Here is a 140,908-nt window from a genome sequence, read left to right on the forward strand (position 1 = left end):
AGAGGTCAAAGAAGTATAAAAGAGATAAGGTCTTGTAGGTCATTAACCTTCAATATGATGCAGACAACATACTTACATGTTTATTACACACATTCAGATATTGTCTTTTTAAAAGTGCTTGTTCAAGTCTTTTGCCCATTTTTTTCTATTGAATGTCTATCTTTTCTTTTTGATTTGAAGCATTTCCTTATATATTCTGCATATCAGTCATTTGTCAGATATATATGTCAACTGTACTAATTTGAGATAGTGGTACTCAGAGGCCAAGTTGCCGTATGTGTAGAAAAGAAAGATGACCGTCATTTGAGTTGTTAAGAACAACATGGTACAATACCAAAACATCAAGCTGTATATCTCAAATATGTATTATTTTCATATGTGAATCGTATCTCAATAAAGGTGTTAGAAAAATAAAATTACCATTAAGTTAAAAAAAAAACAAACAAACAGAAAAAAACAGCCACAGTTGGGGCAAGGGCCATATTACTAGGGCCAGGGATTTGGCCAATGAAGCAGGAACATGGAGATCCTAGGTCCATAAGGAAAAGAAGATTCAAGGAAAGGCCAGGACATGGGAGGCAATGAACAAACTCCAGTCCTAGAGGTTTAGCAGAGACTAGTTGGCTTCTTGGAGTGAATTGATAAATGAGAAAAAAATCTGAGAATACATTAAAAGATCTTTACTGGTGCAAGGGTCACTTCTCACCGCTATTTGCCTGCTTTGGGTCATTCTTTAGTACTTTAAGTTTTTTATATTTTGTGAAGATTTTACAATTTTAATCTGCAAGACAGTAAGTTCGATCAAGTTATTACACCATTACTAAAAGTGAGGCTTCTTTGACTGTTATTTTTAGAGTTAGGGCTCGCTCACTCACCCAGGCTGGAGTGCGGTAGTGTGATTATAGCTCATTGCAGCCTCGAACTCTTGGGCTTCAGGGATCCTCCTGCCTTAGCCTCCTGAGTAGCTAGAACCACAGGCATGCTCCACCATGTCTGGCTAATTTTTAAAAATTTTTGAAGAGACTGGGTCTTTCTATATTGTCCACGCTGGTCTTGAACTCCTGGCCTCTAGTGATCCTCCCCCCTCAGCCCCCAAGTAGCTGATTACAGGCATGAGCCTAGCTCACTTTTACTATTTTTTAAAATTCAAGATGTTGTATGTCTTTTTCAGCTACTCTATCCTGCTTGATAAATGTTCTGTTAGTTTTGACTTATATTCTTTTTGGCTGGTAGTTCTCCTAAATAAGATGTATTTTTCTTTGTTGGCTCCCTGAAGGCTCTGGTCTTATATTGAATTACCCAAGTTGGTAGTACTTTTCATGTAATGAAAACTAAAGCTGTCTCTACTCCTGTGGTTGGCAGTGTAGAAGCAGGCAAGTTAACAATTCTGGTAAGAATCATGGACAAAGTCTTTCTGTTCTGTTTCTTCTTACTTTCCTTGCCACAGGATCAGTAAACACTCGAGGCATTGTTAAGCTTTATATTAGTTTTCTTTTGCTGTGTAACAATATTATCACAAACTTGCAGGCTTAAAACAACATAAACTTACTATTTCACAGTTTCTGAGGTTCAGGATTCCAGACACAACAAGACTGAGTCCTCTGTTTTAGGGCCTCACAAAATTGTGATCAAGATGTCATCTGGGCTGCAGGCTCTTCTGAGACTCAACTCGGGAAGGATCTGCTTCCAAGCTCATGTGGTTGTTAGGAGCATTTGTTTCTTTGTAGACTGTTGGACTAAAGGCCTCTGTTTCTTGCTGGGTATTAGCTGAAGGAGTTCCTTAATTCCTTGCCATATTGATCTTTTCAAGAATCATTTGTTTTCTCAAAGCCAGCAAAGTAGAGTCTCCTGGAAAGACTGAAGTTACAATCATATGTAATGTAATCATGTACATGTGATCACACATTTTCTGTCACCCTGGCTGTATTCTGTGGATTAGAATCAAGTCACAGGTCCTACCTACACTCAAGGGAAGGGATTACATCCAGGAGGCAGGGATTATGGAGGTCATTTTTAGAATCAATCTGCCACAGTCTGCCCTCTGATTCCCAGTGATTCATGCCTCTCTCACATGAAAATATATTCACCCCTGTTAAGCTTCATAAGAGTCTCATCCCATTGCAATGTGTGCTTGAATTCAGAATTTCATAATCTAAATAAGATCCAGGCACAGGTGAGGCTCTTTGGGTCTAGTTCCTCTCCATCTGTGAGTCTATACAACTAGAAGTTGGGGGAAAAAGAAATCAAGATCCACAAAAGCATGCCAGTTCATAAATACAGAATTAGCTAAATTTATTATCAAGCAAAAACACATGCACCCAGAAAAAAACATCCGAAATGCACGCATGCAGGCAGTCATGAATGGCTATAAATTTCTAGTGAATTTTCAGCTCTACTTATCTAGAATTAAAGCTACAATTGTTATACCTCATCTCTACTTTTGTAAATACTCATCAGTTATTCAACAAGCATCAGTAGTTACATGAAGCTTACTTTAATGTCCTATTTTCTTTTTTGGAGACAGGGTCTCACTCTGTCATCCAGGCTGGAGTGCAGTGGCATGATCATGGCTCATTGCAGCCTCAACCTCCGGGGTTCAAGCAATCCTCCCACCTCAGTCTCTGTAGTAGCTGGGACTACAGAAACACATCACCAAACCCAGATAATTTTTGTTTTTTAGTTTTTATTTTGGTAGAGATGGGGTTTTGCTGTTGGTAGAGATGGGGTTTTGCTGTGTTGCCCAGGCTGGTCTCAACTCCTGGGCTCAAGCGATCTGCCCACCTCAACCTCTCAAAGTGCTGGGATTATAGGCGTGAGTCACCATGCTTGGCCTGATGTCCTGTTTTCATAACTCTCTATCAGTACTGCTTAGGGTTATCTTGAGCACTGTGTCTACTTGACAGTACATATGGTTAGTCATATCCATCAACATTCCTCAGAAGATTAGATTAAGTTCAGTTTCCCGGGAGAGGCAAGTTATCTGGTCCCCACTCCCTACACCCAACATAGAATGGTGGTATAGACCTATTATAACAGCTATAAACATTTCCATTCAAAAACAGCAAAAATAGAAGATATAAATAAGTGACTTGTCCATAGAAATTCTGAAATTCAATCAAGCAGATATTGGGAGTTTCCTTTTTAGATTTCAAGACTTAAGAATAATTCTTTGTAGCTCTTGGCTTCACCCTTCGAATTATTGGTTCTGCCCTCTGAGTCATCCTTTTTTCATGAAAAGTAGCATGTGTTTGCAACTGAAGAGTTTTATTGGTCTGCCTCCTGCCAGTAGGATTTGGAGGGACTGATGTCCTCCTCTCATTTTGTACCTTTTGTCCCTTCAAAGCTGGCAGTGTCTAGCTGAAATACTCTTTTCTCAAATACTTAGTGGGTTTCCTGTGAATTTTCCTGGTTTTCACTCTATCAGGCAAAGGTCACATCCACAGACCTTGTTGAGACCTCAACCTTAGGTCCCTGATGAGAGGGCTGAAGGACAACACTCTTAAGCTGCCTAGAGGCTCTCAGTTTTGATGGAAAGTTTCTGTGAGGCACATGCTTAATCTCTTGAAAGTCCTTTGTGTGACTGAATGCTTCTCTGATCCTCTGATCTTTCTGAGGTCTTAACAAAAGATGATACATTAACATCCTCAGCTTTATCTTCATACCTTACAGTCCTAACTGTCCTCAGAAGACATTTATTTATCTTAACATCTTTGCCATCTGGAAATACTGAGAGTCTCCAAAATCATGAAGTCCTGATTCCATTTTGTTTAATCATTCTTCCCTCAGTTTGTCTCTCTCCTCTCACATTTTGCTATAAGCAGCAAGAATAAGCCAGGAGACACCTTCAACATTTTGCTTGGAAATCTCATCAGCTAAATAACCAAGTTCATCACTTGCAAGCTCTGCTTTTCACATAATTACTGGCAAAAATTTTCTGCCACTTTGTAACGTACATCTCCCCTTCCTCCAGTTTCCAGTACTATACTTACTTATCACCTCCTTACTTCCTTTTGAGCCCTTACTAGCAGCATACTTTGTGTCTAGACGTCTACTTACAAGGCAGACTTTCCTTAGCGTTCTCCTCAAAATACTTCCAGCCTCCATCCACTGCTTGTTTGCAAAGCAAACAAGTGCAAGCATCAGTTTCCATTGTTAGTTTTTTGTTGTGGAAGCACCCCACTTCTGGTACTGAAATCTGTTCTAGTTGTTCACTGCTGTGTAACAATATTACCACAAGTTTCATGGCTTAACACAACATGTATTTATTGTTTAACAGTTTCTGTTGGTCAGGAATCCAGGCACGGCTTAGCTGGGTCGTCAGCTTCAGGGTCTCATAAAGCTGCAGTACGCATCAGCTAGAACTACAGGTTCAACTGAGAAAAGATCTGCTTCCAAGCTCTTGAGGTTGTTAGCAGCATTCAGTTCTTTGTGGGCTGTTGGATTGAGGGTCACAGTATCTTGCTAGCTGGAGGCTGAAGAATGCTTCCAAACAGTAGCTTGTTTTCTTGAAGCCAGCAAAGGAGAAAGACTCTGTGCAAGATGGACATTAAATGCTTATGTAATATAATCCCATATATACAATCCCATACATCCTGTCACCTTTGCCATAATCTATTGGTTAGAAGCAAGTCACAGGTCCCACATACACTCAAGAGGAGTGGAAATCAGCACAGAGGTTATGGGGTCCACCTTACAGTCCATCTGTCACAGTTTCTTCTTAGCATCTTGAGGTCGGGGAAACCAGACCCACTCATGCATTCAAAGTCAACTTACATAGGAGGATGCGTAAATTTTAGCAATGCATGTTCCACCCTGGTTCCTCTGCCTTATGGTCTCAAAAAAGAGTACCATGATGTTATTGGCCTCCATGCTCCTCCTTGGCACACAGAGACAACCAAAACTTACAGAGATCAAAGGCTTAACCTGTGGCTGCCTAGAGCAGGTGAAGCACAGAAAATGAAGTTAAAAATGAGTCTTACTTGGATGCCACAATCCCACAATCCTCGTGTGTGTGTGTGTGTGTGTGTGTGTGTGTATTTGGTCATTTTCCACAGCCTAAATGTTTGGAAATAAACATATTTGATAAATTATGATACCCATAAATTATAGTACCAATTTGGTAGATAGTCGCAGAAATTTTAGCATAGAAAAATGTTCCTGGGGCAAAAAAAGCAGTTTACAAAATAGTGGATATTTCAAATATCATTCCTTTTAAATATATGCATATATAATGCTAAAAATATTTAAAATGGTTATTTCTAGGTGATAAAGATAATGGAAGATTTTATACTTCCTTCTTTAACTTAGCGTTATCAAAAAATATAATGAAATGTATCATTTTAGTATTAAAAAAACAAGTTTTTGCTTATTTTTATTTTATAGGGGGAACTATTTGAGATTGCAGACTATGTTATTTATCTTTGTGTTTCTAGCCCCTAGCATAACTCCTGTGGACATATTAAGCTCTTAATAAATGTTTTTGAGCAAACACATACATTTCAGAAGTTTTAAAACTAATATAGATATTCTCTGGGAATATGCAGATGGTACTACTTCATTTGCATTGTTATAAACAGCAACAAAAAAATCCCCCAAACCTAGCCTCTACTTCTTTGAAGAGATCAAATCTACTCCCCTACCCTCATACTGCAGTTAACTATTATACCACAAGGGACCAGGAGGTAAGGATGGCCAATGGTAGAGTTGTTGGTTAAGTATGGTGAAATTCACAGGTAATTTAATATTTCTTTTTTTTAGTCTATAGTTTCTACTGTCTTTCCCAATATGGTTTTTGAAACGGGTAGTAGTAAGGATGAAAACTAACGGAGTTATCATCACACTTCTTGCTTTATTCCACCACTATAGGAGTTGGTAATGAGCATTTAATTCATTTTGAGTTTTATAGATTGGAGGAGGAGGAAAAATAAGGGGCCAATTAAGCGACCCTTGTAGTACCGGGGATTTACTATATGTAAATCTTTGCTGCTTTTTACTTCACCCAAAATAAATTGTTACTCACCACAGGTGAGTGAGTAAGAGATTTTTTCCCAAGAATACTAAGCAGGAATATGTCATGGTATGTTTATGTTATTATTTCAACATTGCACCTTAATGCTCACATTATTTTTAAGGATAATGGGGGCAAGTATAATTTGAATTTTCTTTTACAGAGGTGAATATTGAAGCACAGAAAGAGGCTAAAGAAATTTTACAAGATCATTTGGAAAGTCAGTGACCCATTAGATAATATGTATCAATGTTTCTGATTGATCTCCCTCTGTAAATTTAGCCAAGACTCTTCTACTTCCTACTCCTCAGTTTCTTGATCCCTAAGAAAATAAAATCACAAATAACTAAATTAGAGCATTGTGGGGTTTTCTTTTTTCTATAATTCTAATTTTTTTTTTTTTTTTTTTTTTGAGACAGGGTCTCACTCTGTTGCCCAGGCTGGAGCGCAGTGGCACAGTTACAGCTCACTGCAGCCTCGACCTCCTAGGCTCAAGTGATTCTCCCATGTCAGCCTCCTGAGTAGACGGGACTACAGGTGTCTGCCCCCACACCCAGTGAATTTTGTTATTTTTTATAGAAACAGGGTTTTGCCATGTTGTCCAGGCTGGTCTTGAACTCCTGGGCTCAAGCAATCCACCCGCTTCAGCCTCCCAAAGTGCTGGGATTATGGGCGTGAACCACTGTGCCTGGTCCTGTTTCATTACTTCCTGTAGATTTTTTAACTCATATGATTCTAATATTTTATGACGATTAGATTGGTATCCCCTTTTTACCCTACTGTTTGCACAAGAAATGTGTCAAGACCCAAGACAGTGCTTTCAATTACAGAATCTTCTGGACTCGGCTGAGTAACAAAGCTCTCCACCAAGGTCATGACGCCAGCAAGACTTCACTGGTATATGTCAGCTTGTTCAGTTTCCCCTGTAACTGTGGCCTCAGTCTCAGTCTCTCAGATGCCACACCTTCCTGCATTTACCTTCCTGAAAAATGGAGAGGCTGACATGTGCTGAAAACTGTGCCAAGCCCTGGCTGAACGTTAGGGGTGAGTAGAGGCAGTCCAGCTACGCTGTTCCTTTCCTGTGCCCAGAGGACTGTTTTAATTTCCCTTCCATTTGATAACACACGTCCCTTTCTCCACTTTCGACCAAGTCCTCTCTTGGAAGCCACCCTGGCTTGGTACATTCCATATCTGAAATCTGAGCTCCTTCCAAGCAAATCAGTAGTCAGTCTCCGCACCTCCTTCCTCTCTCTACTTGCCCTCCGTCTCCTTCATTTCGCTCCTGATTACTGCAGTCCAGCTTTTCTTTCACAAAGTCAAACTTCAGCTCCCTTCTCCACCAGCAACTGTATACACAAATCAAGATCAGGTTGTTCCATTCTCTTTTAGGAGTATCTATAGCTGACTGTCATTCCCAGAAAAACACCTTTGGGAAGTATTATTTTAGATTATATTAGTTTGTACACCATCTTTTAACATTTTTTTTTTCTGATTTCAAAAGTAAACATTTTTTGACAACATTTGAGAAAACAAGGAAGTAGAGAGAAGAAAATAGAAGTCAGTCTCCTCACCCAGAGTTCTCATTAATATCCACATCTATTTCTTTCAAGACCTTAATCTATGATGTGTGATTATATAAAAATATATATACGTTTGCTGAAGAAGGATAATTTTGGATACACATTTTTCTGCGTCTCTCTTTATTTAGCATGGTGTTGTGACATATCCCCACATAATTAAATAGTCTTTTAAACACATTATTTTTTAAGGCTGCCTTTGACTTGCTTTCAGATGTTTCCCCTCATTTATTAATTAGGAAAAAATAAACCCCATAATTATGGTCATTCTTAAGTTTTGAAAAATCTAACTCTACATTTGAATTTTGGGATCCACAAAATTAAACTTAAAAAGACAAACATATGGGAAAAGCTAATATTGCTGTAGATTTTAAGGTAAACCAAAAGTTCATATATTTAATTTAATTTAATGGAGAGCAGTGGTGCTATCCCTCATGAATACCAAAATGCAGCTAAAAATAACGACTGCAGTTGAGTAAGCCTGCAGAAGATAGTCTAAGAACAGATGAGGAAACATGATAGCAAATTCCTCTGTAGTTTGCAAATAGACATCCGTGCTCTGTTGGGAAAGTCTGGGTCTTCTGTTCAGCTACAGAATATTATCCAATGTGTGATTTCTTTCTTTTTTCTTTTGTTTTTGTTTTTGAGATGGAGTCTTGCTCTGTCTCCCGGGCTAGAGTGCAATGATCTTGGCTCACTGGAACCTCCACCTCCTGGGTTCAAATGATTCTCCTGCCTCAGCCTCTTGAGTAGCTGGGATTACAGGTGCCCACCACCACACCTGGCTAAGTTTTGTATTTTTTAGTAGAGACGGGGTTTGGCCATGTTGGCTAGTCTGGTCTTGAACTCCTGACCTCAGGTTATTTGCCCGCCTCGGCCTCCCAAAGCCCTGTGATCACAGGTATGAGCCACCACGCCTGGCCCCAGCCTGTGATTCTAATCCTGTGTTTGTGGGTTAATGGTTAGGGAAGTGGTCAGAATTGGTCATTCTAGTAACCATAAGTGAATATTTCTTTGGGAATAATCAAAAAGAGGAAAAATCTAAAGAGGAATACACTGTTGGTTTAGAGGTTCAGAAATTTGTCTTGATAAAAGCAGTAACTTATCTATTTTATTTACTTTATTAAGAAATACAAAATCTGACTAGATCGACAGAAAGCCAGAGGTTCAGGTAAAGGTCTCTTCAGATCTTGGTTTGGTAGAAAAAGCACTAGACTGGGATTCGAAACCTGGGGGCTAGTCCAATCTTTGTCATAAGCATCTGAGTGATTTGAACAAGTTATTTCATTTATCTGAGGCTCACATTTTTCTTCCTTAAAAAAAGGACAAAAGTAATACATGCTTATTACAAAAATTTTAAGCAATATTTAAGTATATAAAGTAAAAATGCACTTTGCCTCAGTCTCTGAGTCTACCTCATGACGTAATCTCTGTTAAAAATGTGGTATATATCACTCTGTATATTTCTCTATAAGCATTTAAATATTTTTTATAAAAATGGAATCAGACTCTATTTATTGTCCTCTAACTTGCTTTTTCCACTTAACAGTATATCATGGACATTCTTTCCTGCTGCAGTCTTATATTTCATGCCTCAGCATACCTTCATTTATTTAACAATTCCCATCACTGATGGACATTTAGACTGACCCTAAATTTTTACCATCTAAAAATTTTTCAGTAAGCACATCTATACATATATCCTCATGCATATGTATTAGGATTCTTTAAGATAGCTTTCTGAAAATGGAATTGCTGGCTCATGCCTGTAATCCCAGCACTTTGGCAGGTTGAGATGGGCAGATCACTTGATCTCAGGAGTTCAAGACCAGCCTGGGCAACATGGCAAAACCCCATCTCCACAAAATATTAAAAAATTAGCCGGGTGTTGTGGCACACACCTGTACTCCCAGCTCCTTGGGAGGCTAAGGTGGGAGGATCACTTGATGAAAGGATCACCTGAGCCTGGGAGATTGAGGATGCAGTGAGCCATGATCATGCCACTGCACTTCGGCCTGGGTGACAGAGCAAAACCCTGTCTCAACATCAAATAAAGTAAATAAATAATTTTTTTTTTGAGGTGAAGTCTTGTACTGTTGCCCAGGCTGGAGTGCAGTGGCACAATCTTGGGTCACTGCAAGCTCCCCCTCCTGGGTTCATGCCATTCTCCTGCCTCAGCCTCCCTAGTAGCTGGGACTACAGGCGCCCACCACCACGCCCAGCTAATTTTTTGTACTTAAATAAATTTTTAAAAATGGAACTGCTAAGTCAAAGTCTGTATGTATTTTAAATTTTTGGCTGTGCACAGTGGCTCACACCTGTAATCTCAGCACTTTGGGAGGCTGAGGCAGGGGAATTGCTTGAGTCCAGGAGTTTTAGACCAGTCTGGGCAACAGAGCAAGATCCCATCTCTAAAAAAATTCAAAAAATTATCTGGGCATAGTGGTGCACACCTGTAGTCCCAACTACTCAGGAGGCTGAGGTGGGAGGATTGCTTGAGCCTGGGAGGTCAAAGCTGCAATGAGCTGTGATTGAACCACTGCACGCAGCCTGGATGACACAGTGAGACCCTGCCTCAAAAAAAAAAATTGTACAGGTGCCCTCCAAAAATGTACAGTTTAATGTTTTCCTCAACAGGTATGAAGGTGCTCCCCTTTACACCTTCACCACCACTGAATATTGTAAGTCTTTTTTATACTCTGCCAATCTAATCGGTGAAAATGGAATTTTACTGAAACGTTCTTCATCTATATAATGAAGAGCTGAATAGCACGGTCTCTAAGGATGTTTTCACTTCAAAAATGCTGCAGAACTGTGGAAAACATAATTGCTTTACCTAAAGACATAAATCTCTGGTGTCACAGTGGACTCTTCTGGGTCCTTCCTGATCCATCTGTGAAGCTACAATGCCCAGAGCAGAGAGTTTCTACTGACAGTTCCAGGGGAGGCAAGGTAGAAGGCATCCAGGTAGAAGAGATGTAGACAGAGCCACCTGTCAATCTGATCTGAAGTGAAGGAAGACAAATGTTGCTATCTTCAGCAAGTTTAGCTAAAAGAGAGAAAACATCACACACACACACACACACAACACCCAAAGTCTAAAAATATTTAATTCTTTAAGACTGCTTATTATAAAGCAAGGACAGAAGCTTAGTATTTCATCTAAAAAGTTCTGGCTTTGCAAGATCCAGCATTTGGCAGGGACTCAATAAGGAATGATAATAATTGTGCTGATGAAACCATCTCAGCTAATGTCTTCTTTCTGTCTACATTTTGGACATGTAGATATTGCACTAATGCTAATCTAACTTTCAGTTAGCCCTAAGGGGGAAAAAAAGATTATGACAGAGCAATGGAAAATCCACCAGGGGAAAGTTAGTTTGATTGATGTGCCCTTCTGGCTTGAGCATGCAGTTCTTTCATTTAGTGTTACAGTGTCTTTTGAGTGGCAGTTTGGCTTAGATTTAATACACTAGTGAGCTACCCCTAAGCTCTGCAAAGGCTTTCTTAGTTACTATTAGTTTTTGTGCAATGTCTTCCTTTCTGATAGCTCTTTTTATTTCATAAAATTCTTGTGCAGTTTTAAAACCCTTAACACTTTTAATTTCAATCAATTATACTATAAAATGGAAGAAATCATTTTAAAATGATATCTGTAGGGAAACTTACTAAAATATTAACATAACACCAGTACTGAACTATTGCAATCACCACGTTACCGGTCTGTCTGTCATCAGACTTCACTGCTCCAGTGTAACCACTCCTTGGCCAGAATCAACCACCTCCAGTTTAGAACGTCTTCCATTTCTGACCTCCATCTCTCGCTCCAACTGATTCCTTGGTTTTTCCTTCTAGCACACCCCATGGGCTAGTGCAATCAGTCTGGTAGTTCCTCGAATGCTCTGCTTCATGTTTCTGTGCCTTTTACATGCCAACCCACTGCCCAGAATGATTTGTCCCCTGGAGTATCATCCCCTGGCTTGTTTCTAGTCAACCTTTCAAGATGCAGTTCAAATGTCATCTTCCCTGGTAAGATGAACTCCCCAGGGAAGGCTGACCCCTCCATGCCCTCGATCTCTATAACCCTGATGGTTGGCCTGGTTTATCTGACCTGCTTCCTTTCTGTACCAGACTCTCCTAAGGCTTCTTTCTGGCTAACCACGGGCCCTTTATGTTGGCCATCTTTCTATCATTTATCAAAGTGCCAGACATATTGTAGAGCTGTAGTTAAGGTTCATTGAATTGACTTGCCTGAAATGACAGTGATGAATCTGAAATTATTTGAAGACTCATTTCATTGGTGATCTTGGCACAAATTACTACCAAGTACTGTTTTATCAAATAAGCTACACTTAGAAATTATGCAAACTACTAACAAGTCACGTCTCTGGGAAAAATGTCAATGGACACAGTGATCCCAAACTCCTTATTATTGGAAGAATGAGGCATGAGCGGTATCTTACCGTTATTTTTATAGTCTCCTTTGATATGCTGCTTGTACAATAACCACGGTTCCCTAAAGATTCTGAGACCTTTTAAAACAGTTGAGAACACATTCAATGGAAACAGAAAGCTAATGATATGTGTGAAGTGTGATAGGACTCACTTTGCTAGTACGCATCAAAGGAGTTTCTTAAAGGTATACCATCATCCTTCCAACCTTCAAAATGTTCAAATAATTTTGACCTGTCCAATGTTGGAGTTTCTGGATGGGATGTATCCCCCCATTTAACTTTTTGACAGTACAAAATAATAATGGCATTAGATATAAATACATTACCCTTTAATAAAGACCTTAAATTCTTTAAAGTTTGAGATTCACTTGTAACTCAAAATTTTTACATGTACAAGGACTTTTACAGACAGGTCCTCTGAGATACGTAATAAAAAACTTCCAAATGTCTTTATAAGTATATTCAAAGGAGTAAATTCATTCCATTATGCCTTCTGTTATAGAAACCTGACTCTTAGAACTGAATGTCTTCTTCAAAGTAAGCTCTTTGATCTCAGTCTTAAAAAAGTCTTTAAAATAGCATAACCCAAAATGTGCATTGGTATTTAAATAATTGTTAATATATAGTCTCTAGCAAGTTATTTATTTATTTATTTATTTATTTATTTTATTTATTTTTTTTTTTGAGACGGAGTCTTGCTCTGCCACACAGGCTGGAGTGCAGTGGCCGGATCTCAGCTCACTGCAAGCTCCGCCTCCCGGGTTTACGCCATTCTCCTGCCTCAGCCTCCCGAGTAGCTGGGACTACAGGCGCCCGCCTCGTCGCCCGGCTAGTTTTTTTTGTATTTTTAAGTAGAGACAGGGTTTCACCGTATTAGCCAGGATGGTCTCGATCTCCTGACCTCGTGATCCGCCCGTCTCGGCCTCCCAAAAAGTGCTGGGATTACAGGCTTGAGCCACCGCGCCCGGCTGGGAAAAAAATTTAAACTATATATATCAAGGCTTAAATATTAGAGGCTGATTTAAAAGGGAAAATGACATCATGTAAAAAATCATTCGTACCAATAGATAAATTAGAAAAAGAATCCTTGATTATTTTTGTTTAAAACTGTCAAACTATTGTTTTTATAAGTTTATGTTTAAATATATATACTTACATTAATTGTATTTATACTTAGCTATATATAACCATATATTTTTTAAATTCACCATCCCATACAGTCTGTTTATTGCTATGGAATGCTGGATTGTTAAAGACTTCCAGAAATGAGGCCAGGCACGGTGGCTCACGCCTGTAAACCCAGCGCTTTGGGAGGCTGAGGCAGGTGGATCACTTGAGGTCAGGAGGTCGAGCCCAGCCTGGCCAACATGACGAAACACTGTCTCTACTAAAAATACAAAAATTAGCCGAATGTGGTGGGGGGCACTTGTAATCCCAGCTACTTGGGAGGCTGAGGCAAGGAGAATTGCCAGAACCCAGGAGGCAGAAGTTGCAGTGAGCCTAGATTGTGCCACTGCACTCCAGCCTGGGTGACAGAGTGAGACTCTGTCTCAGAAAACAAATAAAGATTTCCAGAAATGGAATCAGTACATTAATGGGTATGAAAATATGTTGAGTTCCTGATGCATAGTTCCAAATTGCTTCTGAAAGGGTGATACCACTTTATACTATCATTGGTAAGGCATGAAAATATGAATTAAAATATGCCATTTCCAGGAATAAATATTACATTAAATAATATTACTAAATCTTAAATTATCATTATGAAATAATAAATAACATTACTTTATAAAATTATTGCTTTAAAAATGTTCTAATTTCTTTGGTATAAAGTGCATTATTCTAATCTACAAATTATTCTTTACATTATTCTTTCTAATGGAGTTGAACATCCTGTAAATTGAATAGTTAGATTTGTTGTGTATGAATCTTTTGGTTATTGTTTCGGCAGTTTATTAAAATCTTAGTGTCTTTCTAATTATTATTATGGGATATGTATTCTATACACAAAAATATGCATATGTAATATAATCCTTTTATCTTCTACATTTGTTGTTTTCTATTTTATTGCTTGTCTCTTCAATTTGTTTGGATTTATGCATTATTTTAAAAAGTAGAACATACTTGAATTTTTAGTGTATATGTAGTTACATCTGCTGATCTTTTCCTCAATACTTTTTTTCCTGAAACTTCTAGGAAGTCATCTCTCATAGTCTCCTTAAAATTGATAAATATGCAATTCTATTATTTCTTCTTTTTCTACTATTTAAGTTTTTATCTAACTTCTTTAGCATTTTGAGTATAATGAGCTTTGAGGTAGTTTTTTTTTCCTGTTTCTTGTGTGGGTGTTTACTGAGTTTCTTGGATATATGAATTGGTCATTTTTTTTCAAGTCTGGAAAATGACCAATCATTTTCTCCTTAAATTATGTTTTGTCCCCCCACCTTCTTTGGGCACTCCAATTACACATAGATTAGTCCATTGAAGTTGTCCCATAATTTATTGTTGCTTAGTTTATTTCAAAAAAATTCTCTTTTCTCTGTGTGTTTGCATGTTTCATTTTGGATAGTTTCTATTGCTATGCTTTCAACTTCACTAATATTTTCCTCTGTAATATCTACTTTGCCATTCTTCTCATCCAGTGTATTTTTCATCTCATATATTATAGTTTTCTTCTATAGTAGTTCAATGTAGGTCTTTAAAAAAAATCTTCCATATCTCTATTTAACTTTCTGAACATATGGAATATGGTTATACTAATTGTTTATTGCCTTTGTTGGCTAATTCTAACACCTGTGTCAGTTCTGGCTCAGTTTCAGTGGGTGTTTCTCCTCATCATGGTAGTATTTTCCTAGGTTTGTGCATGCTTTATAATTTTTTATTGGATCCCAGACACTGTGGAATTTACCTTGTTGGGTGTTGGATATTTCTGTATATCCTATAGATAGTCTTGATCATTGTTCTGGAATGTGGCTAGGTCTCTTGGAAATGGTTATATCTTTCAGTCTTGCTTTTGAGATGTGTTAGGTGAGTCCAGAGCAGTGCTCAGTCTAGGGCCAATTATTCCTCACTTGTGAGGCCAGACCCTTCAATATACTTCGCACAACACTGTGAATCATGAGATTTTCAATCTCACTGGTAGGAACAGGCTCTATTACCAGCTCTGCGAATGTAGTTATTGCTTCCTCTAATCCTTTCAGATGGTTCTTTCCTCAGGTTTTGGTAGTGTTCCCACGAGGAAGACCTGACTACTACTCAGCTGAATATTCTTCAGCTCAGAGGGTTTATTGTGCTCTGCCTGGGTTACCTCCTTGGGCTGTCTGGAAACTCTCCCAAGGCAGTAAACGGAGGCACTCCTAGACTCACCTCATTTATTTCATATCTCTCTGGGCTCACTAGTAACTTTGTTACCTGATGATAGTCTTAAAAACTGTTGTTTCATATATTGCATCCATTTTTTGGTTACTTTCAGTGGGAGAATAAATACGGTCTCTGTTATTCCATCCTGTTCACAACCATCATTTATTTTGGTACTCTGGCTTCCATTCTTGTGTATAGATTGAGATGGATATCTATTGTTGTATTTTTATTCCACCAAAATTACTTAACCCAACATTAATTAGTGAACATTTTTTTTTCTGATGGTTTTTTATTTTGTATTTATTTATTTTGGGGATGGAGTCTTACTCTGTCACCCAGGCTGGACTGCAGTAGCACTATCTCAGCTCATTGCAACCTCCACCTCCCAGGTTCAAGCGATTCTCCTGCCTCAGCCTCCGCAGTAGCTGGAATTACAGGTGCTGGTCACCATAACTGGCTAATTTTTGTATTTTTAGTAGAGACACGGTTTTGCCATATTGGCCAGGCTGGTCTCGAACTCCTGACCTCAGGTGATCTACCCACCTTGGCCTCCCAAAGTGTTGAGGTTACAGGCATGAGTCACTGCACCTGGCCCTGACGATTTTTTTATACTTTCTTTGTGGTATATTAAATACTCACATATATTGGAGTCCATTTCTGGATTAGCTGTTTGGCCCGAGGGATCTATTTCTCAGTTTTTACCGCAGAACTATACTATTTTACCTTCGGCTGCTTTGCCACATATTTTTAATAGCTGATAATGCTAGTATACCCTATTATATTCTTCCATTAAATGTTTCTCTGAGAATTTTTTAAAGGTATTCTAGTATACTTATCCTTTTATATATACTTTGGAATCATTTTGTCAAATTTAAAAAACCATTCTGGGATTTTTCTTGAGACTGAATTAAATATGTAAATTAACTTGGGGTTGGCAAATAAGCATTTTACATGTTAATTTTCCTATCCAGGAACATAATATAACAATCAATCTAATATAACAATCCATCTTCTCCACTCACTCCAAAATCTTTTGTTTTAATTTTCCGTTAGGTTTCAAAGTTTTATCCATGAAGATCTTCTTGTAAGTTTGATTTACTCTCGGGTACTCTGTGTGTGTGTGTTGCTATCGGAAATTGGCTCTTTTTCTGGCCAGCTTATTTTCCTACAGTTGTAGATTAATGTTGGCAGCACATGTATATATGTATCTGTGTGTGTATACTTGCGCTGCCTAGTTTCCTATATTCCGTACTAATTCCAGCTGCTTATAGAACGGAATCCTTGGCTTTTCTAGGTATATAATCATGTAACTAGGAAATACTGATATTTTTGTCTCTTTCTTCCAATAACCCACATAAAACTAGACTGGCTTACTGGGTCTCAAAACCAGCCACAGCATAGAATTTCACTATAAAAAATACTAGTGACCAGGCGCGGAGGCTCACACCTGTAATCCTAGCACTTTGGGAGGCCGAGGCGGGCAGAGCACTTGAGGTCAGGAGTTTGAGACCAGCCTGGCCAACATGGTGAAACTCCATCTTTACTAAAAATACAAAAATTAGTCTGGCAAGGTGGTGGATGCCTGTAATCCCAGCTTCTTGGGAGACTGAGGCAGGAGAATCTCTTGAACACAGGAGGTGGAGGTTACAGTGAGCCGAGATCATGCCACTGCACTCCAGCCTGGGGGACAAGAGTGAAACTCCATCTCAAAAAAAAAAAAGAAAAGAAAAGAAAAAAGAAGTACTAGTCACTCTCAAATAGAACTAAAAATAAATTGAAATTTTCACGTAAGTTTTTAAAGAATACCTAAGGAAGAATACAAACATAAAACAAAAATCTCTTTTTCTCTCTATTTCCTATCAATCTAGTATGTAATATTATTTCATACAGGGAGCTGCCCTTCTCTCCAACTTCCTCCCAAAACTCTTTCTGTCCCAAATTTCCCTTCAAAACCATCTCACATAGAACCAAGTCCTTCTGTCCCTTACCTCTCCCCACAAAAAAATGTCCTGGATAATTCTTTGCAACCATATTTATATGATAAATATGCTGACTTCACCTGCTGGCTTTCCCAGTTCTCAACTTCACCATTGCCCTAATTAATAAGAAGTGTCCCCGGTGGCAAATAGTCAATAGAAGCTAACTTAGACTGTGGTGAGGATGAGAGAAGAAAAGGATTCAGGCCACCCGCATCTAAATTTAATGTATTTATTAAACAATGATTTTGAGTGATTCTCATTAGCCAAGAATATCTAAATATTGTTAACTCATGTAGTTCTCTAACCTTTGAAGGCATTATTTTTACGGCATTTTTGTGACACATGGAAGCTTTCATGAACCAATTTTTATATAACTGTATATAATTTTCCATTTTAAAAAATGTGAAAATTGATACTTCCATAAGGCAACTGGGGATAACCCTGAATGCCCTCTGGGGTCAGGAAAATGCTTTGGTGCCACCTGCCGGTTTCCAAAGATGTTTCAGGAACTTGCTCCTGTTGACTTCCAAATCTTTTTTTTTTCTTTTTCTTTTCTTTTTTTTTTTTAAACTCCTAGCTCCCTCCCAGAACATTTCAAAATAACCAGAAAAAATAATTATAATTTTTTTGGTAGCAAAAGCACAAGTGGTCAAGCTCATAAAAATGCAAATAAATTTGTTTAGGATGCAATATGAAGAAACACATACTTCTCAATCATTTAGTCAAATTTTGTTTAGCACTTGCCAAAACATAGATTTAAAATGCTGACTTCACATTGCTAGTTACAAACATCCTGTTTGTTTTCTCGTTATTTTTCTTTCTTTTTTTACTTTTACTTTTTGAGACTCCCTCTGTTGCCCAGGCTAGAGTTCAGTGGTGTCATCTCAGCTCACTTCAACCTCCGCCTCCCAGGCTCAATTGATCCTCCCATTTTCAGCCTCCCAGGTAGGTGCGTGTTACCATACTCGGCTAATTTCTGTGCTCTTTGTAGAGGTGGAGTTTCCTCATGTTGCTCAGACTGGTCTTGAATTCCTGGGCTCAAGCCATCTGCCAACCTTGGCCTCTCAACGTGCTGGGTTTACAAGCGTGAGCCACTGAGCCCAGCAACAGATATATTTTCACGTGGATGGTATCCCATCAGTTGTGATATATGATGTAAATACTCCACTAATAATAAAACTTTGAAGTTTCTGAAAATTTTACTTTTATTATAGTTAGAATAATTCTTAAATTATCCTATAATAATGCTGCACTTATTCACTTGCATTCTGATACACATTTCTTGAACAGGAAGGAGATACAGATACAGCTTATGCACTTTACATTCATACACTTATTCAGTCAGTAAATATGTATTGTTAACCACGTCCCAGGTACTTCATTTGGTAGTTAGGATTTAGTAGTAAACGTGAGAAAGTCTTCAACATCATTCTTAGATGAAGGTAGGATCCTGATCTCTGCATATCACAAATCATACAAAATAAATTTGCTCAAAAATGTGGGAACCTGCCTTTCAAAACCTGCCATTTAGCACTACTGTGGTATAACCTATAAACCTATGTTTAATAGACCCTCATGATTTATGCATTTAAGCTTGTGGGAAATAGGTCTCTTGTCCCGTGTCCTGAAAGCAAAAGACAGCCCTGTCTGAATACCCTGAATATCCGTGGATTGTACTGTTTCCGGACGCTGCTTAAGAGCATAGGGAAAATTTGGTTTTTGTTTGTTTGTTTTTTGTTTCGTTTTATTTTTGAGACGGACTTTCGCTCTCGTTGCCCAGGCTGGAGTGCAAATGGCACGATCTCGGCTCACGGCAACTTCCACCTCCTGGTTCAAGAGATTCTCCTGCCTCAGCCTCCCTAGTAGCTGGGATTACAGGCATGTGCCACCACTCCCGGCCATTTTTTTTTTTTTTAAACTCCTAGCTCCCTCCCAGAACATTTCAAAATAACCAGAAAAAATAATTATAATTTTTTTGGTAGCAAAAGCACAAGTGGTCAAGCTCATAAAAATGCAAATAAATTTGTTTAGGATGCAATATGAAGAAACACATACTTCTCAATCATTTAGTCAAATTTTGTTTAGCACTTGCCAAAACATAGATTTAAAATGCTGACTTCACATTGCTAGTTACAAACATCCTGTTTGTTTTCTCGTTATTTTTCTTTCTTTTTTTACTTTTACTTTTTGAGACTCCCTCTGTTGCCCAGGCTAGAGTTCAGTGGTGTCATCTCAGCTCACTTCAACCTCCGCCTCCCAGGCTCAATTGATCCTCCCATTTTCAGCCTCCCAGGTAGGTGCGTGTTACCATACTCGGCTAATTTCTGTGCTCTTTGTAGAGGTGGAGTTTCCTCATGTTGCTCAGACTGGTCTTGAATTCCTGGGCTCAAGCCATCTGCCAACCTTGGCCTCTCAACGTGCTGGGTTTACAAGCGTGAGCCACTGAGCCCAGCAACAGATATATTTTCACGTGGATGGTATCCCATCAGTTGTGATATATGATGTAAATACTCCACTAATAATAAAACTTTGAAGTTTCTGAAAATTTTACTTTTATTATAGTTAGAATAATTCTTAAATTATTCCTATAATAATGCTGCACTTATTCACTTGCATTCTGATACACATTTCTTGAACAGGAAGGAGATACAGATACAGCTTATGCACTTTACATTCATACACTTATTCAGTCAGTAAATATGTATTGTTAACCACGTCCCAGGTACTTCATTTGGTAGTTAGGATTTAGTAGTAAACGTGAGAAAGTCTTCAACATCATTCTTAGATGAAGGTAGGATCCTGATCTCTGCATATCACAAATCATACAAAATAAATTTGCTCAAAAATGTGGGAACCTGCCTTTCAAAACCTGCCATTTAGCACTACTGTGGTATAACCTATAAACCTATGTTTAATAGACCCTCATGATTTATGCATTTAAGCTTGTGGGAAATAGGTCTCTTGTCCCGTGTCCTGAAAGCAAAAGACAGCCCTGTCTGAATACCCTGAATATCCGTGGATTGTACTGTTTCCGGACGCTGCTTAAGAGCATAGGGAAAATTTGGTTTTTGTTTGTTTGTTTTTTGTTTCGTTTTATTTTTGAGACGGACTTTCGCTCTCGTTGCCCAGGCTGGAGTGCAAATGGCACGATCTCGGCTCACGGCAACTTCCACCTCCTGGTTCAAGAGATTCTCCTGCCTCAGCCTCCCTAGTAGCTGGGATTACAGGCATGTGCCACCACTCCCGGCCATTTTTTTTTTTTTTAGGAGAGACGGGATTAGTATTATTAGTAGAGACAGGGTTTCACCATGTTGGTTTCACCAGGCTGGTCTCAAACTCCTGACTTCAGGTGATCTGCCCACCTCGGCCTCCAAAGTGCTGGGATTACAGGCATGAGCCACTGCACCTGGCCAGGACCCGACCAGGATGATGAATACAGAAATGCTTAGGTAAGAGAAAAGTTAATTTGTCACACTCTTCCTTTCAAACTACATGAACATATTTTTGCATTATAAAGTATTCTATCTAAGTAGTTCCAAACATGTAATTTCTTATTTCCTTCCCCTGCCCCCCACCGCCAATCTATGGTTCTGATATACTCAGGGATTAGTGTAGAATTCTCAACAATCAGATATGGTTGCTGAGGAACATCTAACAATATTAAACAATTCACATGACTCTGAAATTTGAAAATAGGTAGATACAGACATAACATGAATGAAGGGTGATACCAATTCTTTACACTGGCAACTAGGTGGACATTGAATGATACGCTTGTGAGTAATTTACTTTTATGAAAACTTTCATTAAGTAATATTTACCAAAAAACAAATAAAACTTTAGATTTATTTAAATGATTTTACTTAAAATTTTGTCACTAATTAAACTCTGTCTCTACTAAAAATACAAAAATTAGCGGGTGTGGTGGCAGGCACCTGTAATCCTAGCTACTCGGGAGATTGAGACAGAAAATTGCTTGAACCAGTGAGGCGGAGGTTGTAGTGAGCTGAGATCGCGCCATTGCACTCCAGCCTGGGTGACAGAGCAAGACTGTCTGAAAAGAAAAAAAGGCCGGGTGCTGTGGCTCACACCTGTAATCCCAACACTTCGGGAGGCCGAGGCGGGCGGATCACAATGTCAGGATATCAAGACCATCCTGGCCAAAATGGTGAAACCCTGTCTCTACTCAAAATATAAAAATTAGCTGGGCATGGCGGTGCGCACCTGTAGTCCCAGGTACTTGGGAGGTTGAGGCAGGAGAATTGCTTGAACCTGGGAGGCAGAGGTTGTAGTGAGCTGAGCTCGCACCACTACACTCCAGGCTAGGCGACAGAGTGAGAATCCGTCTCAATCAATCAATCAATCAATCAATCAATAAAAACGTTGTCACTAATTATATTCTACATCTTACAAGAAAGGTAAATCTTTTGAAAAAAGTGCAAAAGATTTAATGTATTGCTTCTTAATTTAATTTATATTTTTATTAAAACATTCAAACTTTCTACATTTTGAATATAATTAAATTTTGCTTTTAATCCTTTTGGATCATTATTTCTGATAGAACACAATTACATAAAAATCTTGATTAAACAGCATACATGGTCATTTTGCTGAAATGAAAGCAAATTTTCATGGGCTAAATACATAGGAAATGTATTAACTATAGAAGTCTTTATTACTCATCCAAAACCATCAGCCAATCAATAGGACACCTGGACAGGTATGATAATAAGTAAATGCAATCAGATTTTGCCGATTTTCAGCTATATAAAAACGTTTTTATTTTGCCATTATAAATGTTTACTCGCCAATATTGAGAGTTATAGCATATCCTAGTTGATAATGTGTTAAGTTGATTTATAACTTTTAAATATTTATACCTACAGCAGTGGGTCCATCTGTACTCTTTCTCAGGCTGCATAAATCTTAGGGACGGGCTTCCTGTCAACCTGCTGAAGCCAGTATTATAGTGAGGGAATACAAGAAATAAACAGGTAACCAAACAGACAAATCAGGTCATTTCAAGTGGGGATAATGGCTATGAAGAAAATACCAGCTTGGTATATCTGACAGACAGAAAGGATCCCTTGTGATTGGAGTGGAGTCAATGCCAAGATCAATCCTACCTGGGATGACCGCAATTTTTTCAAGACTTCTCCTTCAGATATCAGTTTAAATTCAAGTTTCAGCTTAAATTTAGGTCTCAGTTTAAAGGTCGCTAACAACTCAAACTAATGACACCTTCTAGTCACTCCTATTATATGGCTTTGTATTATTGTCATCAAGCACTTATCACATTTCCTGGTTGTTTTCGGTGTATCTGTTTGTGTATTGCCTCTCTGCTGGAATGCAAGTTACACAAGAGCAAAGACCTCAGTCATTTTTTTTTTTTTTTTTTGAGACTGAGTCTCACTCTGTCGCCCAGGCTGGAATGCAGTGGCATGATCTCGGCTCACTGCAAGTTCCGCCTCACGGGTTCACGCCATTCTCCTGCCTCAGCCTCCCGAGTAGCTTGGACTACAGGCCCCGCAACCATACCTGGCTAATTTTTTGTTGTTTTTAGTAGAGACGGGGTTTCACCGAAAGACCTCAGTCTCTTGTTCACCCTATACCCTCAGCCTGTCATAAGTACACATGGAATGAATCAAGGTATCTCTACTCTGGGTTAAAAGGGGTGGTAGGGTAGGAGAGGGAGAATATCCTTTTAAAAAACTCATTCAAATCATTCTTACAAATTTGCTTTTTTTAAGGTAGAGTCCGTGCCATGAACAGTGATTGAAATGAGGAACAGAATTGACCACTCTACTGTGAGAACTCCGCCGCCAGTCAGAACAAGAGAATGTATGGTTAAAGTGTAGTCTCTGAAAACAATGCTTTTCCTTCTATCAAGAAATACATGTCAATCATGGCTAAAATTATGGATTTAATAATTGTAAATAGCAAAAGCCATGAAAAGGATTATTAGGTAGGAGAATTGCAGAGCTACCTATGATCTATAACTGGTATTTTAAATTCAAAAACAAGAGAAATGAAGTTTGTTCTCATCCTCAGTTGAATAATCTGTGAGACAGGCACATAATTAGAAAGTTCGAGGATGTAATAATCACAACAAATCCAAATAATTCTTTTAAAATGGATAAAAATATATAATTCAAGATTATTACATTTTTTAAAACCAAAGCTTTTTTTAAAAAATTACATTTATGAACATCTAATTTGTTTTCCTTTTTACTTTTCAAAGTAAAATTCGGCATGGCACTATATGCCATCACAGCTGACATAGAAAGGACTGAGTCAACTCTTTGTAGCACTTTTTAAAGTTTCACTTTGATAAAGCTTTGAAAAAATATATAGGGTTTTTTTTAAGCAAGAAAAGCAAATTATCTTATCGATAAAACAGACCTGGTGTTCATTTCTTATAAAGTACCGAAAGCTGATTGCTTCTGTAAAGGTAAAATTCCTGTGACACGTTAGAAGGAAAAAAAAAATCCTTTGAGAGATCTGTTTGTAAGAATGAAATAGGTACTACTAGAATTTTCATGTTATTCTCTGCAAGGCACTTAACACCACATGGAAAGAAGATTATTAACGATCAGTAGAAATACTAATTATTGAAGAAAATATTTAGTTGTTTTAAATGCTTTTAAAGCAAACCAACAACAAAAGACTGTAAATGGAAGAGAATCTGCATGAAGTATAGAAAACCAGGGCCTCCAGATTTGTAGCTGTGTTTCCGACATTCTCCAGGGAAGGCAGTTACAGAAAGGCTTGACCCCCTGGCCCCAGAGAGCTCTTCAGAGAAGTTAACGCATCCAAAAAAGATAGAGCAACCGATCTCACTCCGTCTGGAAGACGTCAGTTCATCCTAGTTCTAGTGCGTACCACAGTGTTTTGGAAACAGATTAGGTATATTCATACGTAAGGATACTGTCTCTTCCGCAACACTAATTTGTAGTAACGCCAAGAAGACCAGTGGTTGCAGGAATCTTCGCGAACAGTCAAGAGACAACTTTTAGAGGCGATGGAAACTTTGTGATTTTGACTGGGGAGGTACATTACACCTATACATGCATTTGCTAAAAGTCATCAAACTCTTCCACTGAAGTGGGTGCAACTATTGTTTGTAAATCGTACCTCAACAGGATTCGATTTATTTATTTATTTATTTATTGAGACAGTCTCGCTCTGTGGAGTGCAGTGGTGCAATCTTGGCTCACTGCAACCTCGGACTCCCGGGTTCCAGCGATTCTTCTGCCTCAGCCTTCCTAATAGCTGGGATTACAGGCGCCCGCCACCACGTCCGGTTAATTCTTTTATTTTTAGTAGAGCCGGGAGTTCTCGATGTTGGCCAGGATGGTCTCGAACTCCTGACCTGAGGTGATCAGTCCGCCTCAGCTTCCCAAAGTGCTGGGATTACAGGCGTGAGCCACCGCGCCCGGCTAGGATTCGTTTTGAAAGAAAAAAATATATGCCAAGTACCCCCTCGAGAATGGAAACCAAGAGGAGTAACAAGATCTCCCCCAAGCTCTGGGGCGGTGGAGCCCAGCATTCATAGATTGGTTTGTACTAGCAGCAGAAGCTCATCTCACGACAAACTCGGCCTCTTCCCACTTTGTAGAATAAGGAACAAGCTCAGAGAGACGAAATAATTTGGTGGCGTTCACCCGGTCGACAGGCGCCAGCGCCAGGATTTGAACCCAAACCACGTGACTTCACAACCCGTGGCTTTCAGCACTATGCGGTGCCGCTGGCATCTAGTAAAGGCTGGATCACTATATACTGAATGAATGATTCCGGCTACGGATCCTTAAAGCCCACAGAAGGCCCATCCAGAGACCGAAAGCCTCAGACATGAGCCGCAGCGCAGACGGCTAGACTGGAGCTACGGAGGCGACGCTAAGACTTGAGCCTGAGTTCGGCCGGAAGAGAGGCTGGCTGAGGGGCCGGCTGAGGGCGGCCGGCTGAGGGCGGCGGGCTGAGGGGGCGGGCTTTCGTCTCGGGAGGCGGAGCTGTCTTGAACCTCTTCACTTGCCGTAGTGCCTGCAGCCGGAAGCTGCTCTACAGCGTGTTTTAGGTTTCCGGGTGAGGGTACGGTTCCTGGGTACCATGTGGGAGCTGCTGTGAAGAGTTGTTGCATTCCAAGATATACCGAAATTCCCAGTTCCGGGTAAGGAGGAGCACAGAGCCGCTTGATGTGGCTGCGGATGGGGGCGGCATACTGAAGGAGGGTAAGAGTTTTCCGGATATCTGCGGAACCAGGTTTGAAGGAAAACCTTGGCGCAGTCGCCGGTGCTGTAATTAGTTGTTAGCGCTGTTGCCATCGTCTTTGCCTCTCCAGGGGTCCACAAATCTCAGGACAGCCGTGTTGTGTGTCCATGACGATTCTGAGTGCAGAGGAAAATTGTTTGTTTACGAGGCGCCTCATAGTTTCGTAGAAACTTCTCAAAGTGGTTATTTTTTTTAGCCTGTGTCATTAAAACTCCGCTGGCGTGAAAGATGACGTCCTTAGCCCAGCAGCTCCAACGACTCGCCCTCCCTCAAAGTGATGCCAGCCTCTTATCTAGAGATGAAGTTGCCTCTCTCTTGTTTGACCCTAAGGAAGCGGCCACCATCGACAGAGACACCGCCTTTGCCATAGGTGAGCCATCTTTTAACTTTGAAAAGCTCTTTGAAGCGTTTTCTGGATGTTACTTTTTTGTTTGTTTTCTTGTTTTCTCTTCTGCGTTATCCTCTTCCTTAGCATTTTCTAACATGTTGACGTATATTTTAAGGGAAAGAGAACATAAGAGCCAGGTGCTTGGTTCTTGAAATGTTTCTGAGTAGTGGTGTCTGGATTTCACAGGTGAAACGAGGTTAAGAGAGGTCAACTAATATGTCAGAAAGAAGAACAGCTAAAAGGGGATGGAGGCAGTGACTGAGAGGAGAAGTCCTCTCAGAGACTGGCCTAGTTATTGTAGGGGATAGCCAAAAAAAAAAAAAAAGGCAATGTTCCTTGCCACGAAGTGCTTTCTGTTCTAGTAGATGAGATGGGATTTACTCTATATGTTAAAAACTAGAAATCAGTGTTTGGGATTGTATTATAAATTATATGTACCTAAAGAATTCAGAGACTTCTTAGGGGTAAATAAAAAGAGATGTGAGATGAGTTTGTTTGCAAAGAATTGTTAAATAAACTGGCTTTTTTTTTGAAATTTAGGATGCACTGGCCTGGAAGAGTTGCTTGGAATCGATCCTTCCTTTGAGCAGTTTGAAGCACCGTTGTTCAGTCAGCTAGCAAAAACCTTGGAGCGAAGCGTTCAGACCAAAGCAGTAAACAAACAGCTGGATGAAAACATTTCATTATTCCTTATTCACTTGTCGCCTTACTTCCTCCTTAAGCCGGCACAGAAGTGTCTGGAATGGTTGATTCACAGGTAGCTAATAGAATTACAGAAATAACTATGGGCTAATCACTTTGGTCTTTTAAAAAATGAAGTAGTTGAGAACACTTATCAAGTGAAAGCTGTAAAATTAGGTATATTAAGAGATTGATACAGTGTCCATTGTGTGAGTTGAGCATGCTCTTCTGCCTTTAAATTCTTTTTTGTTAATAGTGAAAAGTAGAACTACTGATGATTTTGAGTAAATAGTGTAACCTCATTAGTTCTTTTTTTTTTTTTTTTTTTTGAGATAGAGTCTTGCTCTGTCACTCGGGCTGGTGTACAATAGCGAAATCTTGGCTCACTGAAACCTCTGCCTTCTGGGTTCAAGCAGTTCTCCCACTTCAGCCTCCCAAGTAGCTGGGATTGCATTCACCTGCCATAATGCCTGTCTATGTTTTGTGTTTTTGTAGAGATGGGGTTCCACCATGTCAGCCAGGCTGGTCTTGAACCCCTGACCTCAGGTGATCCACCAGCCTCAACCTCCCAAAGTACTGGGATTACAGGCGTGAGCCACCTCTCCCATCCTAACCTCATTAGTTCTGAGGAGCCCATGTCACTTTGCCATTACAGCTTGTTCCTGTACACTTGGGGCAATGAGTATTAAGCTTCTTTCTTGGCAAAATAACAAAATGGTTGGGGAAGCAGACAGTGTTATCCTCTGAAATACCATTACTTGAGAAAAACAGTGGTAGCTAATGTGTTTTGAGCATTTATACACCAGGCCCTGCCAAGCACTTTACCTGCATTATCTCATTTAATTCTCACAGCATTCCTCTGGTGAGATTACTTGTATTATCCTTGTTTTACAGTTGAGAAAACTGAGGCTTAGAGGGGTTAAGTTGCTCGAGTCACACAGCTAGTAAGTGGCAGAGCTAGGATACAACTGAAGTTCATTTCCAAGGTCTGATCTTTTATCTGCTTTGGGAATTGTCTCAGTAAGTTTCCTCGGTTTATGTTCTCACGTATTGGTATCACATCACAGCATACACATTTTTGTTTTGTTTATTCTCCCATTATGTATGTCTTTTTTTTTTTTTTTTGGAGATAGTCTTGCACTGTCGCCCAGGCTGGACTGCAGTGGCACGATCTCAGCTCACTACAACCTCCGTCTCCCAGGTTCAAGCGATTCTCCTGCCTCAGCCTCCCAAGCAGCTGGGATTACAGGCGCCCACCACCAAGCCCAGCTAATTTTTTGTGTTTTTTGTCTTAAAGGTGGGGTTTCACCATGTTGGCCAGGTGGGTCTCAAACTCCTGACCTCATGATCCACCCACCTCAGCCTCCCAAAGTGCTGGTGTGAGCCACTGCAGCCACTGCGCATGGCTGTCTTTTTTATTTTTACTTTTTTTGAGTGTCGGGATTTCACTCTGTCACCCAGGCTGGAGTGCAGTGGTGTGATGATGGCCTACTTGACCTCCAGGGCTCAAATTATCCTCCAATCTCAGCCACCCAAGTAGCTGGGATTACAAACATGCACCACCATGCCCAGCTAGTTTTTTTTTTTTTTTTCATTTTTTGTAGAGACAGTATCTCAGTTTGTTGCCCAGGCTGGTCTGGAACTCTGGCCTCAAGCGATCCTCCTGCCTCATCGGCCTCCCAAAGTGCTGAGGTTACAGGCATGAGCCACCACACCCAGTCCACCTTACATATTTTAAAAGTAGATTTCTATTCCATTAATTGGAGACATGGGCTGGCCAGCATGGTAAAACCTGTCTCTGTGAAAAAGACAAAAATTAGCTGGGTGCAGTGGTGAGCACTTGTAATTCCAGCTACTTGAGAGGCTGAGGCAGGAGAATTAACTTGAATTCAGGAGACGAATTTTGCAGTGAGCTGAGATTACGCCACTGCACTCCAGCCTGGGTAACAGAGGGAGAGTCCGTATCAAAAAAAAAAACAAAAAATGGAGACATGGGGATAAACTAATTTTTTTTCAAGAAGCAAGTGAGTCATCAAGAAAATATAATTTTAACTTGGGTCTTCTGATTGTCAGAACATTAGGGCAGTCAGACAAAAAAGAATATTTAAAAGTCTGTAATATTTCTCTCTGTTTTCTAGCACTTAATTTTACCCCCAAATAGATCATTAATGTAAGGAATACTTATCCTTTTTGCATTTGATTTTTCATTTTATTTCTTAAGATAACTTATTTATTTATTCAGCAAATACTAAGTTCAGTACATAGGTAAGTACATTGCCCTTGATTACTGTTTTGAAATAAATGCCGTAATAAAGGATTAAGCACAGTTTTTGGATGTAGTTCTGCCTGGAATAGTTGAAGAAAGCTTCATGGAAAAAGTAACGGCTTGGATAGTGCTAAAATTGTATGTCAAACTAATATGCTGGTTTCAGTGGCTCACACCTGTAATCCCAGCACTTTGGGAGGCTGAGGTGGGTGGATTGCCCAAGCTTAGGAGTTGGAGACCAGCCCGGGCAACATGATGAAACCCCATCTCTACTAAAGTAAAAAAAAAAAAAAATTAGCTGGGCATGGTGGTGTACGCTTGTAGTCCCAGCTACTTGGGAGGCTGAGGCAGGAGAATTGCTTGAACTCGGGAGGTGGAGGTTGCAGTGAGCTGGGATTGTGGCGCTGCACTCTAGCCTGAGCACCAGCAAGATTCCCTCTCGAAAAAAAAAAATGGTTGAGAGATTAGTCTGGGCAACACAGGGAGACTTGGTCTCTATATGGCGATAAAAAATTAGCCAGCTGCGCTGGTGCTCACCTGTGGTCTCAGCTCCTCAGGAGACCTAGGTGGGAGGACCACTTGAGCCTGGGAGGTCAAGGCTGCAGTAAGCCATGATCGCGCCACTGCACTCCAACCTGGGTGGCAGAGCAAGACTCTATTTCAAAAAAATAAATAAAAACTTTAAAGCTGAGAGAAAGTTAATGGGATGTAGATTTTGATGTTGAATATTCAAAGATATTGCATAGGAATTGGCTGGACCATGTTGAAGGATATGTGAATGCAAAATTGAGGACTTTTTAAATGCTCTGTGTCTTGCTTATAATTGTGTGATTTTTACTGCTACTCATTCTAGGTTGTTTTAGCTCATTAATATACAGTTTGAGCATGTGAGGAAATAGGTGCTTATTATTAAGTTTTGTATCCAGCTGGACTGTTTGCTTTTTTTCCCCAGGTTCCATATACATCTCTATAATCAAGATAGCCTCATTGCTTGTGTTCTGCCATACCACGAGACAAGAATATTTGTGCGAGTCATACAGCTTCTAAAAATTAATAATTCAAAGCACAAATGGTTCTGGTTGTTGCCAGTTAAGGTATGATTGCTGAATGACACATGTCTGTAATCACAGATCTTGATTAAGGGATTTAATTAGGAAAAAATAAGTCAGTGCTCCTGGGGATAGTCCAGATAATTACCTCCATCATTTTTATTTCCTAACTTCCAATTGAAACTATTATTAATGTTAATAATATTTAGTGGCCGGGCGCGGTGGCTCAAGCCTGTAATCCCAGCACTTTGGGAGGCTGAGACGGGCGGATTACGAAGTCAGGAGATCGAGACCATCCTGGCTAATACGGTGAAACCCCGTCTCTACTAAAAAATACAAAAAAAACTAGCCGGGCGAGATGGCGGGCGCCTGTAGTCCCAGGTACTCGGGAAGCTGAGGCAGGAGAATGGCGTAAACCCAGGAGGTGGAGCTTGCAGTGAGCTGAGATCTGGCCACTGCACTCCAGCCTGGGCGACAGAGCGAGACTCCGTCTCAAAAATAATAATAATAATAATAATAATAATATTTAGTATCTGACGTCAGGCTAGGCAATGTACATTATATTATCTTGGATTATCACAAAACTTCATTTTTACAGATGAGGACAGGCTGCTTGCCAAAGTTCACATAACTAAAAAGTGGCAGAGTTGAGATTTGAACACCCAGTCTGATTCCAGAGCCTGTGCCTTTCTGTTGTACCATGCTGTTTGGCATTTTAAATTTTGGAACTGAGAACTTGAAGACGAACAAAGGCAGAAAATACTTACAAAAATGAAAAGGATAAAGATAACTTCAGGGGCTTCAATAATTTCTTAAAGTTGTGAGGAAGATGCTAGTAATTAATTTACAGACGAATAAAAGGATGCTTGTGTAACAGGAAGGGTCTGGGTAAGAAAAGACAGCATGATACTGTAGGCAAACCAACTGACTGGCCGTTAGCACTCTGCAGCATATGGTGGAGGAAAGTAGACGTATGTTAGCAGGAACTTTGCTGCGTGCTGAGCATGGTGATCCGGGGTAGGAGAGGAGGCACATTGGGATGAGAGTAAGCTAACAGATCATGGGGCTGTGCACATTTGGCTGATGATGGTAGTGGGGTCAGTGTTCAGAATTAGTAAGACAGGAGGAATGAGGACTCTTTAATTACAAGGATAATTTAAGAATCTGAATGTAAAGCACTTTAAAGAACGTTGGAGAAGGCCAGCCTTTGATAAAGCTCTTAAACTGCTCTTCCCAACATTCACTCTGCCCATAGCATCAAAATTATTCTTTCTCTGATCTACCCTTGGACCTTGCTGCTCCCTAGGCATTCTTATTCCAGGTATCCAAACTCTACTCACCTACTAAAGTTCACTTAAAATTCTCCTTTCACTTAATATTTATTGAGCATCTATTACATACCATGTACAATGCTAGACGGTGGGAATAGTGGTATAAGTTGTCCAGGTTCCTCATCTATTTCTGTTCTTAGCGTTATTGTAAAGCAATGACAGTAGCATATCATATTGGCTCAGAAACCATATCGAACCAGTAAAATTACTGAGAATCTAGAGCATCCAGATTTTGGTAAATACCTTTCAAAATATGACATATGATAAGCAAACATTTTTCACTAAATACCTCTGCCCTCTTTGCTGACCTTCTCTTTTGAATTTCTAAGTTTACATGATTTTATGTGTTAATTTCATCACCAACACCAGTTATAAGGAGTGATTATATTTTTAATTTATGAATTGGAGCAGTATGAAGACATCACTAGGGTAAATACTTTTAAATAAGGATCAGCTGATGAATGTCGCTAATAGTTTGTTCTTTCTGTCAATAACAGCAATCTGGAGTGCCCTTAGCTAAAGGAACTTTGATTACTCACTGCTACAAAGATCTTGGATTCATGGATTTCATTTGTAGTTTGGTGACAAAATCTGTGAAGGTGAGCAGTCTTGTTTCATGAGTATATAATTGTATGAAAAGATTGCCTGCTTTGAATGAAGAAAACATGCTAAAGCATACCCTAATAACAGTGGTACTTTGGATAAATTTATTTTGTTAAATGGTCTGGTGTTTTGAAGCAGAAGTAGTTTGAGAGTCTGTGGTTTGTTTTTTTGTTTGTTTGTTTTTTTTAAGAATCAATCTTTTATCACCAAAGGTGTTTTTCTACAAAAATAAATGCCTATTCCTTGCCAGATTCTAGTTACAGTGACTATTCAAAGAAACTTCTAGAAATGTCAGGAATATTCAACCTGGGAAAGCTGTTTAAAAAATTATAAGGCCAGCCGGGCGCGGTGGCTCAAGCCTGTAATCCCAGCACTTTGGGAGGCCGAGACGGGCGGATCACGAGGTCAGGAGATCGAGACCATCCTGGCTAACACGGTGAAACCCCGTCTCTACTAAAAAAAATACAAAAAATTAGCCGGGTGAGGTGGCGGCGCCTGTAGTCCCAGCTACTCAGGAGGCTGAGGCAGGAGAATGGCGTAAACCCAGGAGGCGGAGCTTGCAGTGAGCTGAGATCCGGCCACTGCACCCCAGCCTGGGCGGCAGAGCGAGACTCTGTCTCAAAAAAAAAAAAAAAAATTATAAGGCCAGGCGCGGTGGCTCACGCCTGTAATCCCAGCACTTTGGGAGGCTGAGGCAGGCAGATCCCTTGACGTCAGGAGTTTGAGACCAGCCTGGCCAACCAACATGGTGAAACACCGTCTCTACTAAAAATACGAAAATAAACTGGGCATGGTGACGCACGCCTGTAATTCCGGCTATTCAGGAGGCTGAGGCAGGAGAATTGCTTGAACCTGGGAGGTGGAGGTTGCAGTGAGCCAAGATTGTGCCACTGTACTGCAACCTGGGTGACATAGCAAGACTCCTCAAAAAAAAAATTTTAAAAATTAAAATGTTAGGAATATCATTAGGCAGTTAATTCTTGTCACATTGTGTATTTATTCATTGTTGCATATGGTAGTTCAGGAGAACTGTAAATATTTATTTGGCCTTTCACTTTTTTTTGGAGACATGGTCTTGCTCTGTCGCCCAGGCTAGAGTACAGTGGTGCCATCGTAGTTCAGCCTCGAACTCCTGGCCTCAAGCAATCCTTCTACTTCCCTTTCACTGTTAAATGTGTTTTGTTTGTGTTCGTTGTTTCAGGTTTTTGCTGAGTCCCCGGGCAGCTCAGCTCAGTTGAGGGTGCTCTTGGCTTTCTATGCTTCCACCATAGTGTCGGCACTGGTCGCTGCAGAGGATGTATCAGACAATATCATTGCCAAACTATTCCCCTATATCCAAAAGGTTGGCACTGCTGATGTGTTAAGTAGATTATTTTGTACTTAAAGGAATTTTCTTGCTTTCGAAAGTTTTTTTAGATTTAAGTGTTTTTAAATGGACAGTTTATTTCAGATGGTTGATGAGATTTAGCCTTTAGGTTGAAAATATGACACTTTTTTATTGGAAACTCACCAGACTGGGACCTTAATCAGGACTCTTAAGAATAAACATTGGCTGTCTGGCCCTGCCGCTATCTCCTAGATTGATTTCCATAGCAGTCTTTGTACCTCACTGGAAGACGGATGGAGTAGACAGTCTCTTCGGGGCGTAAGCAGCCGCTCAGCATTCTTTGTGCACTGGCTCCTGCCTCTCAGCGTTTCTCCTTCCCAAATGCCTTGTTACCTGCTACCTTCCCAGGTGCCTCATGGAGGTACTGCTTTCACTTCCCACAGTGTCCCAACTTGTTATCTTTCATCAGACTTGTTTCTTCCGTTAGTGATCTGATTGAGGTCTCCCTCTCATAAGTAGTATTTTATGTATAAAAGAAGAGCTTACTGGCTCCTGTTAGGACATGCGGTAGATGTTTGAGTTGGGAAATTTTCTGAGATCCTTTTTCTTGTCCAGCAGACTTGTCTCATCTCTGTATCCACTCTGAAAAAGGGGTCAGCTCCTTTATTGTTTACGTCTGAAGAGTGATTGACTATGCATTAGGTTGTATTAATCTCTATGACATTTCTAATTTGTCAGATTAACATTTAAAGTAGCAGAAAATAATATGGTTTATCATTTTTCCTTATATTTAAAAAATATTTAGGGATTGAAATCATCTTTACCAGATTACAGAGCTGCAACATACATGATAATATGTCAAATTTCTGTGAAAGTGACCATGGAAGATACCTTTGTGAATTCATTGGCGTCACAGATCATCAAAACATTGACCAAGATTCCCTCTTTGATCAAGGATGGATTAAGTTGCCTGATAGTGCTCCTGCAGAGACAGAAGCCAGAGAGCCTTGGGAAAAAGTATGTACCATTGAATTGAGAAATGGTGCTAGTCAGAGGTGAATAAAATTATTTTGAATAATTTTTTTGTAAGATAAGTGATTATGTATATTTGTTTATATTGTCACTCGCTGTCTAACTTGTAAAGTCAACACGATATGTACTTTTGCTTCTTTAAAGGCCATTCCCTCACTTATGTAGTGTTCCCGATCTTACTACAATACTTCATGGGATTTCTGAAACTTATGATGTCAGTCCTCTTCTACGTTACATGCTTCCCCATCTGGTTGTCTCCATCATTCATCATGTTACAGGTATGTGGTTTTGTATTTTTTGTCCAGAAAATTTCTAAGATTTGATCTTAAAATAGTAACCATATCCTGGTTAACAGCTTTAAAATATTTAAAATTTCTGTTTTCCAGTTGTTCTTGTGTAACTTGTCTATTTCTTAAGTGAGAAACATTTGGGATGGGGAGCAGGTTGGTTGAAGAGAGATCCTTATTAAATGAGTAATTTCTTAGAATTCTACTTTTTTTTTCAGATCTGTGTTCTTAAATACTTAAAAAGTCTCTACATGAAAAAGACTAGAATAATTTTAAAATTCATTACTGAGTAAACCTTTGCCTTCTCATTTAGATATTTAATGAATAGTGATTCATTTACAATGAATATCTCATCCAGTTGCCAAAAAAGTCTTTTCCCTATAGTAATTAAAAATATAAGACCAAGAAAATTTTTATACATAAAAATCCAAATTATGAAACAAAGCAAAAAATAATAATTAGAGGGCCAGGTGGCTCAAACCTATAATCCTAGCACTTTGAGAAACTGAGATGGGCAGATCATGGCAAAACCCTGTCTCTACAAAAATTAGCCGGGCATGGTGACATGCAACTGTGATCCCAGCTGCTCGGGAGACTGAGGTGGGAGATCACCTGAGCCCAGGGAGTTCAAGGCTACAGGGAGCTGTGTTTGCGCCACTGCAGTTCAGCCTGGGCGACAGAGCGAGACTCTATCTCAAAAATAATAATAATAATAATAATTAGAAATTGATTGTTTGCGTTACGTCTTTTAATAAATACAAAAAGACTAGGAAGAAACACTAGGTTCTGTTGCTACTTGGAGAATCCTAAGAAAGACTTCTCTAAACTTATGTTGGTCTACTGGAAAATGAGGTTTTCATAACCAAATCTTGGTTTAAACATGCATTTTAGAAAAGTGACTAGCAAAATGAAAATGTATTCTTCCTATTCTGAAGGTAATGAGTAATGGCCCATTCTTGAAAGCAAGGGCTAAGATCAGATTCATACGTTTATTATAAATCTGAAATAGATGACCGCTCTTGGTTCAGTAAGGGGGTAGGTACTGAGATGAAAGTCTAGCCTGTTTTCAGAGATAGTTGTTTGGGATCATCACAACTAATTTGTAATGTTACCTGGGGAAAGACTAATTTTGGACTTTTGTTTTAGTATCGTTATAAGCATGATAGTACTTGTTAAAAATAGAGAATTTCAGATAAAAGAAAAATGAAGGTGATCTATACAAAAAAGCTTTGAAAAGTATAAATGACTAAATAAGTGGAATGCACTTCTGGAAATAGATAAAAAGCTGGATATCAGTGTATTTTATTCTGAGAAAGATTTTCTGCTATAAGTGAATTTAATAATGTTAGCTTGCAAAATAAATTTTTCCCGACAAAATAATTTTTACATATTAAGGAGAAGAAACTGAAGGAATGGATGGTCAAATCTATAAGAGACACTTAGAAGCTATACTTACAAAAATATCACTGAAGAACAACTTAGACCATTTGTTGGCTAGGTAAGCTATTATTTTTGACATGCTTTTGATTTCCATTTTTGTGACTCAGTGTTATTTTCAAGATTGGTTAGAAATTTCCCAGTATTCCTTTTTAATGTATATCTTGTTTTTTCTGTATCATTTCGTTAACTATTAAGTACTTAATCCAGTAACTGGCAGCATTAAAAGCAAAAGTAATTTTTCTTGCATGTCTTTAGTGCTTCTAGATGAAAATGGAAAGTTAGTGGTTAAGCTAAATTTGGGTAATAACTAAACACAGTTTTTGGCCATTTGAAGTTTTTATATTAGTAAATGGACCATACTATCTGCAATAACACATCGCAATTAGAACGCCGTAAATGTCGTTTAGAAACAATATTGAAGGTAGGCGTAGAGTAAGGATTATTTCATTGCTCTAAAGATACTTCAGTCTTTTTTTTTTTTTTTTTTTTCTTAATGGGCAACTTGATGCAGTGAAAAGATGTAGGCGTTGCAGTCAGACATAGGTGTAATTCTGCCCTTACCACTTCCAGGACTATAGTAAGTTTTGGAGGTGAGAGTGGATGTGACTTTGCCATTTTGTAGCATCAAGAGGGTACCTATGTGTTGGTGTGCATCATTCATGCCCCTTTGCTCAGAGGGTTGGTTTGTGAATTAAAGGAGAGTATATACATGTAGTAATGTTGAGAGCATAGGCTCTAGAATCAGACTGGGGCTTAAAGTGTGAAACCCCACTCTGGCACAGAAGGGCTCACTGAGTGTTGCCTTTTGTTGCTGTACTCATGAGCAAATTGGAAGACTTATACCCTAGTTTCTTTTCCTTTTTTTTTTTTTCTTTTGAGATGGAGTTTTGCTCTTATTGCCCAGGCTGGAGTGCAGTGGCACGATCTCAGCTCACTACAACCTCTGCCTCCCAGGTTCAAGCAATTTGCCTGCCTCAGCCTCCCTAGTAGCTGGGATTACAGGCATGTGCCACCACGCCCGACTAATTTTGTGTTTTTAGTAGAGACGAGGTTTCTCCTTGTTGGTCAGGCTGATCTCAAACTCCTGACCTCAGGTGATCCGCCTGCCTCGGCCTCCCAAAGTACTGGGATTACAGGCGTGAGCCACCACAGTTTTAAATAGCAATGTAGTCTTGCTGTGTTGTCCAGACAGGTCTCGAACTCCTGACCTTAAACAGTCCTCCTGCCCTGGCCTCTGAAAGTGCGGGGATTGTAATGCCAGTGGTGTGAACCACTACACCAAGCCCCTAGTTTCTTTATCTGTAAAATAAGTGTTAAATTATACCTTTTATAAGTATGACAATTAGAGATAATATTTCTAAAGCACTTAGAATATAGTAGGTACTCAATAAATAGTAACTCTTACGTATGCTGATATTTCTGTGGTTTTTTTTTTTACAGCCTTCTATTTGAAGAGTATATTTCATATAGTTCACAGGAAGAAATGGATTCTAATAAAGTGTCTTTGCTTAATGAACAATTTCTCCCACTCATTAGGCTTTTAGAAAGCAAGTAAGTTATGCATGTATGTTTATGCTCTTCTAAAGTACTTCCTGTTCTATAAAGATATGATTCACAAGACTGTCTTTTTTTAAATTTTTTCTTCAAGGAGCGTCGAGTATCGGAATTAAAAATATTTGAAATATAAGAGGAAATAGTGACTGTGTGGGGGCTATGGAGAGTATAATTTTTTATAGAGAGACTGTTTTGTTATTGGAGTAGTTATAGTAACAAACTTGACCAATATCATTTGGTTTTGCATACGACATTTGTTAAAATTCAAGTCATAGTCTCAGTAATTTTTAAAATTGTATGTCTTTCCTTTATATGCATATGGTGTATGAGATTAATAAATTTATTAAGAATAATGAATTCACTCTTTAATTGCTTCCCAGATACCCCAGAACGTTAGATGTTGTATTAGAGGAACACTTAAAGGAAATTGCAGATCTGAAGAAACAAGAGCTTTTTCATCAGTTTGTTTCTCTTTCTACAAGTGGAGGAAAGTATCAGGTATGTTGTTCTCCAAAGGAATTATGACAATTTGGGGTACATTTGCATGGTTATGTGAAGAGATCCAGAAGGAAATTTGCCAGTTTTTTCCATTGTGTGGAAAATTTTACAGAGATGACCTTATAGTTTGCCTAGTTGCCTGAAGTGCGGCTCTGAGGCAGGAATAGAATAATTGGAGAAAGGTACAATAATTTGTACATAACCATCAACATGATACTTATTTCAGGAAAAGTATTGTTGGAGAATTTTGTACGGGATATTTACTAAGAATCATCAAAGGATGGCCTCACGTAGGTTTCTGGCGTTCTGTCTTTCAGCTAGGTCTATGCTTTCCGGTGTACCAGCCACAAATGGCTATTTATAGTGCTGATTAGCAAGGGGGAGATGGGTTCTATTTCATGATCACATTAAAACGAGAAATTTTCTGGTGATTCAAGACTAAAGCGTTTTACTAGAGGTTAGACATTGAAGCAGAAGTTCTTTAATGAGCCTTAAAAACAGATAATTATGAAGAGAAATATGATTGTTTTAGTATTTCTCTTCCATAATTAGACTTTCATCTTTGATGGTGTTGCATTTCCGAATCTTAGGTTGATGGGTAGACTTCCTTTTTTGTCTAGTTGCGTAAGTGAACTAAGGTGTCACTAATTTGAGTGTCACTATTTGTTATATCATGTAGATGAGTTGCATTCTGTTTTCTGGGAGGTGCTGAAACAGTGATTTATCTTAGGTGCTCTTTACTTTGGAATCAGATATGCATACAAAATACAAAATTACTTTGTAGAATTACTTCACCAAATTAAACCTACACATAGACACAAATATATGTGAAATCATACCACCAACAATACAAATTTTTTTCATCGGTTGCAACTCATATAATAATGTTCTAGAAACAAAGATTTTGCTTTTTTTTGTTTGTTTTCTGTAGTTAGATGGTTGTTACTGAAAATGTTGGACAATTTGGGTTGGTTTTCTTTGGGTTTTATTCTTGATCGTAGACTGTTCAGATTAAGTGAAATAATTTGATAATTACGTTGAACCCTGTAGTTTTTAGCAGATTCTGATACTTCTTTGATGCTCAGCCTGAATCATCCACTTGCTCCTGTGAGACTTCTGGCCATTAATCATTTGAAAAAGATCATGCAAACATCAAAGGTTTGTTTCGGATTGCTTTTGTGTATGATTTTTTTTTTTAATGATGAACAGTGTAATTCTGAATAAGAAATTGGAGTTACCACCTAGAATTGATAGTGGATAATTGTACAGATGAACTGAATAAACCTCATGAGAGTACTTACTTTAGGACTGTGTGTGCCAATGGTCCCCATTTTAACAATAACCTAATAACTGCTTTTATGTTTCCACATTGATGGTTATTTGTTTATCTTTAGTGTTTTTCAAACTGGAATTTGTAGATTAATTCACATAGGTTCATTAATTAAGAATGTTTTTAGTTTTGAAATTTGATTTTGGGCTGGTCACAGCAGCTCATGCCTATAATCCCAACACTCTGTGAGAAGGATCACTTGAGCCCAAACGTTTGAGACCAACCTGGGCAACATAGGGATACCCCCTTCTCTATAGGAAAATAAAAAAAAAATAAAAAATTAGCCAAGTTTGGTGGCACACACTTGTGGTCGCAGCTACTTGAGAGGCTGAGGTAGGAGGGTCTCTGGGGCGTGAGGTTGAGGCTGCAGTAAGCCACGATCATGTCACTGCTCTCCAACCTGGGTGACAGGGCAAGACCCTGTTTAAAGAAAAGCCAAGAAATTTGATTTTGGTAGTCTTAATTTTAGATAAAGGCATATTTTGGGACATTTGGGTGATAACTTTTGAACAGTGTTCTGTGATTTGGGTACCTGCAGTTTCATTTGTCTTTAAAATGTAAGTGGCTTCAAATATGTATTGAGGCTGACTTTATTTGTAAATAATTTGGTCTAATTTGCATTTATACCAAAAGGCATTGGTATGAAGACTTGGTAGTGATACAAATAGAATAGTAGTTTCCAAACTTTAGTCATTCAAGCAGTCCTTTTACAATTTTTGCTAAATTACAAATTGCCACTGATAGTAGTATTGTTTTCTCAAAATTTTTCTTTATTTCAGATGGACTCATTATTTTTTTACATAGCCTTCAGATTGTGGGTGTGAGGTGCTAATTGTATATACATTTTACTACAGTTACTATAATTAAAATAGGAATGCTCCATCTGTGTCATATCTAAAATTATGCACTATGATTTGCATATTTGAGAAATTTCTGGAATAGGGTAAAGCGGTAACAGAGTTGAGTTTCCGTGTAGCACATGGCAGTGTAAACATGCCGACCTCTCGAACTTGTGTCACAGCAATTATAGCCAGATTCGTATTACAAGTAAAATCATATGATCAGTAAAATTTAATTTCAGCTAATTACAGTTAATCACACTAAATTCATCTTCATTTGAATTGCATTGGTTTTATAGTTTTTAGTATTTCCCTTGCAGATTAAAAAAAATTTTTTGTTTTATGTCATCTATATTTTAAGAAGTTATACTTAATTTTAGGTTGATATATAAACAATAAACAATTTAAACAACATTTAGATCTTTGAGAAAGTTTCTTTAAAAGTGGCTGATGTAATATTCAGGTTTGAGAAATGTTGCTTTATTTGATCCAGCGTGAATTCTGCTTTTATAAACTGCCAATAGGTTTATTTTGTTGATGTGTTAAATAATTTCATTGAATAATAGTCTTTGTTGTGATAGGAGGATTTTAGTGATAAGAAATTCTTCTGGAATAAAGGGGGAGTCCTGGAATCTTCTGTTTCTGAAGTTGTTCTCATCCTTCCTTTTACTCTTACTGCCTTTCTCTCCCGTTCTCTGGGTTTGGTTAGCTGCATACATTCAGCTTACAGGCTTGAGTATTATAATTGCGGTTGATGTCTTCCTTTGCATACCATGTTTCATTTGCTTTTCTCCATCCATGACAGGACATAGGTTTTATTCTAAACTCCAGGTTCAGATATATGGCTGCTTATTAGCTCTTGAGGATTTTTTTAAGTGATGGGGTCTTGCTTTGTTATCCAGGCTGGCCTCAAACTCCTGGGCTTAAGCAATCCTCCCACCTTAGCCTCCAGAGTAGCTGGGATTATAGACATGCACCACTGTGCCTAACTAACTTAATCTTTGTGAATTCTATGAATTTTCATTTTTCTCCCAACAGAGTGACCTATGTTTTTTATATTATTTAGTTGCCTGCCACATACTGATAGGATGTATTCAGGTTGGTTAGCAGACCTAGTTTTTTTTCTCTGTGAATGAATAGACATTGTTTTCTTTTATTTGTTATGTTTAAAAAATGATCTCTATTTTTGGCAGACTGGCCTTGTAGTACATGTCCTTATCCTTGTAAAAATTTAGATAATACTAGCTAACTTTTAACAGTACTTACATGTAAACCACTGTGCTACAGACTGACATATACTTTTTAATCTTCTAACAACCCTTGGAGGTAGGTATTATTATTAACAAACCTGTTTTATAGGTGAGAATAGTGAGATCCAGAAAGGTTAAGTGACTTGACTAAAGTCACACAGCTAGTAAGTGGTAGAGCTCGGATTTAAATTAGACATTCATACTCTTTAGTCTATACCCTGTCAGTATCTGGGCTCTCACTTTAATAAGATGAACTCCTTAATTACAAAAACTGTATTTGGAGTATACCATATTTACTATATTTACTGTATTTTCACTGAAAACTCAAAAAAGATTTTACCAAACAATTATTAATCTCGAAAGGCCCTTAGCGATTACCTAGTTCTGGTGTGTTTCAGTCCTCAGCCCGAGCAGAGCCTGTGTTAGGCTGTTGTTCTGGGGTGTGTTTCACAAAACCCTACTTCCTTTCTAGCGCAAAGCCTTAAGAGATTTTTAGCAACAGCTAAATTAATTTTTTTCTTTTATTGCTCAGGAGGGTGTTGATGAGTCTTTCATAAAAGAAGCTGTTTTAGCCCGATTAGATGATGATAATATGGATGTTGTTTTGTCGGCTATAAGTGCTTTTGAGGTGAGTGAATTTGTCATTTGTTGAGATATACAATTTTGTAAATTTTCTTGCCCTTCTCACATGATTCTCTGCTTGAGACTAGAATATTTTTGGAAATTATTTTTCCATGGGAAATTTGTTCTCTGGAGAGCACAGACTTAAGTCTGGTTAGGAGAAACTCATGGGAATTCACAATGTAATATATTAAATACATATGGAAGTTGTTCAAACAGGAAATGGTTTGTGAATTTTTATATTGCTTTTAACATATTCTCATCAATAGCAAATACCTTGGGACTATTGTCTTATGAATGCCACTTTTGAGAAATACATCTTAAAACTTTTAAGTTGTACTAGGATTCCTGGGAGAAATTCCTTATAATTCATTCTTTTTAAAATTTACATTTAAAAAGCACCATATATGTTTGAAGCAAGTACAAATCTACTCATGGATATTTTTTCCCTTTAGATTTTCAAAGAACATTTCACTGCAGAAGTGACGATTTCAAATCTTCTGAATCTCTTTCAAAGAGCGGAACTTTCAAAGAATAGAGAATGGTATGTATTCATTTCTCCTTACACTATTTTGAATTGATGAAGTTTTTATATCAAGTTCTTTCTATTTCTTCTTTTTTTTTTTAAGGCTTTGATTACATGACCCCTTTGTTGTGGTAGTAGAACAGATCTTAATGTAATACTTTCTTTCATTATACAGTTAATTAATTTGTGTTTGTGTGTGTTCATTATACTATTCTTGTGTTTGGAATTTCTCTTAATAAAATGCAAAAGGAAATACATAATGGATGATACTGAATTCTGGGAAGTAAGAGGGGAAGGACTTTCTAATTTTCTACTTTATATAATTTTTACTTTATAATTAAAGACAAATACCAATGTATTAAACAAATTAAAAAATAAGTTCAGAGACACGATACCATCTGTGGTAAGTTTTTAATGAGCTCTGTTTATTTCATTTTTGGCACCAAAGCTTTTTGCAAGAAAAAGTAAGTAAGCTCCGTAGAGGATGACAGTGTGTCTTATGTGTTTTTGTGTCTATCATATGGGTAGATATCTATCATGTAGGACGTGCTTGGTTCATTTTCTTTGAATGCCTGAGTGATTCTGATTTCCAGTAGAGTTGAGACATCTAGTGTGATATGTCTTATGTTATAGTTAACCTCTAGTGATTTCTCTAAGAAAAATTATTATTATTTTTTTTAAGATTAGACAGGATGAGCAGATTAAAAGTGTTGTTGGCCAGGCACAGTGGCTCATGCCTATAATCCCAGTGCTTGTACAAGGAATAAACAAATAAAAATATTGTCACAGATAACTCTGTTATTGACATGGATTTTAAGTGGTGTCTTAGTGTGCCTGAATAATAGTTTTGGTCAGGAGACCAGGATATTGTCAGTTAAGCTGGAGTAATGTAATGATGAATTTTTGCCCAGTTGAAGCCTTCCAATGTGTCTTTCAACCAAATATGCTTGCATGTCTTTTAGGTACAAGGTACTTAAGATAGCAGCTGACATATTGATTAAAGAAGAGATACTAAGTGAAAATGATCGGTTGTCAAATCAGGTGGTTGTATGTTTGCTGCCATTTATGGTTATCAATAATGATGACATGGAATCTGCTGAGATGAAAATTGCTATATATTTATCAAAATCAGGAATCTGCTCTCTGCACCCTCTATTAAGAGGCTGGGAAGAAGGTAAAAAATTTAGTTGTTTTTTAGAAAAAGTAAACAGTACAAAAGAAAACAAGGAAAATTTAAAATTTCTTGTTTGTCATGTTATATGCCAGTAAGGTCTTTTAAAAGTTTTGCCAAAATAAAAAGTATACAGTGAGAAGGAAGCCAATTCATAGATAGACAAATTCAGAATTGGATATAAGGAAAAATAAAAAGCAAACCTTCATAAAAAATAGTAAACTGTTTGCCTGAATTCTTCGTATGATTCTTTGGTGTTGGTGACATAAGAGCTCTCTGCATTCAATTTTACTTTACAGCTCTTGAAAATGTGATTAAAAGCCCAAAGCCAGGAAAACTAACTGGTGTGGCAAATCAGAAGATGATTGAGTTGTTAGCTGATAATATAAATTTAGGAGATCCTTCGTTAATGTTAAAGATGGTAAGTATGCTGTGAAAGTCCAACCCCTGGATTTCTTTCTCATATGCTTATTAAATTCTTAGCTTTTGCTTTATTAGATTTTTCTTCAAATTTTTTTTTTTATTCATGAGTACTTGGTTTTACTTGAAACATTACAGTGTTGTTTAATAAATTCTGTGCAATGTTTGAAATCTTTAAAAACATTTTATATATTTGTTCAATGTGGATCCATATCACACCCATAAGAATATATCCTTTTTACCATCATTTTCTCTCATTCCCATTTAAAATATTAGTATTTTTGTTGTTGTTGTTAAAGTAGCAAAATAAAATCCCAAAGAGGAGAAAATTATCTTTGCCTCAGTAAATAAACCTTTGTAAAGGTATTAGATGTGTGATTTAAATACATTAACCAGTTGGCAAGTGCAATTATGTTCATTACAATTTCTGACATATAATTACTTAGAAATCAGTACTTAGTACTTTATAAAGGCTTTCTATTTGTCATCTCACTTCTCACTTTAAATGTAAAACACAATACCTAGATAGACCTGAGTTGGAAAAATTGTTTTATGAAAATCAGGAGCAACTAGTGATAGAGTGTGTTTATTTTTCAAGGTGGAGGATTTAATAAGCCTGGGTGAGGAGGAGTCCGTTAACCAGAAGCAGAAAGTAACGTTTCACGTGGTCATGTCTGTGCTCGTCTCTTGTTGTTCATCTTTAAAAGAAACCCACTTTCCATTTGCGATAAGAGTCTTCAGTTTGTTGCAGAAAAAAATAAAGAAGCTTGAAAGTGTCATTACTGCAGTGGTAAGAAAAGCAGAATCTCCAGAAAGTGGGATGTTGAGTAAAGCAACAGCCTGGCCTATTAGTCACAGCAAAACTGGAAATCAGAGGCGAGATGTTGAGTCTGTGGATACTGGCTGGATGAAATGTGAAGCAGTCTTGGGTAGCAGTGAGATAGTCAACGAGGCACTCCCTTGCTTTTGCAGAAAGTTTCGTTGATTTATAAAATTTCAGGGTTGCAATATTTTGTATCTGATGCCTGACTCTCCTCTTTTTTATTGTCTTTATTGGATAATTACCCAAGCTACACCTAAGTACCTCTAGTGATGAAGAATTCACTTGGCGTGTTAGTGCTTGAACAAAATACTATTTCATTCCATTGTTTACTAAAAATAGATCTTTTAGGCTTTAAACAATTTTAATATTACATAGATGTGTATCCCTCCAGCCTACTACTGTCTTTGATAGTGTTACTGAGGGACATGTTTTAGCTGTTTATATTTTTACTTCATGACACATTTTGAGGTAGCAAGACTGTTTTTTTTTAATATCTGCTATATGTAAGTATTTTGTTTTTATTTGTCCTCCAAATTTTAGAGGGCTTCTCATTATAGGATTTACTAAATGAATTACATCTTTTTCACATTCACCCAGGATTTTGTAAGTTCTGATCATGGCCATTGTTAGCTAAAATTTGTAAACTTTAAAAAGAGTAAAATCTTCATATTTTGAAAAATAGCCCGGATAGTCCCTTCTTAACTTCTAATTTCTTGGTGTCTTTTGTGAAGTGTGATGACCTGAACTGTACTGGTTCTCAGTGTTAAAAGTATGGATAAATTGATTGTTTTATTATACATATGTAGATAACAGGTTATTTTATATTGCTTTAGTTTTAATACCCTTTCTCAGTATCATGAGCATATTTTTGCCTGTAGCAGCACATTGAGTTAATCAAATCCCTTACTGGAGAGGTTACATTGTAAATCTGGCTTTGAATTATTTTCCTTCTAAGTTATTACTCTGCTCTGGTTGTACAGAGTCACATTTGTCATTTTCTTACACCTGTTCTTCTGCATTCTTTTGGCATTTATAGTATAATTTCTAAACACCTGACATTTTGCTACTTGTTTAAAATCATCTGCGGGTTTGGAAATTTTACTGTGTTTACCTTATTCAGATGAGTGGTAAAACAGTGAAATGAAGGAAGTCCCTTTAACTATGTCTTGGCAATCCAACTCTTTATCTTCCTGTTTTTAAATAGGCCTATTTTGGCCAGGCACGGTAGCTCACGCCTGTAATCCCAGCACTTTGGGAGGCTGAGGTGGGTGGATCACTTGAGGACAAGAGTTCGAGACCAACCTGGCCAACATGGTGAAACCTCATCTCTACTAAAGATACAAAAATTAGCCAGGCCTGATGGCGGATGCCTGTAATCCTACCTACTCGGGAGGCTGAAGCAGGAGAATCGCTTGAACCTGGGAAGCGGAGGTTGCAGTGAGCTGAGATTGTGCCACTGCACTCCAGCCTGGGCAACAAACAGAGCCAGACTCCGTCTCAAAAAAAAAAAAAAAAGAAATATGCCTATTTATTCCTACCCTTTATTGGATAAACAGTTTATATGAGTAAAGTTTGTTTAATGTTTTAAGGTAACACATAGATAAAATTTAACTTAACTTTGTCTTTCCTTGTGAATGGTGATAGTTAGACCTCTTTAAAAATCTGACGAAAGCAGGTCTATTAATCCTTTCCCCACCAAAATACACACATAAACAAAACTTGCATATTTTGCAGAGGAATTCATTGACCCATGTTCAGAACCCTTAGTTTGTACTAGTTTTTGTTTCCTTTAACATTTCAGGAAATCCCCTCGGAATGGCACATTGAACTGATGTTAGACAGAGGGATACCAGCGGAGCTGTGGGCACATTATGTAGAAGAGCTCAACAGCACTCAGAGGATGGCCGTGGAGGACTCGGTTTTTCTTGTATTTTCCCTGAAAAATTTTATTTATGCACTGAAAGCTCCTAAATCTTTTCGTAAAGGTAAGATACAAGCTGTGAATCTTTTAAATGTGCTATTCTGCAAAACTGAATGATTGACTGACTCCACAATGACTGCTTGTCTTGAATAAAAAGCTCCCAGCATGTTCATGCAGGGCTGTGCATCATTTCTCTTTCCATGTCCATGTAGGTGACATATGGTGGAATCCTGAACAACTGAAAGAAGACAGCAGGGACTATCTGCACTTGCTCATTGGACTCTTTGAGATGATGCTCAATGGTGCTGATGCTGTTCATTTCAGAGTTCTGATGAAACTTTTCATAAAGGTACAAGGCTCATCCTTTTCAGGCGTACTCTACCCTTAAAGAAGATATGGCTGGCTGAGTGCAGTGGCTCATTCCTGTAATCCCAGCACTTTGGGAGGCCGAGGCGAGTGGATCACTTGAGGTCAGGAGTTCGAGACTAGCCTGGCCAACATTATGAAACCTCGTTTCTACTGAAAATACAAAAATTAGCCGGGCGTGGTGGCGGGGCCTATAATCCCAGCTACTTGGAAGGCGGAAGCAGGAGAATTCGCTTGAACCCGGAGAGGCGGAGCTTGCAGTGAACCGAGATCACACCACCGCACTCTAGCCTGGGCGACAGACAGTGAGACTCTGTCTCAAAAAAAAAAAAGATATTGTGGGTTATTTTGGTTATGTCAGTTTATAATGTAAATGAAAGTAGACTTGTAAACAGTGAGGAGTATATAATAGTAAGCACAGGCCCTGTAAAAGAGTACGATCATGCTGCTTATCGGTAGGTTGAATAGAAACTAACATTGCTACACTCCTACTAATATGTTAGGCCTGTTACTATATTTAAAAATAACAACAGCCCAGTCTTTTTGATTGGTTAATACCATGTAGAAATGTGAATACTGATGTTCGAGAGGTTATTTAGCAGATGTGAAGTTACTCAGGAAATTTCATCCGCAGCACCAGTGACCTCCGTGTTGCCAGGCCCAGTGGTCAGTTCCTGTTCTTGCCTGACTTGTTCTCTATACAGCATTTGACCTTGAGTTGGCATTGCTCACCCCATTGTTGAAGTATTTTCTTGATTAGGCATCCCAGATACTGTTCTTGTCTTGGTTCTCAGTGTTTTTAAGTGCAGAGTTATAGTGAAGCTTCTGAATATCACTCTTCACTGACATCTTCCCAGTTCATTAAAACAGAGAGTGTAGAATAATTTGAAATCATTAGACAAAGCAAAATATTGCCTTAAATGACTTGTTTCTTTATAATTGTACACTAGTGAAAAGAGGATTTGGAACCAACTTGAGTAAGAATTAAAAGTTTGCTCTTTTTTTTGTGATTAGGTACATCTAGAAGATGTTTTTCAGTTATTCAAGTTCTGTTCTGTTTTATGGACCTATGGTTCTAGCCTTTCAAATCCACTTAACTGCAATGTGAAAACAGTGCTGCAGACTCAGGCTCTTTATGTGGGCTCTGCAGTGCTCTCTTCTCAGAAGACACAGTGTAAACACCAACTGGCATCCATATCTTCTCCAGGTATTAAAAGTAGCATTGTTACGTTTTGTCATGACCAACTGTTCATGCTTTCTTTATATGGTTTATGTAGTTTGGAAAATTGTAACTTAAAAAATAGCAGAGAGTGGGCGTAGTGGCTTATGTCTGTAATCCCAGCACTTTGGGAGGCCGAGGCAGGTGCATCATGAGATCAGGAGATCGAGATCATCCTGGCCAACATGGTGAAGCCCTGTCTGTACTAAAAATACAAAAATTATCTGGGCGTGGTGGCACATACCTGTAATCCCAGCTACTCGGGAGGCTGAGGCAGGAGAATCGCTTGAACCAGGGAGTCGGAGGTTGCAGTGAGCTGAGATCATGCCACTGCACTCCAGCTTGGCGACAGAGCGAGACTCCATCTCGAAAAAAAAAATCTATAAAGCCCAGGCGAGGTGGCTCACGCCTATAGTCTCAGCACTTTGGGAGGCTACGGCAGGAGGATCACTTGAGGCCAGGAGTTCAAGACCAGCTTGGACAACGTGATGAGATCCTGCCTCTACAAAAAGTACAAAAATTAGGTGGGCGTGATGGTGCACACCTGTAGTCTCAAGCTACTCAGGTGCCTGAGGTAGGAGGATAGCTTGTGCCTGGGAGGTCAAGGCTGCAGTGAGCTGTGAGTGCACCACCACACTCCAGACTAGGCAACAGAGCGAGACCCTGTCTCTAAAAAACAAAATAAATTGTACATCTATACATATTTCTGGTTACTTCTAAGTGTTGCTTTTAAGTTATTAGTGTCACTTGCAAAATCTCACCAAGCAGAAAAGTTTAACAATAGAAATGGCAGGTGATTATATGAGTTCTTAATAATCAGCTATTCATTTTCTGAGCTGTAGCAGCGGTAGGGTTAGATATGGAAGTCAGATCATCATAATACAATTTAATAATGAACTAATAAAAACAAAACCCTCCTGCATTTATCTCTTTTATCAAGCAAAAGTCATATTCAGGTTCGGCATTCTCTAATGAAATATCTGAAAGTTAAGTTTTTTTATAATGTGGAATTGCAAATTTTGCAAAAGATGCAGAATTTCATGAAACAATGACTGTGACATTGAAAAGTGGGTTGACTCAGAGCTATTGACATGAGGGGATGTGGCAAAATTAGATCAAAGAAGAATGTTTGAAGATGAAAAAGTTGATTAGAATAATGACATGATTGATGCTTCAGACTGAATGTTATTAATATCAGAGGCCTAAGAGTGGCCCTGAGGAAATTTGAAGATGTCCTTGGTTGTTTTTTTTTTTTAATTCCAAAATTACTCTTTGTAAATATTCTGTGAAAGCAAGGTAGATGATCGTATACTTTTCCCTGAACAATTTCTCAGTGTTTATTTTTTATTAGTTTTTTGAAAGAGCACATAATTACATTTATAACCAAATTTTGTTGCATATAAAGTAAAGTAGATATGTAATTTCAAGTTTTATTTCTAAAATAAAATTCCATAAAAATAATTTTTTTATTGACTTACAAAATTTCGGTCTTTATTTTAGGTGAGTTTACTGTTAAGGTTTTCCTGGTTATATTTGGATAAGGACAACTCCCTATACATTTTTTAACTTTAATTTTTCAATTAATACATTAGGGACATCTTTCCATATTAATAAATGGAAAAACTTATCTTTTTATAACTGCCTGCAGAGTATTCCATTGTACGGAGATAGCAATTTATTAAAATAGTTATTTTCTCCTAAACTTGTGGGTTTTCAAAAAGGTACGTATATTTTATTTAGAGATAACTATTTCAGTTTTCCAATTTGGTATTAAATGTTTACTGTCCTTTGACAGTGGCCTCTGAGTAATATATGTCGTTTTGACTATAAGTAGCAAGATGGAAGAACTTCACTTTTCCACTGGTATTGCTGCTAGACAGGCTCCCTGCCTCCCACTGCTGCCCTATCATCCATCTCCTCCTGCCTGCCTGACGTACTTTGCATTTATGCTGTGTACACCTGTTGCAGTACTCCTGAACACAGGAGAGATGCACCTTGTTCTACTTGGAAGTTCAAAGAGCAGACACTCGAGTCGCAGAGCGCCTCAAGTAGAAGGCCGCTTATTGTACATGCACTGAGGGCTCTCCACTTTAGGGCTGCAGTGAGTTTCTAGCCCCACCTTATCTGTGAAGAGTCTAGGAATTCTTGGTTGGCATCTGTTTTAATATGTTTCCAAAAATGTAGTGTTCGTAAGTAAAACATATCATGTAATATGACATTAATGATACATAAATATGTTTATATTATTAAATTTTTGTGTTCAGAAGTAAAAGGCAATACAATGTTATATGATATTACAATTATACAATATGACATAGTAATATAACACAATATTATATGAATTTTTGTCAGTGGCTTGGTAATCTAACCACCATTTATTATTTTCTATGCAGGTATGTATTATAAAAAGTCTTGCATATAGCAAGTCTTTGTTAAATGAATAAATAACAATCTATTCTTTTTTTTTTTTTTTTAGATTTCAAATCACAAGTTTATTTACTAATGACACAATTGCTTACCTAAAAATCTGATTTGGATATTATATAGACTATGTTATTTTACGAAATCAATTACTGTTCTTTGATGTTACACTTTTATATTGATAGTGGTTCTATATATTAATTCATTATGTTCAGGGTACATTGGAGCAAGAATGCAAATAACTGAACTTTTTTTTTTTAATTTTTTTTTTTTTTTTTTAGTATACTTTAAGTTCTAGGGTACATGTGCATAACGTGCAGGTTTGTTACATACGTATACTTGTGCCATGTTGGTGTGCTGCACCCATCAACTCGTCAGCACCCATCAATTCATCATTTATATCAGGTATAACTCCCAATGCAATCCTTCCCCCCTCCCCCCCCCTTTTTTTTAAAGAGACATAGTCTCACTTTGTTGCCTAGGCTGGAGTGCAGTGGTGTGATCTCAGCTCACTGCAACCTCCCCCTCCCAGGTTCAAGCAATTCTCTTGCCCCATCCTCCCGAGTAGCTGGGATTACAGGCACGCACCACCACACCTGGCTAATTTTTATATTTTTAGTAGAGACGGGGTTTCACCATGGTGGTCAGGCTTGTCTTGAACTCCTGACCTCAGGTGATCCACCCGCCTTGGCCTCCCAAAGTTCTGGAATGACAGGCATGAGCCTCTCTGCCCAGCCAATACAAATCTATTCCTCCTGTCATTTGTGAGATTGTTGCAGTAAACTGAGGAACAGAGAGACAGATATGGGAGAACAGGAAGAATTTATTTTAGGGTACACACCAGCTTAGCGGATTCACATCCAAAAAGCTGAGCCTTGAACAAAGACGGAGTGGGGCTTTTTATAAGCAGGCTCACAGAAGCAAAACAAAGGCCGTTCATCATACAGTGCATAACTTGGGGCCTTGCATGCCTGGTGGCCTTGTAGCTGCAGCAAAAGAAAAACAAGAACTGGCGAAACACAGACATTTGTAAAACAGTCGTGCTTCAGAGGCCAGGGAAAGGAGTAACAGTAAAGGAATTTGTCGGTCTTTTTTTTTTTTTTCCTTCAACCTTGCTGTAGAGGGGTGCGGGGCGTGTCTGGAGCCCATTCCTTTGGCCTTGGCTTTTCAGACAACATTGTCTTATAACTGTCCTTGAAGTGAGCTGCTAAGCAGAAGAAAATTTGTTTCTTTTATTTTTAACCCTTGCCTAGCCTGGTACTTTTGTTGGAATGAATGAATGCATATTTATTTTTAAATCTCTGCCTCAAGATGGGGGCTGCCTTTCATTTATTTTTTATGTCAAATCAATGTATTAAATCTATTTTTATGTTTAAAAGCAAACTCAAGTATTTTTTATTTTTACATAAAAACATGCTAGTGTAGATCTAGATAAAATTAGTTGAAAGAATGAAATCACATAGACTTTTAAATGAAAGAACAAAAATTCTATAAGCTGATCATTTAAGTAAGTGGCTGTAATTTTTGTTGGGTTCTAGTATCTTACTTGAACACGATAACTTTGGTAGTTGGTACTTTGAATTTGTCCTTGAATTTGGCTGTTGTAGAAGCTGCCCTTCACTCTTCAGGGAATATTACCAAATAGATATTTTGGCCCAAGCCTGCCCCTTGTGTGAATTAAACGTTCCAGCTATTTGTCCCTGACTTGTTTTGTAAATTAACCATGTGAAAACCAGAAAGGATTTCCAGCTTTCATAGATGATACAGGTTGAGTGTCTCTTATCCAGCGTGCTTGGGACCAAAAGTGTTTGGGACTTCAGATTTTTTCAGATTTTAGAATATTTGCATCTACACAACGTAATATCTTGGCATTGGGACCCGGGTCTGAACACAATACATTTATGTTTTATATACACCTTTTGCACATAGCCTGAAGATAATTTTATGCAATTTTAAAAATTTTATTTTAGGAGACGGCGTCTCTCACTTTGTTGCCCAGGGTGTAGTGCAGTGGCGCAATCTCAGCTCATTGCAACCTCTCCCCACCCCCTCCATCCAGGCCCAAGCAGTCCTCCTACCTTAGCCTCGCAAGTACACGTGCCACCATGCCCAGCTAAGTTTTTTATTTTCGGTAGAGACAGGGTTTCGCTATATTGTCTAGGCTGAGCTCCTGAGCTCAAGTGATCCACCTGCCTTGGCCTCCCAAGTGCTGGGATTATAGGTGTGAGGCACCATACCCAGCCCTGTTTCAGTTTTTAATTGCAGCCTTGAACTCCTCGGCTCAAGTCATCCTGCCATCTCAGCCTCCCTCATAGCTAGGACTATAGGCCTGCGCCACCATGCCTTACTAATTTTCTTGTTAAATTTTTTGTAGAGATGGAGTCTTGGTGATGTTGCCCAGAATAGTCTTGAACTCCTGGCCTCAAGCGATCCTCCTGCCTCAGCGTCCCAAAGGGCTGGGATTATAGGCATGAGCCTGTGCCCATCCAGTTTTATACAATATTTTTAATTTGTGCTTGAAACAAAGTTTGGGTACATTGACCCATTTTACTATCCTTTGTGGGCATGCTTGTGTGGAAGAATTTCGGTTTTGTGAAAAAGATATATTGCAGCTGCAGGGGGCTGGCTCTGTCTTTTTTTCTGTGGGGACACTGAATAAACAGTTGTATGCCTGCATTTTCACTGCAGCCTGTCACGAGATCAGGTGTGGAATTTTCATATTGTCATATGTCATATTGGTGCTCTGAAAATTTGAGATTTTGGATTTTTGGATCAACGTTGCTCAGCCTGTGTGGACTTCTTAGGCAGGTTTGAAAGCTTGTCAAGCTTTATCTTAGTATTTCAGAAATGGAAAGTATAATTGATAATTTCTAGCAAAATATAAATGACTGTAGTTTGCTGCAGTAGATATGAAATAAAGCTTAAATAACTAATTACTGTAAAAGGAACTTAGATACCTCTTTGTTCCAAAGACATCTTTTTAAAAACCCTAGCGCAGTTGGTCTCACAGATGCATTCTTACTAAATCTTTGAAGCAGATTTTTTCAATGTTGTTGAACTGGGCAGGGCATAGAGAAGGGAGGCTTCCAGATTCTTCATTTAAAACTGGCATAACATTGAAAATTGAGAAAGCCTACAGACAAAAGACTATAGGCCATGTTGCTTTGAATAATGTTATGTAAAAATCCTAAATAAAATATTTGCAAATAGGCTTTAGCAGCATATTTATAAAAATCATTTACGTAGTTAGAGTTCATGCCCAGAATATAAAATTGGTTCGGTAAAAGGAACTATGTTAATATATAATTGACTATGTCAGTGAAGGACAAAACCCATAAAATGTCCAAAGATTTGAAAAGGCATTAGCCAAAAATAGTAATTATTCCTAATTGACAGCAGAATAGGAGTAACATGATCAAAAAATTCCTCAAATTAAAAGCTAGCATTTTCACTTCATAATTGGGAAAACAAAGGCTTTCCTGTTAAAATCATCACTCTTATTGAACGTGATTCTAGAAATACTAGCTGGCAGAAATGGACAAGTTTCAAATACTTATGGAATGTATGAATATAATAAAGTCGAAATCAAAGATCTGTGAGATGGTTATGTGGATTGTTAAATGGGACATCCGACTATCCATTTGGAAACATTAGGAAGTTTGACTGCAACCTCATTCTTTAGATAAAAATTTCGTGTGAACTAAAGATTTAATATAAACTTAGCTCTGGCATTCGACGAAAGCATGAGGTACATATGATCTCTCCCTCTAAATATAGAGATAGATACTTTCTAAATTCACACAGAGTGGGGAGGGCCTTTTTAAGCAACAGAAAAAAGTAGAAGAAAAATTTGACTCCAACATTTCTCTATCAAAAAGTAAAATCAAAACAGCAGTCTGGGACCAAGTGTTTACAGAGAACAATGCACAGGTGGGTAATTTTCTGTGCACGCTTGTACAAGGCTGTATGCACAGGGGTGTTTGTGGCAGCATTGTTTTGATGACAGAAGAATAGAAACAACTTAAACTTCACCAGTAAGGTACCAGTTTTTAAAATATGGAAAATACATTGGAGTATACTTTACAATTAAAAAGAATGATTTGGCCAGGCACAGTGACTCACGCCTATAATCCCATCACTTTGGGAAGCCGAGGTGGGCGGATCACCTGAGGTTGGGAGTTCTAGACCAGCCTGACCAACATGGAGAAACCACATCTCTACCAAAAATACAAAATTAGCTGGATGTGGTGGCGCGTGCCTGTAGTCCCAGCTACTCAGGAGGCTGAGACAGGAGAATCGCTTGAACCTGGGAGGCGGAGCTTTCATTATGTTCTCAAAGAAGCTTGTGTTACAAGCTCCAGCCTGGGCAACAAAAGCAAAACTCCATCTCAAAACAAAAAAAAGAATGATTGAATTTGGATATGTATGTACTTATGGAAAACAGTCCGAAGAGTTGAGATGTGTCTGTAATCCCAGCACTTTGGGAGGCCGAGGTGGGTGGATCACTTGAGGTCAGTAGTTGGAGACCAGCCTGGCCAACATGGTGAAACCCAGTCTCTGCTAACAATACCAAAATTAGCCAGGCGTGTGGCGTGCACCTGTAATCCCAGCTGCTGGAGAGGCTGAGGCAGGAGAATTGCTTGAATCCAGGAGGTGGAGGTTGCAGTGAGCCGAGATTGCACCATTGTACAACGTCCAACTCAGATATGAGAGTAGTTGGTGTAGAACAGGGTTTATAGTTTGATCTTATTTGTGTATTTTCAAAAGAATGCACCTGGTAACATGCCTAACCTTTCTCTGGAATATTAAATATTCAAACAGTGAGCAGTCTTCAGAGAGGGGGTTTGAATTCGAAGGGACTCTTTTTATCTTTTTATCAAGTACCTTTGGTACTATGTAAATTTTGTGCTGTTTCAGTTTTTAAAATTGTTTCTTAAATTTTTTTCCCCTTTGGTTTTAGTGGTGACATCTTTACTCATTAACCTGGGAAGCTCCATAAAAGAAGTTCGCAGGGCTGCCATTCAGTGTCTCCAGGCCTTCAGTGGAGTGGCGTCCCCCTTTCATCTGATAATAGATCATTTGATTCCTAAAGCAGAGGAGATCACTTCAGATGCTGCCTATGTTATTCAGGTAAGCTCGTTAGCAAAGAAGATTGAGTGCGTTCATGCCTGTGTGTACTCGTGAGCAATTTTCTCCATTCTCGACATTTCACTGTGTAGGGGTTTTGATGGACTAAGTCACTGAATTTAGAAACTGATAGGTCATTATCTGTACATGTGTCTCCCCCTACTTTTTAAAAGATAGCAATGTCGTATTTCAGTTTTGCTCTTTTCATTGGATAAAGGACTAGGGTATAGCTTTTCATAGTAAGCCAACTCTGTGTTTTCAATAACCTTTCTTATTAAGGTTTTAAGGAGAAATGGAAAGAAAAGTAAGAATCTTCCATAATTAATATATTTAGCGTTTGTAGTTTCTTAACCCTTTTTTATCCAATTTCCTTTTTGGTATCTTAGGATTTGGCTACTTTATTTGAGGAACTACAGAGAGAAAAGAAACTGAAGTCTCATCAGAAGTTGTCTGAAACTTTGAAAAACTTACTTAGTTGTGTATATAGTTGCCCATCTTACATAGCAAAAGATTTGATGAAAGTACTTCAGGGAGTCAACGGTGAGGTATGTGCCGTTTAAGTGGATCGTACATTCCTGTGATGTTACTAAAGAATAGCTGTAACTGCTTGTGGGTGAGAAAGTCCATTGTAAGAGTTGCATGTGTGCGCTCAGAAGAGATACATGTAATATTAATTTGAGAGGGAGATGAATTGAGGTAGAGAAAAAAAGATACAAGATACAAAAACAAGTACTGGTGAGTTCTTTTAATTTTAAAATTAGATGTGTTGTCCCCGTCTAATCATTTAGTTTATTTGAAATGAACTTCACAGTCTTGTGTCTCCTGGGGCTGCACTGCTAAAAGAAGCTGTTGGTTTATCTCTGTTTTTCAAGTGAAAATTCTATACAAAGGAATCTATTTGGACACGAGTCTGTGAAAATTCCAAAATCATTTGCTCGTTTGTTATATATAATTAGAGCTTTCGTTATGTTCTCAAAGAAGCTTGTGTTACAAAAGAAAGCAGTTGTGAAATACTTGTTGATGTGATGGCATGTGCTGACCAACAAAAAAAAGGTTCTGTCATCCCAGTGTTCCAGAAACGCCTGTGTGCTTCAGTCCTGGACTGACTGTGGGCTTAGAGAACTAAAATGAGTCAAATGGATTGAAGACCATTTGATTACATTTTTTGGTAGGAACAAACAGGTTCATTCAGCCCCTAGTTGTCCCTGGTATAGTTTAAATTAGGAATTGACAAATTTCTTGTGTAAAGGACCAGATAGGAAATATTTTATGCTTTCGGAGCCACCCAGTCTCTGTTGCAGCTACTCATCTCTGCAGTTGTATCAGGAAAGCAGCCACAGACAGGGTGTAAACAAATGAGCATGGCTGTGTTTCAATAAATAAAATTTACGAAAACAGGTGGTCTGTTGAATTTGACCTGCAAGCCATAATTTGTTGGCCCCTAGTTTAGCAGTTAAAGATTCACATACATAATTTGAAGTAATACTAATTATACCAAGTTGGAAGCATTGAAGGCTACATACAGTGTTTTTAGGGGATGTTAAACTTTATTTTTATTCTCTAAAGTTTTAGTTTGTGTTTTCTTTTCTCAAATCTTGAGGGATGCTCACAGGTTATCTTTCTGCTCATCTCTGAAGGGTTTAGAACTTGAGCATTACACATGAACTCTATCAGAAAGGATCTGAGTGCCTCAGTGTGAGTTAATAGCTGTCCCCATGTCTAAGAAGTTGTCGTCATTGGGTTTTTTCCTCCAGGCTAAACTCCCATCTTCCGACAGGCTTTGAGTGTCTCTATAGGGTGAGCAAAAACTTATCAGTATACATAACTATTTACTTATAAGTCTTTCGATCTTTAGATGGTGCTTTCTCAGCTATTGCCTATAGCTGAACAACTGCTAGAAAAGATCCAGAAGGAGCCCACAGCTGTGCTGAAAGATGAGGCCATTGTTCTGCATCTCGCTCTGGGAAAGTATAATGCATTTTCAGCTTCCCTTTTAAATAAGGATCCAAAGAGTCTAGATATATTTATAAAAGCTGTGCACACAACAAAGGAACTTTACGCAGGAATGCCGACCATTCAGATCACAGCCCTTGAAAAGGTCAGTGATTTCTTTCAGAAACTAAGGCATAGCATGTTCAAGGATTTAAAGGTAGACGGCAACAGGAACAGCGTTAAAAAAAAAAACAAAAACTTTAATTTATTTGGAGAAGATAGTTACAGGTGGACTAGAGATGTTTTAAAGGAATATGATGTATTTGACCCATTTTTGAAAACTGAATGTTGTACATGGGTCATTAAAACGAATTGCATTTTAACCGACACAATTAAATGGGAAACAATTTTATATTTTGAGAGAGGTTGATATAAAAATTATTTCTGGAGTTTAAACTTGTTCACTGAACTCAGTTGCCTTTTTTCTACCCCCTCTAGATTACAAAACCATTTTTTGCAGCCATATCAGATGAAAAAGTTCAGCAGAAGCTTTTAAGAATGTTGTTTGATTTATTGGTGAACTGTAAAAACTCACATTGTGCTCAGACTGTCAGCAGTGTTTTTAAAGGGGTAAGCTGCAAACTTCCTGTAATTTTTTTATTAATGTTTAGTGTCTTCCGAAGGACACCATGTTTAAGAGTCCTGCATTTTATAGTGCTTGTAAGAGGTCAGATGTTACCGTTAACAAAAATCATGGAAAAGTGAGTCATAGAGAGGCATAAAATAAAAATTTTAAGTCTTTACCATTATTTTATTTTATGAAATATTCGTTGATAGAGTGTGTAGGAATATGTGGTCTTACTCGTATTACATGGAACCTACCTATTCCTTTAACCAGGTAGAGTGTGTAGGAATATGTGTGTGTGTGGTCTTACTCGTATTACATGGAAACTACCTATTCCTTTAACCAGGTAGAGTGTGTAGGAATATGTGTGTGTGTGGTCTTACTCGTATTACATGGAAACTACCTATTCCTTTAACCAGGTAGAGTGTGTAGGAATATGTGTGTGTGTGGTCTTACTCGTATTACATGGAAACTACCTATTCCTTTAACCAGGTAGAGTGTGTAGGAATATGTGTGTGTGTGGTCTTACTCGTATTACATGGAACCTACCTATTCCTTTATGCAAGGAATAGGAATGAGTGAGTGGCTCAATATTGAACGGGGTAGCATTATTCTACTTAATTTAATTGTTTTAGTTTAAATGTTATGTTTTAATTTAATTCTACTTAATGTAGTTGTTTAATGACTCACAATGGAATTGAAATTCTGCTTGTTGGTGTTACATGTATATTGAAACCTGGGTATTATCAGAATAGCCAGCTGGTTATTCTGTTTTTTGAATATAGGGTAATATAAAGTTCTAGTATCTAGATTCAGCAGTTCTCAGAATCTTATCGTATTTACTTAATCTTTTTTCCTTCTTTTTCTTTGCTGAAGTATTTTAAAGAAAATCTCAAAATTTCATGCACTTTCATCCCTCTGTGCTTCAGTGTGCATCTTTTGAAAAGTGGATACGACTACAATGGCATTAGAATTTTTAAAAAATTAATAATTCCTTGATATTATCTAATACCTAGTTCATAATCATATTTCCATGGTTATCTCAAAAGTATTTTTTGTAGTTGTTCTCTTCATCAGACTCCAAAGTTTTAGTTGTGATGTTAGAACCTTATAAAAGGAGATATCTGGATCCCACCCCATATCTAAAGAATCTCTGGGGCTATGAATCTGTTTTTGTGTGTGTGTGTGTATATGTCTTATTCCTGCCCAGCTGATTAGAATATACGTATCTGATCCCGCACTTGGAAACAATTGGTATGGATGATTCTATGTTGCGTTACTAGTTTTCCACCCTAAGGGATGAACGTGAAATTGAGTGACTCTGGAGTGGAGAAGTGATACCATATCATAATCATGGCAAGTGCAGGGCTGTAACTTGAGACTCCCAAGACAAATTATATAGAAAGCAAGTGCATGGTAGTAGGAGAGCTTAGTTAAAATGAAAATCTGAAGATGAATTTATGTTGGCTATTGCTTTTGGTTTATACCCTTCCCTACTTTGCTTTCTTCTCATTCTGGTTTTTCAAGAGGTCTGTAACAAGGTAGTAGCATCCAATGCTGGGTGGGTGCAGATGTATGTCCAGTAAGTCATTCTTCTCTCTTAATTGAATACATCCTTCCTAGGGGTTAATGTCTGATTTTAGTCTTAATATTTTTAAGGAAATGTTGGAAAAATTGGAATCACAAAAAACACATTTTTAGGAGGCTTCAAATATAGTACTAATTAAGTGCTAATTGAATTGAGCTAAAATCTAGTCCAAATGAGAACATCTTAAAGAATTTAAAGGATTATTAGAAGGAAAGTGTTAGCCCAAATTCCTCCCTCTTCTATTTGACAGTGGGCTAGAGAGCATATGAGATACTTAACTAGACATGCCATATCAGCCAGAAATAAGATTGGCCTTAAATGTCAGGCCAGTTGTACTTTGACTACCAAAAGTATTTTGGTTACCAAAATACACTCGATTATATGAAACACTCTTGTGGTCTGTGACAATAAATATATACCATATGGTAAGTATATACGGGTGAGAGTATAGGTATGCAAGGTACACTAAGTGAAACATACCAAGGTACAGAGCAATGTGTATAGTATGTTTCTATTTATGTTTTTTAATAGAATTTTTATTTAGCCATTGGTATATGGAAAGTTTTTAAAAGGATGCTTAAGAAATTGTCAGTGATGTTTGCCTTTGGTGATTGGGCTGGGGTATGGAGTGGCATAAATTCATAAAAATGGACGTAAATGCTTTCATTGTATGTCTTAATCTAACATTTATTGCTCTAATTTTATCCCAATGGATTATATCATCAACTGTTCTTCCTTCAATATTTCAGATTTCCGTTAATGCTGAACAAGTCAGAATAGAACTGGAGCCACCAGATAAAGCTAAATCCTTGGGCACAGTTCAGCAAAAAAGAAGGCAAAAAATGCAGCAGAAGTAAGAGCTACAAATGCATTGAGCACTTGCTGTTGTTCCCCTGACTCGGAATGTTATGAAACCTTGGAACTTTTTGATACCCATCAATTTGCTATAATCAGGCACAGTGGTTTTTACTTAGCACATCATAGGGTTTGCTTTTCCAACTTTTTGTCTTCTCCATTTTCCAGAAAATCGCAAGATCTAGAATCTGTCCAGGAAGTTGGAGGTTCCTACTGGCAAAGAGTAACTCTCATCCTGGAATTACTGCAGCACAAAAAGAAGCTCAAAAGTCCTCAGATATTGGTGCCAACTCTTTTTAACTTGCTATCAAGGTAGTGACACTTGGCTTTGATCTGTGAGAGAGCAGGACTCTAATTCTTGCCCATCTTATCTAACAAACATTCTCTTTTCAACATACTCTTCTCTTGTTTAGATAGTCTGTAAAATAAAGCAAGTACTATACTTGAAATTAAAAGATTGGTTTTAAGTATCCATTGCCAGTACCCCAAACTGACCTTAGTGTCCTGTGTCACGTAGTAAGTGACCACTCACTTTACAGCCTACTTTCCTCTGAACTTTTCAGTAACATGCCTGGGGCATCATTACTTGTATTTCAAGATATAATGTTGAATTTATATAGATATATATGTGTGTGTATATATAGTATTTGCTATCTATGTTTTCATATATATAGATGTGTGTATATATATATAGATTTGTGTGTGTGTGTATGTGTGTGTGTAAATTGAGTATGAATTGTAGAGTGTGCTTTCATATGAAAGGAAAAGTAGTTCTGAAGGTTGTCCTGTAAGATTCCAAATAGGTTAATAGAAAGTGCAATAGAGAGGAAGTGGAATTTGACATAGCACCTGTCTATATGAGAGAAAATTAAAGTTAGAAATCTTATATCTTATTTCTAGACTTCATGTTTAATGGTAGTATTTTAGTTATTCCTTATTGAATATGAGTTCTGGACAACGGTCATTAATGCAGCCATGAATTGTGCAACTTTTACATTTCCCATCATTTCTCTTTTGGGTGTCCTGAAGGTGTTTAGAGCCCTTGCCACAAGAGCAGGGAAATATGGAATACACCAAACAGTTAATTCTTAGTTGTCTGCTCAATATCTGCCAGAAACTCTCTCCGGATGGTGGCAAAATACCCAAAGGTAGGTACTTTTGGGAAGGAAAGGTTAGAAAAATTACCTGCTTTGAGTGTGAGTGCACCTGCCACTTAGAGTTTTTGCCTTTCTCACCACTGTAGATGTTTTAGATGAGGAGAAGTTCAATGTGGAGTTGATAGTTCAGTGCGTCCGCCTTTCGGAGATGCCGCAGACCCATCACCATGCCCTTTTACTTTTGGGCACTGTGGCTGGAATATTTCCGGTAAGTGTTAATGATACAAGATTTTAGCAGATATTTCAGAGATTTTTCTTCCACAGAAATGCACTGGCACCTATTGATTTTAAATTTAATCAATTAGGCTTTGGAATCTTCCAGCACTGATGAGACTCAGCCCTGCCTCTTCATAGCTGGGACTGTCTGAGCCAGTTGATCTTGCTAAGCTTTGGTTTCCATTTTTATCAAGTGGGAATAATAACCTTCTTCACTGGATTGTTGGGGGAATTAATTCAGTTGGATAATTTATGGTTAGTAGTTAGCACAACACCTGGCACACTATCTATCTAATAAAACAGTGGGCATTAGTGTTATTTGGGAAAAGTTAATATCTCATTTATCCTCAAGTAGTCCTCAAAATAACCTTTAACCAGTGACTTAAGAAAATTAATTTGATCACAAACTATATGATTTAAAGAAATCATGTCCCTTTTATGAAAAACATCATTTAAACATTTGTAAAGAGATTGAAACTATTTTCGTATTGCGGATTTAGGTCAGAAGTTTTTAACCTGGGGTTCTCTGTGAGCTTTAGGGGGTCTTAATGTACTGAAATCATATGCAAGGTTTTATGTCTATGGGTTTTTTTTTTCTTGTAAGAGAGTCTGTGCTTCTCGAAGGGGTTGATAATCCAGAAATAGTTGAAAATCATTAATATTTTTTCTGTTTTTATTGAAATATAGTTCAGATGCCATAAAATTCACCCATTTAATAAGTATACAGTTGATTTTAGTCTATTCACAAAGTTTGTGTAATCACCAGCACCATCTACTTTAAGAGCATTTTCATCACCCCAGAAAAGAAACTCTACACCCGTTAACAGTCACTCTTCCTCCCCCTCCTCCCTGCCACAACCACCACCACCACCCTGCTCCTGGCCACTAGGAATTGATTTTCTGTCTCTATCGATGCCTATGCTGGACGTGTCATGTAAACTGAGTCATACAACATGTGGCCCTCTGCGTCTGGTTTATTTTGCTTAGCATAACGTTTTTGAGGTTCATTCATGTTGAAGCTTGAATCTGTATTCCTTTTATGACTGAAGAATATTGTTGTATGTGTATGCCATATTTTGTTCATCTGCTCATCGGTTGATGGGCGTTTGGGTTGTTTCTACTTTGGGGCTATTATAAATTATGTTGCTATGAATATTCTAGACCAGGTTTTATGTGGACATGTTTTCATATCTCCTGGGTATATATAACTAGGAGTGGAATTATTGGGTCAAAAGGAATTTTATGTTTAACTTTTGAGTAACTTGCGAGACTATTTTCTATAGTGGCCACACCATTTTGCTTCCAGCCTGTAAAGATCCCAATTTCTTCACATCCTTGCCAGTACTTGGTGTTGTCTTTTTTATCACCATTCTAGTGGGTGTGAAGTAGTATTTGTGCTTATATTCTTTTCATATGAATTTTTTCTTTGGAGAAATGTCTTTTCAAATCCTTTGCCTGTTTTTTAATCAGGTTATTTCTCTTTTTATTGATGAGTTGTAATGAATCAGCAAAATGGAAAATGTTAGCCTGGGCAGGAATATCACTTGTGGCCAGGAGTTCAAGACCAGCCTGGGTAACATGGCAAGACCCCATCCTTACAAAAAGAAAAAAGAAAACAAAATTAGCTGGGCATGGTATCGTGCACCTGTAGTCCTAGCCACTCAGGAGGCTGAGGTGGAAGGATTGCTTGAGCTCCGGAGTCCAAGGTTACAGTGAACCATGATCACACAACTGCACCCCAGCCTGAATGACAGAGCGAGACCCTATCTCTTAAAAAAAAAATTAGTAGAAATGGAAAATGTTGATAGTTATGTTTTCTTTCAGGATAAAGTTCTACACAATATCATGTCTATTTTTACATTTATGGGAGCCAATGTCATGCGCCTGGATGATACTTACAGTTTTCAGGTTATTAACAAGACAGTGAAAATGGTTATTCCCGCACTTATTCAGGTAAGCTCTCTTTTTACCATACTGGGGTTTCTTTTTTTAATTTAAGAATTTTGCATATAAATGACATTAAAAGCCTTTTCTTTTTTTTTTTTTTTTGGGGTTTTTTTTTTTTTTATCCTCAACAATTGTATAAAAGCCTTTCTGAAATGCTCAGATCCATTGCCCTTAAGTTTTAGAATGCTGAAGCTAAGAAGCAGTCTGGGCAATGTCTTTCCCAATAATCTAAACAAACATGTTATAGCTGGTTCTGCTGTGCTGTGTGTGTGTAACTGTAAGTGTCTTAACATCATTTGGATGAGGTAAATTTACATCCACCGTCTGTTTCAGGACACTGCATCAGTTTGATAGTACCTTCTTACATGTTGATGAGGATAGGAACTTTTAGAGCTACAGTGACAAATTTGTTAACATGCAGTTTAGCAGATGTTGACCAAGCATTAAACTCAGAGAGAGAGGTGAGATGTTCTCTCTCCCAGTAAGGAATGAACAATTCAAAAGTAAAAAGTAGCCTCAAGAATAAAAGAGCTTGGTCATCTGCTTGAGTTTTCTATGTACCCTCACTTGTTAATTAATGTCTTTTCTCATGCTATTGACCATCCCAGGGATCACCATATTCAGCACCTTCTTTTAACCTTAGTATTAGATTGGTGTTCTCAGTGTCCACTAAATTGGCAAGTATAGGATATATACCTAAAAAGAAAAATAATAGACCGGGCGCGGTGGCTCAAGCCTGTAATCCCAGCACTTTGGGAGGCCGAGACGGGCGAATCACGAGGTCAGGATCGAGACCATCCTGGCTAATACAGTGAAACTCTGTCTCTACTTAAAAATACAAAAAACTAGCCGGGCGACGAGGCGGGCGCCTGTAGTCCCAGCTACTCGGGAGGCTGAGGCAGGAGAATGGCGTAAACCCGGGAGGCGGAGCTTGCAGTGAGCTGAGATCCGGCCACTGCACTCCAGCCTGGGTGGCAGAGCAAGACTCCGTCTCAAAAAAAAAAAAAAAAAGAAAAATAATAATATGCATTCGTATGGTCAGTGCCAGTCAAGTAAATGCTAAAGAGTTCAGAATAGGAGATAGTCCATATGGGACAGGATGACTAGAAAGTTCTGTAAGAAAATTTGAACGGGTGTGAAAGAAGATAGGATTTGTTCAGTGATGGCGGAGCCAATAATATGGGAAAAGGCATGATCTAGGAATGTTCACAGCATGTTTGAAGAATGTAATAGTGATCGATTAATGGAGAGCAGAAGGTTGAGACAGGTAGACGTTGATTTAGTCATTCATTCAAGTGTTTTCTGTCATTTATTCAACAACTATATTTTGATCGCCAATACCTGGAATAAAATGGTTCAAACTTTATTCCGAAAGCAGCAAGAAGTTGTTGGCCTTTTCTGTGCTCTGCTTATCTTCGTTCTTCTTGAGGCACAACCCAAATCCTACGTGATTTGTGCAGTGTTCCCAGGCAGCCTAAGCGGACTCGCTATCAGTGTCACGTATTTGGCATCTGCCGTTACTGCCTCCTGTTATCTTTTCACATATGTATTCTGTTTCTTTTGTTTGTTTGTTTTTTGAGACTGAGTTTTGCTCTTGTTGCCCAGGCTAGAGTGCAATGGCATGATCTCGGGTCACTGCAACCTCCACCTCCTGGTTTCAAGTGATTCTCCTGCCTCAGCCTCCTGAGTAGCTGGGACTACAGGCACGAACCACCACACCCAGCAATTTTGTATTTTTAGTAGAGATGGTTTTCACCATGTTGGCCTGGCTGGTCTTGAACTCCTGACCTTAGGTGATCTGCCCACCTGGGCCTCCCAAAGTGTTGGGATTATAGGCATGAGCCACTGCACTCGGCCATATATCCTGTTTCATACAGAAAATAAACGTCCTTTGGGGCAGGGCTCATATTATACACTTTGTATTCCCCTCAGGGCTAAATAGCACCTGGGACATGACAGGTACTTACTGAATATTTATTATTAGGGCTTTGATTATTAAAACTCTTGTGGCTGACTGAGTGTGGTGACATGCCCCTGTAACACCAGCACGTTGGGGGCTGAGGTGGGATTATTTGAGGCCAGGAGTTTGAGACCAGCCTGGTCAACATAGCAAAAGCCCGTCTCTACAAAAGTTTTTAAAAAGTGGTGGTGGGGGTTCTGGGATGCCCCAGCTTCTTGGGAGGCTGGGGTAGGAGGATCGCTTTGAGCTTAGGAGATCTAGGCCACGGTGAGATAGGGTCATGCCACTGCGCTTCAGCTTGGGCCACGGAGAAAGACCCTGTCCCTAAAAATAAATAAAATTATTCTGGTAACTTCTTGGGGCCCATCTAAAAGCCTTATCTTGTCCACCTAAAGCTTGTTTTGTGGAAGATGACTTGCACCTACTTACTGTCTCTGCTTGCTGTTTTGCAGTCTGATAGTGGAGATTCTATAGAAGTTTCAAGAAACGTTGAAGAGATTGTGGTAAAAATCATTAGTGTGTTTGTGGATGCACTGCCACACGTCCCGGAGCACAGGCGCCTGCCCATCCTTGTCCAGCTTGTGGACACACTGGGTGCAGAGAAATTCCTCTGGGTTCTCCTCATCTTGCTTTTTGAACAGTATGTCACAAAAACAGCGCTGTCGGCTGCCTATGGAGAAAAGGTCAGAACGTAGGGTGGGAAGATAAGGAAAATGGTGATTTACCCAGATTTTATGTTATTGTCCAGTTTCAACATGGGGCTGGTGATGCCTAATATGTGTTATTTAGAACCTTTTTGCTCAGAACCTTTTTCAAAAAGGTTTTTGGCATTTAAAAAATTTTCATTCAGAGCCCATAGCACTCTGAATATCCTCAGTTGCAGCAAAACATCTGAGGGTGAATTAACTTTTCTGAGCAACAGATCTGGTGCCATGCAGGTGGTTCTGTTTTAAGCCCAGGAGAGTATGGCTGATGAGTAATGAAACAGTGTCTCTTCAAAGTGGTTTTGAAGGCAGTTTGTGGGGAAATAGAGGAGCCTCCGTGTCCCTGAAGTTAGTAAGACACAAACACGGGTGATTGTTTGGAAAAGCCCTGTTTGGATAAGTCAAGGACCATTTTTAAATGACTTCTTAGACATGGGATCTGGGAGTAGATCTCGACCTACTCTAAATAAAGTAGTATACTCTTTTCTGCTAGAAATCCTAATGCACATTATCCTGAAATTATGCCTTCACAATTCCTAAGTACAGATTTATTACTTTTTTCTCTTTCTACACAGGATGCTATTTTAGAAGCAGACACTGAATTTTGGTTTTCAGTCTGTTGTGAGTTTAGTGTCCAGCATCAGATACAAAGCTTGATGAATATCCTCCAGTACTTACTAAAGCTGCCAGAGGAAAAAGAAGGTAAGTGTAGATCGGGTGTCACTTACGGTTCAATCTGAAAGCTAAGGAGAAACAGAAGAGAATGTAGGTTATCCTTAGTACATCTTCAGAAGGATTTTTAAAGTAAGTTAATCATTTTAATTTGATTGTGTACTTTCTTGAATCCTTATGGAAAGTAGTCGGAATTCCATTTGCCATTCCTCACACATTGTCTTTTTTACCTCTGTGCCCTGTGTTGACATCTTGGCTGTGGAATGTTACTGGTATCCAGGATGAGTTAGGTTCAAATGACAGTAAATGATCAGCACCTCGTTAGCTGTCTCTCAGCTTCTCATTAAAATATCTGAAGACATTTACATGAAACCAAAAAAAGTAGGTACCACAGGAGTGGCAGCAAAATATTAAAATTGTACCATACAGCAGAGCCTTGAAGAAAATCCCACTAACCGCAGCACCACTGAGGCTGGCTTAGGAAAGGGTTGATGAAGCCAGGTGTGATGGTATGAGCCTGTGGTCCCAGCTACCCAGGAGAGTGAGACAGGAGGATCACTTTAGCCCAGTTCAAGACCAGCCTTAGCAACAGAGTAAGACCCCATCTCTAAAAATTTTTTTTTCGTTAAGAAAGGGTTGACATGTTGAAAGTTCTTAGTTTTCTACTCTTTGAAGCAGAACAACAAGGCACGTTAGAAAGAAGGTACTCTAAGAGCTCCGCGGAAACTCCTTTCTGCATGGCCAGCCATTGGCCCTGTCATCCCTGTTTGGCTGGGCAGTGACTTGTCCCACCCTGCAGTCAGCTCAGGTTTGGCAGGGACAGACACGGGAGGTCCCTGGAGAGTATGTGGTGATATGGGTAAGGAAGTGTCTTAGCAGTAAGTCATTCTGTAGGATAGTGGTTTTTAACACTGCACTGCCAACCCCATTTACATTAGATACATTTGATAAAGAAATCTACATCTGCAGTTGGAAATTCAAAGACTCCTTCTGTGATATGGTCTTGTTCCATTTGATTGTCCACTTTCCCTGTTTTGGTTTTTGTCTTAAACACTCGCTTCTCAGGGCCATTGGTTACTTTCTTGGCAAATACACTCACGTTTTTCACTAATTTAGAAGAGGAGAAACTGGATGTAATAGATGAACAAATTTCTCTGTGAAAATGTTATCCCATTAACCATCCTTTACTTGAAAGGTCATATCTATTAATTCTGTATGAAGGATTCGGGTGAAAGTGAGTAGGGTCACTTGTTTTGTTGCTGTTTCAGAAACCATTTCCAAAGCAGTGTCTAATAAGAATGAATCACAAGAAGAAATGCTACAGATTTTTAATGTAGAGACTCACACTAGCAAGCAACTGCGGCATTTTAAATTTTTGTCAGTGTCCTTCATGTCTCAGCTCCTGTCTTCCAATAATTTTCTGAAAAAGGTAATGTGTTCTTTAAATGTGTTTATAAAAAGGTAATTCTGCTGTTTCCAAGGGAACTGTGTTTTCAGTTAGTAGAAGTAGCTTGGTAAATGGCCTATGAAAATGTGAGGCATGCCTTTACAGATAATAGAAAAAAAAGTACATTTCACCCTGAAAAACTCTTTGTCATGATCTACTGAGATTGAACATAATGTAAACTCTATGTTCAGTGGTTTCATTCTTAAGTGTTGTGTACCCACCAGAAGTATTTAAACATGTACACCAAAAAAACTACAAGAATGTTTATAATATTCGTAACATTCTTCGTGGTAGCCCAAAGCTGGTAACAACTCAGATGTCTACCAGCAGAGTAGATAAATTGCCTGTGTTTTATTTTATTTTTTGAGACAGGTCTCACTCTGTGTCCCAGGCTGAAGTGCAGCAGAGTCATCATGGCTCACTGCAACCTGGAACTCCTGGGCTCAAGCAGTCCTCTTGCCTCAGCCTCCCAAGTAGCTGGGACTATAGGCGTGTGCCACCTACATCTGGCTAATTTTAAAATTTTTTTTTATAGAGACGGGTTCTCGCTATACTGTCCAGGCTGATGTCAAATTCCTGGCCCTAAGCGATCCTCCTACCTCAAACTCCCATAGTGCTAGGATTACAGGCATGAGCCACCATGCCCAGCCTTTCTTTACCTGGATGTAGTGAGTTCTGCATGTATGATTTGTGTACGTCTCTGTTTGTGTATTAAACTTGTTTAAACAATGAGAGAAAAGGAAGGAAAGAAAGGAATATCATGACCAGGAATATAAAAACAGTTTGACATTAGAGTACTGTAAAGTACATTAAGTCCTATAATGCATTAACAGATGAAGAAGGGAAAAACATACGATCATTTTACATTCTACGGTGAAATAATTCAGCAGATTCAGTACTCATTCACAACTTAAGAAAAGAAAATCCTCTCGGCAGTGCAGGATAGATGGGAATTACTTTGGCCTAATAAAGGTGACAGTCTGAAGCTTGTGGTTTATATCGTACCTAATGATGAAATATTAATGGTGTGCCTGCTGCAGTCAGGGACAAGAATGCCCTCTGTCATTGTTTCTATTCAGGAAAAGAAATGAAGTGTAAGAAACAGGAAAGAAGAGAATCAGCAATTAGAACTAATAATGAGTTCAGTAAGCTTGCTTGAGAGAGATCAGTGTAGACACTATCTAGAGGTAAGTGTAGGTCGTGATATGTATCAAGTAAGCTGGCTGAACTAATTAGTCTCACACACTGTTACTAATATTATTCCTCAAATTAGAAAACAGAGTAGATAAAAAAGATTTCCTGTATAATAAAAACATAAACTTAAAAAATATGTGCACAAATATGGAGGAATGTCCAAGATATGAAAGGACACAGAAGAAAACTTGGAAGAAATGGAAAGAGAGACGGTGTTTACGCATAAGAAGCCTCACTATTTAAAGATGGCAGATCTGCCCAGATTAGTCTAGAAACTTAATGTGCTTTTTCAATTATATCATTGTAAGAAATTATATTGATACATTGATACCGAACTGTAAGGGGCCAAGGACAGGGGTATGGTGCAGGAGTACCATCTGATACCACGCCATACATCTGATACCATACTGTGCCATCTGATACCATGCCATACATCTGATACCATATTATACCATCTGATACCATACTATACCATCTGATACCACGCCATACATCTGATACCATGCCATACATCTGATACCATCCTATACCATCTGATACCATACTATACCATCTGATACCATGCCATACATCTGATACCATACTATACCATCTGATACCATACTATACCATCTGATACCACGCCATACATCTGATACCATACTATACCATCTGATACCATACTATACCATCTGATACCATGCCATACATCTGATACCACGCCATACATCTGATACCGTACTATACCATCTGATACCACGCATACATCTGATACCACGCCATACATCTGATACCACGCCATACATCTGATACCACGCCATACATCTGATACCATACTATACCATCTGATACCATACTATACCATCTGATACCACGCCATACATCTGATACCACGCCATACATCTGATACCATACTATATCATCTGATACCATACTATACCATCTGATACCATACTATACCATCTGATACCACGCCATACATCTGATACCACGCCATACATCTGATACCATACTATACCATCTGATACCATGCCATACATCTGATACCATACTATACCATCTGATACCATGCCATACATCTGATACCATACTATACCATCTGATACCATGCCATACATCTGATACCATGCCATACCCTCTGATACCATGCCATACCCTCTGATACCATGCCATACATCTGATACCATACTATACCATCTGATACCATGCCATACATCTGATACCACGCATACATCTGATACCTCGCCATACATCTGATACCGTACTATACCATCTGATACCACGCCATACATCTGATACCACGCCATACATCTGATACCATACTATACCATCTGATACCATACTATACCATCTGATACCACGCCATACATCTGATACCATACTATACCATCTGATACCACGCCATACATCTGATACCATACTATACCATCTGATACCACGCCATACATCTGATACCATGCTATACCATCTGATACCATACTATACCATCTGATACCACGCCATACATCTGATACCACGCCATACATCTGATACCGTACTATACCATCTGATACCGTACTATACCATCTGATACCACGCCATACATCTGATACCATACTATACCATCTGATACCATACTATACCATCTGATACCATGCCATACATCTGATACCATACTATACCATCTGATACCACGCCATACATCTGATACCACGCCATACATCTGATACCGTACTATACCATCTGATACCATACTATACCATCTGATACCATACTATACCATCTGATACCATGCCATACATCTGATACCATACTATACCATCTGATACCACGCCATACATCTGATACCACGCCATACATCTGATACCACGCCATACATCTGATACCGTACTATACCATCTGATACCACGCCATACATCTGATACCACGCCATACATCTGATACCGTACTATACCGTCTGATACCGTACTATACCATCTGATACCGTACTATACCATCTGATACCATGCCATACATCTGATACCATACTATACCATCTGATACCATGCCATACATCTGATACCACGCCATACATCTGATACCATACTATACCATCTGATACCATACCATACATCTGATACCGTACTATACCATCTGATACCGTACTATACCATCTGGTACCATACTATACCATCTGATACCATGCCATACATCTGATACCATGCCATACATCTGATACCATACTATACCATCTGATACCACGCCATACATCTGATACCACGCCATACATCTGATACCACGCCATACATCTGATACCATACTATACCATCTGATACCATGCCATACATCTGATACCATACTATACCATCTGATACCATACTATACCATCTGATACCACGCCATACATCTGATACCATGCCATACATCTGATACCATTACTATACCATCTGATACCATACTATACCATCTGATACCATACTATACCATCTGATACCATGCCATACATCTGATACCATACTCTACCATCTGATACCACGCCATACATCTGATACCATACTCTACCATCTGATACCATACTATACCATCTGATACCACGCCATACATCTGATACCATACTCTACCATCTGATACCATACTATACCATCTGATACCACGCCATACATCTGATACCATACTCTACCATCTGATACCATACTGTACCATCTGATACCACGCCATACATCTGATACCATACTCTACATCTGATACCATACTGTACCATCTGATACCATACTATACATCTGATATCATACTCTACCATCTGATACCATACTGTACCATCTGATACCACGCCATACATCTGATACCATACTCTGCCATCTGATACCATACTATACCATCTGATACCACGCCATACATCTGATACCATACTCTACCATCTGATACCATACTATACCATCTGATACCACGCCATACATCTGATACCATACTCTACCATCTGATACCATACTATACCATCTGATACCATACTATACCATCTGATATCATACTATACCATCTGATATCATACTCTACCATCTGATACCATACTATACCATCTGATACCACGCCATACATCTGATACCATACTCTACCATCTGATACCACGCCATACATCTGATACCATGCCGTACATCTGATACCACGCCATACATCTGATACCATACTATACCATCTGATACCATACCATACCATCTGATACCATACTATACCATCTGATACCATGCCATACATCTGATACCATGCCATACATCTGATACCACGCCATACATCTGATACCATACTATACCATCTGATACCATACTATACCATCTGATACCATACTATACCATCTGATACCACGCCATACATCTGATACCATACTATACCATTCTGATACCATGCCATACATCTGATACCATGCCATACATCTGATACCATACTATACCATCTGATACCATACTATACCATCTGATACCATACTATACCATCTGATACCACGCCATACATCTGATACCATACTATACCATTCTGATACCATGCCATACATCTGATACCATGCCATACATCTGATACCATACTATACCATCTGATACCATACTATACCATCTGATACCATACTATACCATCTGATACCATGCCATACATCTGATACCACGCAATACATCTGATACCATACTATACCATCTGATACCATACCATACCATCTGATGATGGACCAATGCGACTGAACAGTAGGCCCAGAAACACATACAGGCGTAGGTAAGAAGTGCAGTAGGTGGTTTTACAAAGCAGTTAGGGGAGAGAATGGTTCAAGTGCTGGCCCTGGCATGATTTGTTTTCCATTTGGGGAAAAGTCTGATGTCACACCTTACAGAAAAGACAACTTTAGTCAGAGTAAAACTTCATTGTGAAAAACAACAGTTCAAATGTTTAGAAGAAAATCAAGGAGAACATGATCGTGACTGGAGGATAGAAAAGAATTTCTTTAAAATTTTGATTCACTAGAAAGCCACAGCCTAAGAGAAGATTATTGCTCTGCATAAATCAAAAAACATCAGTTTCCATTAGAACAACTGGCAAAGAATATGAATTCACTGAAGAGGGATCACAAATGGCCAATTAATGTACAGTGTCATTTAGCCTCTCCAGTTAGCAGGAAATGTGATTAAATGTGATACCCATCAAATTGGCAAAACTGTTGAAGTTGTTAATCCCAGGGAGTGGGTAGGTAGTGGCAGACAGCGTGATTGTTCCAACCACTTTGGAAAGCAGTTGGCAGGATCCCATGAGGTTGAAAGTTCTGGTAATTCCTATGATCTGGTCATTCCCTTCCTTAGGCATATATGCTGTAAAAACTTACCTAGATGCTCAAAGGGACATAAAAATGTTCTTCTCTAGCATTACTAATAAAAGGGGGAAAAAATGGACATAAACTGAAATCTGGCAACAGAGGCAAATGGATAGATAAGTTATATTTATAGAGGAATATCACATGCAGTTAAAATGAATGAACTAGAACATAAGTCACCATGCATAGATCTCAAAAATATGTTTCCAGAAAAACATGTTCCATGATATGTACTGTTTGAAACATTTGATAGCAGATTTGGGATGATGGTTGTGTTTGTGGGACTTGGGTAATGGGAGAATAGGACCAAGGAGCAGTACTTGGGGATTCCAGCTGAAATCTGTAATGTTTAACTTCTCAACCGATGATATGTACGCTCACCAGATCAGCATGTCATAGAATTCGGTAGCGGTAATTCAGTGTTGATTGCTGTCTTTTTCTGAACCATTGTAATACTTTTTAGATACTACCACTAGAATGTAATTATATTAAGATAAATAGAGTTACTACAGTATAATGAGGATGATATGAACCTGATTAAATTGTAATGTCAGAAAAAGTTACAATGGAAAGTTTGAGTGAATGGTCCAAGTTTCATTGAACTGACTTGAAATGACTTTTATTATCAACTTTTATATTCAATGACATCTTCTTTAAAAATTAGGTAGTTGAGAGTGGTGGTCCTGAGATTTTAAAAGGCCTTGAAGAGAGGTATGTTTACTTTTCTTTTTTTACTTTTTATTTGGAAATGACTTCAAACTTATAGAAAACCTGGAAAAATAGTACAGAAAATTCATATACTCTTTACAACCAGGTTCACTTTTGCCACATTTACCTTAGCGTTCTCGCTACGTAGGGTTTTTTCTCTGAGCCATGTGAAAGTAAGTCATATATATTATGTCTCTAAGAATAAGAGATATTCTTATAAAACCACAGTACATTGATCAAATTCAGAAAATTTAACATTGGTCCAATCCAGTGATGTAATCTACAGTTCCTATTCCAGTCTCCCGAATTATCCCAGCACTGTCCTTTACACCGCATGTGTTTCTGCTTCACAATCCATGTCAAGTTTTGGTATCGTATTGAGTTGCCATATCTGTTTAGTGTCTTTTCATCTGGCCCTGATTTCTGTGGGCTCATGAATTCTTTATTCCATGGATTATAATCCATATGTTGCCATTATATATTTGGGTGCAGGAATTTTCCTTTCACTCTCATGTCCTCGGAGGGGGTGCCTCCTAGCCTTGCTGTGTACCTCCTTTTCAGATGCAGGGCGTTCCCAGGGCCACTGTCCTGCCCTGTCCACTGGAAAGTGCCTGCCCTGTAGCCAGGATTGTGAGCTGCTGAGCTCCAGTCCTGTGGGCCAACTTTTAGCGCTATATGTAGGACTTTGGTGTTTGGAGCTGATTTTGTCTGAGCCCCCTTGTCCTCTCCTCTGCTGTGCTGTGTCAACTTCTGTCTCCACTCTTCCCTCTAGCTCCCACCTCAGGCTGGCAGCAGTGGGGGGATCTCCAGTGGTAGTTGTGTTGGAATTTGATGTGTGCTTTTCTAATTACAGGTTATTTGAAGTTTATAGTCTTTTTTTTTTTTTTTTTTGGTCTCCTAATAATGTGAAAGAAGTGGGTTATATGTTCATTTGTATTAGTATTTCTCTTTATACAAATGGTGTGTGCGTGTGTGTGCATGTGTGTGTGTGCACACACCTACCATTAACCTAGGGCCATAATTCCCTGAACACCCCACTTGGACAGCACAGTGAGACCTACTGAGCATGAGCTAGATATGAGTGAGTTCCTTAAACACCTTCAGCATCTGTTGTTTATTCCTCACCTCACAGAGTCTGAGCGAGGACGATGCTTTTGCACAGAAGTGCCTAGTTACTTCTTGATGATCTCTATCTATGGCAGTAATCCCTCATTTCCTTTCTTTCCGAGTAGTTTTTGAAATAATTTAGTACAGAATTATTTAATTGGTCTTTCTACTTGAAACATTTAGCATGAGATAGACATGAGCGAGTTCTCTGAGTGCCTTCAGCTGCTGTTTGCTGAGCGAGGCTCTGTGTTTCAGGTTGCTGGAGACTGTTCTCGGCTATATCAATGCTGTTGCACAGTCCATGGAAAGGAACGCAGACAAACTCACTGTGAAGTTCTGGCGTGCACTCCTTAGTAAAGCTTACGACCTGTTAGACAAGGTAGGTTTTCATTTCTCCCTGGAATTGTTTTGTTGCTGTTTTTTATATTATTGTGAAATCATTTAAAGTTTTTAAGAAAAAACTTAGCAATTCCTTTTATGAATATAACGAAGCTCAGATTTTTCTTAGAAAATAATCTCTTGATGACTAGAAATAAATTTGTCTGGAAAAAATTGTTTCCCTACCAGTTATGAGAATATGTACGTCATATATTTTAAAAATTAAGTCATGTAATGTATAATGTTCTACTTTATTCAAGTGGAATACAATAAAAATATGAAGTATGTTACATACATATCACTGGCCTTGAAATTAGTATTGCTAATTTGAATCTAGCTAGATGATTTAGCTTCATGCCTTTGACACTTCATCCTGACATCAAGCTTTTGTTTTGTTTGATAATGTGTGGTTAGTAATGCCTACCTGAAAGGTTATTTTAAGAATTAAATAAAATGTGTGTGAAAGTGCCTGGTGCCTGGAGGTGTGTGATGGACAGCAGTCTGTCTTAATTGAAGTTGATCTTTTTTTAATTTTTTTTTTCTTATCATGTTAAATATAAAACTTCTCTTTAGGTCAATGCCTTGCTGCCCACAGAGACATTCATTCCTGTGATCAGAGGGCTGGTGGGCAATCACCTGCCATCTGTTCGGCGGAAAGCGCTGGACCTTTTGAATAACAAGCTACAGCAGAATATATCCTGGAAGAAGACAATAGTGAGTGAAGACCCAGGACACACCCATTTACTTTGCTTTATCAAGGCACTGCTTTTAACTCCCTTCAGTTTCTCTAGTGGTACAAGTTCAAATTGAAGTATATTATTATCTGAATATAATACCATGACATGTTTTAAAATGTGATGTTAATTCTAATGGGAATATATGTGTGTTGTAAGAGCTCTTAGAATGAAATTTCAGCCTAGTGGAATTCTTACTACACAGCTTATGTGGCTTTAGTCTTAGCATAATTCTAAGTCCCTTTTACTCCAAATTGTATATGTGAAAAACTGGTTAGAACATGCATTTTGCCTAGCATGATTGTGTGACTCAGGACCCCCGAGTCTGATTTCCATTTAGACAGTCTCAAGCTGTGACAATGGGAAAAATGGACAAACAGTTTTTGCAGCTTTAATGATTTGGGGATTCTGGCTGTCCCCTTCAGGTTACCCGTTTCCTAAAACTGGTTCCAGACCTTTTGGCCATTGTGCAGCGTAAGAAAAAGGAAGGGGAAGAAGAACAAGCAATCAACAGGCAGACAGCATTGTATACCTTAAAGCTTTTATGCAAGAATTTTGGTGCAGAAAATCCAGATCCTTTTGTCCCAGTGCTGAGCACTGCTGTGAAACTGATTGCTCCAGAGAGAAAGGAGGAGAAGAATGTCTTGGGAAGCGCGCTGCTGTGTGTAGCAGAGGTGACCTCCACCCTGGAGGCGCTGGCCATCCCCCAGCTTCCCAGGTATGCGGCCGGAGACTTCAACAAGAGCTGTTACCGCCTGGCACACATTGAAAAATAACACCTTGGTGACTTTTTTCTTTTTCCTCTTGAGTAGATGTTGCATAAAATTGGATCTGTTAAAGAATTGATCTTGCAGGGTGTGGTGGCTCACGGCTGTGATCCCAGCACTTTGGGAGGCCAAGACAGGGAGATCGTTTGAGCCCAGGAGTGTGATGCTATAGTAAGCTATGACTGCACCACTGCACTGTAGCCTGGGCAACAGAGTGAGACCCTGTCTCTTAAAAAAATAATAAAAATAATCTTCAAATGGAACAACAGCTTTCCCATTTATCTTCAGATGCACTGCTTTGTGATGTTAATCGTCCCCCATTCTTCCTTCCTTTTGTCTAGCATAGTCAAAAAGCAGTGGGTGAAGGTTCTCGGCAGAGGGCCCCACCCAGTTAGGCAAGGCCAAAGCTGCCTTCTGTTGCCAGATTTGGAAGTTAGAAGCTGCTGGCTGTGGTAGTTCCTTACTGTACACAGCCAGTATGTTCCTTAACCTGTTAGAGCGACAGTATCTACCTCATAGGATTTCTGTCGGGCAGTGCTTGCAAGGAGTTTTGCATAGTGCCTGAAACATAGTAAGTGTTCAGTTAATGAAAGCCATTGTTAATTTTTAAATGACTGTTGTGTCCGTACTGTTGGCACTGGGAGATTTCTTGTGCTTAGCCACATAAAATGTGTAGACAGCGGTTTTTAGGCTATGACGTAGCTAGCGATATGAGGGATAGGCAAAGTTGGTTGTTTTTTCATAATGCCTCTGCTGCATTCTCTAGCCTCCGTTTCTGCTTTCAGTTCCTCTAAAGCTCTTCCTCCGTTTCTAGCCTGATGCCGTCGTTGCTGGCAACAATGAAGAACACCAGCGAGCTGGTCTCCAGCGAGGTCTACCTGCTCAGTGCCTTGGCTGCCTTGCAGAAGGTTGTGGAGACTCTCCCGCACTTCATCAGCCCCTACCTGGAAGGCATTCTCTCCCAGGTGAGCCACGATGACCGTGACACGCTACGCAGGGTGCCTGGAGCAAGTAAAAGATCACAAATTTCGTGATTGTTTTTTCTTTAAGGGTTAGTTTCTGTTTGACAGAAAGGAGTCTTATTTCTGAAGAGATGTGCTTGCTTTTATTAAGTGTGGATTTTTTTCTCTTCCATCCTCCTTGCCGCTTCATCTTGAAATTGATATGGGGGTCACTTTTTAGTGAGGCGCTTCTCTTCTTTAATTGTGCGGAATGTATTCTGGTTTTGTTTTTCTTCTGTGAGATATTTGGAGTTGGGCTGATAGAGCCGCCTTTTATTACTTGTGGAAATTGGTGGGCCCTGTTTCTACTGTGAGAGGTTTAATCCAAAGGCATCTTGCAAAGCAGAATTTTTGTATTGCAGGTCAGCAGTTTCCTATCAACACGCTAGGGGCCAGTGGTGTTTCTGATTGAAAATGCTCAAGAATGTTGAGCCCTGGCTGTTCCATTGTGTTGATCGTTTGCCATTTACAAGGTTAGGAGCCTTCATTACCATGGGCAAATGATTAAACCGGTTCACATACACCACAGCCAGGGCTTACAAGTAACCCTCTCAGCCTGTGCTCTGAGGAGCTTTCTCGGTTTTTTAGCAACTTGACTCTTGCCATGGTCCCTTGCATTCCTGTCCTCTTAAGAAAATCATCTGTCTGGGTGCTCTGTGCATCTGCCTCTACCACTGGCCTTCGTCCCTGACCGCAAGTTGGGCAAGAGGTGTCTGCCCAGTTTTATCCACTGATGTTTAGGGCTGGCTTTAAAAGGAACACTGAGTGTAGTTAAAAGGTGCTAAGCATTTTCCAAACACTAGTACGTCATCATGAAGCCTTTCTCTAAGTGTGTGTTTGTCAGTGAGGATCTGCAATGGCCCTGATCACTTTTTTTATATTCCTGTAGGTGATTCACTTGGAGAAAATCACTAGTGAAATGGGTTCGGCCTCCTCACAGGCTAATATCCGTCTCACATCTCTGAAAAAGACACTGGCTACCACACTCACACCCCGAGTCCTGTTGCCCGCCATCAGAAAAACTTACAAGCAGATTGAGAAGAACTGGAAGGTTAGATCATATTGGGTATTAAGACTTTGGAGAAGGGAGAGGTGGTACTGAAATGTGTAAACTTTGACTTAAAGAAGAATATGTGTATTTAATTTTGAAAAATGCACATTGCTGAACTCTAGGAATCATTTGAAAATGGCACATCTCTTTGCTGTGTTATTGGTAGAATCACATGGGTCCGTTTATGAGCATCTTGCAAGAGCATATTGGGGTGATGAAGAAGGAAGAGCTCACCTCCCATCAGTCTCAGCTAACCACCTTTTTCCTGGAGGCCCTGGACTTCCGAGCCCAGCACTCTGAGGTAAGCTCAGGTTCACTCCTCCAAACCCTAAAGTTGTTATCCACTTGTTGAAGAGTCCAAGGACAGTCTGTCTAGCTGTGTAACAGTGGTACTTGCCAACATAATTGACAGTTAGATATCAGCACTGCAATAAACGGGCTCTTCTGTTTTTAGAACGATCTGGAGGAAGTTGGAAAAACAGAAAGTTGTATCATTGACTGTCTAGTAGCCATGGTTGTCAAGCTTTCCGAGGTCACATTCCGACCGCTGTTCTTCAAGGTGATTCTTTCTTCCTCTTCCTCTCTTTTGTGCTCAGATTTAAGTGACAAGATGTTGAAGAAACTAATACTATCTTATCCTTTTAGCTGTTTGATTGGGCTAAAACAGAAGATGCCCCAAAGGACAGGTTGTTGACATTCTACAACTTGGCCGATTGCATTGCTGAAAAGCTGAAAGGGCTTTTTACGCTGTTTGCCGGCCACTTAGTGAAGCCTTTGGCTGACACCTTGAACCGGGTGAACATCTCCAAAACAGGTGGGTAGTTGCTTCAGTTCAGTTGTTGCTCTGTGTGCCTTATACAAGGTACCAGTAAGATACAGCCTAGTGCTCGGAGACAAGATTTTAGAAGTTCTTAAGTTCTAAGCTAAGGAGGGTGCATTTTTTACTTCATTGTTGTCAGACAGTGAAGTGTTGTTTTAGCATGATGAACAAATGTTATATGTCAGCTCACTTGGGAGAAAGGATCAAGTAAATGGCCATTACTGTCAGTTACTGGAAGTAACTTTAAAACATAAAAATTAAGATTCGTTTATTCTCTGATGCTAATAAATGACCCACTTGACAGCTGAGGGAATTTAACTTGCCAAACCGCGTGTTAGAATCTCAACTCTAAAAGAAGGAATCATTCTTTGAGAGACCATCCTTTTTGTGTTCTGCTTTCATCCTGATTATGATTTCTAGATCATTTTAGCCTCTTCTGATTATAGTTATTTTAATAGTGATTTCAGTGTAAACATTGGAGGTTAAATGGTTAAGTTCAGTGTTTTCTCATTTTTACTCTTCCCACATCTACAGATGACGCATTTTTTGACTCTGAAAATGACCCTGAAAAGTGCTGCTTGCTGTTGCAGTTTATTTTGAACTGTTTATACAAAATCTTCCTTTTTGATACCCAGCAGTTTATAAGTAAAGAGAGAGCAGAAGCCTTGATGATGCCGCTGGTGGATCAGGTAACCAAACAGAATCATCTTTTGTTACTGAGGAAGCCATCACTGTTCGAGTTTGGCAGGTTTTAGATCTGCTCAAATGACAGCTTGTTAGGCTTTTCCCTTGTAAGATTTTTTTTTTTTTTTTGGTCTTATTAAATGAAATTTTTTATTTGAAAATTGTTTTTTCAAAGATACAACTTCATTGTGGAATTTGAGGTTTTTGTTTTGTTGTTTTGTTTTTTTGAGATAGGACAGGGTATTGCTCTGTCACCTAGGCTGGAGTGCAGTACGCAATCTCACCTCACTGCAACCTCCACCTCCCGGGTTCAAGCAATTCTTGTGCTTCAGCCTCCTGAATGGCTGAGATTACAGGCGCCTGCCTCCATACCTGGCTAATTTTTGTATTTTTAGTAGGGATGGGGTTTTGCCGTGTTGGCCAGGCTGGTCTCGAACTCCTGACCTCAAGTGATCTGCCCACCTTGGCCTCCCAGAGTGCTGGGATTACAGGCGTGAACCACCGTGCCTGGCCCTGAGTTGTTTTTTGGGTTGTTTAATTGCTCAAAAGAAAGACATGATATAAGGTGTCATGGTTAATGTCTTCATTTGTTTTAACTGGGCCTCACTGAGAACACGTCACAGCATGGCTGCCCTCTGGAGGAAAGAGCTCCTCCAAGATGTTCTGCTGGAGAGAAAGGGGCGATGGTAAAGGGTATGAAATTCCATTTGAGTTCCAGAAGGCAATACATTTGCCCTAGACAGTATTAGAATAATGCCTGGTTTTTGAACCTGCTATATCATGAAAGATAGTAAAATATCTATATGTTGGGTATTTTTTCAAACAGAAGAAAGAAATGAGACCTGTTGTTCAAAGTCTTTGTGTCTTCATAGCTGGAAAACAGGCTTGGGGGAGAAGAGAAATTCCAGGAACGGGTGACAAAGCAGCTGATACCGTGCATCGCGCAGTTGTCGGTGGCCATGGCGGATGACTCTCTTTGGAAACCGCTGAACTACCAGATTCTGCTAAAGACCAGAGATGCCTCGCCTAAGGTTAGGAACTGGGTGACAAGTACTGACACCGCATCCTTTCACTGCATCCTTTCACTGCATGGCCTAAACAGCCTGCATGTGGTCACAGATGCGGGCCCCTGGTAAACTGGCAGGGAAGAACATTGCTATCTGTCGTCCAGTACTAGAGGTCCGGTCTTTTGTATTAGGCAGAAATTTGTGCCTAAGAAAATTTTGGTTTTTACTTATAGGCTATTTGTAAAGAATAGCTATGCCCTTATCCCCACCCCAATGGTGCATTGGGCAGAAGTACTAAAATACTTTCTAAATACTTTTTTTTTTTTTTTTTTTTTGAGACGGAGTCTCGCTCTGTCACCCAGGCTGGAGTGCAGTGGCCGGACCTCAGCTCACTGCAAGCTCCGCCTCCCGGGTTCCCGCCATTCTCCTGCCTCAGCCTCCCGAGTGGCTGGGACTACAGGCGCCCGCCACCTCACCCGGCTAGTTTTTTGTATTTTTTTAGTAGAGACGGGGTTTCACCGTGTTAGCCAGGATGGTCTCTATCTCCTGACCTCGTGATCCGCCCGTCTCGGCCTCCCAAAGTGCTGGGATTACAGGCTTGAGCCACCGCACCCGGCCTCTAAATACTTTTAAATAACAAAGACTTGAAGTAATTCCTTGTTTTTTAAGTGCCATTGAAATGTCATTGTGCTCCAGAGAGAGATACATTGAATTTGTCCACAGAATAGTCTTTTGAGTTAGAGCAATACATTCTGTTGTTTATAGATACTAGGCTTATGATCTTGTTGAGTAAGTGGTGGCAGTGGAAATAAAACATGGGTAGGTTGAGTGTAAGTCAAAATTGCACACCCAAGTGTCACAAATTTCAAACTGTTTTAGCAATGAGTCGCCATTTCTCAAACTAATGACTGTATTAGAACCTTACTGGATATAACAGCCCAAAGCAGAATTTTATTAAGAGGATTTATTAGTTCAAATTCTTTATTAGGATATGCTAACCATGAGACTATTTTCATGAACCCCCACATTTTAAACCATAGGTTTTTATACAAGTAGCAGCGTCAAATTTATTGTAATATTTTACTTTGATTGCACAAATCAAGGAAGTCCTGATTGAATCTAGGTAATTACAAATGGTTTTTTAATAATTCACTTTGTACTATCCAGATATTCTTTAAAATACCCAAAATTAGAAGACCAGTAAGGCTTTTGTTTCAAAAGCTAACAATACCCAACTACTGCTTGCTTTCCTTATCATAGACAAGGCATGTGAGGAACACCCAGACATTTTTAAAGCCCCAAAACTAGGATATTGTGACACAGAATGTTTTTTATTCAGTGCTGAGATGGGCACTTTCCCCAAGCGAGTGTCCTGGCCCCTCATACAACTATGGTGGTGACCATAGAGTCAGGGGCTCTGGGTGGGGAGACCCGCCAGAGGAGGCCAGAGGCACTGTATTGCCAGCCTGGTGGGCTGGCGAACTCCTGTGAAATAAAATTTGGCAACACACTTGAGTTTGCGTGAGGTATTTTATTTTATTGGTTTTTTTCTTCAAAGGAAGAGATTATAAAAAGACATTTCACATTAAAGATTTGCAGTCGTGGGACACAGTTTGGAAAACACTGATTTATAAGGTTATGCATATTACAGACAGCTCCCAAATGGTTAAACTGGTATTCTAAGATGAAAGCTGAATGAGGTGAATAAATGCATATGAACTAATGTTTAGTTTAAAAAGTTAGAGTTTGTCTCCAGTCAGTACTGCTCTTAAGATAATACAGTAACACTACTTTTTATTTCTTTGCTCTTTTTATCCCTTTCAGGTTCGATTTGCTGCTTTGATTACTGTGTTAGCACTGGCTGAAAAACTAAAGGAGAATTATATTGTCTTGCTACCAGAATCCATTCCTTTCTTAGCAGAGTTGATGGAAGGTAATTCCCAAACTATTCCCAACTATTAAACAATTAAGGAATAATTCAGTAAAATTCTGTGAAAATGTGCCCAATGATAATGCAGATTTGGATATAACATGACTAGCAGTTGATCCAGTCCTCATACAGGCGGCTCCAGTCTCAAATCCAGGCAGGCTCGAGCTCCTGTTTTGAGTTGGGTGGAGGGAGCGAGTTGCGAAGTGACCGTCTCGTGATCATTTGAGAGTCCGTTTACAGTGTAGTCTTCACTGTCTTTACTTTTGTGGTGTTTTGGATCATACAAGCAGATCACAGTAGTGTTTTTAATTAACCTCGTGCATTTATATGATTGAAGTTCTGGTCCCCATATGGGAGGTTGTTTAATGGAAAGGCCTAGTGGCATTAAGGATGCAGTAGGATGTCCACTTTTAGTAGAAAGCGACTTTCCTTCACTACTCCATGTTAGGTGCTTTACATGGATTATTTCACTTAAAAATCACAACATTTTATCTCTGTTTTACAAAGGAAGAAACTAGAGGCTTAAAAGGTTTCAATTATTTGACAAAGATCACAAGCTCGTGAGTGTGACATGGGGAGCTATGACAGTTCTGGAACATAGAGTCTTAGGCCCAGGAAATAACAGTAAATGTTATTAAGGGAGGGGTGGTGGAGCAAGTAGATCAGTACTTAACTGATTCACTGCTTATCTAAGCTAAAAAAGTGCATTCTCCTTTGTTTCTTAGCTCCTGGAGGGGGGAAGTGTGAGCTACTCAAGGGTGGCATCCCTAGGAAGTTGAGTTTTTGGGGTTCTTATTCAGCTTCCAGTGCAAGCCTGTGGGCAGGGAATGAAGGCGGAAGGAGCAGGGTGGAGGGAGGCGGTCCGTGGCACCCCCTGCTTTGTTAATGTGCTTCATTTCACTCTTGATTGAACGATTGCCAGAGAATGCAAGATATTAAGATTCAACTAATGAGAACTGAGGCAGGCGGACGGACTCAGATTTTAATTTTGATTATTACTATTTTTTTTAGATGAATGTGAAGAAGTAGAACATCAGTGCCAAAAGACTATTCAGCAACTGGAAAGTGTCCTGGGAGAGCCGCTCCAGAGCTATTTCTAAGACTTTCTGTGGTGTTTCATACTCTACTCAGCGTTCTGATTTTTCTTATTTTTATTTTTGGGTGTTGGGTGCCATGTTACTTTTGGTGCCTTAATACACGTATGTGGTACTTAACAAATGTTTTATCACTTCTTTACAAAATTTTCACCTGGTTTATGCTACCACATAAGCCTCTCCTGCCTATTGTATAGAGCTGCAGAAAGAGTAAATGATACATGGTATTTTTATACAGACTGATGTGTTTAAACATTTATTATTCTCTTCCTGATTGATGGTAATAATATCAGACCTGTTTACTTTTAGCACCCAAAGCTGACGCCTCATTTGCACTTGAAGCCTTAACTCTTCTATATAGCAGTGTCTTATATACATGGTATCTGTGTTGCAGATTTCACTCCAAGTTGCTCCTACTTCAAGAAAATGAAGTTACTTAGCAATCAACAGAAATACTTTTGCCCGTAAAGCCTACTTTTCATTTTGGGTAGGCGAACTTCAGCCTTCATTTCTTGTGCCTATCAAGAGAAGTGGTTCTGGAATGCTTTTTTTTTAACCCAGGAGCATGACTGTCACCTTTATCCTTTATTCTTCTGGAAAACAGGGGAGATGGAGGCAATACGCTGCCTCTAAAGCAGCTCACACCTGGCTGCTCACACAGAGGGCCCAGAAACACTGGGTGGCACGAGGAAGCTCCTCCCGGATTAAGAATGAACCCACTTCCATTGGTGGTTAACTAAGAATTACTTGTCTAAGACAGTAAGTATCAGATTTTTTTCAGTGCTTTCAAGTGCCCTAATCTCTAGTACTGGGTCATGGTGAAGCTGGAAAGTGAAGGCTCAAATAAAATTAAATCTGCCCCCTTTTTAAAGGCATCAAGAACAATCCCATAGAATGTTCACATTGAGTTTAAAAGCCTTTGAAACTAATACAGAAGTTTAATGCAGAAATGTGGCAAGCAAAAGGTCAACTTGCAGTTTAGAGACAGAGCTTGCTCGTATAGAATTGCATATTTCTAAGAAATGTCTCGATAAAATTCATAATAAATACTAATAGCTTTTTAAATTTTTTTACTCCACATAAAATGAAAATGAACTTAAGACTTATAAGGAATGATGTGAGTGGGCTGTTTTTCTCCTAAATGCCTCACAGTCTCCAACAGCTCGGTTAAGCACTCTGATGGTCTTTATGAAGAAAAATAACTGGAGGATTCTGGAGTCTTCTTGCTTTCTACAGCTTTCCCTGTGGCACCCCCACCCCCAACCAGTGTCTTTGAGCTTGGTGAGACTCTGCATAAATTAACATGAAAAGCTGGAAAAGAATTAAGGGCTAGCAATTTCTTTTTTTTGAGACGGAGTCTCACTCTGTCGCCCAGGCTGGAGTGCAGTGGCCGGATCTCAGCTCACTGCAAGCTCCACCTCCGGGGTTTACGCCATTCTCCTGCCTCAGCCTCCCGAGTAGCTGGGACTACAGGCGCCCGCCACCTCGCCCAGCTAGTTTTTGTTTTTTTTTTTTTTAGTAGAGACGGGGTTTCACCGTGTTAGCCAGGATGGTCTCGACCTCCTGACCTCGTGATCCGCCCGTCTCGGCCTCCCAAAGTGCTGGGATTACAGGCTTGAGCCACCGCGCCCGGCAGGGCTAGCAGTTTCTACACTGAGTACTTTTTAAGAAATAAGATTGACAATGGTATTCTTTTCAATATATGGATAGAAATAATATCTAACTGAAATGTTCTGAAAATATTCCTAAATCCTGGCAGCGTTCCGCCCCAGTTTAATGTGATAAAATGATCCTCACTGAGCGAGCTTTTTTCCCTCCCGACTCCCAAACCTTTGAAATTTCCTGTAACAAGATCTGACCTGTAAAGATCCCATATACATGGAACTTCTGCCAACTCCCCTCAAATAGTAGAAAAATTACAGAAATGCAACAATTTAACTTGCTGATACAGGTTTGATTTTAATCACTTAAAGCAGAAGAGTGCTTTGATCTCAGTTGCTAATGATGGAGGACTAATCTTAAGAAGAACAGAGGCCTTGAGTGGTGATTTGCATGGGAACAAAACAGCTGTTTGCATTACCTCTGCCTGCTTTGTCTCTTAGTTGGTGTATACTTTCTGATACTGCCTGCCTTATGACTCCCTCAAGTCTAATCCTGACCTTACTTTGTTGCCCATAAATACCTTTCAAATTGAATGCATCTTGCCTCTTCCTTAAGCTTTCTGTAGGAGTCTGTGTAGACTTGGATTCGCCCTAAGTTCAAATACACAGAAATCAGCTGTCTTGGGCTTGGCATCAGGTTAATTTCAGCACCATTTCCTTGTTCTGCTTTGGTTTTTTTGCCTTAATTTCTGTGCTGTGCTCAGATGTTGTGCTAATTATTTGGTAAAGCTTGCAGCTAATAGAGCCACATGTTTATTGTGATAATGAAAATGATGTAAGTCAACATCAGTCCTCCCAGTGATGGGATATGATAGCGCACTGGTTATGAGAGTGATCACCGGGGAAGGAGTTGTGTCTTCGATAAATTAGTGTCTTCAGGTGATTTAATAGCTGCATAACTAATCCCAGAGGACCCCTTAGAGTTGATGTAATGCCTGTAGGAAAAGCAGTGCACAGCGATAGAGCACAAAGAGTTGAAGCTCAAGAGAACAGGGAACATACTGGTCTGTTTGACCACTAAGTATATATTCCAGCTCCTTGCACAGTTTTACCAAAAAAAAAATCTGTGCTTAATACATGTTAGCGACTGTATTATAGTAGGTACTTCCTACATACTTGTTGAATGGGATTCTTGAAGAGTCAGCCAGAGTAGGAGAGCGGGCAGAGTGGCTTTAACTGGTTGTGTTGCTGCCCCCAGTGTCCCCATTCAGTGCTGGACACGGCCATACTTCATGGCAAGGACTGAGAACACCAGCAGGACTTAAGGGCACACAAGCTCATTTTAACAATATAAACAAGAGAATGACAGTGAGATGCGATTTGGCAAGGCCAGTATCACAGAAGCCATTCTGTATTTCGGTTTTTGTAGCAGCTGTGTAGGTCGGCTACCAGCTCCTTACTTCCACTAAGTGGATGTCTCCATTAATTTCCAGCGTGTCAATACTGCTGAGCTCTTTAAATCTGTGTTTGTACTCCAGGCTGTGTACGCCATTTACTGCAACCTTGAATTCTCTAACATCACAATAAATTATCATCTGAAAGGAAAGGAAACATGCCATTAGTGGTTCCCCTTAGTTTAACATTTTGTGTTTGTTACACACTAACAGGGTGTCAGAATAAACCATTTGATTTCTTTATACGTAGAAAAGTCCTAGCCTGCTGCTGCCGACTTCCTTCTGTGACTTCCAAGACCCTAATATAACTAAAGTGTCCCTGGTGGTGGCACTGTCTGCCTCATCCACCCAGGGAAGTGACCTGGACGTGTTTGGAGCCTCACACCGTCCCCAGGGCCTGCGGCCTTCCTTTCCTCAACAGCCCCTCTCCCTCGGCCGTATCCTGCCCCTTACTCCTGGAAAGCTGGAGTGCTGCGCCTCCTCGCTGATGCTGGGGACTCTCCTAAAGCAGGAAAACTCCTAATGTGGTCACTCTAGTTCACTGAGATGCTGTTTCCAGCTAGTAGCCTGGAACCAAGGGACTTGGGTCCTGTCTTTTCTGCCTCAAACGCCCGCATCGTCAACAAGCCAGACAATTAATACGAAATTAAGGCCCTTGCTAGGGTTTTTACAGCTGCTTGGTGATCCTGATTCCATAAGCTCAGCACATCTTAGCCTCAGTGTGTTTGTCCACAGCCATCAAAGCTGGGTACCCCATGAGTGGGAAGTGCTGTGCATTCTGGCAGATTCATTCAGATTCATCAGCAGTGTCTGCCCTTCAGTCATCTGTGCCCAAAACTCAAACAATGTAAAACCAAAACAACAACTAGCCTTTTACATCACCTTTACACCTAAACTTTATACTTCTGGTGCCACGCTGCCAATGCCAGGCTGGGTTTCCACGCACACCGAGAAGGCCACTGGGAGGCCCTGCACTGAGCTCTGCCTGTGCTCCTGGCCCTCCGTGAAGGCTTCAGAAGAAGGAGGGGCAGCTCAGCCTTGCTGCCAACCCGGTCCCACCCCCAGAGGCCAGAATGAAGCACAAAACCTGGATCTGCAAAGCGGCAAGTTGAGGGTTTTCGTTCTTTTGACTGACAGGAGCCGTGGAAAGGGCTGCCAAGGGAAATCAGGAAGGGGAGGAAGTTTCAGCTCAAGCCTGCACTCTGATGACAGAGCTGGCCAAAATGAAGCTTCTGTGGCTACAGAGGATTGGGGAAATAGGTGTGACCTGAGATTCTACCCACAAGAATGGTGGAGATCCCAGTTCCACCAGGTAGAAGGGACCCTGGATATATCTCACAAAATCTCAGGAAACACAAAACACACAGCCTCATGCTATAGCTCAGAAGGAAAACCAAGTTGGCAGCAGAGGGAGTCCATTAGTCACCTGTACTGTATCAGAGCAAGTGGCAAAGAAACGACATGCCTCTGGATGAGCAGACTACTGCAAATGAAAAGAAGGCACATCCTTTGCAAGACCCTCAGCCTAGAAGAAAACAGAACAACAGAATCCCTCACAACCATCTGATGCTGCCGAACAGCTGGGAAGAACATGGATTCCATCCAGAGGAAGAGCCCACAGATGAAATTACAATACTGAATGAGATTGTTTTTAAAACACTGTAGATACAACTAAAGTGTGTTTGAAACAGCAAGAAGATTTAAAATGAAAGTAATGGCATAATGGAAAGACCTGAGATAATCTCAGTGCAAGCATAGTTAAAAGGCAAGAGATGGAAGCCCCTGGAAAGGACCTATCAGTACAGAAAATCGTCAACAGTGATCAACATGAGGATAATTACTGTTCCTGAATTAGAAAATTAAATGGAAAAGATGATTGTTCAAAAGCATACAACATCCATCTATTCATTCCTTCAGCCAGCCATGCTTTTCACTGTCTCTGCAAAAAAAATTGCCTGGAATATGGTTCATCTAATCCTAATGGTACGATTTGAATTATGAAGTTGGAGATATTTTCATCTTAGTATTTTTCAGCATTACTTGAACGTATCATTATTGTCCTTTTTTATATTAATATAGTAAATCCAAACTTGGGGCCCAGATAGGTCCAAAACAAGTTTACATCATTGGTTTCCTGTCACCCACCACAAGGCTCAACTTCCTTCTAGAGCGCTCACCTCTGTTTCCCTCCAGCGAACCCCACGTCACCCTTTATGCCTTGACTCTTGCCAAGCCAGCAACCCTGTGCTGCCCTTCCCACCTCTAAGGACTTGTTCAGATCAAGCCCTAAGTCTAGAAAAGCCAACCTTCAGCCTTCCACATCCTTCCCAGCTTTCTGAATTCCAAACCAATATCCACAACTTCCAGGGAATCCTCCATGATTAGCCCACATATCTGTCTACACTCCACATACCAGGGCGCTGCATTAGACTGGAACTTAGGAATAAATACGCATGTCTCATTGCCATCTATTCCGCCTGATATTCATGCTTTTAGTAACGGGTTTTGATGAGTCCTCAAGAACCCACATGGTCCAGAGGATGTGGCAGTTTAAAATGCTGTAGAATTATAACCTAAACCAGTGACCCTAAGTGCCTGTGTGAGGCAGTGGCACCTGAGCTGGTGAGTGAGGCTGGCCAACCACCTGGCATCCGCATCACAAGGAGACGATTCTCTGCTCAGCATCCCAAAACCATATTTTGGGAAAGGTATGTGTTACAATATTCACCTATTTGGGGACTCAGGACTACATGCCTTTTAGTTCCAAAGGACTGATGTATTTTTCCTTGAATACATACAAACAAGACTAACTCCTTAGGAGAAAGGACTGCCACCTGAAACCATCTACCCTGATGGGAGGTGATGGCCAGTGCAAGCAAGCAGTTTTAGGGTCTCCACACCCTCATGTCCGCTTCTGCGATTAAATGTGTGACTCCAGTCCTGAGACAAGCTTCCTGGTTACATTCCTATCAGTATGGGGCTACACAGGAATTTTAATATGATGACAAATGCCAATTCCAGTGCACATAATTTGACACTCTACGGGCTTTGCTATTTATACTGATTGCCCGCATTATAAAAAGGGGCAAATTACAATCTCCAGGTAAACAAGAAACATACATAACCTCCACATACTGAGTTAGGACTTGATTTAAATGGACCACTTATCCCACTCCTGCTCCCAGGATGCTTGGTGCTGTCCCATTTTCAAAAACCGTAACCTCACCTCAAAGTACATCCCAGGACTAAAGGGGAAAGAGGTAATATTTCTCTCTTCTTCTCCCCAGGACTCCTGAAGAAAAGAATTTCTTATAAATGCTTTAATATTCAGGCGTGGGTTCAAGTGTAGAGCGATATCCTTTGATTTTCCTGCTAGTAGGTCAACATTAAAGCTTTTGAGAAAGGGAAAAAAAAAAAAAAAAAAGTACCTTAATTAACCAAGTAGGACAGAGTAGTGGCAGTTTCAGCAATGTTAATGGCCAGGCCTGAACTATGACTCTTAACTCTGAAACCTGTATCCACATGGACATGGGAATGCAGATGAAGTTGAAATTTTAAACTCAGCATTCCACTGATTTGTTACTTGTAAAATAAAAAAAAAATTAAAAACTGTTTAAAATGAGCGTTGAGGTTGAGATGTGGTTGGACAGAAATTGATGGTTTAACGCCAGTTAAACCAAATGACTACTTCACGCCACAGGAGCCTGGGATCCTGTCAAGCAGGTATTCTCTTTTCATCATCTACCCGTGTTCCTTCCTTCTTGAAAGTATGCCACTTTCTAGGAAATAGCTCTAATTTCAAGCTTTCAGAAGGCTGCACATCTCTGGAAAAAGTTGTTAAAGGATAAATTTTCTAAATCACATGACAAGAGGGGCCCTAAAAAATGTTGCCTGGACCGGGCGCAGTGGCTCACACCTGTAATCCCAGCACTTTGGGAGGCCAAAGTGGGCGGATCACTTGAGGTCAGGTGTTCGAGATCAGCCTGGCCAACATGGTGAAACCCTGTCTCTACTAAAAATACAAAAATTCAAAAATGAGCTGGGCATGGTGGTGCGCCTGTAATCCCAGCTACTCCAGAGGCTGAGGTAGGAGAATCGCTTGAACACCCAGGGGTGGAGGTTGTGGTGTGCTGGGATTGCGACACTGCACTCCAGTCTGGATCACACAGTGAGGCTCGATGGCAAAAAAGAAAAGAAAAAAACAAGGTTGCCTGATCTTACAGGGCTGCCCTGGAGTTCCCCAAGGCAAAGGTAGGCCTCGTGGACAAAAATGCTACTCTCTTGTCTGGCCAGAAAAAGCTGACGTCAGAACACTGGGCTTTAGTCTTGGCTCTGCCGCCAACTAGCTGTTAGCAATCTAACCTCCTCCTGCTTGAATCACCTCACCTTGGAAATGAAGATTCTGACACTAGCCCTAATTCTAGCTCATAAGACCACTCACGGGTGGAAGGCCATAACAGGCACAGAAGTATCTGCACTGTGACTGCTACCCAAGGATACTGACCTCTTGGCATTTGTATTCACTTCTCCTTTAACGACGACAGTTCGTCCAGGGCCCATGGGGGTGTTCAACCTTGCAGCAAATGGCAGGCTCTGAAAAGAAGCCACAGTTAGGACCAAGAGGTCTGCAGAAAGTGATCTCCAGAGAAAACTCGTGTCCAAAGAACACTAGAGAATGTTTCCAAGCCATGACCCTGTAAATCCCAGGAGGGGAGACAGTCTGCCTTGGTCCCAGCTGGGTCCCCTGCAGCAACACTGTCCCTGGCTGGAGGCAAACACTCACTGATTTATTTTAGACGATGACATGAGTGGCAGGGTGGGACCCGATGCCCCCTGTATGAGTGAAACACCCCAGGAAGGCCCCCTGTGCCTGGGGTCTGAGGCAGCACTGTGTTCTGCTCACAGGGGAAGCAGCCAAGCTGGGAGGCGCTGAGGAAATACACAGGAATGGCTCAGAGGCAGGCCTGGCTGACGCTCGCATCTGTCCAGGGACAGAACACAAATGGAGAGGGGGCTGCTCTGGGCTTCTACTGTGGATACAGGTTACTTGTAACAGCTCATTACAACTTAATCTTTATATAGAGTTAAGAGAATTGGGGGCTCTTCAAACCTTTGACACATAGTTCATAGGTGGTATTTTGGTGCAAGTCAAAGTGTGATTGACAGTCGAATCTTTGCTCTTGGTGTAGACAGTTCTGGGTACGATTTTAGAAATGTCTCCTCTATTACTAGGCTGTAGGGAAACAGTTCTACAGTAAGGAATGGAATGAACGAAGCTGCCCTCCAAGGTTTAAACTGTTCATTTTCTATGCAATTTTATAAAATGTTCCACATGAAATAACCCAGGCAAAAATACTCACAAGCTGGGGCGTGCCAGACTCTGAAACCTATTGGAAAAGAAACAAAACACAAGAACGTTAGAAGGGGAAGAACTATAGTTTATAATATGAAGCCTTGGTTGTGCTGAGCTGAGCCTGGCCGGAGCCTGGGACGTTCCTGCTCCACTCTGGTGTGACCTCCAGGCAGCTGGTGCTTTATGATGGGATGGTATGGCGTTGTGAAGGGCTACACAGGCTGAGAAGACAGTCTGATATCCCTGTTCATCTGAGTCCTTTATCCTCCACCATAAATTAATAACTTTTCATAGAACTATATGAAATTATTTTTAAGAGATAGGGTCTTACTCTGTCACCCACACTGGGGTGCAGTGGCTCAATCGTGGCTCACTGCAGCCTCAACTTCCTGGGCTCAAGTCATCCTCCTACCTCAGCCTCCCAAAGCTGGGATCACTGCCATGCGCCACCATGCCCGGATAATTTAATTTTTTGTAGAGATGGGGTTCTCCCTATGTGGCCCAGGCTGATCTCAAACTCCTAGGCTCAAGCAGTCCTCCCACCTCAGCCTCCCAAAGTGCTGGGATTACAGGCCTGAGCCACCACGTTCACCCAGGACTACATGAACTTCAAACGTGTCTTCATTGTCCTTTCCAGGGTGCCCCCAGAATGCTGAGATTCTATGCTGTGAGTTGTGAACGTGCCAGTCAGTAAGACCTCACTTTCTCCACTAATCACGGCGTGTTTTTACATTGCAATTATTCTCCCAGGGGTTGAAGATGCACATGGAAGTTCATTTGCCAGTGCACTGGCTGATGTTCAATATTCAGAAATACCCCAGAACAGTACTATTCAGCAGTTACGAGTGAGAGAGTTCTTTTTACATAAGAACAGTGAGTGGCAGTTACATAAACTGACAGGTGACGCATCAGCAAAAACTTATTGAGTGCCTGGCACCACAAGTATGTATCTCAATTTTCAAATGATTACTTGCGTTCTAAAAGCGTAATTTTCAAAAACCCAGCCTTCTTGCCACTTCATTTACATGACAGCTAAAACAACATTTTTGAACCAGTGGCTCATTAAAAGATTTAGTATTTACCTTTTCTCTACTTATCTCTGTCAGTTCCAGACCAGATGCTTGGGTACTCTGTAAATCCTGAGAAAATAAAGATTAATTTGTAACATCCAGTAGAAAATATTTTCTATATATAACCTGTTTGACATATCAAAAAATTATAAACGGTACTAAAAATACGCTTGAAAACTATGATCCAAAAATACACTTAACACTGGGGTCCTTTCCGGCCCTCATCAGATTGGCAAACATCACACAGAATAAGAGGTAATGTCAACAAGAAGGTGGGAAGATGGCGGCTGACGATGCAAATTGTTTTTATCCTTGTGAAGGGTGAGTTAGTATCTGTCAAAATGTTCAATGCAAATACAGTCACATGTTGTTTAACAAAGGGGGTAGTTTTTTTTTTTTTTTTTTATACGGAGTCTGTCGCCCAGGCTGGAGTACAGTGGCACGATCTTGGCTCACTGCAAGCTCCGCCTCCCGGGCTCATGCCATTCTCCTGCCTCAGCCTCCTGAGTAGCTGGGACTACAGGCGCCCCCCACTGCGCCCGGCTAAATTTTAGTATTTTTCGTAGAGACGGGGTTTCACCGTGTTAGCCAGGATGGTCTCGATCTCCTGACCTCGTGATCCGCCCGCCTCGGCCTTCCAAAGTGCTGGGATTACAGGTGTGAGCCACTGTGCCTGGCCGAAGGGGGTAGTTCTGAGAAATGTGTCCTCAGGTGATTTTTGTCATTGTGCGAACATCACAGAATATTACTTAACAACCTTAGATGGTACTGCCTACTACACACCTAGGCTGCAGGGTGTGGCCTGTTGCTCCTGGACAGTGAATCTGTACAGCATGCACTGTACTGAATTCTGTAGGCAACCAGAGCGGGATGGTATTTGTGCATATAAACTTATCTAAACATAGAAAAGGTACAGTAAAAATACAGTATGACAAGCTTATGGGACCACTGTTGTATATGCGGTTCATCATTGAACTGTCCTTATGCAACACATGACTGTGCTCTTTGACTCAGACACTCCCAGCCTAGGAAACTCTCTTATGGAAATAGTCCATTTTACACCCATGCAAAGGAAATCCACTACCCAGCTAAAAACAATGTGTGTTTTGCTAAAACCACACTAGATTTGAGATCCTACAGACAATGAAGCCCTGGCTGATAAAAACCCTTCTGCTAGTGTGAATAGTTCACTTCCAAAAAATTAATGCTACAATCAGGGAGATCCGTCCTTTTTATGTCAATAGAAGTATGACTTGAAGACTTTTTCTACCATCTCATCAAAAACCATCCTCATAAAAGACCCCAAGCTGTGGAAGGTCACTCACCGAGCTGAAGCTAAAACCGATTGAGTGAATATTCACTTTGCCATAAATGCCCAGAGTGTCTATTTTCTCTGTGCCGATCCTGTGGCCATAGAGCAGAGTATGTTTTCCATTTACAGCCACCTAGAAAGATACAGAAGACACCCCCCCCCAAAATAGTTAATAAATTAACTTATTATCCAAATTGAAATGTTTCCTTGCATCCAATTTTATACCCTTTCCCACAGGTCTCCACACACATCTGACCAAACTGTAACCGAAAGCACCCAAAACACTAGCAGTGCTTCCGAACTTCTTTTGAGTTCCTGATCTGATTAAGCACCAGGAACTGTCTCTCCCCAGACAAACACGCAGTCACAAATACAGGTGCATGTGCTTGTGTGCGCCTCTGCATCCATGTGAGACATCTGGGTTCGAAGGTATCCTGGAAGCCCAGGCACAGGTGCCCTGGAGGTTGTGAACCCAGGTTAAAGATCAAAATCTGTTGACTTTGCTAAATAAAACTAATATGGACAAGTTACTCAACATATTTAAGATTCGGTTTTCATATTCTGAAGTAGGAACAATCTCTACCTCAACAGACTACAGTAGTGAGATGACGAGAAAGTGGCTTCCGCAGGTCCTCAGCACTCTACGTCGCTCCTCCTCCCTCCCTCTCAAATGCCAGGTACCAGGTTAGGTTATAGGCAGAACACGCAAGCAGCATACAATACAGTCTCTGACTCAAGGAGCTTAAAATCCCATCGTGGGGGCAAAATAAACACATAAAGCCAAAGCACAACTGTTAAAAAGAATGATACAGACACGGGCTGGAAAGGCCAGAGAAGGGAGAGGGGAATGGAGTTTGGGAGATTCAGAAAGATTTTCGGGCGGGAGCGGTATCCTGAAGATCAGAAAGGATCTGCGCCAGAGACGTGCGGGTCTGCTCTCACATTGGTACAAACCTCTACTCTGGGAAAGCTCCACAGGCCGGAGGGCCAGCAGGTGTAAGAGCCTCTAGGACCAAATTCAACCGTAAACATATGCACTAGGTATAAGACACTCCATGAAGCCAGAGATGGAAGTGACGTCAAGGATCTCTAGGATCTCCTCTGGATCTAAAATCTCGATCCTACAGAAGTATCTTGTGGCAGGACTTGAATTTATAAAACCCTTCTGATTTCTATGCTAGGATTGCCCTTGTTAGCTCTTCGGGTGGTGGTGGTTATATTATAACTTACCCCCCCATCACTAACATAATACTGTGTCCATTCAGAACTCAGTCCTGCTAGGAGAAATAGGATCTAATAAAAAGATCTGGTCACAATGGACCATAGTTCTGCACGGCAACAACTGGCTGGAGAGTAGTGGTGCCACACCTCACATGTAGGTGCCTTCCTGGTCCTTTTATGGAGAAAAACTACAAAGCCAAACAATGTCTCGGGTGTAGGAAATATAAGGCCGGGCTCACAAACGTGAAAAGCGCCCCTGTGCAGTCCTGCTCGCTCATGAGGACTCAACCTGTCCCTCTCCAAAACCTACCTGGAATTTGTCCTTCAGCACCATAATCACGATCTCAAAAGACTTTTCTCTTTTGAAAGGCGTGTCATAGGTGATCTCTTCCCGTCCCCATTTTTCTTTTATCAAAGTATTGCAAACAATGCAGCCGGCCCTTTTGAAACGAGGATTGAAATGAAAGGCCACGTCGGCTCGAGGTTGGACGCTGCTGCCGTACTGCAGATCCACCTGGAATCTGTATGAGGGAAGACACGGGCCCCAAGAGCGCTCAGAAAGGAAAGCTCCGGGAAAGGCCCAGCAGGCACTACACGCCAGGCCCAGTGACGGGGCTGAAGGATCCCTCCTCGTTCATTCACTGAGGCCGAACGAGCTGGCTGCCTAATCTTCTTTTCTGTCTTCCTCAGTAACACAGCCCCTGAGTTTGAAATGGGTCTGAATCTGCCCAGAATAAAAACCTACCTTTCCAAGCCTTCCTTGCAGCCAGGACTGCCTGTGTAGCTAAAGTTCTGCTGATAAGATGGAAGTGAAGGGCTCAGGGAAGACTACTGGAAACTGCCTTCAAAGTCAGCAAGCACTTGCCTTTTGTCCATCTCTGCTTCCCCGAAAACACCGTGTGCACCCATCCAGCTACCCAAAGCACAGAGGTGAGGGCTGGAAATCTAGCTGCCAAGGATAACGGAAAAAGGGACCTCACCTCACCCTCAAGATAGCAGAGTGGTGAGCTGGAAGGAGTCTACTTCTCTAACAACTTGAAGGAGTTGACTGAAAGGCCTGGGCTATCTCCTTGAGACTTAATTTTCACATCTCACTTAAACCACTGCTCTTCAGGTGTTAGGTACACAGAGCCGAGCCCAACACTAACGATACCACAGCTTGCATCCAAAGCAAGTTTCAGTAAAACCATCTGAACTAGATCTTCTGTGATGCTGTGGGAATGTCAGACTACAACTAGACTGTCCCTGTCATCTGACCACAATTCCTTTCTTTAATGACATACCTAATTCTTTTTTTCTTTTTCTTTTTTTATTTTTGTCACCCAGTCTGGAGTGCAGTGGCTTGATCACAGCTCACTGCAACCTCAAACTCCTGGGCTCAAGTGATCCTCCTACCTCAGCCCCCTGAGTAGCTGGAACTACAGGCACACACCACTATGCCCAGTTAATTTTTAAATTTTTTTTTTTACAGATGGGGGAGGTCTCACTATGTTGCCCAGGCTGGTCTCGAACTTCTGGCCTCTAACGGTCCTCCCGCCTTGGCCTCCCAAAGTGCTGGAAAAGCATGTGTAAGTCACCACATCCAGCTGATAGTTCTAATTTTTTATACTGAAATCAGACTTACAGCAATGAAATAAATCCCAATAACCTTTATTTAGTCATTCATTCCCCGCTCCTCAGCACCTTGGCCAGGGCTGCTGATGAAAGCAAATTAGGCCTCAAAGTATCAAATGGTCTCTCCCACATTACTCTTTGTTATCATTCCACAATCACAGAAAGACAGCTTATTCATGCTCCTTCCTTCAGCACAATGATTTTACCTGTCCGCGTCACTAGGAACATGCCCACGTATTACAATCAAAGTTCCAGGATCCAACTGATCAGGAATGGTGCCAACATACGGGATTACCTAAGAAAAAAAATGTTAACAAATGTACGTTTACATAAACAACATTACTTTCTAAGCAATTACAATCCAAACTCATTATTGATAGAGAAAAACTACGTTTTTTAAGGCTGCACATAAATCTGCTCAGAATCCAGCATTTTCCAAGTCATCTTTCCTATTCAAACAGCTATAAAAAGGAACCGCACGGCCAGGATATTTGCAATAGCTGCAAACCACTATGTCTCTTTGGAAAGAGACACAAGATACAAAATACTATTCACAGTAGTTTGTATTTGGCTGAGAGTTTGTGAAGCAAAACTACTGCTTAATATGATAATTCTAATAGAAAAAAAACACACAGTTGTTGCAATGCCATGTCTACTCATTCCTTTTCCCACTGTTCCACTGCTGATCCCGAAAGAAAGTTCAAGGCCACACTAGGCCCAAAAGCCAATGCTGATGAAGACGATGACAAGCACTCACTGCCTCTGAAGGAAACTCCAAGTTAAGCCAGACCCCCATACCTGGGATTCCAGGGCCTGCTCTTCTCTGTTGGACTCCCAGACTGCAACCCAGACTGCACTGTGAGAAACCAGAGAACTGCATGATCATGAGGATGAGTGGGTGCCTGTGGGTCTTCAAGACACGGCATCCACCTGCCTTGGACCAGTCCAGTCTGCAGGCGTGGGCTCTTACAGTTGGCCCCACCCAGTATTCAGGTCTCAACCTGCACCCTCACTGCCCAGAACCCAGCCCTTTTTTCTGGGACCTGCCACACTACCAGATCTTGTCATTCCCCTTCCCCAGAGATGACTACACTGTCCTCCCAGTCCACTGGCTGGGGACCTGTGCTGTGTGGCTGCCTCTCCTGCATCACAACCATCTGCCTCCATCTGGAGCATCTGACCAGGATGTGCAGCCCACACACCGTTAAGCCTCACACCAAGCTCACCCAAATTACGATGTGCATGGTAAAACCTACCCAAGGTACTTCTGATTGTCAAGAAATAAGAAATAAAATAAGACGGGCCACAGAAAAGTGATTATCAATCGGTGGCTCCTAAACGGAAATCAACTTCAGGCACAGCCTCCTCTGTGGAGCCTTCTTCAAGCTCCCTAGGCTGACTGAGACAGCCCCTCTTAGAGGCTTCATGATAGCACTTTGGATTCTGTTTGTTTGCATGTCAGTTTGCCTAGACTGTGAGCTACAGGGGACAGGACTGGCTCATCACCTTTACCTCCCCAGGAGAGAGGTCAAGAGACAATCGGTAATTGCATGGTGAATGAACGAACTCTCACCTGTCTGAAAAGTGGGCTCTGGCAGGCCTCATACCTATAGAGGAGAGGCAGCAAAGCAGCTGCTGAACTGCAAGCTGAGCCCACAAGCTCCCTGTTGCCTTAGGCAATAAGATGGGAAATTATGGAAGCCAGTTATCTATCTGCTGTCATAGCAATTGCTAGGAGTAGGGTGGAAGGCCCATGACATCAGAGAACAAAAAATATAACAGAGAGTGTACACTGGGGCTACAGCCGCACATCAGAGTAGCTGATTTTGTGTGTAGAGAATGGGGAAGGACCTACATCCCTACCTTGATCTTTTGGGTCACAGCTGGTTCCAAGAATATATAGCAGCATGTTTCATAGCATTAATCTCTTAATAAAATGAGAGGTTTTTATAACTTCAAATTTCATGTGAAAATGATATTTATGCAAAATATTTAATAACACAAATTTTAGTAATATAAGTGAGAAAGTAATCTATAAAGGCATATATAGTATGATTTCAACTAAATAAATACAAGCATTAAAAAGAAAACCATGCTAATTAATCACATCGTATCCTGTATCAAAATATCCCATATACCCCATAAATAGATATACCTACTACATACTCAAAAAAATTCAAAACTAAAACAAGAAAAACACTAAAGAAGTCAGCCAAAAATGATAACAATAGTTTCCATGGGGGATGATGGGATTTTAATTTTTTTCTTCATCTACTTTCTTACTTTGCAGATGTCTATAATAAGCATCGATATTTTTATAACCACAAAAATATTTTTAATTATATGCTTAATTTTAGAGCTGGAAAGAGCTTTTTGAGGCAAAACAATCTATTCCCATCACTTTTTTTTTTTTTTTTAAAGACAGAGTCTCACTCTATCCCCCAGGCTAGAGTGCAGTGGCATGATCTCAGCTCACTGCAACCTCCACCTCCCGGGTTCAAGCCATTCTCCTGCCTCAGCCTTCCAAGTAGCTGGGATGCCCAGCTAATTTTTTGTATTTTTAGTAGAGATGGGGTTTTGCCATGTTGGCCGGGCTGGTCTCGAACTCCTGGGCTCAAAGTGATTCTCCCAAAGTGCTGCGGTTGCTTTGGGAGGTAATGAGCCTCTGGATGAACCACCATACCCGGTCCCATCACTTTTAATACCTTGTTCACAACTGTTAATAGGTTATTCCAGTTTGAGAAACAACTATGCTAAGAATGGTGGCCACTTGCTGCTTTAGTTTTCTGGGGTCATGCTTTCTACTTCAGAAAAGATCCTGCATTACTTCAGTAATTTTTTTTTTTTTTTTTAACTATGAGACACAATGCCCTGCTGCTGACTCATTTAATCCACGACTGTATGGCTCCTGTGAAAATGGAGGATAGTCATTGTTTTCTAGGCTACTCCAAGCTACTTTGGTGATTCACAGATCATTATTAATTTACATTAAAAAAAGTAAAATATGATCTGATCACACTGGAGATGATACCGCAAGCTTATGCCACAGTCAGGTTTGGTGTTATTTGCCAAAACACCCTTGCTGATTCATGTCGCTTTGCCTTTTTGATGATTACTTATTAAATGCAAGGCTCTCTATTAGGCAGACTGCAGCTAGAAAGAAGCGTAAGAGTCAGACACCCAGGAAACATAATTAGAGTGAAAATGTGATACTCTGTTTGGCTGTTGAAAATTGGTATCCCCTTCCATATCTGGAAAATCCCCTACCCTATGAACATTAGACCTCATCTAGACTGCAACAAGGTAAAAGCAGGGGACAAAACTGCCAATTAGAATTTCCAGCTCAGATTTTAAGAAAGAACCAGTGACAAGAAGCAGCCACAATGATGCAGTATTCACTCTGGCAAGGGGGCAGCAGCTGTATCTGTGGTTGGAGAAAGTTACATCCGGGGTCAGAGGCAGCTACATCCAGGGTCAGAGGGGGCTACATCCGGGGTCAGAGGCAGCTACATCCAGGGTCAGAGGGGGCTATATCTGGGGTCAGAGACAGCAGTGGCATTGGTAAAGTAGCAGAGACACAGTACCATCTGTGTCCAGTGGTGACAACAGATGCCTCTTCATGGGAACGGTCCTACAGCATGCTTGTATATCTGTGGCTACCTATTCTCCCAGCGGCACTATCATTTAGCAAATTCCTTTTCTGCTTAGAGTTGGCTTGTGTTGCTTGTAACTACAAACTCTGACCAATTCAACACCTTTAAAAAAAAAAATGGGGTCCAGGCACGGTGGCTCACACCTGTAATCCCAGCATTTTGGGAGGTCGAGGTGGGCCGATCACTTGAGGTTGGGAGTTGAAGACCAGCCTGACCAACATGGAGAAACCCCATCTCTACTAAAAATACAAAATTAGCTGGGCGTGGTGGCCCATGACTGTAATTGCAGCTACTCAGGAGACTGAGGCAGGAGAATCACTTGAACCCGGGAGGCAGAGGCTGCAGTGAACTGAGATCAGGCCATTGCACTCCAACCTGGGCAACAAGAGCAAAACTCTGCCTCAAAAAAAAAAAAAAAAAAAAAAAAAGGCGGGGGGGGCGGGGCTGTAAAGAAGAGTCAAAGAAATGCTTCAGGAAAATGGGATAAGGAATCCTAACTGAGGTAGCCAAAGACAGTTTATGAAGAAGGTACGATTTCAGTTGCCATTTCAGGTAGAAATGGCATTTTACAAAAGCAGAGAGGCAGGAAAAGACAAGACCCATCTGCTCAGTGAGTAGTCAGGGAGTAAAGAAAGGTACAGCCAGGGTCAGATTTGAGAGGGGCATACGAAAGAAGTGCTTAGGAACAACAGTCCGGTGGGGTGAAATAAGCCAGAGGTCAGGAGGTCATCTAGGTGACTGCTGCCGCAAACCTGCCATGAAGTGATAAGGACACAATCCACGTTGGTGGCAATGGCCCTGGAAGAGCAGAGAAGTCCAAGAGATGTTTCAAAGGAAATTGCCTACATAGGGCCACTAAATAAATGACAAAGCTGAAGGGGGAAACAGGTTTCTTTTTTTTTTTTTCTTGAGACAGAGTTTCACTTTTGTTGCCCAGGCTGGAGTGCAATGGCGCCATCTCGGCTCACTGCAACCTCCGCCTTCTGGGTTCAAGAGATTCTCCCGCCTCAGCCTCCTGAATAGCCGGGATTACAGGTGCCCGCCACCACATCCAGCTAATTTTTTTTGTATTTTTAGTACAGATGGGTTTTACCACGTTGGCCAGGCTGGTCTCGAACTCCTGACCTCAAGTGATCCACCCACCTTGGCCTCCCAAAGTACTGGGATTACAGGCATGAGCCACTGCACCTGGCCTGGGAGACAGGTTGCAGAAGGAAGATGACGAGTTTAGTTTGTGACACTTGGTGTGAAGCGTTGGCAGAACATCTAAGAGCAAATCTGCTGAGAAGACTTGGAGACTCAGAACCACACTCTAGGTGAATGGCCAGAGCACACATTTAAAAGTCAGGGTAAAGATGCTTTGTAAAGATACCAAAGCAGATAAAGAAATTGAAAAGCAGGACAGGTCAGGCAGCAAAGGCTCAGTGGTTTCTGAAATTAGGAGGTTTGCAGGAAAGAGTTAACACTGACAGGCGTGACTGCTGTCCTTGAAAGGCCTCCTTACAAGGCAGGCCCCTGGCTGGTGTCTAGGAACTTGAGATTTTAGAAGGGCACCCACCAACCTGATAATGGGGATTTCCTGTACATGAGTTGTTTATGCAAATAATATGGTTATGCTACAACACCTGCTTTCCTTCTGGGAGACTAGAATTTTTTGCTTATGTGTGAGGGTGCTTATGTGACCAGCCTCCAATAAAAACCCTAGGGACTGAGTCTCTAATGAGCTTCCCTGGCAGACAACATTTCACAAGTGTTGTCACAAATTATTGCTGGAGGATGTAAGCACATCCTGTGTGGCCCCGGTGGGAGGAGACCTTGGAACTTGCACTGGGTTTCCCCTGGACTGCACCCTCGGTGCCTTTCCCTTTGCAATTTTGCTCTATATCCTTTCTTTTTTTTTTTTTTTTTTTTGAGACGGAGTCTCGCTCTGTCGCCCACGTTGGAGTGCAGTTGCCGGATCTCAGCTCACTGCAAGCTCCGCCTCCCGGGTTTACGCCATTCTCCTGCCTCAGCCTCCCGAGTAGCTGGGACTACAGGCGCCTGCCACCTCGCCCGGCTAGTTTTTTGTATTTTTAGTAGAGACGGGGTTTCACAGTGTCAGCCAGGATGGTCTCGATCTCCTGACCTCGTGATCCACCCGTCTCGGCCTCCCAAAGTGCTGGGATTACAGGCTTGAGCCACCGCGCCCGGCTCTATATTCTTTCACTGCAATAAATCATAGCCACAGGTACAACTCTGTGCTGGTGAGTCATCAAAACTGGGTGTGACCTTGGGGACCTCAACATGGAGTGAGAAGAGAACGGAGAGAGAAGAATCAGTCAGTCCAGTGCGATAATATCAAGGGAGTCAATGGATTCATAAATTTCAATAAGAGGACAACTGTCAACATCTTTAACATGGAAAAAGCCAAGAAGGATCCAAGCAAATAAAGATAATAAAATGGGGCTGGGCACGGTGGTTCATGCCTGTAATCCCAGCACTTTGGGAGGCTGAAATGGGTGGATCTTGAGGTCAGGAGATCAAGACCATCCTGGCTAACACGCTGAAACCCCATCTCTACTAAAAATACAAAAAAAAATTAGCTGGGCGTGGTGGCGGGCACCTGTAGTCCCAGCTATTCAGGAGGCTGAGGCAGGAGAATGGTGTGAACCCGGGAGGTGGAGCTTGCAGTGAGCCGAGATCGCGCCACTGCACTCCAGCCTGGGCGACAGAGCAAGACTCCATCTCAAAAATAAATAAATAAATAAAATAAATAAGTAAATAAAATGGATCATACCTTTTGACCTAGTGATTCCACTTTTACAGATTTATCCTACAGAAATACTTAGCACAGGTGCACCAAGATGCACACACAAGGATGTCCACTATAGCACCGGATATCATCGCAAAAAGACACAGCCCTTAACAAGGGACTGCTTACGTAAGTTTTACTACTAATTATGCAGCTGTTAAAATAAATGAGCAAGTTCTAAATAAACTGACATTTCCAAAATAGGTCAAATAGAAAAAGCAGGGTAGAAAACAGTATATATAGTAAAAGGCATGCATGTAAAGAGACAGTGATACATAAAAAGTGATATACACAACACACACACTTTTGGATATGCATAACTATCTCAGGAAGGATATATTTTTAAAAACCAGTAAAAAGTGATTGCCCTCGGGGAGTAAAACTAAATGCCAGGGTAAAAGGAAAATGCATGTTCCACTGAAACTCTTAAATACTGTTTGAATTTTTTTAAAATGATGCACATATTATCTTTAAATTTTTTTAACGAAAATTTTTTTAAAAAAAGGAAAAGCCACTGGTTTGGACATAAATATAGCTTCAAATTTTGAAGACAGACTATCTTCCAACTATTGGGTGCTAGGAAACAAGGGTGGAGGCAAAAGTTAAACAGTAGAAGGATACTGACAGAAGTAGAAAACTGCAAGAGGAAAGCTGGTTTGGGAAGGAAGTTGCAAGTTTGGTTTTGAACTCCTCGTCTTGAAGGTCTGGCTGAGCAACTGAGAGTTGAAGGTTCACATTAGGTGAAAGGCTGGAACTGGATACATATGGAAAAAAAAATCTATGAGTGATCGGTAAAGACATAAAAGAAAGAGACATTAAAGACAGAATTTCACTAGTAAAACCAAGAAAGAAATTAAGAGAGTGAAAAATCAGTGGGCATAGCCTTAGCAAGGAAATCCACTCTCAGGAAGGCAGGCAGCAAAAAAAGAAGAGAAACAGCACAAAGGCTGGAGGGGACCTCACAGGTTACAAAAGAAAGACTTGACTGTGTTGTGTTTTAAGACTAAATTATAAGGTAAAAAGGGAGGTACTTAGAATACTAAGGAGAAAAGGATAAACATGGAAACAAGGTTCCTAAGAAAACTGGAATGATCTGCTTTTCAGTACCAGGTAGGATTCATGTTGACAAGCGGCTTATTAACGTAGAGTAACAACCAATTCTGTTTCATTTCTAAATAATTTCTTAACCAGCTAGCATTTAATCATACCTTAAGAACTCTATAAACAACAAGAAAAATAGGCCGGGCGCGGTGGCTCAAGCCTGTAATCCCAGCACTTTGGGAGGCCGAGACGGGTGGATCACGAGGTCAGGAGATCGAGACCATCCTGGCTAACATGGTGAAACCCCGTCTCTACTAAAAAATACAAAAAACTAGCCGGGCGACATGGCGGGCGCCTGTAGTCCCAGCTGCTTGGGAGGCTGAGGCAGGAGAATGGCGTAAACCCAGGAGGCGGAGCTTGCAGTGAGCTGAGACCCGGCCACTGCACTCCAGCCTGGGCGGCAGAGCGAGACTCCGTCTCAAAAAAAAAAAAAAAATAAAAAATAAAAAATAAAAATAAAAATATAAATATAAATATAAATATATAGGTAGATAATGAACCGCCAAACAAGAAATTTCACTGACAGCATTCCTGGTATGAAGTAAAGATACTGTCTTCCAAATTATTCATTCAAATTGAATAGAAAGAAAAGGAAGCAGCCAGGTGCTGTGGCTCACGCCTCTAATCCTAGCACTTTGGGAGGCCAAGGTGAGCTCAGGAGTTCGAGACCAGCCTGGGCAACATGATGAAATCCTGTCTCTACTAAAATACAAAATAACAAATTAGCTGGGCATGGCGGTGTGCACCTGTAGTCCCAGTTACTTGGGAGGCTGAGGCAGGAGAATTGCTAGAACCCAAGAGGCAGAGGTGGCAGTGAGATGAGATCGCACCACTGCACTCCAGCCTGGGCAACAGAGCAAGCCTCCGTCTCTAAAAAAAATAAGTAAATAAAAGAAAAGAAAAGAAAAAAAAAAAAACAGACAAGGAAGCCTTCCTGCCTGCCTTCCTTCCTTCCTTCTTTCCTTCCTTCCTTCCTCCCACCCTCCCTCCCTCCCTCCTTCCTTCCCTCCCTCCCCTCCTCCTCCTTTCTTTCTCTTTCTTTCTTCCTTTCTTCCTTCCTTCCTTTTCTTCCTTTCTTTTCTTTCTTTTCTTTCTTTCTCTCTCTCTCTCTCTCTCTCTCTTCTTTCTGATAAGTATCACTCTGTCGCCCAGGCTGCAGTGCACTTGTGTAATCTTGGCTCACTACAACCTCCACCTCCCAGGTTCAAGCAATTCTCCTGCCTCAACCTCCCATGTAGCTGGAATCACAGGCCCCCACCACCATGCCTGGCTAATTTTTGTATTTTTAGTAGAGACGGGGTTTCACTATGTTAGTCAGGCTGGTCTCAAACTCCTGACCTCAAGTGATCCTCCCGCCTCAGCTTCCCAAAGTGCTGGGATTACAGGCGTGAGTCACCGCGCCCAGCCTCTGACTTTTTATTTTTATTTTGGAGCTTGGTTCTTGCTCTGTCACCCAGACTGGAGCACAGAGTCACACTCACTGCTCACTGCAGCCTCAACCTCCTGGGCTCAAGCAATCCTCCCACCTCAGCCTTCCTCGTAGCTGGGACTACAGACGTGCACCACAATGCCCAGCTAATTTTTGTATTTTTATAGAGAGACAAGGTCTCACTATGTTGCTCAAACTGGTCTTGAACTCCTGGGCTCAAGTGATCCACTAGCCTTGGCCTCCCACAGTAGTGGAATTACAGGCGTGAGCCTCTGGACCCAGCCTTAGAGCCTGACTAAGTCTTGGAATTCTATCAGTTGAACTAGTCAAAGAAATATACTAAATAGGGAAAAAAATACATAGGCCAGTCATAATATTTACTTCATCTTTTCCAAGAAAACTTAATGTGGACAGTTGGTCTAACACTAATGTGGACCAAAATATTAGAAATAGGCCAGGCATGGTGGCTCACGCCTGTAATACCAACATTTTGGGAGGCCGAGGCAGGAGGAGTGCTTGACCAGACTGAGAAACATGGCAAAACTCTGTCTCTACCAAAAAAAAATACAAAAATTAGCCAGGCATGGTGGTGCACGCCTGTAGTCCCAGCTATTTGCGAGGCTGAGCCCAGGAGGTGGAGGTTGCAGTGGGGTGAGACTGCACCACTCCACTCCAGCCTGGGTGACAGAGTGAGCCTCTGTCTTAAAAAAGAAAAAAAAAAAAACAGACAAGGAAGCCTTCCTGCCTGCCTGCCTTCCTTCCTTCCTTCTTTCCTTCCTTCCTTCCTCCCACCCTCCCTCCCTCCCTCCTTCCTTCCCTCCCTCCCCTCCTCCTCCTTTCTTTCTCTTTCTTTCTTCCTTTCTTCCTTCCTTCCTTTTCTTCCTTTCTTTCTTTCTTTTCTTTCTCTCTCTCTCTCTCTCTCTCTTTCTTTCTGATAAAGTATCACTCTGTCGCCCAGGCTGCAGTGCACTTGTGTAATCTTGGCTCACTACAACCTCCACCTCCCAGGTTCAAGCAATTCTCCTGCCTCAACCTCCCATGTAGCTGGAATCACAGGCCCCCACCACCATGCCTGGCTAATTTTTGTATTTTTAGTAGAGACGGGGTTTCACTATGTTAGTCAGGCTGGTCTCAAACTCCTGACCTCAAGTGATCCTCCCGCCTCAGCTTCCCAAAGTGCTGGGATTACAGGCGTGAGTCACCGCGCCCAGCCTCTGACTTTTTATTTTTATTTTGGAGCTTGGTTCTTGCTCTGTCACCCAGACTGGAGCACAGAGTCACACTCACTGCTCACTGCAGCCTCAACCTCCTGGGCTCAAGCAATCCTCCCACCTCAGCCTTCCTCGTAGCTGGGACTACAGACGTGCACCACAATGCCCAGCTAATTTTTGTATTTTTATAGAGAGACAAGGTCTCACTATGTTGCTCAAACTGGTCTTGAACTCCTGGGCTCAAGTGATCCACTAGCCTTGGCCTCCCACAGTAGTGGAATTACAGGCGTGAGCCTCTGGACCCAGCCTTAGAGCCTGACTAAGTCTTGGAATTCTATCAGTTGAACTAGTCAAAGAAATATACTAAATAGGGAAAAAAATACATAGGCCAGTCATAATATTTACTTCATCTTTTCCAAGAAAACTTAATGTGGACAGTTGGTCTAACACTAATGTGGACCAAAATATTAGAAATAGGCCAGGCATGGTGGCTCACGCCTGTAATACCAACATTTTGGGAGGCCGAGGCAGGAGGAGTGCTTGACCAGACTGAGAAACATGGCAAAACTCTGTCTCTACCAAAAAAAAATACAAAAATTAGCCAGGCATGGTGGTGCACGCCTGTAGTCCCAGCTATTTGCGAGGCTGAGCCCAGGAGGTGGAGGTTGCAGTGGGGTGAGACTGCACCACTCCACTCCAGCCTGGGTGACAGAGTGAGCCTCTGTCTTAAAAAAGAAAAAAAATGGAAACATTAATGAAATAAAAATTAAAAAGTGGCAATGTGTTTATAATGCCTAATAAAGAATACAACTGACACTCAATAAATATTTACTCATTAAACCTATCAGTAACAAAATAACCATGATTCAAGAAAACAGGTTTTGTGTGTGTGTGTGTGTTTGTTTGTTTGTTTGTTTTGAGATGGAGTCTCGCTCTGTCACCCAGGCTGGAGTGCAGTGGCACCATCTTGGCTCACTGCAACCTCCGCCTCCCAGGTTCAAGCAATTCTCCTGCCTCAGCCTCCCGAGTAGCTGGGACTACAGGAGGCCACCACCACCACTGGCTAATTTTTGTATTTTTTAGTAGAGATACAAAAAATAATTTTGTATTTTTTATTTTCACCATTTTGGCCAGGCTGGTCTTGAACTCCTGACCTCGTGATCCACCTGCCTCAGCCTCCCAAAGTGTTGGGATTACAGGCGTGAGCCACCGCACCTGGCCGAAAACAGTTTTCCTAAGTCTAGCTTATAAAATATACTAATTGATTAACTGTAAACAACTAAGTTGGCCAGGCACGGTGCCTCACACCTATAATCCCAGCACTTTTGGAGGCCAAGATGGGCAGATCACCTGAGGTCAGGAGTTTGAGACCAGCCTGGCCAACATGGTGAAACCCTGTATCTACTAAAAACACAAAAATTATCTGGGCATGGTAGCATGTGCCTGTAGTCCCAGCTACTCAGGAGGCTCAGGCACTAGAATTGCTTGAACCCAGGAAGCAGAAATTGCAGTGAACCGAGATTCCGTCATTTCACTCCAGCCTGGGCAACCAGAGGGAAACTATGTCTCAAAAAAAATTTTTTTTGATTAATTGAATAAATAAGTTATTTACAGCCTTTTGTTTTTGGAACACTGAAAGGGCAACTAGCTACAAATGAAAGAAATGCAGTGCAATACGGGCCCTTAATACTATAAATATTTTACAGTAGTGAAATTTAAAGACAGAGCAAAATGTTTTTGCCATTCAGTTCAGTCTTTCTACCTCTAACCTTTCCTACTATTTTGTGAGAACTAATAACAGAGAAATTTAAAAAGAAAGAAAAAAAGCTATTTGCCAAAAATATCTCCCTTGGAAATGCATTATCCTCAGAACAGCATCCAGGCCATGCCACAGGAGTGAAGGCATTTTCTGCTCTGGAGCAGAACGACGTCTCCAGATCCCCTTCCTCAGGACATGAAGTCTACTTATTTTTGTTCCACCTCAATAGTTGAGAGTACTGACCCCAGAAACTACAGGAATCATCAGTATAAGAGAATCAAGATATGCAGGAATTGTATCTATAAAAGTATCTTCTTTTCTGTGTGAAGGGCAGAATGAACAGTGTAACCTTCATCCATTCTCCCAGGTTGAGCCAAAATGAAACTTCAGATACCCCTGGCAGGCAGCCTGGTTTGTTGTTGTTGTTTTTTAAGATCTTTGCAGGAAATCAGTTTACAACCTTGAGATGTTTTTCACTCTAACATGCACAAAGTCATCTTAAATGTCTCACTAGCTTCCATTTCAAGAAGTCATCTTTTTTAAACTAACTACCACTGAACGGCTATTTCTCCTAAAACTGACTTTGCTTGATACAGCAGTGTTACCTCATTCTTATACAATGACATTAAAACTTAAGGAAAAAGGAATTACAGCTCTAAAGTAAATGACAAAAACTTGAACCCACACACACTAACAAAACTGGTTTAGGGCCTTATTTCAAGGATTCTCAGCCTTCCTTTTGCCCAAGAATCTTCTAGGGGGTTTACTAAAAAGTGGCTGTCCTTTCCCAGACCTCAATTCAGGATTCAGCTTCAGATAAGTGGAAACTAGACATGCCTAAAGATTCTTACCACCACATAAAACTAAAACAAGCTCTTTACTGCTTAGGATTACAGGGCAATTTCCAGCAATTACAGTCATTCAGGGGTTCTAGGTCCAGCCTGAACTGCACGAGACCCTTTACTACTTCTCACTCTCCGTCTCCCCACTGGCTTTTGACATTTTCCCTGCTCAAGTGCCAAGCAGTATTTGAAAGGCTGAGGGAAAGATCGAGACATTGAATTCTCAAGGACAGCTCTAATTAAAAAAGAAAATGAAAAACTTGTAGAGTAAGAAATCCATTTGCCTTTAAAAACTACAATTTATGATTAGCTGAGCCTCCTCCCATTACCAAAAGTTGGCATTCCCTCCACTCTACCCAGATGTTCCCTGTGCATAACACTGTTTCATCACGTCATATTGTCATTGTGACTTCTTCCTCCACTAGAGGACAACAGCTGTTTTGTAGTCAGCGCCCACCACCATCCCTATTACGTAGTAGGTGCTTTAAATATGTTCACTGGCTTTTATTCTTGCCCTGTCTCCCAATGGATAATTAATATTCTATTGGATCTGCTCTCAATCCTGGCATACGTAAAACGTTATTTTCTAGAAATCAGTTACCGGGTTATAGATGATATTCTGTAGGTTGTTTAATGACAACATCATTCTTTTCCAGCTTCTTGTTGGAGTCTCTTCTGTGTATGACCTGAGATTTTAGGACAGTTTCATTTAAAGGTTACCTGGATTGAAACTGAGGCACTGGCCCTGTGTAAAGTAAAAATAGAGGAAAAGAAAAGTAAGCATGTAGCATTTTTCTTCATATCCTATTTTAAAATTTAAATTATATATTATGTTACTGATATTTACCAAATAATAGAATGTTATTACAAGCAAAGATCTGCCTCCCATTCTTACCAGTGTGCTCATATACTAAACAATTTTGGATTGTGAGTGTAGGAAATACTGACTTAAAAAATACATCAGTAGAAAATTTCTAACATGGAATTTATTATTAAAAATACTAAAATAGGCCAGGCATGGTGGCTCACACCTGTAATCCCAGCACTTTGGGAGGCCAAGGCGGGTGGATCACCTGAGGTCAGGAGTTCGAGACCAGCCTGAACAATATGGTGAAATCCCATCTCTACTAAAAATACAAAAATTAGCCAGATGAGGTGGCATGCACCTGCAGTCCCAGCTACTCAGGAGGCTGAGACAGGAGAATTGCTTGAACCCAGGAGGCGGAGGTTGAAGTGAGTCAAGATCGTGCTACTGCACGCCAGCCTGGGCAACAGAACGAGACTCCATCTCAAAAAAACAAATTAATTAATTAATGGCAATTACTAATCAAACAGTCCTATACAATTATCAGAGGTATTCATTTCACTTTTCATTTCCATAAAAGGACAATAATTACAGTATTCACATCATTGGTTTGTTCTGAGGATTGAGTTAATAAAATAGTGAAAGAGTAAGTGCTATGTTAGCTATTATTATTGTGAATAAAAAGAACTGCTCTTCCTCCTCTAATTTAAACAAATCAAAGTGGGGAAATCCAATAATTTTAATACTATTAAGATACAGTTTTCTCTGCTGCTTTAAAAAAAAAAATCACAGGGCAGGGGAGTGTTGGAAAGCATCAGCCACATTTTTTAAGAAAAAAGCACCCATGGACACTACATTTAATAACTCCAGGAAAAACTCGATGACTTTAAGCAAAACTAAAGGGGAAACGAAACTAGAGCTTCCTGTATTTTACTTCCAGCAATTGTCATTATACCGCACACCAACAATACACACCGATCAAATCTATTACTTTTTCTTTATTAAGAAAAAAACTGTATCCCTCTTGGTTTACCACCTAAATATAACCCCAGTCTATGTCATTAACTTAATTCGTTAGTCAAAACCTCAAAACTCTGGCTCCGTGACTCAATACAGGAAGCAAGAACAAAAGCAAAAAGAATGGACGCCGAGTTGCCATACACATGTGTGATAACCAGCAAGTGACCCAATTTAAGCCATCGGCTTGCATTAAATCACGCAACCCCCGAAGTATCCCCAGGACAGGTCCCGCCAGCATGAACACTTCGTATGCATCACAAGAAGTCATCACTTAAGTTTCACGTACGGTCAAAGGAAGTCACATGACTTGCCCTTCGTAATGTTTAATACTGCAGTCAAATGACTCGGCATCCTAAAGAGCGTGTTAGAGGCAGGGAAAGCAACGTCATCACAAATTCCGGGAAGGAAGCTTTCCCAGATTCCTCCACTTGGAGGTGGCTCTAGGCCTCAGGTTAGGAAGGAACAGGGTAGAAAGCAGCACAGGTGGGGTGGATTTGCAGCGAGGTGACACCCCAGGACAAATAGCCTGACTCCAGCCAGGGATGTACAAGAAAGGCAGCGACTCCTGATAATCCCTTAGGCCCCGGAGCAGCCTCGCTTGCAGAGGCAGCGTCCCCGCCACCCAGCCCCGGCTCTGCCGCGGTGAGAACCTGCGGGTTGGGGTGGACTGGACACTGTCCCACCCATCAAACTGTGATTTAGGAGCCGTGACATCCGAATGCCATCCTCCACTGGCGAGACCCTCAGCAGCCACGCCCCTAGCGACTGTCCCGGTGGCCGGGGGTCGCGCTACTCACCCAAGGACTGGTGTTTCAGGCGCTCCACGGAGCAGGTTGTTTGTCAGCCGCCAGGTGCCGTCCGGTTCCCGGCTCGGGCTTCCGTGGGCGGCTACGGAAAGCCACAGGAGTCAGTCCTCGTTCACTTCCCGGCTGGCGCGCCCTCCTGCTGCGGTCTCCCCACCCTCCCCGCGCCGCGCCTTCTGTGTATGGAGCGTCCCTGGCGGCTCTGCTGAATTTTGAACAGGGACCCGCCGCTGATCGCCACCCAGCTCGGCCTCCTGCACAGCCTCTGGGGCCTTGGACCGCGACTGGCTTGCTGTGGGAGAGCACAGAGGATAAGGACAAAGAATGTGTCCTGGGTGGATCTGGCTGCCTTTGCCCCGAAGGCTGAGTGGTGTGGAAGGTGGTAGGAAAATGGGAAGGAAAGAAGAGAAAGGCTTTCTCTTCCACAGCAAGTGGGCCGACGTCCACTTGGCTGTTCCAGGCCTCCAGGTCTAGGAGGGCGCTCAGGGCTGGGACTTTCCGGGACCAGGGTGATCACCGCACAGGCCCCGCCTGCCTGGACCCAGCGCTGGCCTTCCCGGGGCGCCCAGGTCCACGGGGTCAACGCCAGGGTTTTCTCCGCTTCCTCGTCTGCCTCGGATCAGAGTCCAGACAGTGCCAGAAGAGACCTGAAGGCGCTACTGTTTGACAGTACACACCTCTGGATATAGGTGAAACGGTGGGGGAAGGGTTCAGTACGCTGGACTGTGCCCAGCCCAAAGCGCCCCATCTGTTAGTGATAACGTGGACTCGCAGCCACTCCGCGTCACTCGCTGGTTACCCTGCGCGTGGGTGTTTTCTCCAAATTGGACACATAGGGAACAGTTTAAGCAGTATGGAGCACAATTCTGTGCGTATTAGATGCTCCGTAAATACCCAGCTTCTCAGGGCTCTACACTGATAGTTTGACCTATTGGCTGTAAACACACCAGCCAGAAATATAAAGTTTGAAACAAAGTCATGTCAGCCACTTGGATGGCTTGCTGCTTATTGTTTGTTTTGTTAGGGACCTCAAAGTTCTCATCTTCTCTACTTAACTTTTATCCACATTTGTTTGGAAAGATATATTTTAGTGTCACCAACATGGGCTTTCTCCTCCTTGGCTTTTGCTTTCATTATTTTTTATTTTAATTGAGGAATTCATTACAAGTCCCATAACTCGGAACTCATGTTCTGATTCTCTGTTGCTTTTCTCTCCTTCTTACCCATTTTCCAAGTTTGATACACTTCTCAAGATCCAATTTGAATAAGTGAATTTACCCTTGACATACACTGCCTTGGATTTATAGTTATCTTCTGGTGGGTGTCATGTGTTTTATCTGTGCAACTCGACTGTAGTTTGAGAAAACGAACTTGTCTTATACATTCCCCAGTGCATAGTGTAATGCTTTGCATAAAATAGGTATCAATGTTAGGTTGAAGTGTTAAATTATTGATAAAGTCAGGAGCAATTGAATATCTTCACAATTCTGCCTGAGTCTCCCCCGCCCCCACCCCCTTTGAGACAGGGTTTCCCTCAAGTGATCCTCCCACCTCAGCCTCAGGAGTAGCTGGGACTATAGACACACACCACTATGCCCAGCTAATTAAAACAATTTTTTTTGTACAGACGGGGTCCACTATGTTGCCCAGGCTGGTCACAAAGTCCTGGCTCACAATATCTTCCTGCCTTGGCCTCCCACAATGCTGAAATTACAGGCGTGAGTCACCAAGCTGGGCCCTGAGTCTACCTAGTACTTCTCCTTTACAAAGCTAATAAGTTGAAATAAGTACACATAAATGCTGTGTTTCTTTCGTAAGTCATATTTAGGTACAAATGGGGCTGAGTAAAAGGGCCAGAGAGTTAACAAAGAAAATCTGGATTAAAATGTTCATAAATCCTAAGAACTTATTCCTAGAAATAGCTCCCTCATTTGGCACTGTTGTTCAACTAGCCCAGTGTGTAATTTTAAATAAGCAAATATTCACTGAATGCCTATCATGGCCAGGCACAGCAGTAAAGAACACTAGCATGCAAAGGACCTCATGGGCCCTTCTAGATAGAGTCATCTCTTACATTATTACTGCAGTACCCAAATTGGTCTCTCTATTTTCGCCCTTGCCCCTCTGCAATTTAGTCTCAACACAGCAGCCAGAGAAATCATGATAAAACATAATTGAGATCGTGTTAATCCCTTAGTAAAAACTACTTTTTTTTTTTTTTTGAGACAGTCTCACTGTCACCCAGGTTGGAGTGGAGTGGAGTGTTGCAGTCTCAGTTCACTGCAGCCTCCGCCTCCCGTGTTCAAGTGATTCGTGTGCCTTAGCCTCCCGAGTAGCTGGGACTACAGGTGTGCGCCACCATGCCCAGCTAAGTTTTGTTTTAGTAGGGATGAGGTCTCACCATGTTGCCCAGGCTGGTCTCGAACTCCTGACCTCAAGTGATCTGCCTGCCTCGGCCTCCTGTAACTTGGGACTGCAGGTGTAAGCCACTGCTTCCGGCCAATGGTCTACTACTTTTCGCTCATTCTTTGAGTAAAAATCCAGTTATTACAGGAACACTTCATGATCTGCCCCAATCCTCACACACTGTGACTTTATCTCCGAATATTTACCTTCTCGCTTTTTCTGCAGCAGCCACACTGACTTTGCTATTCTCCTAGCAGGCCTGTCACACTTCCATCCTAAAATCTTTACTCAATATTTCCTTTTCCCTTTTCAAGTCTACTCAGATGTCAATTTTCATGGGGCCCTTCCTGACCACCAATATTTAAAATTGCAAACACTGTCCCAAAACACACTCCTACACACTCCCTATCAACTCTTCCTTGCTCTATTTCTGGCTAACATTTGTCATGCTAATATACTATATAAGGTACCTTTTTATTTTATGTTACTTCACCCATCATAAGACTATAAACTCCATGAGGGCAGGGCGTTTTGATTGTTCTTGTTTCAAGGAAGCTTACACTCTAGTTGAGGACACATATAGTGATGTGTTTTAGAGAAGATTAAATTGGGAGCACCTGAGGGGCAACCTTAGTTGGGTGACAAGGAAATTCTCTCAGAGAAGGCAAAGTTTCAGCAGCTGGTGAGTGAAAGAAAGGGAACAGCCATGTGAAGATGGTGCAGAAGAGCATTCCCGCCTTAGTGAGCAGCTAGTGCAAAGTCCCTGAGGGTCTTGAGAATGCATTAAATGTGTTCAGGAAACAAAGGCCACCAACCAGCATGGGCTGAAGCATGAGGGGAGAATGATAGGATGTCATGGGATTGGATGGCGCCACCTAGGAGAGTAGAGGGAGAAAATCACCTCGGACAGCCGTGGGGAGATAAGACAATGTCCATACATGAGACTGAGAAGGAACAACCAGGGGAATTTGCTGAAAGTGGTGTCACAGACGCCAAAGAAAGAGGAACAGCCTGTTGTGCCAAGTGTGCTGAGAGGCCAAGAAAGATGGAAGGGAGCAATGGGCTTAGGAACGTGAAGTTATGGCTGACTGTGACTCTGAAGTGGGTTGAGAAATGGGAGGTGAAGAACTGGTGGAAACCGTGACTATCAAGATTTCGAAAATGTTTGCTGTGAGGAGGAGTGGAGAAGCAGCATTATAGCTGAGGAAGCAGTGGAGCAAAGGGGAGACTCAGGTTTTCTCATGTTGTTTTTGTTTTGAAAAAGAAGGTACTACACTGGCAACTTTTAGATTTTTTTTTAAGTGACCTGCCATAAGAATGACATTTCCATTGAGACTTACTACATACATAGTTAAAATTATGAAAACAAAAATTTTGGCAGGGCTCACTCCTGTAATCCCAGCACTTTGGGAGGCCAAGGCAGGTGGATCACTTGAGGTCAGGAGTTTGACACCAGCCTGGCCAACGTGGTGAAACCCTGTTTCTACTAAAAATACAAAAATTAGCTGGGCCTTGTGGCGCATGCCTGTAATTTAAGCTACTCAGGAGGCTGAGGCATGAGAATCGCTTGAACTCCGGAGGCGGAGGTTGCAGTGAGCTAAGATTGCACCACTGGCACTCCAGCCTGGGCAAGAGAGTGAAACTGTGTCTTGAAAAAAAAAAAAAAAAAAAAAAATTCGTACAAAACAATACTCCTGTTATGTGTAAAGCAATCTACTTTTTTCATTTTAAAAAATTGCTGCTTATAGCCCACTAAAATGTTTGCAAGCCCCACTAACGGACTGTGACCTGAAGTTTGAAGAACACTGGGTGGTATGTTGGTGTTAGCTCATACTGGTTGGTTACAGCCAATTTTGCACATAACTTCCATGTTGATACCTTGAAGTTATCCAGGGCAACTGCTATAACTTAGGACCTTTTTCCCCTAAAGAACAAGATCTTAAACATTTACCAGCACGCTACTGACTTTACTCATGTGAATGATCCGTGGAGAGGAGAAACTGATCATGCAGGAGAAGGGATGGTGTTCCCAATAAAAGTTGTGAAAACCAGTTTCAGAACAACAGAGTAGATATTGCAAATTATTTGCCACAACTGCCTGAGAGTTATACAATAAAAGGATCACTTCAGGTAGGATCAATTTCTTTTTCATCTATATTGTCCTCTTTCCTTACCCAAGAAGCCACATTTATATGGTACAATATAGCTGTACATTTAGAAATAGTCTTTTTTTTTTTTTTTTTTTTTGAGACATAGTCTCACTCTATCATCTAGGCTGGAGTGTTGTGGTACAATAATGGCTTGCTGCAGCCATGACCTCCTGGGCTCAAGTGATCCTCCCACCTCAGCCTCCCAAGTAGCTGGGACTACAAGTGCACACCACCATGCCTGACTAATTATTATTATTATTATTTTTGGTAGTGATGGGGTTCCACTGTGTTGCCCAGGCTGGTCTTGAACTCCTGGGCTCAAGCAATCCTCCTGCCTCAGCCTCCTAAAGTGCTAGGATTACAGGCATGAGCCACCATACCCAGGCAAAATTGAGTCTTATAAGCAAAATGTTAAATTATATCTATTTATATATAGCCCATATTTTTAAAAAAACTAGTAAAAAAAATCATGATTTTAGACATGAATTGTAAGTTCTTGCTACTTAGCAGGGTTAACTGATTAAACAGAAATAGATGCCATATTCTATCCATGTGAACCATATTGTTTCAAGCTAAGGAATACTCTGGCAGTGATTTTGCTTATTATTTTGTTGCTGTGTTATTTTTGTTAACATAATTTTAAAATTTTTGGACCCCCCCTCTCCAACTATCCATTAAATAGCGCTGCTAGTGCTGGGAAAATATGCCCCAACTCAATAATTTTGGAATACAAGCTAGATATGATAAAACCGTATCCAGAACTTGAAAGAACTGCCTTGGTAAGCTGTGCATTTAGAAACCAGAACTCTTGTCACAGAACCTGTGACAATCATGATTAAAAAAACTGAAAGCAAAAATTTGCCACATGGATTATACATTTGTGAGTCCTGAGAACACACACCCTGCTATTCTTATGAGAAAATTAATCAAAATATGTAGGTTTTAAATTAGCAACATCTTCAGGAATGCATTCTTTACAAAACCACAACACTCACATCCTTATACATACATCTGCTTCCCCAGGAAATGTCATGGACAGTGTCATATACCTCTTCTGATTATCTTCCCCAATCTAAAGGCATTAATTTCTCCTTTGAATCCTCTTGCGTTGACCTAATCTCCCCCACACCCCAATACTAGCCCCATCCATGAGCACCAAACTTTTTTTTCACCCTCCAGACCCCCTATGATCAGATTCACCAGGCTTACCTCTGAAGTTCTATAGGATCATGTCCCAAATCCAGTCTTTTCAGGTGGGAGAAACAAGCTTCTAGAACTATGGTTTTGTCATAAAATAAAAGAATCTTAGTGATGAGAGGGATCTTAGGAGGAGTATACATTAATTCATCTCGATAGCTCAAAGGATGAGATAGCCTGTTTTGTGAAATACATTTTTTGAATGGCTTACAGACTATGATGTTAGTACTAAAAAACGCTCAATTATTTGATATGTGGAAAATGTATCTGAAATTATGTAAAATGTAAAGGCAAGATGATACTAAAAATGTATAAATAGTATATATGGGCTGGGCGCGGTGGCTCACGCCTGTAATCCCAGCACTTTGGGAGGCCGAGGCAGATGGATCATGAGGTCAGGAGTTCGAAACCAGCCTAGCCAACATAGTGAAACCCTGTCTCTACTAAAAATACAAAAATTAGCCAGGAGTGGTGGCAGGCTCCTGTAATCCCAGCTACTCTGGAGGCTGAGACAGGAGAATCGCTTGAAACTGGGAGGCAGAGCTTGCGGTGAGCCGAGACTGTGGCACTGCACTCCAGCCTAGGTTACAGAGCAAGACTCTGTTCAAAAAAAAAAAAAAAGGTTTAAAAAGTAAATATGTATATGCTGTATATATCCAGTGACAGTCAGACAGTAATTACATACACATACTTAGCCAAGTGCAAAAGAATGATGTTTAACGTAGTGTTCATTGTTATCTTTTCTCTTGCAAAATTACTGAGATTCGTTAAAAGGCTTCCCTCAGCAAGCCAGGTTCAATATTTAACCAACCCTTCTTGCGCATAACTAATCTCTTCCAGCTTGTGTTTACACAGTCCATTATAAAGCAACAAGTGAAACCTCAGGAATTTCTATGGCAGGTTAGAGCAAGAAAAAAATTGAGGTGATTTTTTTTAATTTAAAAAAAAAGAAAACTATTGAATCCAACCAAGTACTTTTCCAGAAATATTTTATCTGGGTGTATTTTAAAACATACACAAGTGGACCTCCTCTTTCGGCCTTGGAGTCCCCCTCCCTCTGTCTCTGTACAGGGGAGCTTCTTCCTTCAGCCTTCTCTTTTCTTTCTTGCCTGTCAAACTCTCTGCTCCTTAAAACCAAAACCAAAAACAAACAAATACACAAAAGTAGAGAGATGGTGTGATGAATACCTGTGCTTTCATCGCCCAGCTCCTGCAGTTATCAGCGTGACCAATCTTGTTTCATCTACACCTCACCCACTTCCTCCCCACCACTGGTTCCTTTTGAAGCAAATCTCAGACTTCATTTAACCTGTGAAAACTTCAAACCTAACTGTTAGATTTAAAGGTTTAATAAGATCCAGCTGGGTTTAATTTTGGCCAGAAGCCTTTACAGGTGATATGTAGTTCCAACTGTAACTCATCAGGAGACAGAAAATAACTGGTTGTTTTTCTTTTTATGACATCAAAACCCGTCAGTGGTTTCAGATGTTGTTAGCCTCATCCATCTATTACGAAGTTCCCATTAGTTTTTGATCAAATGATTTTAGCATCTAGCTATTGATGGTTATTGCCTAGATCCGTTATCATTAGGAATTGAAAATGGTGATATTTTAATTCTATCATTTCTCCTGCATTTATTAGTAAGAATTCTTTTTCTCTTTCTTTCTCTTTTTCTTTTTCTTTTTTCTTTCTTTCCTTCCTTTCTTCCTTTCTTTCTTTTCTCTCTCTTCCTCCCTCCCTCCCTCCCTCCCTCCATTCCTTCCTTCCTTCCCTCCTTCCTTCCTCCCTCCCTCCCTCCCTTCCTTCCTTCCCTCCCTTTTTTTGACAGGGTCTCACTCTTCACCCAGGCTGGAGTACAGTGGTGCGATCTTGGCTCACTGCAACCTCTGCCTCCCAGGCTTAAGCGATCCTCCCACCTCGGCCTCCTGAGTAGCTGGGACTACAGGTGCATGCCACCATGCCCGGCTAATTTTTGTATTTTTGTTAGACATGGGGTTTTGCCATGTTGCCCACGCTGGTCCTGAACTTCAGAGCTCAAGCCATCTGTCTTCCTCAGCCTCCCAGAGTGCTGGGATTACAGGCCTGAGCCACTGCACCTGACCTAAGAATTATTTTATTAGGAAATAGTGCTTGATAAATAATGCTTCTTTTCATGTATTTGCCACAGTGTATCTTTAGATAGATTCCTAGAAGCTGCATTTTTTGTGTCAAAGGTTAAATGCCATGTAATTTTGCTAGATATGAGTCCAAGCACTTCTTGAGAATTCATTTAAATTCTGTTTCTGCTCTACGATAGGGGAAGGTCCAGGCTGTTCTGATGGGAAAGCGGTATCCGGTGTGAGGCCCAAGAGGCTGTAGTGGGAAACCTCTCACCTGAAATGACAGGAGAATCCAAATTAAGGGAGTGTGTGGGATCTGGAGCCACATGAAAAGCCAAAGGCCGAGCCAGGAAGGAAATCTACGGAATTTCAAGTAGGGCCAAGAGCAGATACGGAAGCTTCCATCCAGGAACAGAAATGTGGGAAAAATGAATTCAAAAACAGGCTTGAACAAACTGGGGAGGGTCCCAGATCATTACCCCAAATAGCAGCTGCTCTTTTACATTATTTTTCTTGGGTGGCTGGAGCATAAGACAAAGGCCCAGGGCTGTGGCACATGTTTCGATCACACTGAGGGCAGCTAACTGAAGGAGGATGTGGTAGCTGAAACTCAGTCTGTACTTTAGCCAAACTCATCCAGTCCTGCACTGCCCCTCCATCCCCAAAAGGATAGGAGTGAAGGGATGAAGGCCACCTTTTTCTAATTTGCACAAAGGTGCGTTTGGCCTAACAAAATGGACAAGAATTATCCCAAATCTCCTTCCTCTTTTGCAGTTATATTCATATTTTTCTTTATAATTTAGCTATACCATGGCACTTTTAAACTCGATCTATAGTACGAAGGTGAGGCTAAATGTTATGGTCCTTTGCATTTTGATCCATAAGCAAACAGTTCTTGTTGATTTTAGAAAGGTGGTTTCCAAGTCAAAATGTAATTGCCAACTGCTGAAACCTTAGGGTTATGTGAGGTGAGGCATGTTGATACTTTCGTTTATTTGGAGATGGGGGGAGGAGGAAAAACAGCAAACCATACAGTACCTGGAAATGATATAGATCTTGATGTTTAAGACAGGGAACTGAGGCCTGGCTCTACCATACATGCTTCAAACATTTCTGCTCACATAACCACTAATCGAATTTTGAAAAACTATATAACTTTTCACACTTTTTACAAGGATGTTTAGGTTTGATTAGTTGAAAATGATATACATTCTAGAATCTTGTGAATATGACATTTTAAATAAAAATTGTTACACCACTCTTTTAAATGCATTAAATGGGGCCGGAAGCAGCGGCTTACACCTGTAATCCCAGCACTGTGGGAGGCTGAGGCAGGAACACTGCTTGAGGCCAGGAGTTTGAAACCAGCCTGGACGACATAGTGAGATCCCATCTGTACAGAACATTTTAAAATTAATGTATTAAATGAAATATTAGCACCAAAGTGATTTGATATTCACCATTATCCAATGGAAAAAAAAAAAAAACTTTGCCAAGCTTTTCTTTAAAAGGAAAGCCCAAGGACAAGCAGCAGAAGGATTTTACATCCTCATTTTACATTGCTCCTTTCTCTCTTGAAAATGTATTTCCATCCCATTTCCCCCAAAGAATTTTATCTAGTATAATATATTTTTAGTGCTTAAAAGCCTTTCGTTGATCATTCTTATGTCTCTGCAACAAAAATATTCATATAAATTAATATTTCTGTGGTCTTCAATTCCTGTGGTCTTAAGGCTCTAAATATTCAAAGGATTCCTGCCATTTAGTTAGTTTTACAAGTCTTTTTATTGTTACCATGATCCATACACAACCCAAATAAATAAATTTTATCATTTTGTAAATCATTGTTAAACAAAATTTTATTGGAAATTATCATTTTAATGAGAGAGGGTGTTTCAGAGCCTTTGTTAAAGCAGGTTCTGCAGGCATCAGCTTGAGTTTCCTTTACTTGGGAAGATGAGTTTTTTATATGCCTCAGGGCACTGCATAATATTAAAATAAAGGACGGGCCGGATGCAGTGGCTCACACCTGTAATCTCAGCAATTTGGGAAGCCGAGGTGGAAAATTGCTTGGGCCCAGGAGTTCAAGACCAGCCTGGGCAATATAGTGAGACCCCCATATCTACAAAAAATAAAATAACTAACTGGGTGTGGTGATGCGCTCCTGTAGTCCCAGCCATTTAGGAAGCTGAGGTGAAAGAATCACTTGAGCTGGGAGGCTGCAGTGAGCTGTCATCAGCCACTGAACTTCTGCCCGGGCGACAGAGTGAGACGCTGCCTCAAAATATACATATATATTTCTCTTGTTAATCTGTATATAATATATATATGCACACACACATGCACACACATATATATACACATATCTTATATATACACATCATATATGTGTTTGCATATATAGACACACATATACATATATAGGCACATATATATGATGTACATATGTACACACATGTGTGTATAAATATACATGTACACATATATACATATACATACACACATGTATATACACATATGTATACATATCCTATATGTATATATCCTATATGCATACATATATAACGTGTGTATATACACATATATGATGTGTATGTGTGTATATATAGGATATGTATCTATAGAATATATAGGGGATATATACAGGATATATATGGGGATTTTATATATATATGATGGGTGAAAGGTTTTGGTAAAGTGGGAGAAGGGCAATTATGAAATGAGAAATAGAAAAAGAGCCAGCTTAATGCCTCAATTGCAGGGACTTTCTATCTCAGACAGACCAATGTTCAGAAAAGAGTACAAATGGAGGTTGATGGTCCCCACCTGAAGACCCCAGAGCAGAGTCCTCACTTACCCCCAGGGTTGTGCATACCCCAATTGGAAGACCGCTGGCCCGTGTAGTATTAGGTTAGATCCTTTATCTAGAAATGGAGAGTAATAAAACCCACCTTGCAGAGTTGTGAGGACTAAACAAGAGAATCCCTGTCCACTGCTTGCTTGTATTATGCTGTGTAAACACAGGGTCAAAGGACATTACTGTCTGAGTTGGGCATTTATTGTTATTGCTGTTCTTATTGGTGGTAAACATGTTATGAATAATTAAGAGAAGGGATGAAGAATATTTGCAAGTTCTCAGTGTACCTTTATCCTAACAGTGGAGTTGTAATTGTCTGTTTTCTTGTCTGTCTCTATTCCTGGACTTGTTGGCTCCTTGAGTTGGGAGTGTCAGAGTTGTCATTGTAGTCTGAGAAGTTAACAGAGGGCCTGACCACAGGAAGTGCTCAGTAAATGTTTGTTGACTGAATTAATGTGATTTCTCCTATTAGTGTCTATTTAACATTAAAACGAGAACATCTAAAAGAGGCAGAAGCCACTAGGCCAAACCTATCCCTCCAGAAAAATATTCCCCTTTTGATTGATCTGGTTCTTTTCAGAGACCCATACTAAGAGAAAGAAGCGATTCTTGCCACTTATTTCTCTTTGTCAAAGGAAAATCGGTTTCATAATTGTTTTTGTTTGCGCTGCTGCCAACATGGGCCATTGCAAAGCTCAGGTTGAGTGTTTACATGGATGTAAGGTATACTTTAGCCTTGGGAGCACTATAAAGACATGTTATTGTCTTGATAAAAAGAAAGAAAGGGCTGGGTGCTGTGGCTCACGCCTGTAATCCCAGCACTTTGGGAGGCCTGGGTGGGTGGATCATGAGGCCAAGAGATCAAGACCATCCTGGCCAACATGGTGAAACCCTGTCTCTACTAAAAATACAAAAGTTAGCTGGGCATGGTAGCACAAGCCTGTTGTCTCAGATATTCGGGAGGCTGAGGCAGGAGAATTGCCTGAACCCGGGAGGCGGAGGTTGCAGTGAGCCAAGATCGCACCACTGCACTCCAGCTTGGCGATAGAGCAAGACTCCATCAAAAAAAAAAAAAGAAGAAGAAGGAAGGAAAGAAGGAAAGAAGGGAGGAAGGGAGGGAGGGAGACAGAAAAGAAAGAAAAGAAAAGAGAAGAGAAAAAAAAAGAAAAGAAAAGAGAAGAGAAAAAAAAGAAAAGAAAGGCTGGGCATAGTGGCTTATGCCTGTAGTCCCAGATACTCAGAAGGCTGAGGCAGGAGGATTACTTGAGCCGGGGAAGTACAGGTTGCAGTGAACTATGATGACATCACTGCACTTCAGCCAGGATGACAGAGCAAGACCCTATCTCAAAAAAAAAAAAGAAAGAAAGAAAATTAGCAAGCAAAGCAAACTTTTAAAACTTTTTTTAAAAGTTTGAGAGTTAATACTCTAATGCATAACCATGCTTATCTTAAATTTAGTTAGTCAAATTTTATTGAATCGAAACTGAAGCTGTTATATTTCTGCATCTGTAAAATCTGCCTCCTAAAGAACTCCAGATTTCCTTCCAGTTCTAAAATTAAGTTTATGCGTCAATTTACGTTTATGCATAGCACATGCAAGCCATGGTGGCCAGTTTTTACCAGATTGCCAGATTTTCTTTATTTCTTTTAATTTTTGAGACGAAGTTTAAAAAAAAAGGAGAGAGAGAGAGAGATGAAGTCTTGCTCTGTCACCCAGGCTGGAGTGCGGTGGCTCAATCTCGGCTCACTGCAACTTCTATCTCCCAGATTCAAGCAATTCTCCTGCCTCAGCCTCCCGAGTAGCTGGGATTACAGACACCCACCACCACGCCCAGCTAATTTTTGTATTTTTAGTTGAGATGGGGTTTCACCACGTGGATCAGTCTGGTCTCAAATTCCTGACCTCAAATGATCCGCCTGCCTCTGCCTTCCAAAGTGCTGGGATTACAGGCATGAGCCACTATGCCCGGCCAGTTGCCAGATTTTCACCAGCTCTTTTTTTTAAATACAAATATTGTTTTCTCAATGATGTAGCTAATGGTGGCACATACAAAGGCAGAAAAATATTTTCAGTTGATTGAAATGTTTACTTCATCACAAATTTTTCTTACGTTCAGCCTAATTTTTTTAGGTCATTATTTTCCTGTGGGTGCCTAATTTTTCCCTAGTTACAAATAAAAATCTATACAAGAGAAAAAGTTTCACTTTAGCCTCCATTTCACTGGAGCTTTAACCAATTTGACGAATCTTGAAGAACAGACGCGTGGTAGTGAAAGGCTGATAAGACATTGTCTTCTGAGTTGAGCAAGTGCTTCCTGGTAGCAGAGATGAACTTTTAAATCTGCATGATTAAGCAAGAAATCATCTTGGTTTGACAGCCACAAACACTCAGGAGCCCTGTGCCCCACGTGTGATGGAGTGCCACATGCGATGGGGCACAAGATTTTAATTGACGGAACAAATTCATCAGATACCATTAATATATGGTCAGGCGCAGTGGCTCACGCCTGTAATCCCAGCACTTTGGGAGGCCAAAGCAAGCGGATCACTTGAGGTCAGGAGTTCAAGACCATCCTGACCAACATGGTAAAACCCCATCTCTACTAAAAAAAAAAAAAACTTAGCCAGGTATGGTGGCGTGCTGCTGGCAGTCCCAGCTACTCAGGAGGCTGAGGCGGAAAAATCGCTTGAACCCAGGAGGTGGAAGTTGCTGTGAGCTGAGATAGTGCCATTGCACTCCAGCCTGGGTGACAGAGCAAGACTCCACCTCAAAAGAAAAAAAAATTAATATATAGTCATGAGAAGATGTTGATGGGAGATCAGTCTGTGATTTAGCTGTTGGAAAAAGTTTTGTGGGACTCTTGAGGGTGCTTTTAGGAAAATGAGTCATAAAAAAAACCGCCCCAGTTAGCACAGGGGCTTGGCACTGGAGACCACCATCTCTCTTGCCTCCTATTCTTCCGTATCCATCACTGAATGTTCAGCCAACGCTTATTCACATGCCCATTCTGTAGGCACTGGGGACAGGGGTGTACTAAGGGATCTAACCGCCACTCAGAATCAGAAACATTTAAGTTGGGAATATTGTCGCAACTCTGCCTGCCATGGATTCAGACCAAAGAGCTGCCTCTCCTGTGGAGATTCCCAACTACGCAAAGGACCTTCAGGGAGAACAGGCTGAAGGAGCAAAGGACGTGCCATCCCCCGATATGCCAGGTGGGGGATATTGGTTATTTTGAGTTGAAAACACTGAAGACATTGTAGTTTCAGAAAGGGCAGGCTGCCCTGTCTCTTCCTGCGTGCCGTGAGTGATAAAGGTTGCGCTGGGAGGCATGCTCTCTCCACACCAGAGCGAGGAGATACTCCTTATCGTAGAGGCTACACTGGACCAGGGTGAACATGTTTAACGAACTAGCCCTTATCTCTCACCTGCTTTACACACCATCCCTCGTACATGTCCTAGTGATTCTCCTAGAAAATTTACTGCCCAGCTAGTTTTCTTTGTGCTATCATTTCCTCTCCAATGTATTGCTCTTTTTCTAAAAAAGTATAAAAACACCTTGCTTTGGCCACCTCTTCGGACTTTGCTCTTGTGCAGATTCCCATGTACATATAAAAGCAATAAAAGCTGTATACTTTTCTCTTGTTGATCTGCCGCTGTCCATTTGATTTCTAGATCCAGCTGAAGAACCCCCTAAGCGGTGATCTCCCGCTCCGCTACAAGGCGCTGGCCATAGATGATCAGGAAGCTGGGCTGTTTCTGGGAACAGAACCATCGGCTTGTGTAGGATCTGGAGTGAGGTTCTAAGCCCCTATTTGACTTTTCAGCACTTCCGGTGGTTACTGTATTGGTTTAACCCTAGCAGTGATCAGGCGATTCTTGAGATCATGTATACAAAAACGCCTCCCGGGTTCAAGCAATTCTCCTGCCTCAGCCTCCCAAGTAGCTGGGATTACAGGTGCATGCCACATGCCCAGTTAATTTTTGTATTTTTAGTAGAGACGGGTTTCACCATGTTGGCCAGGATGGTCTCAATCTCTTGACCTCATGATCCACCCGCCTCGGCCTCCCAAAGTGCTGGGATTACAGGCGTGAGCCACTGCGCCCGGCCTGCTCCTGCCTTTAATTGAGCAAGAGGAGTTGTGGCCTCTCTGCTCATTAACGTACTGCTTGCTTAGGGAATTTGGTCAGGAACCACCAATGCAAAGACATTTAATTGCAATTGTACCTTTATTTATTTATGTATTTATTTTTTGAGACAGGGTCTCACCCTGTCATCCAGGCTGGAGTGCATTGATCATGTCTCACTGCAGCCTCAACCTCCTGGGCTCAGATGATCCTGCCACCTCAGCCTCCCAAGTAGCTGGGAACACAAGCATGCACCAACCTGCCCGGCTAATGATTCTTGTTTTTTGTAGAGATGGGGCCTCCCTATGTTACCCATGCTGGTCTCGAACTCCTGGGCTCAAGCGATCCCCTGCCTCAGCTTCCCAAAGTGCTGGGATCACAGGAACAAGCCGCCACATCAGGCATTGCAGTTTCACCTTTAATTCAATTCCTGTTCTGCCCATGAAAGCTGAGCAAGCCTTTAGACATTTCTAACACTGGATAAATTACTTGTTTCATTCAACTAGAAAATCCAAGGGCTGCTTTCCATTCCAATGGAGTTTTTGTAGTTATTTGCTGTTTTTAATAAAATCATTTTTACTGCACATTTTTAATACAAAGCCAATGTGTATTTTCACTATAGAAACAATGTAGAAACAAAAGAAACACTATTGAGTATCAATAGTCCCTCTCATCCAGGGCAACCACAAAGAATGAACATCTTTATATGTCATTAAAAATACTGTACTTTTGGCTGGGCGCGGTGGCTCATGCCTATAATCCCAACACTTTGGGAGGCCAAGGCAGGCGGATCACAAAGTCAGGAGTTCGAGACCAGCCTGGCCAACATGGTGAAACCCTGTCTCTACTAAAAATACAAAAGTTAGCCAGGCGTGGTGGTGGGTGCCTGTAGTCCCAGTTACTCGGAAGGCTGAGGCAGGAGAATTGCTTGAACCCAGGAGGCGGAGGTTGCAGTGAGCTGAGATGGCGCCACAGCTCTCCGGCAAGACAGGGTTGACAGAGCAAGACTCTGTCTCGGAAAAAAAATCTATATATATTAAAAATATTATACTTTTTCTGTAACATTATTTTTTCTGTTTTTGTTTTGTTTTGTTTTTCTTTGAGACAGAGTCTTGCTCTGTCGCCTAGGCTGGAGTGCAGTGGTGCGATCTCGGTTCACTGCAGCCTTGACCTCCTGGGCTCAAGCCTCCCAAAGCACTGGGATTATAGGCATGAGCCACCACACTCGACCTGCAACATCATTTTTAACGTGTAAAATTCTGTGAATGAATCCAACTTGGGCAAATTTCTTTTCTTTTCTTTTTTTTAATCAAGGAAGTGGAGACAAAATCGGCAGCGTCTTTTAAAACATCATCTTTTCTAATAACCTAGGTCTTACAAATATTTACTCTGAACTTTTAAATTCTTGTAATGTAGGAGTAGAGTCTGGTTTTAGAAAAATCACGTAATCATGGCGGTATTTCAGGTTCCCTCAAAGCATGTCCAAATGCCTTCCACAAAAGTACTACGTACACCTTTAGTTGGTGAAGCTGTGGGTGAAAGATATGTGGCTTGTTCTTTAAAATTTATATGTTTCAGCGGCTCATTTGTAACTACATCAATAAGGTAGCTTATATAATTATTTATTTTATTTTATTTTTTTGAGATTGTGAGATGGAGTTTCACTCTTGTCGCCCAGGCTGGAGTACAGTGGCGCTATCTCGGCTCACTGCAACCTCCACCTCCTGGTTTCAAGCGATTCTCCTGCCTCAGCCTCCCAAGTATCTGGGATTACAGGAATGCACCACCACGCCCGGCTAATTTTTTGCATTTTTAGTAGAGATGGAGGTTCACCATGTTGGCCAGGCTGTTCTCGAACTCCTGACCTCAGGTAATTCACCCACCTCAGCCTCCCAAAGTGTGGGGATTACAGGCGTGAGCCCCCGCGCCCAGCTATATAATTGTTTCAAATGAACAACTGTTTTCCTGTAATCCCAGCACTTTGGGAGGCCGAGGCGGGTGGATTACTGAAGTCAGGGGATCGAGACCAGCCTGACCAACATGGAGAAACCCAGCAACAAGAGCAAAACTCTGTCTCAAAACAACAACAAAACCCAACCAACCAACCAACAAAAACTGTTTTCTTGAAAACAATTGTATGAAATCAAGTGGCTGTTTAAGAACTTTTAGTATTTCAGACCATGGAACGGAAATGTCAGACCGCGACCATGGCCAGTTCTAGCGTCCCTGTCATTCCAAGTGTGTTCTTCCTTCGCGCTCCTGTTGTGCTTGGCATTTTGCGGTGCTCTCTCTAGGCTTTTGCTAAGTGCTATGGGAGTGTAGGGCCTGGGACAGAGACGAGCCCTTGGGGAGCTGGCCCAGGCCTCCCAGGGGAGGGGGAGACCCCAATCAAAACATAACATTCCTGTGACCCGGAGATTCTGCCATAAAGCAATCTCAAGTGACCTCCGGAAAGAGGAGGTGGGTGCACAGAAGGATGTGAGCTGGGGAAGCAGCCTGCCTTCTCCGTGGGAAGCCAGCATTCACTGCTCAGCATTTTTTCTTCCCCAAAGCTCCAAAGGCTGAGCTTGTTTGTTTGCTTTTCTCAATCTGCCACCTACGTTGCACCCACAATTCTCTGCGGAATGCAGTCGGTCCAGGGCTCCCTCCTGCTTTCTGCCCATCCCACACTCCCACCCAACCCCCCACTCCCATCCCGCAAGCATACAGATCCTCATCTTTTTCCCTCTTCCTCCTTCCCTCCCTGTCTCCCTCCTTCTTTCCCTCCCTCTGTCCCCCTTCTTTATTCCTTCCTTTCCTCCCCTCCCACCTTCCTTCCTTCCTGTTACTTTCTTTCTTTTTCTCTTTCTTGCTTTCTTTCTCCCTTCCTACCTTCCTTTCTTTCTTTCTTTCTCTTTCTTTCTTTCTCTTTCTTTCTTTTTCTTTCTTCTTTCTTTTATTTCTTCCTTTCTTCTCTTTCTTCTCTCTCTCTTTCTTTTTCTGTTTTTCTTTCTTCTTTCCTTCTTTTTCTTTGTTTCTTTCTCTCTTTCTTTTCTTTCTTTTTTCTTCCATTTTACTCAACTCACTCTAGGGAAACAGACAGGAAAAATAACAAGCAGAGGTGAAATTATAAACATTCCAGAAGTCTTATAATGTCCTCATGACTGTCATTTCCAAACGTGTGGTCTTTACACACATTACCAGACTCCCAGGTTGGAATCCTGGTTTCACCACCTGCTAGTAACAGGGCCTTAGGCAAGCAACTTACTCTTTCTGTGCCTCAGTTTCCCAACCTGTAAATTGGGGATAAGAAGGGTACTTACCTCATAAAGCAATGAGGTTTAAATGAGTTAACATATGGAACATATGTAAAAATGTGTAGTAACTCCCACGGGAGAACATTAACTATTAATGCTTTTAAAATTCTGGCAATCCCACAGCCTTTTGGGTTTGACTTTTACTCCTGAGGAACCGAGTGGAACAATAGATAGGAATTGCTGAAGTACCACAGCACTTGGATCTCAGAGATACCCAGAATATCTTCCATAGTAACAGAAAGTCAAGGTAGGTTACTCCTTTTTTTTAATTTTTAAGACAGTGTCTTGCTCTGTCACCCAGGCTGGAGTGTACGGGCATGGTCAGAGCTCACTGCAGCCTCAACCTCCTGGGCTCAGGTGATTCTCCCACATCAGCCACCCACCCAAATAGGTGGGACTACAGGCCCATGCCACCATGCCTAGCTAATTTTTAATTTTTTGTAGAGACAGGATCTCACTATAATGGAGGAGACTACCCCTCATATCATCTTATGCCCAATTTCTGCCTCCAAAGAAAGAAGTAAAAACTAAAAGGCAGAAATGAAATCCACCGGCAGACAGCCCGGTGCCACACCCGGGGCCTGGTAGTTAAAATACCTGACCTAATTGGTTCTGTTATCTATAGATTACAGACATTGTATAGGAATGCACTGTGAAAATCCCTGTCTTGTTTTGTTCCGATCTAACTACTGGTGCCTGCAGCCCCCAGTCACGTACCCCCTGCTTGCTCAATCAATCACAGAAATTGCTCACACGGGGAGCTCGGCTCTTGAGACAGAAGTCTTGCCGATGCCCCCGGCTGAATAAACCCCTTCCTTCTTTAACTCAATGTCTGAGGAGTTTTGTCTGCCGCTTGTCCTGCTACAGCTATATTGCCTAGGCTGGTCTTGAACTCCTGAATTCAAAGGCCTTTCTGACTCAGCCTCCCAAAGTGCTGGGATTACAGGCGTGTGCCATGACGCCGCTCCTCATTTTCACTGTATTTTATCTAGGTCTTTCCCAGGAAAATTTGATACCTTAAGAGAAAACCACCCATGGGGTGGCAGGCAGTGGAAACATAGTTTTTGACTGAAATCATACAACATAGGTAATTGCTATCCCAACCAATTACGGGGATTTAGGAGGGATGTTTAAGCTAGCTCTAGAAATGGACACTGGATTACTCAAGTAAAAGGAGTCTTACATTTTAAAGACTCATGGCACTTAACCTCTCTAGATGTTTTGCAAGAGTATTTCTTCATCTCTGTGCCAATTGTTCTATTTTGTTATATGGAGAATTAAAAAATACAACTTCACAGCAGTAGGTCTCTGAATTAATTTTTTTTTTTTTTTTTTTTTTTGAGATAGAGTCTTGCCCTGTCGCCCAGGCTGGAGTGCAATGGCACAATCTCAGCTCACTGCAACTTCCACCTCCCAGGCTCAAGCGATTCTCCTGCCTCAGCCTCCTGAGTAGCTGGGATTACAGGTGCCCGTCACCATGCCCGACTAATTTTTGTATTTTTAGTAGAGACGAGGTTTCACCATGTTGGCCAGACTGGTCTTGAACTCTTCACCCCAGGTGATCCACCCGCCTCGGCCTCCCAAAGTGTCGGGGTTACAGGCATGAGCCACTGCGCCCGGCCAAATTACTTTGATTAAAAGAAAAACATTAGACAAATTAAATGAACAGAGTTGAATTGAGCAAGGAGTGATCCATGAATCGGGCAGCCCCTGAAACAGAATAGGTTCGCAGTGGCTCCAGCACAGCCACATAGAGGAAGATTTATGGACAAAAAAGGGAAAGTGATGGACAGAAAATGGAAGCGAGGTACAGAAATGGCTGGATTGGTTAGAGCTCAGCATTTGCCTTATTTTAGCCTGGTTTGAACAGTTGGCTGCCTTTGATTGACCAAAGCTCAGTGACTGGCCCAAGAGTAGGTTATAGTCTGTTTACATCCAGTCAGGTTACAGTTCACTATGTACAGGGAAACCTTTAGCCTGAATTGAAAAGATGTAAGAGGACAGCTCTAGGCTAAACTTAATTTAACAGTTTATTTATTTATTTATTTGAGATGGACTCTTGCTCTGTCTTCCAGGCTGGAGTGCAGTGGCGCAATCTCGGCTCACTGCAACCTCTGCCTCCTGGATTCAAGAAATCCTCCTGCCTCAGCCTCCTGAGTAGCTGGGATTACAGGCACGCCACCACGCCCAGCTACTTTTCATCTTTTCAGTAGAGACAGGATTTCACCATATTGGTCAGGCTGGTCTTGAACTCCTGACCTCAGGTGATCCACCCACCTCGGCCTCCCAAAGTGCTGGGATTATGGGCGTGAGCCACCGTGCCCAGCCATAGCAGTTTATTATGAAACAATTTATCAGTAGTGCTGTCTCAAAAACATTATGGACATAAAGCTAAGGTAGAGCTACTACTCAGGTCTTGACTTAAACAGAGCTAAGAATATTCTTGCCTTCATTCAACCTTATGAAGTCCTTTTTTTCCTTAAATTTTATTTCCTTTCTTCTCCTTCTTCTTCTTCTTTTTCTCTCTCTCTCTTTTTTTTTTTATAAACAGGATCCTGCTCTGTTGCTCAGGCTGGGGTCCGGGGTTTAAGCGATCCTCTTGCCTCAGCCTCTCGAGTAGATGGGACTACAGTTGCATGCCTAGCTTATATTTTTATTTTTGGTAGAGATGGGATCTCACTTTGTTGCTCAGGCTGGTCTCGAACTCCTGGCCTCAAGTGATCCTCCTGCCTCAGCCTTGGCTTCCCAGAGTGCTGAGATTATAGGCATGAACCACAGGGCCTGGCGGTAAACTCCTTTTTTCTGGTGAAAGTATCTTCACTGTAGATACTTGGAGGTATAACTTTGTTTTTTTCTTTTTCTTTCTTTTTTTTTTTTTTTGAGACGGAGTCTGGCTGTGTCGCCCAGGCTGGAGTGCGGTGGCCGGATCTCAGCTCACTGCAAGCTCCACCTCCCGGGTTTACGCCATTCTCCTGCCTCCGCCTCCCAAGTAGCTGGGACTACAGGCGCCCGCCTCGTCGCCCGGCTAGTTTTTTGTATTCTTTAGTAGAGACGGGGTTTCACCGTATTAGCCAGGGTGGTCTCGATCTCCTGACCTTGTGATCCGCCCGTCTCGGCCTCCCAAAGTGCTGGGATTACAGGCTTGAGCCACCGCGCCCGGCCTGGAGGTATAACTTTGAATATTCCCTTGGTAATTCTCTGACCTAAGGCCCTCATAATTTTATGTTATTTTATTATTTATTATTATTTTTTTTTCTTTTGAGATGGAGTCTTGCCCTGTGACCCAGGCTGGAGTGCAATGGCACTGATCTCGGCTCACTGCAACCTCCGCCTCCTGGGTTCAGACGATTCTCCTGCCTCAGCCTCCTGAGTAGCTGGGATTACAGGCACCCACCACCACGCCCAGCTAATTTTTGTATTTTTAGTAGAGACGGGGTTTCACCATGTTGGGCAGGATGGTCTCGATCTCCTGGTCTTGTGATCTACCCGCCTTGGCCTCCCAAAGTGCTGGGATTACAGGCATGAGCCACCGCGCCCGGCCTATCTATTTTTTGAAGATAGAGTCTCGCTCTGTCACCCAGGCTAGAGTGCAATGGCGCGACCTCCACTCACTGCAACCTCTGCCTCCTGGGTTCAGGTGATTCTCTTGCCTTAGCCTCCCGAGTAGCTGGGATTACAGGTGTGAACCATCACGCCCAGCTAATTTTTGTATTTTTCAGTAGAGTCAGGGTTTCACCTTGTTGGGCAGGATGGTCTCAAACTCCTGGCCTCAAGTAATCCACCCGCCTTGGCCTCCCCAAAGTGCTGGGATTACAAGCGTGAGCCACTGCACCAGACCAGGCCTTCATAATTTTATAAAATGTATTCTATAGGGTTGACATTTCATAAAAGTATTCTGGATTCAGTGAAACTGTTGACAAGCATTTATTATTTATTTATTTATTTATTTATTTTTTGAGACAGAGTCTCGCTATGTCGTCCCAGCTGGAGTGCAGTGGTGTGATCTCAGCTCACTGAAAACTCCACCTCGTGGGTTCAAGCAGTTCTCTTGTCTCAGCCTCCCGAGTAGCTGGGATTATAGGCACCTGCCATCATGCCCGGCTAATTTTTGTATTTTTGTAGAGACGGGTTTCACTATGTTGGCCAGGTTGTTCTTGAATTCCTGACCTCAGGTGATCTGCCCGCCTCAGCCTCCCAAAGTGCTGGGATTACAGGTGTCAGCTGCCATGCCCGACCTGACAAGTATCTTTGAACAACCTCTTTGTTGGCCGTGATAGGGAAACCTGGCCAAGTATGCTTGATACGGCACTTAGTGGGAACCGTGGGCCTGAGAGGGCAGGCAGTGCTGGCGTGGGCTGCCCTGGACAGGAGGCCATGCTGTTCTCCCAAGTGGACACTGGGCACGCTGGACAGAGGACTGGACCACATGGGACTAGTTCCTAGGGGCCTGAGGGCATGGTGCTCCCTCTCTGACATTGTTTGTTGAACAACTGAAGCTTTTGGAAACTTTCCAGTGAATCTGCCCACCTTCGAAATCTTTCTAATATGTAAGGGTTAACTCGGAGCAAAACATCATCTCCATAGTTACCTTGCTTGTTAAGAGCTCAGCTGTCTTTGCCAAGAACAGGAAAAACAATGTCCGTTATGAATTTTCCTGTTGTGTGGTGTGTAAAAAAGGACTTTCTGTTTTCATGAAAGAAAGTGCAAATAGATCCATGAAGGACCTGAACAGAGTTTTGCTTCTAGCTACTGAGAGCTTGTTTGACTTGGACTGAATGTTTCAACTGTGTTTAAATTGAATTTTAAATGGAGTTATAAAATCGTAATTAGGCTACAGTGACAATGAGGACTCATCACTATGGCTTGAGTAAAGCCATGATTTATATTTTCAGGACAAACATATATGGTACCCCTGGAAAGAGTAAAACATAAGTCTCTTTCATAGTTATTTTATTTGACAGGGGGTGAGCAAGTTGAAGAGTCAAGGAAGCTTTTAAAATTTGGATTTAGGTTTCGTTTTTTTTTTTCGGGGTTGTGGGGAGGGGACAGGGTCTTGCTCTGTCAACCAGGCTGGAGTACAGTGACACAATCATGTTTCACGCAGCCTCTAACACCTGAGTTCAAGGGATCCTCCCACTTCAGCCATCCAAGTAGCAGGGAATGCAGGTATATGCCACCATGCCTGGGCAATTTTTAAATTTTTTTGTAGAGCTAAGGTCTTGCTATGTTGCCCAGGCTGATCTTGAACTCCTGGGCTCAAGTGACTATCCTACCTCAACCTCCCAAAGTGCTGGGATTGCAGGCATGAGCCATCATGTCCCCACTGAGTCTGTTTTATTTACAGCTTAAAAAACAAAAATTATCATTTTCTGACCTTAAGTGGATACCTTAACTGGAAATGGTTTTTCAAAAATTATCGGCCAGATGCGGTGGCTCATGCCTATAATCCCAGCACTTTGCGAGGCCGAGGCGGGCAGATCACATGAGATCAGGAGATAGAGACCATCCTGGCTAATACGGTGAAACCCCATGTCTACTAAAAATACAAAAAATTAGCCGGGCATGGTGGCGGGCTCCTGTAATCTCAGCTACTCAGGAGGCTGAAGCAGGAGAATTGCTTGAACCCGGGAGGCAGAGCTGGCAGTGAGCCGAGATCACGCCACTGCACTCCAGCCTGGGCGACAGAGTAAGACTCCATCTCAAAAATAAATAAATAAATAAATAAGGGGCCAAAAAGGAGACAAGAAGAAGTCAGGTGAGGTGACTTACACCTGTAATCCCAGCACTTTGGGAGGCTGAGGTGGGTGGATCACTTGAGGCCAGGAGCTCGAGACCAACCTGGACAACATAGCAAGACCCTGTCTCTACAAAGTCTACAAATATTAGCTAGGCATGGTGGTATGCGCCTGTAGTCCCAGCTACTCAAAAGGCCGAGGTGGGAGGATCTCTTGAACCCAGCAGGTCAAGGTTGCAGTGAGCTATGATCACACCACTGCACTCCAGCCTGAGTGACAGAGAGACCAGAAAAAAGGGAGACAAGAAGAGAAAAACAGAGAAGTAGAAAAAAACCATGAGGGATTGTAGTCTCAGGAGCCAAGGGAGAGATGAGTTTTGTTTTATTTTTTTGAGGCGGGATCTCACTGTGTTGCCTGGGCTGGAGTGCAGTGGCATGATCATGGCTCACTGCAGCCTCAACCTCTCAGGTTCAAGAGATCCTCCCACCTCAGCCTCCAGAGTAGCTGGGACTACAGGTGTGTCACCACACCCAGTTAATTTTTTTTATTTTTTAATTTTTTGTAAAGATAGGGTCTCCCTATTTTGCCCAGGCTACTCTTGACCTCCTGGGCTCAAGCAATCCTCTTGCCTTGGCCTCCCAAAGTGCTGGTATTACAGGCGTGGGCCACCGAGCCCAGCCTGTTTTGTTTTTAAGAGACAGAGTCTTCCTATGTTGCCCAAGCTGGAGAGAAGTGGCATTTATTCACAGAAACGATCAAGGCTCACTACAGCTGGAACGCAAGTGATTCTCCCACCTCAGCCACCCAAGTAGCTGGGACTATAGGTGCACACTGCCATCCTGTGGGGTGACCATTAATGTTAAATGAAGCAGAAAGAGGCCAGGCGCGGTGGCTCACACCTGTAATCCCAGCACTTTGGGTGGATCACTTGAGGCCAGGAGTTCAAGACCAGCCTGGCCAACACGGCGAAACCACGTCTCTACTGAAAATACAAAAATTAGCTGGGCGTGGTGGTGCACACCTGTAGTCCCAGCTACTCGGGAGGCTGAGGCAGGAGAATCACTTGAATCTGGGAGGTGAAGGTTGCAGTGAGCCGAGATCGTACCACCACACTCCAGCCTGAGCAACAGAGTAAGGCCCTGTCTCAAAAAAAAAAAAAAAAAAAGAAGCTGAAAGAAATTTTTCTCTGGCTCCTCACTTCCAGATATAGACACAGGTCCCCCAGCACCCTTTGAGTCCCCTCCCACCAGAAGTGGCTTCCCAAGAGTCCTGGGGACCACTGCTGCAGTGTTTCTCTCCCATGGATACTCAGGCTTTCTTGGGGATAGGCATTTCTCCCAGAGCATGGCAGAGCGTCTTCCAGTCACACGGCTGTGACTTCCTGACTCAGCCATTCGTGGTCCTTCTCTGTTGGTGGCCACCTGAGCAGTCAGGGTGCCACAGCTTCACAGTGATTTGTGACAGACCAGGGGAGTGTGGGTCCCTCCTCTTTGAGCCACAGTTTGTTAGTGATGTGCTGTTTGTTGGAAGGACCTCAAGGTTTGGGGCATCCACAGGGGAAGATTCAAGAAACATCCACGACGCTGTGCTGAAAATCTCTGCTTCTTTCCAATGAGTCTGTCTTGGTTCCTGAAGAGTTACCTCTGCCTGGCTCCTTTGCTCAGAGTGTGCTGTCTCCTGGGAGGCCCCTGCAAATATGACTTTTGTGGGAAGAACTTCCCATGGGCTGGGCCTGTCTGGTTCCATCCAGCAGTAGCCCCGGCTTGAGTTCAGTCTCAGCAGCTCCTCAGCTCCATGTGACCATTCTTTGTCACGCTATTTGGTGTTATTTTGTGACCAGTGAATGCTGGAGGTCCTGCAGGGATTAAGCTACGCTTCTACATACAGATCCAAGCTGGTATGGGCAGGGTGCAGCTGTGGGAATTAGAAGGTAATTCACCAGCTCTGCTAGTCCCTTTCGCTTGAGGCAGACAGCAGCAGGTCACAGACTCCAACGGGAAAC

General features: G+C 41.0%; 2 protein-coding genes and 1 long non-coding RNA gene across 4 annotated transcripts; 2 read left to right on the top strand and 1 right to left on the bottom strand.

Annotated features, from left to right (window-relative positions):
- Positions 1 to 25,429: 25,429 nt before the first annotated feature.
- Positions 25,430 to 86,235, top strand: HEATR1 (HEAT repeat containing 1). Its single transcript, XM_033198779.1, has 45 exons — positions 25,430 to 25,544; positions 25,842 to 26,015; positions 26,574 to 26,790; positions 29,933 to 30,074; positions 31,858 to 31,959; positions 33,165 to 33,305; positions 34,096 to 34,307; positions 34,467 to 34,600; positions 36,005 to 36,107; positions 37,490 to 37,600; positions 37,984 to 38,101; positions 39,152 to 39,259; positions 42,053 to 42,148; positions 42,597 to 42,685; positions 43,630 to 43,841; positions 44,138 to 44,259; positions 44,857 to 45,048; positions 46,883 to 47,066; positions 47,215 to 47,351; positions 48,383 to 48,575; positions 55,969 to 56,138; positions 56,522 to 56,680; positions 57,991 to 58,233; positions 58,566 to 58,697; positions 61,030 to 61,133; positions 61,304 to 61,447; positions 62,165 to 62,283; positions 62,379 to 62,500; positions 64,333 to 64,461; positions 66,868 to 67,098; positions 67,695 to 67,821; positions 69,060 to 69,220; positions 75,382 to 75,428; positions 76,788 to 76,911; positions 77,484 to 77,624; positions 78,070 to 78,362; positions 79,226 to 79,376; positions 80,302 to 80,463; positions 80,630 to 80,764; positions 80,918 to 81,022; positions 81,109 to 81,277; positions 81,818 to 81,972; positions 82,840 to 82,998; positions 84,799 to 84,907; positions 85,916 to 86,235. Exons 2-45 carry the CDS (start codon positions 25,874 to 25,876, stop codon positions 86,002 to 86,004), a joined length of 6,435 nt encoding a protein of 2,144 aa, XP_033054670.1. The 5' UTR covers positions 25,430 to 25,544; positions 25,842 to 25,873; the 3' UTR covers positions 86,005 to 86,235.
- A 1,696-nt stretch (positions 86,236 to 87,931) lies between these two features.
- On the bottom strand, positions 87,932 to 115,122 carry LGALS8 (galectin 8). Of its 2 annotated transcripts, XM_033198780.1 has the most exons (11): positions 115,032 to 115,122; positions 113,011 to 113,154; positions 99,830 to 99,918; positions 98,320 to 98,530; positions 96,802 to 96,921; positions 95,489 to 95,545; positions 94,414 to 94,440; positions 94,164 to 94,286; positions 93,558 to 93,646; positions 92,280 to 92,445; positions 87,932 to 89,194 (listed from the first exon to the last, which is right to left on the bottom strand). In XM_033198780.1, the coding sequence occupies exons 2-11, from the start codon at positions 113,053 to 113,055 to the stop codon at positions 89,045 to 89,047; spliced, it is 1,077 nt and encodes a 358-aa protein (XP_033054671.1). In that variant the 5' UTR covers positions 113,056 to 113,154; positions 115,032 to 115,122; the 3' UTR covers positions 87,932 to 89,044. The 2 variants fall into 2 exon arrangements, with proteins under 2 accessions (XP_033054671.1, XP_033054672.1); XM_033198781.1 differs by lacking the exon at positions 94,164 to 94,286.
- LOC117075937 lies at positions 114,583 to 116,031 on the top strand. Its single transcript, XR_004434180.1, has one exon. It is a non-coding gene; the product is annotated as an uncharacterized LOC117075937 (long non-coding RNA).
- The last annotated feature ends 24,877 nt before the right edge of the window (positions 116,032 to 140,908 follow it).

This window comes from Trachypithecus francoisi, unplaced genomic scaffold (genome assembly GCF_009764315.1).
Source record: "Trachypithecus francoisi isolate TF-2019V2 unplaced genomic scaffold, Tfra_2.0 Lachesis_group5, whole genome shotgun sequence".
NCBI classification, from domain to species: Eukaryota; Metazoa; Chordata; class Mammalia; order Primates; family Cercopithecidae; genus Trachypithecus; species Trachypithecus francoisi.

Coding starts and splice junctions, on each gene's coding strand:
- HEATR1 (XM_033198779.1), top strand. CDS start 25,874: ATGACGTCCTTAGCCCAGCAGCTCCAACGACTCGCCCTCCCTCAAAGT. Junction 61,134..61,303: donor AGGCAAAAAATGCAGCAGAA/GTAAGAGCTACA, acceptor TCCATTTTCCAG/AAAATCGCAAGATCTAGAAT. Junction 75,429..76,787: donor TTAAAAGGCCTTGAAGAGAG/GTATGTTTACTT, acceptor TCTGTGTTTCAG/GTTGCTGGAGACTGTTCTCG.
- LGALS8 (XM_033198780.1), bottom strand. CDS start 113,055: ATGATGTTGTCATTAAACAACCTACAGAATATCATCTATAACCCG. Junction 96,922..98,319: donor TGCTGAAGGACAAATTCCAG/GTAGGTTTTGGA, acceptor GTATCTTTCTAG/GTGGCTGTAAATGGAAAACA. Junction 93,647..94,163: donor CTATGAACTATGTGTCAAAG/GTTTGAAGAGCC, acceptor GCTTCTTTTCAG/AGCCTGCCATTTGCTGCAAG.